Source organism: Simochromis diagramma, unplaced genomic scaffold, assembly GCF_900408965.1.
Source record: "Simochromis diagramma unplaced genomic scaffold, fSimDia1.1 OVJJ01000389.1, whole genome shotgun sequence".
In the NCBI taxonomy this organism is placed as follows: domain Eukaryota; kingdom Metazoa; phylum Chordata; class Actinopteri; order Cichliformes; family Cichlidae; genus Simochromis; species Simochromis diagramma.
This window is the reverse complement of record NW_024387227.1, coordinates 2,239,271-2,372,773: the sequence shown is the minus strand read 5'-3', so window position 1 is coordinate 2,372,773 and position 133,503 is coordinate 2,239,271. Positions and strand designations below refer to the sequence as shown.

Genomic DNA, 133,503 nt, shown 5'->3' with positions numbered 1-133,503 from the left:
CAGAGTGATGTGCAGTGTTAGTTTTCCGCCACAAATAGCGTTTTGCATTTTGGCCAAAAAGTTACATTTTGGTCTCATCTGACCAGAGCACCTTCTTCCACATGTTTGCTGTGTCCCCCACATGGCTTGTGGCAAACTGCAAACGGGACTTCTTATGGTTCTCTGTTAACAATGGCTTTCTTCTTGCCACTCTTCCATAAAGGCCAACTTTGTGCAGTGCACGACTAATAGTTGTCCTATGGACAGATTCCCCCACCTGAGCTGTAGATCTCTGCAGCTCGTCCAGAGTCACCATGGGCCTCTTGGCTGCATTTCTGATCAGCGCTCTCCTTGTTCGGCCTGTGAGTTTAGGTGGACGGCCTTGTCCTGGTAGGTTTACAGTTGTGCCATACTCATTCCATTTCTGAATGATCGCTTGAACAGTGCTCCATGGGATGTTCAAGGCTTGGGAAATCTTTTTGTAGCCTAAGCCTGCTTTAAATTTCTCAATAACTTTATCCCTGACCTGTCTGGTGTGTTCTTTGGACTTTATGGTGTTGTTGCTCCCAATATTCTCTTAGACAACCTCTGAGGCCATCACAGAGCAGCTGTATTTGTACTGACATTAGATTACACACAGGTGCACTCTGTTTAGTCATTAGCACTCATCAGGCAATGTCTATGTGCAACTGACTGCACTCAGACCAAAGGGGGCTGAATAATTACGCACACCCCACTTTGCAGTTATTTATTTGTAAAAAATGTTTGGAATCATGTATGATTTTCGTTCCACTTCTCACGTGTACACCACTTTGTATTGGTCTTTCACGTGGAATTGCAATAAAATTGATTCATGTTTGTGGCTGTAATGTGACAAAATGTGGGAAAGTTCAAGGGGGCTGAATACTTTTGCAAGCCACTGTATTAGAACAGTGTGATTCCATACATAGGTTGAGAGTGAAATCTCTAGTCCATCAGTTCATTAAGATATGACAAAGAGGGTTCTGAAATGATAAGAAGCAAAAATCCTATATTAATCAAGAACAGGAAAACATTTTGCTTTTAAAACTAAAGCAGCTGTTCCAACAGCTCACAGTGTGAAAGAACAGCTAATGCAACACAACATCCCCCCTTTTTTGGGAAACAAGTTGCTGGCATCAGGTTTTGGGTGTTTTAATTATGTGTGTGTGTTTCAGAATAAAAAAATTAAACATATATATAAAAATAACAGTTACTGGTGACTGAAGCTGATGCTTATAGCATTTTATTAAAAGAAGAAGTGAAGTAAAACAGTGGAAAACAACTTTTTTGTATAATGTTGCAATAATTCATTTTTTCCATCATCACTTAAATTATAATAACTATTCATTATCATAAACATTCAGGTCTTTAACCATCCTCTGTGATTTGTTTCCATAGTTATTTAAGCACAGAACTAATTAACCTGCTTGCTTTGTAACCATAAAGCACCCTATCGTGGCTTCTAAAACAATCCAGCAGTAAAAGCATAGTGGTGGGACATAAAGGGGGTCAATTCTTGCTCAGAAGTGGGTGTTAAGCAGGATCTCAATGATTTACATTCTTTGATAAAATCTGTGATCCCTTCATCTCCCAAAACCAAAAGGTTTGCATTTATCACTTCACAGATGTGATGAATGTGATATAGCTCACACGGAATAGCCTTATAACAAATGTACCTTAGTTGCATATATAAATACATACTGCACTGTTAACGTGCTGCTATATAATATCTCAAAGGGAATGTTTACTCTGGCAACCATAGGGGGTTTGTTATGGAGGGTGCCAATTAAATTTAATAAACTGCATCTACTTATATAAGGTAATCATTCAAAGTGATGCTCACTATTTGAGATTTAAAAATATTTTCTGTGTATACCGTCTATACAAATATAAATTATTGCTGTTATTTGTTTTCACAGACCTCCTGTCAGCGAGTGTGATGCCTTTTCACTGACAGTATGTTGCATGTTTTCATGATGAGAAAGTAAGTCAACACCACCTAGCCTGATCTAGTTGTAACACCGACCTCTCTCCCATTACAGCTGTTGAGCAAATAACTGAATGTTCCAGATGTATGCAAACATACAAAACACTTTCCTTTCAGCCATGTGTGCTATGTAACAAGGGGATGAGTCATACCTTATTTTGCTTTGCTACAGATTTTTTTTCTCTGAGTGAGATTAAAAATCGTTATCAGAAACATTTGAGCAAATGCTTTACTTAAAAATATTGTTACTGACATTAGCAAGATTCTTTCCATTATGCATTATGAGTCCAATTCACTACCTTGTGTTGTTTTGTAAAAAAAAGATATATACCTCCTATACAGGTGTACTATCATCATTAAAATCGTTAAGTAAAGACTCCATCTGGCATACACAACAGTATCACAAAACACTTGTATCTGTTATACATAGAAGACCATTTAACAACTTTTGTCTTCATTTTAATTTCAGAGACTATATACAGGTTCCTTTGCAGTAGCTATGAATAAGTAAAATGAGACATGGTAGTGGTAATGTAATATAAAAGTGTAGGTATCTCAGTTCAACCACATTCACTGTTCACCAAATTTCCTTAGTAACATCCCACAGACAACATAAAAATGGAGTCTGAAATAATTCCTACATTCCCTTGTTGTTATTTGCACAAACAGCTCAGTATGGTATTACAAAGTCCTACCTGCTAACAGCTGAGGGAGGCCTCCGTCTCACCTACATGTTCCAGTGGACAACAAAGAGCAGAAAAAGCCCCTCTTCGTCCCCGCTGGAGTAGTCAGTGAGTTAACTGCAGCAGCAGTTGGTGAGGGGGAAAATACACCTGGGTGAGGAGGCAGGGACGGGGTACTGTATCAGCTTACCTGTCTGCTAAGGATAATGGTTCCTTCTAGAATCATCTTGAATTATTTACATATAGAAGAGTCGTGTGTGTGTGTGTGTGTGTGTGTGTGTGTGTGTGTGTGTGTGTGTGTGTGTGTGTGTGTGTGTGTGTGTGTGTTGGTAATTAAATCCAAAACTGTTCTGAGGACAAATGTTTGTTTAAAAGTCACTTTATTCATCATACATTGTTGATAATGTAATCATAGTATGGACAAATATGTGACACATTAAAGGAAAAAAGTTCCATAGAAAGGACAAAGGGGATGATACAGTTGGTTTACTCCAATTTATAGACAAAAAGATCATTGACTGGTATTTAGGCATGTGAAAATTTGGAAAATATAATAATACTATCCTTTTTTTTCTTCTTGCTGTGAGTTAGATAATAATATTTATACCTTTCTCTTATCTATACTTTAAAAAAGAAGTTGGAAAGAACAGCTTACCTTAGCATAAAAAACAGAGACTGGCAGGGGAATTGCTTGGATAGAAGCCAACCTCTATTTGAAATGCTGACTAATCAACATTATATCTTGTTTGTTTATTACATAAATGTATCATTGTGAAGTATAGTGAAAAGACTTCAAGGAATCACTGCATCCAGCCAAGAAATAGCAATCTGTAAAACAATGTGTCATATTTATATTCTGCTTTTTTGTACTGATTAAAAAAGTGGGGTTGTATTTGTTTCTCACAAGTTAAGTTTTTCATTTGTGAGAAATTAGTCTGTGTGCAAAGCTCACACAGACTAACTGTCACGGTCGTGGGTCGGTGACCCAGTGTTTTGAGTTTCTTGTGTCTCTAAATTTTTGTATTTTTATCTTACTTCTCTTTGTTGCCCCAGTTTATTCTTTAGTCTAGTGTCTTAGTTTGGCTTTCTTGTATTCTCTTTAGTTTTATAAGTATTTAGTAGCTGCCCTCTGTGTCTCCTTGTTGTTGTTCTTTGTGTTTCTTAGTTGCTCTGTCTCCCCTAGTCAAGTCTGCGTCTATGTTACATTTCCTGTTTTACTTTGAAGGTCTGTGTCCTACGTGAATGTATTGAGTTTCGCTTCCCTTGGGTCTCGTTATGTCCGATTTCTCCCAGCTCTGTCAGTCCCCTCGTTATTTCCCAGTGTATTTAAGCCCTGTGTTTCTTTGTGTCAGTGTTGTGATCTCCCTCAAACGGTGTGTGTTTTGTTAAATTCTTCCCAGTTTAGGTTTTGTGGAGTTTTGTGTTCAGCAATAAAAGCTGCCATTTTGAGTTCAGTCCTGTTTCCAGTCAGTTTGCGTTTGGGTCCAATTCCTGCCTGCATACAGCCGAATCATGACACTAACTGCTTCCCATGTTTTAACAAAAATAACAATCAGTGGTTTACAATATTGTATGTTAACAGCTGGCGGTGGGGGCTTTATTTGACTTTACTTGTGTAATGATTTAGTACTAACCAAACTCTACCCATACAAAGCATTCTTCTTCTTTTTCGCCTCATGTCCAGAACCTGGCTTCGCTGTACTGATGAAATCCCTGCAGAGACGACCGTATGGTAGTGAAGATAGTGGAAATAATAGTTAAATGTTGTAGGGTTCACTCACCTGGAAAAGCACTGAGCATGTAACAGCACGTCCATGTTTTTAGTGAGACTGTGTTCAAATTTGTCTCCTTCAAAATCACTGAAAATGGAATAAAAACACAGACGGAGGTTGCAGTGGCCCCCATGGACCACAGTTGCTATTTGGCTCAATCTGCCCCCCCCCTTAAATGAACTTTTAAAAAATTTTACGCCTTTAATACTTTCCATGCGTCACGCGAGAAAATTAGTTTAACTTCAACCATTTTTTTATTACACTGCCAGACAAAGGGACAGTGACGTTTTAATCTCCCTGTCGATATTTTTTCAACAGGTCCCTGCTGAGATGTTTTGTCTTTAGTGTTTCATCCATGTACAGGAAAAGCAGCAAAATAAAATTACCTACAGAACATGCCTCATGTTCTCATTGTTGCTGGACTGAATACGTAGTGTATGGGCGAGCTCTGAAGGTAGTTTTTCAATTGCAATTCATGGTGTAAAAGCTCTTATTTTTCTATTTAAATTTTAATGCACTCAGCTTTTACTCTATGTCTTTTATGTCTCGCATTGAATTAGTTAAATTAGTTATACCATATATACCTTAAGGTGGCCTTTGCTAGTGCTCATAAGCTGCCTCACTGGTATTTCTTTCTATTCCAGTTTAATCCTGGCCGCAGTAAAAATTCCCAGTAAAAGAAAATTTGGGAATTTTGAAAGTATTTTAAATTTCACCACATACGTCTGAAAACCTGGCGACTGCTACAGCACGTTCATGTGCACTGATGCAACAATCAGTGCTTTTGTGATGTTTATGAGCGCTGTGTGTACATTTGTGTGTAAGAGAGGGAGTGTGTTGGTGGAGCTGCTTGAAGGAGAGCAGTAGTGATGGAGCCTGAAAGCCCTGCAGCGCAGCTGTTCTCCCAGTGCATCGTCAAATTCGCTGCTGAGCCCACAACACACGCTCAGCCTTAACCCCTGCTCACACACTCTCCTCTATGAATCTTCGTCCCTCTTTGTTGTTTTTCTTCATCCACTTTGTCTGCTTAGCTAAAGCTCTTCACTCAAACCTTTATATTTCTTTAAATTGCTCACTGAATACCATTTGCTTCAGCTGTCTCAATAACCTATAGCACCAATGTGATATGGATATACTTTGACATCTCTTTGATTTCCACTTTTTTTTTTTTAGCATATATAATCTCAGCCCAACCCAGACCTGCACTCACAGGGTGGTCACCAAATCCTGTCCTGAGCATTTGAATGACTGAGTGCTCTGTTGATAATTCAATCACAAATGCCATGCTTTTGTATCATGCACTGTCAATGGGTGGGACCTTTGAGTGACAGGCAGCATTCTGATAGAAGGGCAAGCACCGTGTCATCGTGGTGACTGCAGAATGTTTTAAGGAAATGGAGTGATAAGAGCAGAGTGGAAAAGGCTCAAGCCTGAAGGAACGACTGGTATTAAAGAGAAGCACCAACATTTTTGTGTGCGCAATATATGTACATATATATATATATGAATGTGAGAATAATTTGTGTGCAAGTGTACTCATGTTCATATGTCAGCATGCCTGAGTACATATGCACATTATGTTGGGCTGTATACGTGTGTACATCTGTATCTTCTGTCTATGCCATTAAGCATTCAAAGCCAACGATGATGAATCTCTTTTTTTGCTTTGTGCTCGTGCAACCACACACATGTTGTGTGTTATTTAAAGGCATTGTTTCAAATGTGGTGGCTTTGCTCCTCTTTTTCTGCCAGAGAGATTAAAAATAGAAACATTTATGATCTCTGAATGTACTTTCCCTCCAGGAAGAGTGCAACTGTGGGTGTCAGACATTGGCTGAACATCACCACGTGGTGTTGTCTTCCCATGCCACCATTGGCTGGCACCTGTGGGGCCCTGTGAAGCAAAGCTTTTCTGACAGGACCCAGGAGCCCAGAGGAGTTGCTGGAAACTGAGAGAAGGACAACGTCGGTGGAACCAGGATAGCAGTAGGAGGCTCAACTGATGGCATCAGCTTGGCTGTGAATGCACAGGTGCTGAGACCTGAATCCGAAGCTACAGAAGAGCGAAGGAATCCATAGAGATCATCTGATGACTGTAAAGATCAAGTGAAAACTGAAACAGGGACAGTTGAGGGGCTGATCAATTGTAGTAGTTACACTCTCAGCTCACACTTCAGTTTGTTTGGATCCTGTTGGAGTTACTAAATACTTGTTTGGTTTCTCTGTGAAGTGACCAAATAATTCATCTTTGAATAAATATGTTATTCTTCTAATGATTCCCCCACTATAACACCCCTGGCTGTTATAGTATAACAATAGTATAGAGGAACATTTTTTTTGGTTACATTCATACAACATTTATGGGGAGACAGTGTCCTCTGGTGTCTAATGTTTAGAATACTCTTGGCTGTGACGAAAGGACTTTCAAAATGGAGTACTGGAAAATAATGACTGTTCATATAGCATTTGCCACACTATGCCTTGCTGATGCCTACACACACATACACACACATTTTCAACTAAGAAAATTAAATAAAATTGCTCAAGATATTGTGTTAATTATAAACTTAGTTTCTGATATCTGCATATTGCATACTGTACACACGAAAACATTCAGAAATAAAGATGGACAGTCTTTCCATATTTCTATTCTTATTGTAATACTGCATGATCCAATATACAAACGGGTTCAAAGTGAAACTCAGTTAATGAGTAATGAAGTCTGATAGGCAGTTTAATACAAAATCCTGTCGAGTGATTTCAGCTTTTATGAGCTGCTGTCCGGTGGTTCTTTCAGCTGATGCCACAGAGACCGTTAAATGACCACATGATCCCGCCTGCATGCGTCATTTTCCCGTCTCATCCCTGTGGTGCGTTCACGGTTCAGGCGTGACGTTAGCCAGCGCTGCAGAGATGGGGTGAGCGTAATCCGAGTAACTTTAGAAATTACTGTATTGGCAGTTACACTGTTTCTCTTTCGAAGTTACTCAGATGCATTGGGAGCCATCATTTCAAAATCTGAGCTGTTTTTACAGATCAGCATATGACAAACTGTTTCTGTGTAGTATGACCCGCACTTCCTGTGCTAGCTTAGGGTACAGTGATTGCATTTCCAAAGAATTTTTAAGGTAAAGACTGCTCAGTAAGTGTCATTTGATCAAAACAGAAATTGAAAGCTTACATAGGCTGTTCATTTTGCATTTGTTTATTATATCTGCATGTGTAATGTGTTGCTGAAGTTTTCTGCTTGATACATATTCTAAAACATTTTACAAAAGCAAATTTATGATAATGATAAATGATAATACTGGGAGAGACATAACAGAGAGACGTGGTTCTCAATTCTGAAATGACATTTATGAGAGAACTTTAGATAGAAAGATGGTGAAACTGTAGCTACCAGGAGAGATGCTTTTTAATCTTATTTCTGTGCAAAGCGAGCAAACATTTAAACAGTCTGTATCAGGGTCCATTTGACATTTGAAATGAAAGTTAATTTAGAAAACGCTTCAAATTAATTAGAATTTATTATAAGTGCTGACATATGTTTTGATATGGATGCTAAGTAAAATGATTTTCTTCTAGAAGGAGTCATCCTTTTTAATTTAAGCTTACCGTGTTGTTTAGTAATATCTAATAATAATAGTTATATTAAGTTCCAGTCTTAATAGCAAATGTAACATGGGCTTATATGTTGTAAAATGTAGTTGGTCTACCCCCTGCACCCTGCCCCCTACACCTGAACTTCAGGTTCCCCCACCAAAATGTCGTAGACAAAAGAGTGCACCGAGTATTGATTTGTCTCCAAGACGCTATTGGTTCATATATCAGATACAGCACGTACCCATGTAGAAATAGACCAGTGTGATATCAAAGATTTTCCTCTAGATGGCAGGACAACCCTCCCCATAATTACAGGTCTGTCAGATGCTGTTCGCAAAGACTGTAGATCAGGGGCGATTTTAGCCCATTTTTGGGGGTATGAATCAAAGAATCAAAGCACCCCCAAAGATTTCTTACTTTTTTTTTGGACAATATTTGCTGTTTGTGTGACACACTACTAAAAATATAAAAAAAAAAGCATTCAGTACTTGGTTGAGACGTAACATTTTAACAACAAAAGTATAGATACCCCCCCCTCCCAAAATGGTTTGTTCCAGCTCGCCTCTCCCCTACTCTGGCTCCAGCGCCCTTTGGTGGCTGAGATGCAGCGGAGCCTGGCTTAAAACAGGACATATTAGCTGCATTTAACCTTCAGTTACTCTTTATATAGTTAGGTAGGAGTCAGACCATGTTTCTTTTTAGCTGAAAAACATTACACCCAGGTAACCTGCAGTGTTGGAAACGTGTTTTCCGAAGATGTTTGCTACCCTACAATCCGTCCTGCTCTGTAGTAAAATCAGCTACATTTGACCGTCATGTTGCTCCCATCGAAATTTATACAGCCTATTTAAAATCTAAAACTTAAAATTGTCTGTAGCCTACTGTTGTTGATACTGTCCTGTTTGAAATGGAATGAGAGAAGTTGGTTATTTTGTCATATGTGCATGTGCCCATATTAAACCCAGGAACAACATTCAGGTAAAACTGTAAGAGCAAATGATCCGTCAATAAAGGATAATGTTGGATCAGTGTTTCAATATTTATATCTTTTATTAATTGTACATGTGGTTTGGTTATTTGCCTTTTGGTTGAAAGTACACTAAGAGAGGACTTTTTTTTATTAGTGATCTTAATAATATATTTTTTTCATATTGATGTAATTTTTTCATCTAATTGAATACAATCTATATGTGTATGATTGTCAGTCCAAAGAGGGAGAGAGGAAAGAGGGGAACGTGATGAGAAAGTACAAGGTCAGGAAGAACCAGGTAAGAAAACAGACAGGGAACAGTGACAGGCACAACAGAAACTGTTAAACTGCTTGAGAGAGTTGATCACCAAAAAGTGATAGACAGATTTGCCAACCTCACGGTGAGGCGACACAGGTTAAAATAAAATAAAAAATCTGCAGAGCCATAGTAGTATCTGTAGTAAAGGTCTTTTCATACATAGTATACATTGTACCACAGGCAAAGTTGCCTCCATTTTGATAATTGTTTTTATCAATATTTTGTACATTTCAAGAACTCTATCTGTATTGTATTATACATACACATTAAAAGTGAATCTCAGGGACAGGGAGGAACAGGGGTTTAAATGCACCAAGGAGACAGTCAGAGGGAACTTGGGACAACTGGAGACATTTCAGGATGCAGGGACTGACAGAGACGGGGAAGAAGTCTCATCGTGACGAGTAAAGTTTATCTTGCCTGTAGTACAGTTGTGGGAAACTTCCAAGTAAGTGTTGCATCCTGTGGACAGGAGAACAAGGACTTGGTGGTGGAATGAGGAAGTACAGGAAAGTGTTCAAAGAAAGAGGCATAAGACCTGTTGAACAAGTTTAACAAAGAGGACTTTTTGACCAAGTTTAGCACAGTTTTGGGGAGTGAGAGGAATGGAGAACAAGTATACTGATTTTCAAGAACGAGGGTGATGTGCAAAACGTTAGTAACTACAGGAGGATAGAGCTGATTAGGCATACCATAAGTTGTGGGAAAGAGCTGTTGAAGCTAAGTTAAGAAAAGAGGTGACAATCAGCAAGCAGCAGAGTGGCTTTAAGAGCATTACATAGGTGATGTTTGCTTTGAGTGTTGATGGAGAAGTACAGAGAAGGTCTTTGTGGATCTAGAGAAAGCATTTGATAGAAGACCAAGAGAGGAACTGTGGTACTACCACCCTATCCCTAGCCTCCTCTTTTGTCACACCAACTCTATAACCCTTCTTCACCACATCCATGAATCTTCTCTTTGTTCTTCCTCTTTTCCCAAAATTAGCTTTCTGAACAACACGATAAGTCAGGTTGTTATAATAATACAAATGATTGGTTTAATTCTTCAAGAGTTTTGATCTTGTTTTTGTTTTTTAGCACCACATGCAGCCTTTATACAGTGCACAAAGTATCAAAACCTCCAGCAAATCCTTCAGCAGGATCTTCCTCTTCAAGAAGAAAAAGGGCTTTGTAGTTTTCACAATGGGTCACCACACCATGTAGCTCCACGAGAGTTTTTACACTGGATTCCCTTCTCACAACTCCAAATGAATTTGTGCCTCCTCCCAGGAACAAACTGTAAGAGAAATGTGTAAATCTCTACACTGTGGAGCTACAGGGATCTTCCTCTTTTACCACAGTAAAATAAAAACGATGAAGTGGATGAGCTGGTAGATCTGTAAACAGAGGTGAGGAACCTTGACCTGAAGGTAGCTGAGAGTCCTCCATTGTATTATCAGAGTCTGGCAGAGGTGGAGAGGAATAACGGTAAGGTTAAATCATTGCTTTTGGGTGGATAGAGTTTGAGAATGAAGCTGTAGGGCTGGAGGGAGGTGTCAGAATTTGCAGATGAAAATTTAGCTGGCTCCCCGCAGATCCTCCAGTGGTCTATCAGAGTCTTCCTGCAGATGATACAGTTAATCCCCATCATTCTTTTCAGCATCGTTAATATCTGGATGGCTAGCTGGAAAGTGAAAAGGTGTAAGCTTCTGTCTTGATGTAACCACCTTCAAAGATGTTTCCTTATTAATGCTTTAGCAGGTGCTGAAGATGTATGATGATTCTGTAGGAAAAAATGTTTTGTCACCATTACTGTCTAATTTCAATTGTGACATCTTTAGAAGAGTGAAGTGATATTTCCACCAACTTCCTCCACCTTCCTGACTCAAGCATCCACCAGCATGATTAACATAGTCTTGAACAGCTTGCAGTCTGATGAAACACTCCAGAGCAAAGTACTCTGAGGCAGTCTCCTCGACAGACTCACATCTTTGGCTTGGATGGAAGCCATCGGCCTGGGGAAGTGTTTTTGAATATAAAATAAGAAACATTTTTAGCACTATCAATGTAATGTATACTTTATTAATCCGCGTAGGGAAATTACTTCTCTGCATTTAACCAATTCACTCAGTGAAGCAGTGGGCAGCCACCAATCCAGTGCCCGGGGAGCAGTGTGTAGGGACAGTACCTTGCTCAGGGGTACCTCAGGATAGCCGTACAGTGGATTCTTCTGATCACTCTACCTACTGAGCTATCCCTGCCATCTTCCTTCCAAAGAGCTCTAAGTTGCTAGTGAAGGTGCACAATCTCAGATGTTAACAGACACAGGTATGTCCTCTTTTTCTTTATCCACAAATCGCTTAACCACTCCAAATGAGGTAAGTTTTAACACTACCCAATCACAAAAGACCTCTTCCCAGAGTCTCACCCACCAGGTACAGACAGAATCCCCCTTGGACATGTTTCCCCATCTTCCACTCATTGGACAAGACTCTGAGCACCACTCATCTAGAAGAGACTCTGTTGGTAGCAACTAGATATGGCAGAGAAATATCACAGCCGTCCTGAGGTAAAGTTTCTCAGTACATCATCAGTCGTGTCACAAACCAAGGACGAGGAAGGCATCATTTTGATTTTTAGGCGCTCCTCTTCCTTGTTAATGTATTTATTCACACTCTAAGACAAGAGTTTTTTGTTTTGTTTTTCTTAACCTTATCACACTCATAGACTGCATGCACTCACCCATAACTAAATAGGCAGAACATGTGGTTAAACACAGTTCTATGATTTGTAGGAGGGATAGAATTGAACTGATGATGTAACACAGACACATTTTTTTAAAATTACCCTCTGGGACCTTTCACAACCTTTTGTGACCTTAGCTGTCAAAACATAGTCTGGTAAAAGGTATATACAGTGGGGCAAAAAAGTATTTAGTCAGCCACCGATTGTGCAAGTTCCCCCACTTAAAATGATGACAGAGGTCAGGAATTTGCACCAGAGGTACACTTCAACTGTGAGAGACAGAATGTGAAAAAAAAAATTCATGAATTCACATGGTAGGATTTGTAAAGAATTTATTCGTAAATTAGGGTGGAAAATAAGTATTTGGTCACCTCAAACAAGGAAAATCTCTGGCTCTCACAGACCTGTAACGTCTTCTGTAAAAAGCTTTTCTGTCCCCCACTCGTTACCTGTATGAATGGCACCTGTTTGAACTCATCATCTGTATAAAAGACACCTGTCCACAGCCTCAAACAGTCAGACTCCAAACTCCGCCATGGCCAAGACCAAAGAGCTTTCGAAGGACACCAGGAAAAGTATTGTAGACCTGCACCAGACTGGGAAGAGTGAATCTACAATAGGCAAGCAGCTTGGTGTGAAAAAAATCAACTGTGGGAGCAATCATCAGAAAATGGAAGACATACAAGACCACTGATAATCTCCCTCGATCTGGGGCTCCACGCAAGATCTCATTCCGTTTGGTCAAAATGATCATGAGAACGGTGAGCAAAGATCCCAGAACCACACGGGGGGACCTGGTGAATGACCTGCAGAGAGCTGGGACCAAAGTAACAAAGGTCACCATCAGTAACACACTACAACGGCAGCGAATCAAATCCCGCAGTGCCAGACGTGTTCCGCTGCTGAAGCCAGTGCATGTCCAGGCCCGTCTGAAGTTTGCCAGAGAGCACATGGATGATACAGCAGAGGATTGGGAGAATGTCATGTGGTCAGATGAAACCAAAGTAGAACTTTTTGGTATAAACTCAACTCGTCGTGTTTGGAGGAAGAAGAATACTGAGTTGCATCCCAAGAACACCATACCTACTGTGAAGCATGGGGGTGGAAACATCATGCTATGGGGCTGTTTTTCTGCCAAGGGGACAGGACGACTGATCCGTGTTAAGGACAGAATGAATGGGGCCATGTATCGTGAGATTTTGAGCCGAAACCTCCTTCCATCAGTGAGAACTTTGAAGATGAAACGAGGCTGGGTCTTCCAACATGACAATGATCCAAAACACACCGCCCGGGCAACAAAGGAGTGGCTCCGTAAGAAGCATTTGAAAGTCCTGGAGTGGCCTAGCCAGTCTCCAGACCTCAACCCCATAGAAAATCTGTGGCGGGAGTTGAAAGTCCGTGTTGCTCGGCAACAGCCCCAAAACATCACTGCTCTCGAGAAGATCTGCATGGAGGAATGTGCCAAAATACCAGCTACTGTGTGTGCAAACCTGGTAAAGACCTATAGTAAACGTTTGACCTCTGTTATTGCCAACAAAGGTTATGTTACAAAGTATTGAGTTGTATTTTTGTTATTGACCAAATACTTATTTTCCACCCTGATTTACGAATAAATTCTTTACAAATCCTACCATGTGGATTCATGGATTTTTTTTTTCACATTCTGTCTCTCACAGTTGAAGTGTACCTCTGGTGCAAATTACTGACCTCTATCATCATGTTAGGTGGGGGAACTTGCACAATCGGTGGCTGACTAAATACTTTTTTGCCCCACTGTAGTTTTGGTGTATGCCGTTATATTTTAGCAGTAACGCCCAGTGCACGTCACCGGGTTCCTCCTCCTTTGTGTCTGTCAGCGTGTGTGTGTATGTGTATGTGTGTGTGTCCCTGTGCATCCATGTGTGTACATGCCTGGTAGGTTAAATCCAGTTTCTCCTCGTTTCTATCTCTCTTTCTGCCTGCCTCTATAACTCACACACTTACACTAGCTTTGCTCTTTGGCAACACACACACACACACACGCACACACACATATTAAAACCACACAAATTCAACAGAGGATTGTAGTTGGTCCATTTTTCTGGTGCTTTAAAACTCAATATATCGCCTTCATGGAGGATTACCACAAACCTGACCAGCAGACAGTGCAAGCACTGAGGAACATCGCCAACCGCCTCCGAATCAACTCGATCAAGGCAACAACTGGAGCGGGCAGCGGGTAAGTTGCATTTACTGATTCTTGCACACGAGCTTTGCTGTAAGACTGTAAATGCACTGCACATATAAACATAAGAAATGTGTGCATAACATAATGCAAAACCTAGTTTTCCTTTGCATCGTGCACTCATCAACAGAAATAGTCACACCCAATGAACTATGCATGAACAGATTAGGATGTAAGGAACAATGTGTTCTGCTTTTGTTCTTCTCCTTTGACAAATTTAGATTTGGCTGAAATAATTTTAGCATTTTATTTCAGAAAATGTAAACATCTATATTGTGTTATTTCCGTGTAATTATACTTTATTTATAGCATATTAGAGATACACAATTGTTTAAAAAAAATTCCAAATCTTTTAAATTGATGTGCAAGCAGAAATGAATGAAAAACATGAACAGATCAGGGTGACATCAACAGAATTTAGGTTATTTGATTTTTTTTACATTTACTTTGGTTACAAGATAATAATTGTCTATAATCATCTATTTTACTAGATATACCCCTATGAACAATTCAACAGAGCAGACTACCCTGTATAGTATAATGGTGGGTGAACTGTACGTAGCAATAGACTCGAGTACTGTGTGGCCGCTGCAATCATGCGATCCTCTTCAATGGAAATTTCAATGAAAAGCTGCCTGTAATCTTTAATATATTTTCTCCTTAGAGCTCTTATTGATTATGAATGTCTAATTTTGAATAGCAAGCAAATTATTTTATCGGAGCCTAAATCCACATTGCACAATTCTGCAGTGTTAAGCCTACAGTGATATGAAAAGAAAAACACTGAGCACCGAGAAATATTACTTGACTTAAAATATTCCAAGACTTATTAGAATTAATGACTTATTGATCTTGCTTGGAAAGATGGAAAGGATAGCAACGAGATGAACACGGCAAAATACTTGCCTTCAGACTCCATGGAGCTGGAATTTGTGATTTCTTTGTGACAGAAGTTGGCGGTTTAATAAAATGCATTAATGCCAATTATTTATAGATGCAACATATTTTAATGCTACAATTAATTTTGGGCAGCATATACTAACAGTTTACGGGTCTCTGTGTGATTGTCTTTGCAAAAGCAATTTGAAGTGGTGTTTTTGACTTTTTTGTGTTGCACTCTTTTGAATAGAATCTTCATTTGGCATCTCAAGCTGAAATTTTAGCTAATTAAGTGTGCTTTGTGATAGCTTTACCTACAGTGATACTGCAGCCTTTTGGGACAGTACCATAAATGTATAGCTATAGTGGATTTTATGCAAATACAGTAGGCTACTAATAATAAACATATTAAAGTTTAACCTGTATTTTCTGTGTTTTTGAGTTTGCTGTTTATTTGGATTCATTTTAACAGCACCCTCTCATACACTGTACAGATATCCCACGTCATGCTGCAGTGTGGCAGAAATCATGTCTGTGCTTTTCTTCCACACTATGAAGTACCGCCCTGAAGACCCAAGAAACTTCAACAACGACCGCTTTATCCTGTCTAAGGTGAGAGTCAGTAAGCTCCGCTGGTCTGAATATGAGAGCTTCTGTTCCTTTTGTAATTGTAATGCCTTGCTTCTTTTCATGTCTATCTCAGGGTCATGCTGCTCCTGCGTTGTACTCCATATGGGTTGAAACAGGTTTTCTCAAGGAGAGCGAATTGCTCAGTTTATGCCAGGTTGACTCTACCCTGGAGGGGCACCCAACCCCCGTAAGCCGCCACATACTGTACCTATAACACACCTCAGGACTCAAAGAGCACAAACTCTACTCAGAGTTTATTGATTTATTTGATTTGTGTACATTTCAGAAACAACAATTTGTGGATGTCGCCACTGGATCGCTGGGGCAGGGTCTTGGTGTGGCCTGTGGAATGGCTTACACTGGGAAATATTTTGACAAATCCAGGTAATTCCTTGTCCACACGCAATACACAAAACACCTATGGGAAAAAAAGGTGTTTTTGCAGCTTTACATGAAAATATCAACTCAGTTGTTTAAATTATCGACACAGCGTTGCATCGTATTTTTTTTGTAGTGCTTTGAATTAGGATTTTCTTTCATTCTGTGGGTGTATACTGCAGTTACATGATCTGCTCTAACAATTCTTCTGCTCTAATAATCACAGGCGCAGCAGTCACGCCTGAGATATTTTTACCACCCAAGCAGATTTCATTTTGGAGTAAAATCCAGATATTATGCCGTAGACTGTTTATTTGTTTTAAGTTGCCACAAAAATGGAATGCTGTCATATTTTAATATTCCTTCGTATAAGCAGCTACTTTGATGACATTTGATTTATCTGCTAATATTTCAGACCGTGTGTGATTAATAGGTGAATAACAGTACAAAAAATGGTCTTAGTTAAACACTATTTGGCTCTCATGGCAAAGTAAGTTACAAAGGTAGGTGTGAAATTAAGTAGTCACATCTCAGCCCTCAGGAAGCTTAAACACATCACAGCTGATTACCCATCCAGGTGTCAGATAATGGCGATAAAACAAGCCTGACTGGAAAGGCGTTTTCCTCAGATATGACCTTTTTTTTTCTCACATCCACAACACATCACCCTCATCTACACAAACATAAAACACAAATACAGTATGCACAGCATAATCATGTAATCTTGGCTTGTTCTCCAGTTACCGTGTCTTCTGTCTGCTGGGGGATGGTGAGATGTCAGAGGGGGCTGTCTGGGAGGCCATGTCATTTGCCTCCTACTACCAGCTTGACAACCTGGTGGCCATTATGGACATCAACCGTCTTGGCCAGAGTGACCCTGCACCCTTGCAGCATCACGTAGAAAAATATCAGAAGCGTTGTGAAGCCTTTGGGTAAAATTGCATATGAGAAATCCATACTGATTTAGAGGCTGGTTAGCATCCGTTTATGGTATAAGCTCTGAAGGAAGACTGTATTTTCCTGTATTTTCTGTATTTCACATATTTACGTATTTCTTATTTCCTATATTTCACATAAATATGTGTGAGACATACCGAAAGCCTTTTAATGTGTGTGTGTGTGTGTGTGTGTGTGTGTGTGTGTGTGTGTGTGTGTGTGTGTCCATAGCTGGCATGCTATCATTGTCGACGGACACAGCGTAGAGGAGCTTTGCAAGGCTCTGAGCCAGCCATGCCACCAACCCACTGCCATCATAGCCAAAACCATTAAGGGCAAAGGCATTCCAGGTAAATATTGGCTTTCATCTTCGCACCCTTTGCCCTCATTTTAAAATAGATGATATTCAAAAGTACACTGCAGTTTTGCAGTCTGAATGGCACCTAATGTATGTGTGCATATGAATTAAATGAACATAAGAGCATTTTTTTGTGTTTTCAGCTGCAGAGGATAAGCTGGGTTGGCACGCCAAAACTCTGCCCAAAGACATGGCTGACATGGTCATGAAGGATCTGCAGAGCCGTATCATGAGTAGCAGCAAGCACCTGTACCCACCTGCTCCTATTGAGGACTCCCCACCTGTCAGCCTAAGAAACATCAGGATGCCAAGCGCACCCAGCTACAAGGCTGGAGAAAAGGTCTGTAAAGTGGACATGAATACAAATACTTTATTCTCCAGGTAGCAATGAATGAATGAATGAATCCCAAACAACCGTGTCTACAAAAAAGTTGGAATGTTGTATGAAATGTAAATAAGTTTAGATCAGACATTTGCAAATCATACAAACTCTGTGGTTAACTGAAAATATTACAAAGAAATGCACAGAAACTGTGAAGTTTGAGCCAAGTATGGGGTGGCTGTAGCTCAGGAAGTAGAGCAGGCCATCTACTAATCGGAAGATTGGTGGTTTGATCCCTGCCTGCTCCAGTCTGCATGCCAAATATCCTTGGGCAAGATACTAACCGATGCATCCATCAGAGTAGGAATGTTAGATGGAAAGCACTTAAGCATAGAAAAAGGTGCTTGTATGATAGGTGTGACTAAAGCATGTCTTATAAAGTGCTTTGAGGGCTCTGGGAGAGTAGTAAAGCACTATATAAGAATCAGTCCATTTAACATTTAATTATGGAAACTAATTCAGTGCAGGGACAACAAAAGGGGAGGTTAGACATGATCACCACTCTGTGGGAATCTACATAAGCAAAAGGATATGTTAGAGCATAAATTTAAGTATAAATAAAAGAATAAATATGTGTAAGATGTGTATGATCAAGACAAGAATTCAAAAGCAATCATACTTGAACTTGTGCATCTATGAAGTAGCAATTAAAACCAATTGGTATATAAATATATCATGTTTGATTGTAGCAAATGTTTTGAATTTGCATTTACTCAAAGCAAACACAATAGATTTTTCACAAAAGCGAAAGCCTGATTCATTAAAAATGAAAGCATAGACAATGTTAACCAAACCAACTTTTGTTCATATAAGAACAGTAAAATGTGGTTTGTGTTCATCATTGAGAGTCCTGGTTTTAAACCGTGTTGCCTAAAGTCCATATTATTCACACCCCCTTCAAAAACGTATGGTTTCAACTGCCGCCCAATATACAAAGCACAGGTTTCCTGCAGCCCCTTCTGCAGGTGGTCGGCCCACAGGAGGGTGGACCCATGTGGCTGATCCAGGCCCCATGGACTAAGGCCTGGGAACCAGGTGCTCGGTAAGCCTGGCTTTTGGGGAACAGGGCTCATCTGTGTCTAGATTTTTCTACACAGAGGTGCTCTTGATCTGGTCCATTACCCAGAACTAAACTGCCTTGGAAGACCCAACCAGGGCTAAATGCCTCGAAAACATAGCTCCTGGGATCACTTAGGCATGCAAAACACTCCACAGAAGTAAAGAGCCAATTTGGGATATATATTAAAATAAAGGGAAAAAAAACAAATAAAACAAATTGTCACAAATTAACTATCACAATTTGCACAGTTAATACATTAACATGAATTCAGTTATTAAAAATTGTTGATCGGAATATTTTTAACTGAATTCAGCACAACAGTACAGTTCAGTACAACTAAAGAGGAGGTTAGGCCTGATCACCACAGGCGTTTAAAGGATTTGTAAATCATTGTGTTCTGTTTTTCCTTTTGCAGCATCCAACCTTTGCAGGTTGCAAAAAGATTGATGAATTTGGCCTCCTTTTCTCTGCAGATTGCCACGCGGAAGGCATACGGAATGGCACTGGCCAAGCTGGGACGCTACAATGAACGTGTCGTGGCCCTTGATGGAGATACCAATAACCTCACCTACTCAGAGATCTTTAAGAATGAGCATCCCAACCGTTTTGTTGAGTGCTACATAGCTCAGCAAAACATGGTATGATCTTTGGTCTTACGCCTTTTTCTTGATAAAAAATATTTCTTCAAAAACATTCTGTCACTTTTAGTTTAATGCTATCATTTCATTTTAAATGTAACAGAGTTGCTTTTTAATAGCGATTCTTCTCAGTAAACTGCTCTTCGTTTGCTGTCTGCACAACCTAGCTTGCCAGAGCTGCTGAGCTGAGCTTATGTTATTAAATTATAGATGGCTTGTCTGTACCTGCCCTGTAATATAAGGATAGTCACATAAAAAACTCAAGTTCCTCCTTTTACATCAATGTGGCAGCTGCTGACACCAGTGGTTAGAAAACCCCTTTATTTTGCTTCGGTCAACATTTTATCAGATCCTAATTTGAAGAGAGACAATCAAATTCTAATTTCTTGTCTTTTCATGTCCCCAGCAGCCTGAAGCAGCCTGCTTCAATGTAGGTCAGGCATTTCCATGATGATAAGCAGTCATGACAAGTGTATTCAGAAGTAAAATATTAATCACTACAGAGGGTGGGACCATCTGGCTGAATGCATGAGAAAAGTCAAAAGTTCAAGGGTACAATAAACTGTCGCTTATCGAGATGAAATTAAAAAAATATGCAAGACTCACCTACACTGAAAAAAAGGAAATTGGTTGGTTGTTGCATTTATAAAAGTCTAACTTGTAATTTGAGTAAAATAATTTCATGTTTCTATGGTGAATGTAATTAAAACATGTAGGATCTGTTTGAAATTCAACAACTTCATTTGTTCTTGTTGAGATGATATGTCAAGGACAAACAGAAAATTCTGTTTCAAGCCTTGTAATCATAGCTTTCCTACTTTTGTTAAGCCTGGAAGGACAGCTTTGTGGTGTGGTGGTTAGCACTGTTACTTCTTTTAACTCAGTTGTTTAATTGTCTGCCAAAGCAAAACAATTGTGTGCAACCAATGTCCACAATTGAATTAAGTAAATCCAACATGTTCTGTTTTTCAGTGTACAAAAACTTAATTAGTTACAAACAAAAACAAATGGAGTTTTGTTGAATTCATTTATGTAACGTCAGATGTTACTTTTGAGAAAGAAGAGAAGATGTGGGACTGTGGAAAGGTTTGGAGACAGGACAAAGGAAATTATTTGTAAGAGGAGGTATGCCACTGATCCTGTCCATATGGTAAAATAAGCTTCAGAGATTTTTGCAAAACTTTCTGCTTACTGTGGTCTTTAGTTCAAAGAGGCTTTCAAATATGGTTTGCACTACAGATATTTTACCCTCTGGGTGATCTTTTTGTGGTGACGTTCTTGCAGCCTGTGTCTCTTTAGTTTGGCACATGAAGGTTTCCTCGCTCGCAAAGGTACTAAGAAATAATGATTTCATTTCCCAGGTCAGCGTTGCGATGGGATGTGCTGCCCGAGAGAGGAATGTGGTATTTGCCAGCACTCTTGCTTCCTTTTTCACTCGCGCCTATGACCAGCTTCGTATGGCAGCGATCTCAGAAAGCAACATCAATCTGTGCGGCTCTCACTGCGGTCTGTCCACCGGTCAGTAGACTGCTGCCAATGAGCAATTCACATAAAAACCCTTCTCATACATGTCACCAAACTCACACCTTCATAAATTCACCCTCATCCCCTCTTACACTGAATCCAACCACTTCAGAGCACCCAGTTCCTCAGAATATATCCACAGCCTCCTTAATAAATGCACAAGTGTATACAAAGAAGTCTGTGTCAGTTTGTGAGTTGTTTCAATCCTTTCTATTTTTCCCCTCTAATGCTGTGTTTTCCTTGCCATTTACCCTCCTTGACCTTACAGCTATTACTCAAACTTCCCCCTTTTCTCCTTTCGTGTCTGCCCTGGAAGCTGTCAACAGGGAACCAAGTGTCCCTCAGTTAGTGCAGGTACACTGCATGCAGCCGAACTTTATGCTTGTGCACCTGCATGCTTCAGCTCACCTAACAAGTGGATAACTTTTGAAGATTTCCTCAGTGTTGAATGCATAAAATCAACTATAAATGTGTATGTTGCAGGAGAGGAGGGCCCTGCCCTGATGGGTCTGGAGGACGTAGCTATGTTCAGGGCCCTTCCCACAGCAACCATTTTCTATCCCTGTGATGGTGTGTCTACAGAGAAGGCTGTGGAACTGGCTGCAACCACAAAGGTACTTAAACAAAAATGGCAGCGTTACAGCTCCCCTACATGATCATCTATTGCAGTAATGATCTTTTCATTTTCCTTTTCATTTAGGGTGTTTGCTACATCCGAACCAGCCGCCAAGACTGTGCTATCATCTACAACAGCAATGAGGACTTCCATGTTGGACAGGCAAAGGTGAGACGCTATTTGTGCTTCTCTTAAGACAGTGAGAGATAAACACATGAGGCAGAAATGGCAGATTATTGTTCCAAAATAATCACTCGAAACACTACAGCTTATAGAGGGTACATTTCCTTCTCTTTGACAGGTGGTGTACCAAAGCAAGGACGACCAGGTCACTGTGGTGGCAGCTGGAGTGACTTTGCACGAGGCCCTTGCTGCAGCTGAACATCTAAAGAAAGGTCCGCAAGATATGTGCCGACACATCCAGAACAATTACAAGAAAAAACATTGTAATCCGCTGCTAGCTGGTCAGATTTATATCTCTATTTTTTATTTAGAATGTATCTGTTAGACCAGTGGTTCCCAAACTATTTTTGCTAGGCCCCTCTTTGTTTTACAAGAAAAATGTTCTCGCCCCCCCCTCCCTTCTCACGCACACGCACAAACACATCCTCCAACCACACACACCCATATTTTGCTCCATTGCGGTTTCTTTCACACCTCAAACATTTAGTAAACAATTAAGCAAATACAAGTCACCTGCAATAAATGACAGGTAGTAATAAAATAAACTACTAACTCTTTTAGGCTACGTCCGCACCTACACGGGTATTTTTGAAAACGCAGCTGTTTCGTCCACACGTAAACGGCGTTTCGAATCACCGAAAACGGAGATTTTTTAAAACTCCTTTTTTGCGTTTACGTGTGGACGAGGAATACAGAGTTCGTCACGCAACGTCAAAGGTATGTGCCTTTTTTCACGTCATGCTGTGCGCCACGATATTGTTTACATGAGATGAATTGCAGAATGGGAGATAGAGACAAAATACTGTTACTGTTAATCTGACTATCTTCAGGTTTTACACGCTTACATATACACAGGCAGTTACTGTCCCTCCATTTAGAAAGGCAGAGGCGTCACAGTGTAATTATTTACATGTAGTTGTTTTTTTCCTGTGTAATAATATTCAACATTGCTATCAATACATTTTTCAAAAAATGCCTCTCTGTGCAAAATGGGTTCATGGGTTTAGACCATTGCTGTTCCTTAGAATAGGTTTTGAATGGTTCTGTGTTCAGTTTGTCATGTAAATGTTATCCTGATCTTAGTTTTTGTGTTTCTTGCACAAACTATGCTTTCTTTATCAGGTTGGCAGAACTGCTATATTCTCCTACATTCAATCGCTGTGGTTCGGTTAACCGTATGATGTATCTTTATGCATTGTATTTTTCTACTAAAATTCATCTTCCAGAGAGGATCTCTGTCCGAGTGATTGACCCCTTCACACTCAAACCTTTGGATGTCAAAACGATCATCGACCACACACGTGCTACCAGGGGAAGGATCCTCACTGTCGAGGACCACTACTACGAAGGTAGGTTTATATAGAAGTTGCTTGGATTTTGCATATTGCATGCCTATCGCCAACCAAGCAGCAACAAGCTCAGTAGCATAATGCGGCTGCGCCTCGTCATTGGCGCATATCCTTGGGAGTGTTGTGGTGGCATGTTTCCATTGGTTCACTGATGTAGACGGGTTGTGCTGGCAATTGCTTATTGGCTGAGGGCTGAGACCGCCTGTCGCGTGCCTTCATTGCAGGCAAGGTATTGGTACTGTGGTGCATTTTGTAAGTGCGACAGCCATGGAGGCAGAGTGCTGTCAGATTTCCTTAGCTAAGCGGGTGCCCATGGGGCTGACTGTGACCTAGATAGCACAGACAGCTCTGGCCTGTGCCTACTAAGAGAAAGGGGATGGGTGATGGCATGGATGAGGCTGGACAAAGGAAATCTAACAACTGTAATTTGTCTGATGTTGTGCATCTCATTCATTGTACATCTGGAACAGTTGTGGTGCAACGTTCAAGGGGATCATTTTTACACTTAGCTGTAATGATTTTTTTGTTATCCCTTTATGTAATGTGTGCACAGAGGCTCAGTGTTTTTTGATACTGTAATGGGAGCCAAATATGCTTGAACTTCCCGCTCCATGTTTTTATTCTTGGACACAATTGGGCAGTACTTCAAAATTACAAATACAGTACTTGCTACATTATTACATCTATAAGAAATAATGTAAAACAATATCATTCAAGGGCATAATTTTTCTATATAGCTACCTTTATTTTTTACCACCACCTTCATTTTTTTTATTTACTTCTGAATTCAGGACTTTACACACACAGCCTGAGATGACCATGTTAGAAATGTCCCATCCTTAAGGCATCACATTAACCAGACAGTTAAAAATGCATTTAAGTGGATTTGTCTTTCACATTTGTCTTTTATATATTCCTTTGCTGTTTTTCCACAGGTGGTCTTGGCGAAGCAGTGTCTTCAGCAATGGTCAATGAGTCTGGCTTCAGTCTGCACCGTCTCGCTGTGTCCCACATTCCTCGCAGTGGAAAACCCCACGAGTTGCTGAAGATCTACGGTATCGACCGTGATGCTATTTCTCAGGCCATTCGCAAGATGGTCAGCAGCTCTACCAATGCCAAGTAACTTTCTCCCTGCAACCACCTACCTATCCAATTACACCCCTGAAGATAAGGCTAAGTAGTCAAGTATGTTTTCGATTCACATGGCACCCAACTCTTTGATTTTGTTCACAGTGAATACCCCTAAGTGTGTAGGCTACTAAAGTAATGTGATTTTGTGCTGTACACATTAAAGTAGAGTTCCACGTTTGCCTTCCTTTTTGTGTATTTATCACCAAAAACTGAGACACACAAATTCATGCAACATGCATATCCTCACTGATAATACCAGCGTTGTTATAGACCCATTTCAATGACAGAGATGTGGACATAACTGACATTTTCATTGGTGGATGCTCACTATTAAAAAAAAAAAAAAATCCGGTATTACATGTCTGCTGTGTGATGCTCTAATGTGTTCTTAATGCTCTTGGATTCATTCAACTGACAGTGGTTTTATATTGTTTTGCTATAGCTTGTAATACTGAGTGGGGCATAGTTTTCAAGTCGGTGTTTATCATAGAGTGTGTGTGTCAGACAGAAACTTAGTGAGTTGTTGTTGTGAAAGACGATAGGAAACAAAGTGAAAGAAATGTGTACACGTCATAAAGAGCAGTCATGCAGAGCCAGAATTTAAACATTCATTTTTGTAGTTCTTAAATTTATTTCTATTCACCATTGTCTTTTGTTATTGAAATTTCAGTTACCGTAAACCAACACACCTCAGTGTTCATTTGTGCTCTAGCACTGCTTTTGGACCTCAACAGCAGTGTAATCTTTACACAACGTGGAGCAAAGAAGAGCCACCCAGTGCTGATAGGGGGTATAGTGGGCTGTGATGTTGAATAGCTAGTTACGTCCAGCGTGTCAGCCTAAGAACACTTTCTTTGTTACTTGAAATTTTGTATGTACCATACTTTCATGTAATAAAGCCCTCTGCATTTGACTTTGACCATTTACAATAGTTTCTATTCGCCTTTGTGTTGACGTGTGTTATTTAAGCACTGCTCATAAACAGCAATCTGCAACTATAATGGGAAAGTATCTATGAAATTTATGAACAGCCATCAGCTTCAGCATGCATTGGTACGAGACAGGCCCATCTTATGAAAGTCAGATGAACTTCAGTGTATTGGTATAACATACATTCACAAGATTGCAGAGACATTTATAGTGGAAAAAAAGAGGAAACTACAGTGTTTGTTTCTACAGTGACATAAAACGTCGCCATCTCGTCATCTTAAATACCACTTAAATAGCTTCCTGTAAATCCCCCCACTGTAATTTTAAAATCACTACCACCAGGTTCTCGTTCTCTCTCTCAGCTTCCTGTTCAAAACAAACAAATGCATTTTTTTGGGTCATACAAATCCCAACTTTCAAAAATATTTTAAAACATTGAATGAATTCTGAAGAAGTGCTCCTAAAACTTGTACTAGCATGCCCCCTACAGGAGCGAATAAAGAAAAAGAAATAATGACATCCACCACCACACAATTCATATCAGTCATAATCGATTAAAAAAATGAGTTTAAAGTTTAGTTAAATGAAGATCAGTGCCATAATATAAGAAAACCCGTGTTTGCTTGTAGATCGAGCATTTTGACTGAACATATTTCCTCTCCATATTTCCTACTGGCCTTCTACACTCTTCACCCTAAACTTTGATAAGCACTGCTCTTTATACAGTCTGTGTTCTACAGGAATGTGCAAAAATAGTTTGTAAAGAGGACAAACCTCAGAGAGCTGTATTTCCGTTTTGCTCCTCTAAGAGCAAACGTTATGATTCCACATCCATACGATAGTGTGTAAACTGAAATACACAATATTTAACCACAGTTAAAACAGTATATCCCCTGAGTATCTGAATATTCCATGTATTCTATAAAGTCTTATATTTAAAGTATTGTGGTCTTACCATGATGTGAGTGGAGGTGCAACAAAGCAACAAATAGTGCAACAGCAAATCCCCAGTAGGTATCTAAGGAGAGTTTGATGGTAATGTTTAGCTTTTATACAAAACCTAAATATGGATGTAAAATTAGGATTCTGCCTTTGATATAGCAGCAGGAAGTACCTCCTTTGTTGTAGGGCGCACCTTTACATCTTTTAGTATGGGCAGGCAGGTCTGAGCAGGGTAGAAAAGTCAACACAGACATTGTGACAAGCAAAACCTGCAGTGCATTATGTAAAATTACATTTTTCTTTTTGGAAAAAAAAATTTCGCTTAAAATTTTTTTGTGAATTTTATAAAAAAAAATTCTACTTACCAGTAAAAATGCCCAGAATCTCAAACGCTATGGTGCAAAATATACCAAGACATACTGGAACTGCGAGTGCTGAAAGTGAAAGCAAAAATAATAAATGGGTCGTTAATCAGTCTTGGCTCAGCCAGGGGTTAATTACTTTGAACAGCGGCTTAAAAAGTGTAACTTACTTCGAAATGGCCTATAGAAAGCCATTCCACATCCCAGTCCAAAGCAGATTGAATAGAAATGGTAATATTTATCTGAAATGTTCAGAATAATAGGTTTCAAATGAATATTCTACATAAAGGAACATTTCTGCCAAATCTGCTGATAATAAATAAACATAATAGATATACATACAGTGTTGATAAAAGTCAAAAATTAAATTCCTTTTGTACTCCTGAAAAAGAAATGATCAGTAGCTTGATGGATAAAAAATACAACATACTGCTGCTTGATAGGAAATAAGAAAAAAAAGCATGTGAGAGAAAGTGAAAGCAGCAATAGACACACTGTGTAGACACATTGTTATATTTATAACACAATGTGTCTACACAGAGCAAGAGCTACAATCGTAGATAGAAAACCTCAGCGAAAGGCAGAAACGCAGGTGTACACACCATTTCAGCTCAGCTGCTCCTGAAGTCCCCAGGCAGGTGTAGCTGAACAAAACAAACAGCATTCAGTAGACAACTTCCTCAAACTGCTGCCAAGGACTGTCACTACCAAAAATTACCACTGAACAGAAGTCCCGCTGACACAGTTTTTCTTTCACATTCACGTGTGTCAAAGGTTAAAAACAATAAGACAGTGCTCTGTCACCTTGTGAAGTACTAGATTTGAATCATGTCCTCAGTTGTTTGGCATTCAAACTTTTACACAAAAAAGCCGACACTCTTTGCACTCTTTGATCACATGACCACAACCTGGTGTCAGTCAACGTAGTTCATGAACAGATTTATGACAGATACCTTTTGACCATTTAACAAGACTTCTAAAAGTACTTAATTGCCAGCTACTTTTATAATAAACTTTTTCCATTCTCTAATAAAGAAGAACATAAACAAAATATTAAATATTTTTTGTGATTTTTTAAAATATATTTATATTCATTAGCCCCCTTTTTTAGTTACAGATAGTTGCATATTTGTCAGCTGCACATCCATGACCCAAATCTCCCATTGTATCACATCCCAAGGGTGCTCTATTGGATTGATATCTGATGACTGTGGAGGTCATTTGAGTACAGTGAACATGTACAAGAAACCAGTTTGAGATCATTTGAACACGGTTATCCAGCTGGAAACAGTCAATAGAAGATAGCCACAGTGTAAACAGATGGACATGGCTAACAGCAGAATTCAGGTAGACTGTGGCATTTAAATGATGCTCAGTTAGTACTAAGAACCCCAAATTGTTCCAAAGAAAATATCTCTCACACCATTGCGCCATCAGCATTAGCATGAGCAGCTGATACAAGGCAAGATGGATCCATGCTTTCATCTTATACCAAATTCTGTCCCTACCATCAGAATGTTTCAGCAGAAATTAATACTTATCAGATCATGCAATGTTTTTTTTTTTCCAATCGTCTATTGTCCAATTTCCTGTTCTTAGCTGCCACTTGTGTGGAACCTGCTGTGGTCTTCTGATACTGTAGCTAATGTTCTTCAACGTTGCACGAGTTGTGCATTTAGAGATGCTGTTCTGCACATCTTAGTTGTGGTGAATTGCCATTTGAGTTACTGTTGCCTTCCTATGAGCATGAAGCAGACATTAACCATGCTCACAGGATATTTTCTCTGTAAATCCTAAAGATGGTTGTCTGCAATAATCTCAGTCGAGCAGCAGTAAAATACTCAAACCAGCCTGCCTGACACCATCAATCATAAAACTTAAATGAAAGTCACCTAACTCACCTTTCTTCCACATTCTGATGCTCAGTTTGAACTTCAGCAGACAATATTGGCCATGTCTACATGCCTGGATGCATTAAGTTGCTGCCATGTGATTGGCTGATTTGATATTTGCGTTTACGAGCAGTTGAACAGGTGTACCTAATAAATAAAGTGACTGAAGATCATATTTCTATAATTAACTAATCTACTGTTCATTCGACAAGCGAGTATAACAAAAATACCCATAAACTCTAATAAAGATCCTAATAAATATGCAATGTAATTATAGTTGCAGTTTCACAGTTGATTCTCTAGATGGCGTTTCAGTAAACTGTAGGGTCATGTCTCGGCAAACGCAATGCATTCTGGTACTTGAAGTCAACGCGGCTTCAGAAGCAAGGAGTCCTTGAGGTAGCGCGCCTCACTTAAAACTACATTTCCCTTCGTAGTCACGCTAATTTGAATGCCGTGTAGGGGGAGCGTTTTTTTCTAATCGATGAGCTCAACTGAAGTTTCCTCTGTCAGCTTCAAGAAGAGGCAGAAAAATATCGAGAATGAGCAAACTGTTGTCCAGTTTGAGCTCCGTCGAGGTCCGCAGTGAGTGAAAGGCCGGGAAACTAAACACAGTTTAAGCCCAACAATGCGCCCCAAACAAAGAAGGCAGTGATTTGCGGTCTTGGTGGTTTGCTCCGCTGCTCCCGCTAGTTAGGGCTGGGTCCCGTTACGGTTGGGAGTCGGCGGCTCGCCAAGATGTCTATGGAGGAGCAGGAATATCCTGAGGCGGTACTGGTGACAGAAGCCGGGCCGCAGTGGCTCCAAGTCGAAGTGGAGCGTCTGACCCGGGAGCTTCGCGAAACGACCCAGGAGAAGATCCAGGCGGCTGAGTATGGGCTGGCGGTGCTGGAGGAGAAGCAGCAGCTCAAGCAGCGATTTGATGAGTTGGAGACGGACTACGAGACGGTCCGACAGGAACTGGATCAGCTGAAGGAGGTAACCCGAGGTCACCGCCACGCAGCCAGATATAAGTCCTGGCATCAGTCAGTATGTGAAGGCGAGGAGAGCAACTTAGTGCATGTTATAATAGCAGCACGGTGGGAATTTAGAGTGACATCGGGGATCAAACTAGAAGCAGTCGGTAGTGGGGTTTGCTTCCCCTGAGCCCCAGCCATGTCTATTTATATCCCTCCTGCCTCCTCAAATATTATATGAAGTTTGAAATATGCATAACCACCTCCAAGCAGAAATATTGCAGTGTTACCTAATGTTGCCTCGCCTTAAAGGATGAAAACTGTCATTAGTTTTGATTACTTGCCTTTACTTGCTCCAAAGGCTGAGGCCTTGAAATCAGACTGTAGCTGCAGTGGCTTGTGTCACATTTAAGCCTGTTTGGCCAATTTGCTGTTAACCTGTTTAAAAATAAGTTTTTCCAGTGGTGAAATCATAAAAAAATAAGTTAACAGCCCTGAATATCTGTGTTTCTTTTCATCTCCTAATAGCTTGTCTGTTGAGACATTTTTAACCCACAGTGTCAGCCAACCCCAAGGCCCTTCAGTCTCACAGTAGAGGAATAACCTCTACAGCTAAATATGACAGGTGAAGGCATCTATCAATCTAGTAAACATTAAGCTGAACAAAGATAACTTGGCAACACTTTTTCACAGCAACTCATAAGATGCACCGCCAGCCACTGAGATCCTAACATGTGGGAAAATCTGTCTGTATTTCATTAGAGAATAAAGAAGTGTGTGTGTTGGGGGTGGTCGGGAACTTCCCTTCAGTTCAGTCTTAAGACTGTTGTCACATCCAGTCTATCAGTCAGTAGAGGAAGTGCATCCTAAAGCATTTCCACATTGCTGTCTGTCAGCTGTACGTCTAAATGTCCAATTTCTATTATTAGTGTCCTTCAGTGTTTGTGTTCACATGAAATGGCAATAGGTCATTGTGTGTAGGCTGGGCTTAAATGGGTCGCAGTCTTATTAATACCTTTATACTGGAAATCTAGTCTAATATCATGAAATGTAAATTAAAAAGGAGGATGTGAGATTTTTGCCACTACCAGTAATTTTCTGGTTTATAGATTATAGTTGCATCACGAAGTGACTAATTGTTGTGGTCATTTACTTAGTATCTCATGATTGTGACAGTTTCTCCTTACTACAGTACATCGCTGAGAGTGATGTAAGGTAAAGGAATCATCCATCCTCGTCCTCTATCAGCCTCCTATTGATTCACATCATCATGACTGACCATGACTATGATCCTAGTTACACAGATCTGTTTGTCTGACTGAGAATTGGCCAGAAAAAGACATCTAGCTCTACAGTGAGGTCCATTTGCTCTCACATCCCCACTTAGTAACTGTTGACTTTAGCTGTTTAGTTCGTAACTGTGCAGATATGGCATCAAATTATTCATCAATTTACTGCTATTCTGAAAATTAGTTCACCTGCTTAGTAAAACCATTCGACTGACATTTTGCAAAAAGATTTCAAAGACTGTTCCTAGTAGCTGGTTAAACATTGAAAGTAAAACACATGCTGCAGCTTTGGGAATATTGCTAGCCATTTATCCAATCTGTTTTAAAGTAGATAAATATTTATTTTATAATATCAAAGCAATATCTATACAGATTTGTGTTTGATGATTATTTGAACAGTGTTTTTTTTAATTGCAGAAAAACACTGACCTGTCAAAATGTCAATAAAATTCAAATTTCTGACACATTTTGAAATTTACATTTGAGTTCTTCTGTAATCCTCAAGTGACTGAACTGTTTTACCAAGTGGGAGTCATGTATGAAGCCAGAGTATTTTATTTTATACTGGATACTTTTTTTAAGATTCTATATTTTAAAATAATATTCTATCATTTATTTATGACAGATATGCTGCAGTGCTCTATTTTTATTAGTCATGGTTTCATGTATTACTGGGCTTCAAGCATTTACAAATACACTTGAAGGCAGTTAGTTTTTTTGTTTATGGCCTATGTGCTTTAATTATTGTCACATCCACTTTTTTTTAGTCTATCTTTGTGATTATTATGCAGATTGTACTGTTCTGTTACAGTATAATTGTTGTCTCTGCTAGTTTCAGTATCATGTTTGATGTTTTTGTGCTAATGAATGTCTACATCCATAAAGGCGCTGACATCATCGTCATTAAATAGAGAAATAAATTCATGTTAGGAAACATTTTATCATTAAAAAAATCAGTTTGGCCAAAATTGTTGTATGAATAAGTTTCAAATGTAATCTGTGTTTGCAGCAAAACTCTTCATAAAAACCAAAGAAATAAACGCAGTGAATGTAGCATGTAAAAATGCATCGCCAATTTAACTACAATTTTATTTAGAGTGATGACTAAGAACCGATACTCGAGTATATTTCCTTATCTGTGGTTTCATTTCCTCTCTTGAGATGGAGAATTTTACTTAGGTCATTGTTATTAGAAAGAGCTGTCCAGTACCCCATACACACACATTTGTGATATTTTCTGAAATGGTAGATCTTTATTTAACTGAAGTCTCTAACTAGTTATGTTGGCCATGCTCGTGGTTGTGTGCATGTGTCTTAAAGCAGGTTTGTAACAAATCCTTAATCAAACATGTTTGTTCTATTGTTTTTTCTGTCTGTCTTTAGGCCTTTGGACATGCTTACTCAACCCACAGAAAGGTGGCAGCAGATGGGGAGAGCAGGGAAGAGTCTTTGATACTGGAGTCTGCCAGTAAGGAGGCTCTCTACCAGCAGAAGGTCCTGGAGTTACAGAATGAGCTCCGACAGTCCAAAGCTTCCCTCGCCAGTGCACAAGCTGAAAATGACCGCCTGTCATCCATTGCCCTGGAAATGAGAGAGGTAGGTATTGAGAGTGCTGCAATATGAATTTCTTCTCACGATTTACACTCAAATGCTCACTTTAACTCCTGTTGAGCATTTTCTTATCATAGTATATGGTCGGCCAAAGTTTGAATCGGCGTCTTTTATGTGTCATCATCGGAGATCTGCTATTTGCAGCACGATTGGGAAAATCAAGGAAAGCTTGTAATGCTAACTGAAGTTGACTTGTAGACTACGAAAAGTTGCCAGTGTTGGTTGTGAGAGAGCTGCTTCTTGTCATGCGGGAGGGCCAGTTTGCACTGAGCCCAGCAGGAAAGATGATGTAATGGTCCGCAGTGAGTGACACAAAGGATGTCCTCCACCGCGGCTCTCTGTAGAATGAATTGGTAAGTGGACCATGTCCTCCTTCCGTCATTGCACATGGCTGCCAAAGACTTGTGGCATGTGAAGCACTCTTGCCCTTATTGTAACTCATTTGCTGAACTATTGCAAGCGTGTAGTTTGTGGTTTACACTGCATTTGCTAATGGTGAACATAGGTTTAAATGAAAGGTCATCCAGTTATTCTCCCGTTGTCCCCGTTCTTGTGTGCAGAATTCAGAGCTGGCAGAGCTGCAGCGCAGTCAGCTGCGAGACGACATCAGAGAGTACAAGGTTCGGGAGGCTCGACTGCTGCAGGACTACAGCGAGTTGGAGGAGGAGAACATCTCACTTCAGAAACAAGTGTCTGTGTTGAAACAGAACCAGGTGAGACTGGCCATAAAACTCAAGTTTTGTAGTGGGTGGAAATCATTCAGAAATAGCTGTGTTGTTCATGTTTTTATGAGTCAGACTAACCATATTATCATTTTGGTTCTAATATCACTACACAGTCATTATGTCATTTCCTTACAATTTAAAAATATGAGCACGCACCAAATTTTACATTCAAAAAAATGGGTCTGTGTATAATATTTTGGCCAACCACGATGCACTCATGCCTGTTTCACAAATTATAACAAATGCTGCTTACTGGTGTAAAAGTATTAGCTGTGTTATTTATATTTTTGGCTGTCTCTACAGGTGGAATTTGAAGGTCTAAAGCATGAGATCCGCCGCCTGGAGGAAGACAGCCAGTGTCTGCACAGCCAGCTGGAGGAAGCAATGCGTCTGAGAGAAATTGCCGAGCGGCAGCTGACGGAAGCTTTAGAGACCATCAAGACAGAGCGTGAGCAGAAGGCCTCGCTGCGCAAAGAGCTTTCCCACTATATGACCATCGGCGGCTCTGTGTACAGTAGCTCTTTCAATATTTCCATCGATAACCCCAAACTCCACGAGGATCCTTCGGCCATCAATGAACCGGACAATGATGATCTAATAAGAGGCTTTGAGAACGGCTTGGTTAAATTGAGTGAAAGTGATGAAGACAATAGAACTGCAGTGAACAAGCGAGGAGAGGGCTTCAAACCAGTCCCTAGCTTGGTGGACGACCTGCTGAGTGAGCTCAACATATCAGAGATACAGAAACTGAAACAACAGCTGGTGCAGGTATGAGATCCATCAGATGCACTTGGATCAAGAGCCATCATTATCTGACTGCAGCATACCTGATGCCATGATTTCTCATTCAGTAAAAAGCTCAAGTTCTACTGTAGATGTCATAGAAAGGCTGCCATGCTATTTTCACTAGATGATTATCGTGGCCAAAAGAATTTAAGATCTTATCACAGGAGTTTTGAGAAAACAGGAAATGCTGTCAGTCTAATGCATCCCTAACTTTATCTGTCGCTGTGTATTCTGTGGATCTAGAGCGTAAAAAGGGCAACTGGGCTAAACCAGCATGGACAAATGTCACCCATGTGTGCAGTAACTCAGTTCAGTAGCTGAACTAAATCTGTAATGTAGTGATACTAAATTACTAGTAATCATCAGGATTGGCAGGTCACACTGAGATAGGTAATGTTGGGTACACCTTTAACTGAGTCACTCAAAAGTTCCTGAAAGGTTGTTAAGAAACTTTAATTGCACTCTGTCACCTGGCCAAAAAGGCCGTTCCTGTTTTGTTCTGTCTCTCTTTTTTTCTATAAAGTTGCCTAGCTGACTAATGAACTCTTTATCTGTATTTCTGTAGGTTGAGAGGGAAAAAGTTGCCCTGATCAACTCTCTGCAGGAGAGCCAGAAGCAGCTGGAACAGGCCTATGGGACTGTGTCCGAGCAAAAGGAAACGGTCAACAGGTTGACTGAAAATCTAAGTGCAATGAGGAAACTTCAGGCCAGTAAGGAGCGGCAGTCTGCCCTCGACAGTGAGAAAGACAGGGACAGCCATGACGACGGAGACTACTATGAACTGGACATTAACGGGCCTGAGATTCTGCAGTGTAAATACACCGTTGCAGTGTCTGAAGCTGGAGAACTGAGGCAAGAGCTGAAAACACTAAGGGTGCAATACGAGGAGTGTCGAACCCAATATGAAGATGAGCGAGCGCGGCTGGAGAGCGACGTCCAGGACTTGAGGTCAAAGCTGTCGTCCTTGGAGAAAATTAGCCAAGCAGATAAAGCAGCGATGTCACGTCTGGAGAGGGAGCTCCGTCTGGCCAGCGAAGCTGCAGGAGAGTCGCTTGGCAGCCTTAATGTGGCGCAGGATGAGCTCGTAGCCTTCAGTGAAGAGCTGGCCAATCTCTACAACCACGTGTGCATGTGCAACAATGAAACCCCTAACCGCGTCATGCTCGACTATTACAAGGAAGGCAAGGCCATCGTAAGAAAGGGGCAAGAAGCAAAGGATCACCAGTCAGTACTTCTCACTAACGGGTTAATCGGTGAGACTGAATCTGGAAAGTCCGACTCCGGCAGCGCAGCAGTTACTGCAGCTCCAGCACACGAGCACCGGCCGGAACCCATGAACATCTATAACCTTGTTGCTATTATCAGGGACCAGATCCGCCACCTGCAGCAAGCGGTGGACCGCACCACAGAGCTGTCACGTCAGAGACTTGCCAACCTGGAGCTGAGCGCAGTGGCTGACAAAGACAAAGAAGCGTGCATGGAGGAGATTCTCAAACTGAAATCCCTGCTTAGTACCAAAAGGGAGCAGATTGCCACTCTCAGAGCTGTTCTCAAGGCCAACAAACAGGTGGGAGGATGGTTTGTGTATGTGTCAGGGGAACGATGTTTATTAATGCACACATAGAATAGAATAGAATAGAATAACGATGCAAAAACCATAGGATTTAAAAACTGCAGAACTTTACATTAATCTTTTTATGTTGTTCCCTTCAGACAGCTGAGGTTGCTCTGGCCAACCTCAAGAGTAAGTATGACAGTGAGAAGACCATGGTGACCGAGACTATGATGAAGCTCCGTAATGAGCTCAAGGCTTTGAAAGAGGACGCAGCTACGTTCTCATCTCTCCGGGCCATGTTTGCTACAAGGTACGACACATACTTTCAATGTAAATCAGCCATTATGTACATAAATTGGGCAAATATAATTTAAAAATAAATAAATAAATAAATAAATCAGGTGGCTCAGACCAAACGAATCCTTCTCGGTTACAGGAGACATTAAAAAGAACATTGATATAGATTTTTAATATTTCTGCTTTTTCACTCGAGAAAAAATATTTTGCATTTCTGTGTATTTCTCTGAGAAAGATGCAAAGCATTGTGGGAGCAGTCTGATGTAATACTTGTGCAGTCAGTTAGCGTGGTAATCATCCTCCCATCTGGAAAATGCAGTCTGGGGAATCATGACAGCCGCAGTAGTTTGAGGCAAATTGCTCCACCTGCTGGCAGTAAAGTTTACCCTTCTCTTCTCTTCTCTTCTCTTCTCTTCTCTTACATCTTTTTTCCTCTCAGGTGTGATGAGTATGTTACACAGCTGGATGACATGCAGAGGCAGCTGGCTGCTGCTGAGGATGAAAAGAAGACGCTGAACTCTTTGTTACGTATGGCCATTCAGCAAAAACTCGCATTAACTCAGCGCCTAGAGGATTTGGAGTTTGACCACGAACAAGCACGCCGCAACAGCGCCACAACAGTGGGAGGCAAGGCCAAAACGAAGGGCAAGGGAGCCTCTTCCAGCCGCAGTGTAAGTCACGAGCTGTAATGCAGAACGACCTCTAAGGCACAAAATTTCAACGAAGGCCAGCTCTTCTAGATGTTTTCAAAATGTAAAAAAAATAATAATTTGGGTCAGAATAACTCTTTCTTTTACTGGTAGGTCTCGATATTCAGCATTGAGTTATTTGTTTGTTTTGATGAAGTATAGGCAGGTGTAATGTGGAAAGAGGAAGAACTTGTCCCCTGTAGTAGCCTAAAAGTCTATTGGTGATTCATGTCTGAACCCTGCATGCAAAGCACACCCAACACCTTTGTTGTGCATCTCACTTAATGCAGGAGAAACTGAAATTAATTTCATTTTTTTCTCTTTTGTCTTTGCAGTAAACTCATGAAGCCAAGTGTCCTTAACGAGCTCCGTCAGGTTATGCACGTCGGTGGCCAGTTGTCTGCTCTCCTGGTTTCTCCACTCTCAATCACGCTCCATATCATGTCACTACTAAGACGAGAATATATCAAACAGTATTAGCCAAGAGCCTTGTTTTAGAGTGCCAGAACAGCTATTTAAAATGGCATCAAATTCAGTGAAAACTGCAGAAAATAACACACCAGCTACCCGGTGCAGTCCATCAGTCTTCCAAAATATGAACCACTATGATTACTCAACCGGTGGAATAGTCACAATGGGTGTTTGGTTGGTTACTTAACGCCTGACTGACTTAGCACTTTTCTGTTTCACGTATTTGCTCCAAGCTTATTCCACTTTCTAAAATGATGCTAACTGTTTCAAGTATTGTGTAATGTTTGTACTCTGTGTGCATGCTTGTCTTCCAACATACCTTTAACCTTATTTATTTCATAGCAACAAAGTCACAGATTGCTTTTAAAGCCACAAGTAAGTCTCTGATTTTGATGTCTGTTGGCCTTAGATTTAGTATTTGACACATACTGACAGCCAGAATTCTTGACAACCGTGTCTTCTGTCGTGCTGTATTGTCATAACTCTATGATCCTGGAAATATGAAGCTTCAAATACGGGATCTTAACTACATTGTGTATCACTATGTTCCTAACAGATAAAGCAGAGCGGTTACAAATTAAAAGCATGCTCGTTATGTCTGGAAAAAGAATAAAAATGCAAATCTTATTTAAGGATTTATAAGTTAAGGTCAGATGTATAGTATTCATAAACTCTATTCATGATAAAGAATTTTTAAAGTTACTGTTTTAATACAATTTTTTGTAAAGCTTTTCAAATAAGTCTGCAGTGCCATTGTGTGTTTTTTCTTTATACAAGTGCCACATTCAGACATGACAACAAAAGAGAACCCTAAGTGTTTGTGCTATATAATAATATTTTACATCTTGTTGCTCACATTATTGGTCCTAATTGATTGCAGTTTTTACTATAACTGTAATTGTATTTATTTGTCTCAGTTCATTCAGACTACAGGATTTGAAATCCTTTTTATTTCATAAGGGAGTGTGCATTTAGCTGGCAGGTTGAGGCTTAAAAAAAGTACTGAAATGAGAAAAAAAAAAAAAACACAAGCAAAAATCCTAATTGTAAGATCCTGTCACTGCTTCCTGTTACAGTATGTCTGGTGAAGAAATAAATCTAACTTTTACAATTCTGATGGTTTTTTATTTTTATCTTTTTAACTCATGTCTTTATATTTTTCAAGGAAACATCTGCAAACATACATGTAAATATAAGTATATAAGGCAAAATGAGCTCTCATGCAATTGAGGCTTCAGTGAACAGCAGAAGAATAAACTGAAGGGCCAGGTGTAGCTCTCAGGTCCTGTGTCAGGTCTCTGCTGGAATTTTTCCCAAATTCCTAAGGACATGACTTCAAGATACTGTTCATCTGCTGTAAATAGTTTTTCCTCACTTTGTCCAGCTTCCTCAGATTTATTAAGCTAATACCTCTGTGGGAATCACATGTTGGTGCAAAATGGTATTTTGTGGTTGTCAAACTATGTTATCTTCTGCATTTTTCTTATATTTACCAAAAGAAATGGAAAAGAAACGTGTTTTTCCAGCTAGTAGCAAAGTGCCTACAAATACTATTTAAAATTGGTTATTTGGCATGTTAGTGTAAACACAATGCTGCTCCCTCCCTTGAGTTCGGATACCCATTTTATGCTTGAATGACTCATTGGTCAGTGATGGACTATATCACATCTAACATTAGCAACATTATTCACGCTATTAACATTAAGTGAAACTAGGTGGTTTTACATAGAGCTCTCATTTTGCACTTATGTGTATAGACATAAAAAATATACATCAATTATGATACAAATAGATCCAAATAAAGTTGTTACAGTTCTAATTAGTTACAGCAAAAGCTACATTGTATAAAGTCTTTGCGCTGAAAAAGGTTATTTTTCCTTAATGAGAGACGTTGACGTAAGCCCATCCCTGCCGGCGGCATGACGTCAGCGGGCGTGTCCAACAGAGGGCACAGGGGGACTCTGCAATGGGAGGTTTGTGTATTTCTTTACCTAAAATAACAAATAACGCTTATTCTACATTATCTAGCCCTCAGTTTTGCTATAATATGACCCGATTAGCTTGGAGTGACCAATATTACGACAGCAGTGGCAAGCTGAAGTTTGCGCTTTGCCAAAGATAATGTAACGTCTCATTCCAAGTCATGTTCGGGACTTTGAAGTTTCTTAACTTCGCCACGCCTCATACTCCACTCTTGCTAAAGTTTCGAGAGAGAAAAAATAACTGGCTTTAAAGTTTCTTTTCTATGAGTAAACCACTGCCTACTTACGTACCCTTCCAAAGAAAAATGCTAGCCTGTTGACAAACAACTGCCCATATACCGAATGGGTTTAACGCCTCCGTTTACACCGACAGACAGTTTTTGTGAGCAGCTCACAGAGGACAGCACCTTCCTCAAACATGACCCGAGACTGGACACAGAAGTCGTGGATAAACTCATCCTGCAGCTCAACAGAATCTACCCGCAGATCCTCACTGACAAGGAGGCAACCAAAGTGAGTCATCCTCAGCAGCCATTTACTGTCTCTGTGGCATACTGACAGTGGTGCAACGGAATAACATTCAAGTAAAACAATGTTAAAAAAATCGAAGTTGTACTGCTCTAGAAATACACTGCGGTGTTTATTAGTGTAGTTGCAAGTGCATAATAAAACCAGTCAAACAGCAACAGAATGGCCATGAGCTCACAAGCTGTATAAACTATGCTGTTATTACTAGTTTGATCACTTGCATGCAGCATTTGGTTTCGCTATAGCTGTTTATGGTAGCTGCTATGGTTTATGCAGTGGTTGCTAGGGGTGTAACAATCTAGAAACCCAGACCAAAACCACTATTCAAACATCTGCATACCTGTATCACAGTTTCATCTTTTCTTACTGTGATATATACGTGGAGGTGTTAATGTCTGGTTAAAGCTGCTGTGTTCAAAGATCATTAAAGTGTGCGCTGATTGGAAATACATCACAATAACGGATGTTTTTTGTTCATGCTCAGTTATAAGAAAGTTGTCAGGTCTGTGGTTTAAAAAGAAGAAGAAGAAGACAGAAAGTGGTTTTGGAGAGTTGTTATAATTGTAGTGATTGCAGATTTTCAGAACCTCATTCTGAAAATGGAACCATAGTCAACAGGATAGCAGGAGTAAAGAAAGAAAAGTGTGAAGCTGCATAAAATTAAAATGCTCTAGCATTGTCAGGTGCCTTTAAAACTGTATTTCAGCAGGCACGCTTACATAAACTAGTTTAAATTCCAGTAATAAATGTATTTATTTATGTCCTATCGCTTCAAGTGAAAATATTCCTATACAGACACCTGGAAAGCATTCACGGTTCTGAAAATCTTGAGGTTAAAACACCATAGTGAATGATTTCAGTGTAAGATTAACAAATAATATCTGTTGTTAACTGTTGTCCAGTTCCGAAACTTGGATGTACCCACAAGTGTTCGACTGGGTGAGCTCTTGACACACCTACAAGGGAAAGGAGAGGAAGCATGCAGGGAATTTTACAGGGCTCTTCACTTGCATGTTGAGGAGGTCTACTACAGTTTGCCTACAAGGCTTCACCTCAGAGGTTCGTCTCTGAAATGGCTTATACTCATATCATACCACTTTCATACATATCAGTTTTTTTGGAGGTTATGGGGAGTAATTGTGGTTATATATGTAGGCATATTTTACATTTTATTCCATCCTGCTTCCAGATTCCTTGGATCCGCTCAAACTTCCACGGGTCATCAAACAGAGACATGCTTTGAATGACAGAGGTAAGATTTGGAGGGAGAGTAAAGAATTAGTGCCAGCATGTGTGCCATGTAATATACAGTGTAATTTATTTATGTATATAACTAAGAAACAAAACTATAAAACATAAACAGTGATGCTGCTTTTAAGCTATGAGGGCTTTCCAAATGTTTAAAAAATAACTTTCAAAACTGTGACAAAACTATTCAAGGCAAAACTTGTATCTAATTATTTAGCACTGACATGATACCTAATTTTTTATGTGCTTCCTGTTTTGCAGGTCCCCTCTTCTTTATGGGCTGTTTCACTTTTGTAGTGGGAATGGCTTTCTTCTATTACTACAGTGGTAAACTTTTTTTCTCCCAAATTTTTCACGTGACTTCATTTTATATTGTCAGGATTATATAAATGCTCATTTTAATGGTGTGAAAACAATTTTCACTTTTCCAGAGGTAATTTTTATTTCTTTCTTATTGTGTAGAAGCTAAAGTGACTGGAGGAAGCCGGGCACTTGGGATGGCTGCTCTTGGACTGAAAAGAAAAGCTCAAGAAGTTCTTATATGGTACACTGAGGAAAGCCTCATAAAGTAAAGGGAGTCTTCTTCAGTTGTTCTGCTCTTGCTGCTTTTACCAAAGCACAACACACTATATATTTTCAAGGGTTTTAAGGTAATTATGTACACAGTGTAAATGATATATAGGCTTATTTTGCTTGTTTGCATTTGGTACTTCGCAATTGAAAGTATCCCATTTAAATGGTTTTGAGGGATTAATACAGTTGAGGTTGAAACTGGTGTAGGGAAATGAAATGGAGGATTTGTGCTGTGGAATGCTTCCACAAAACTAGTTTAAAACTTTTTTTCCCTAACATCCAACTTACTTTATTACTTTTTTCAAACTGAGAAATTTGAAAACTAAATAATGGGGTGGTTCTTGACTTTAATCTATGATTTGTTAAGAACAAATGTTTTTTTTTTTTTTTTAAGAACTAGTTTTAAGCTCTTCAGTTAGGTCAAGAACAGCCCCTGGCTGCCATCTTGTGGTTAAAAGAGGAGCTACATCACTAAATTTACGTCTGTTTCATAAGAACTTCCCCAAATTCCGCCTCTCACAATACAAAAAAGGATATTAAACGTGTGAACAATCCAGTGCCACATGGGGCAAGCCAAATCCATAAAAGTAATGCTTTAAATGACTTTATAGCGAATGTTACAATCACGTGACTGCATCTACCAATGCGGGGACGGCTTCCTACCGCAGTGCAGTGTGGGTAGAGTTGCAACCAATTGAAAACATAAATATCGAATGTAACTGAAAACAAAGAAGACATAAATAGTGAACCACTCGTTTGAAGAAAACCACGAATATTCGACCTATTTCAATTAGACTAAAGTTTGGAAGTGACACCGTGAGTGAAACCAAGCTGTGTCCTCGCGGGTATATATGACGACGTCCTGCTTTTGGGAGGTTGTGTTGTATGAAAGGAGAGAAGGTTAGCACTCCCCTTGACAAGGATGGAATTGGCCCTAGTGGCCTGCAACACACATACGGTTAAGGCATTGCCACCTACTTCGTGGCATCTCTAACCATGTTTTTTTTTAAATTGTTTTTAACCGTTCCTTGACCTTCCCCGTTACTGTTTAGCTGACTCTGTGTCACTTACCGCGCCCTGTTTTTCCACCGAGCAGCTGAAGAACGGAAATCTATCATACTCTTTGCTTCCGCTGTTTCGGGCAGGACGGTAATGTTTCATTGTCCTCGTTTGGCTTACCACTGAATGCACTGAAAACCCGGCGTCAAACTTCTCACTGAAGTAGTTACATTTAGTTTGCTACAGTTATAAATCCATATTGTATCATATAGTATGGATATTTTTGTCTTGTTGTTCATACTGTGCCTCTCCTGCCTATTTTAAATACTGTCTAGCAATAAATTAACTTGCACCAAATGTTGAAACAAATACAACTTCATAGTATTTTCTGTAAAAACGCACACAAGATATACTAGTAATGGTGCTTAAACCTTCTTCATGGTTTGAAGGTTAATTCTCAGGATGTCAGATGCTAATATTGTGGCAAATTGTAGTTTAAATTATTTTTGTGTTTGTGCCTTGTAATCAACAACCTCTAAACATAAAAATTTGACTTGTGGTGAAAATTAGTTAACATAAAGCCAGTTTGTCATGATTTGTGTCCTGTGCCTTACATGTGGGGATGCTATCATTTTGTAAAACTGACTTTTGTCTTCGCACAATAAACCAGTAACAACAAAAAAACACTCAACTTGATGGTTATGTAGTTTTATTTTGTATAACAAATTGTTTAAAAATAGGCAGTGTGTAACACGAGATTATTAAAGGATAAAGACAATGATCCTTAAAAATGCATTTAAAAAAGTCTAAAAGTAACCATATAATTCACAATAAACAAACAGAAAAACAATCTAATTCGTAAGGCAAGGAAAAAAGTTTAACCTGTTAACATCCACCAGGTCACCAGTAATCCATCATGATAACTCATGGGTTTGGTTTTATTTCAACCACCGTTGATGAGGTGTAATACATTTCTTTTTGGTTCATTTGGGGTTTCCCATTCAGGTGAAAATTCTATAAAAATGGTAAATGGCCTGTATTTGTATAGCGCTTTAAGGCCTTAAGGACCCCAAAGCGCTTTACACATCCAGTCACCCGCCCACACTGGTGATGGCAAGCTACATTGTAGCTACAGCCACCCTGGGGCACACTGACAGAGGCGAGGCTGCCAGACACTGGCGCCACCGGGCCCTCTGACCACCACCTGGCAACGGGTGAAGTGTCTTGCCCAAGGACACAACGACCGAGACTGTCCAAGCCGGGGCTCGAACCAGCAACCTTCTGATTGCAAGGTGACCTCCCAACTTTTGAGCCACGACCAAGAAACGTGGTGGACATTAACCAAACCAAAAACTCTTAACCATAGGTGGGTCAACAATGAGCTGGTGTATGCTAGGAGGTTGAAATTTTCTTTAGACAGATTTTGCATAGCTCTTTAAAAAATAAAGCAGTTAAGGCCCACTGTAAACATTATTAGAATGGTAAAGCTGTTACACATATAATACCTCTTACAGCAGCAAGACAGAAAGAATCATGATGCACTCACCATTGTTAATTTTCTTTGGATTCTGTGGTAGTAACTGATTTTTGTTTTTTGTTTTTTTCCCAAAAACATAAAGGCATACTAACCTGTTTAAGAACTTCAAAATAAAAGCAGGTGGTCTTCTTTAGCTGTTGTTTGGGAAACCTTCACAGTGATTGTGACTATTGCTCCTGATGTTTGTTTTCTGCATACAGACAATTACTTATTTGCATCAGTAACCTGAGCATTATAAGATCTGAGGTAACAGACTAGTTAATATCCACATGAAATAAGAACTGATCAACACATGTACATGACTGGCCATGGTCTGAGGAACTCCTTTTACTCAGAAACCCACACACACAGGAGACAATATACTGTAACTTGATTCTCTGAGTTCACTGGTTCTCCTGAGACCTGATAGGTTGAATTACAGAAAAGCAAATACACCTGCATGCCAGCCAGTTTGGTGAATAAATATCTTGTCTCTCCCTGTCTGGATGTCCTGTCTTTACTAAATTGATCAGTAGGGATTGAAAACTATTTAAAACACAATCAACCGCTCGAGCTGGGCTGCTGGACACCGAAGGCCGTAATGAAGACGTTGATAACCACTATGATAAAGACGAAAGCTGTGGTCACATTCTCCAAGATGTCCAATCTGTAGTGATTTCTTTCATCATTTAGATTCCACTTAACTAAACAGAAGAAGAAAAACATAATCGTGAGTATGGAGGAATGGAAACATTAGTCATCATTACTGTTTGTGCACAGTCACTAGGAACTACCTCATTTCCCCACATGGGGGCAATACAGTTTTCTGTCACATCAATACTGAAAGATAAGACATGAATTAGCCGACAGCTGCTGCCCTCAGGTGTATAATTAGTTCTTTCCTTCAGTGAGACACTACATAACAAGGGAATGTTTATGGGTCTGTTTATAATCAAGTGATACATGCTATCTAAATGCACCAAATCTTCACGTCAACCTTGGCTGAATGAAACCACCCGTGCTCTCAGACACGACGTGCAGAGAGAAAATGGAAAAAGCATCCTGCATGACCGCTTAACAAAATATCAGAAAACTGATAAAGCTGCAAAATCTGCTTTCCTATCCAGTGTAATTTCTACCAATAGTCACAAGCCCAGATTTCTTTTTAATATTTTTAATTCTGTGGTTAACCCCTGTGCCACTGTTCCTAGTGTAGCTTCCTTTGCACTGTGAAAACTTTTTAAAACACTTCACTGAAAAAATCTCTGCTTTAAGGTCCCTGCATTCACAGGCAGTGTTCGACCTAGATCCACCCTCTAAATGCTCAGCTGTTTTTCAGCAGTTCGAGCCTGTGAATTTTTCTGCGTTAACCTCCTAGGACCTGGCGTCCACATATGGGGACATCACATTTTGGGTTATTTAGACCAAAATACTCAATTTTGCTCTACAAGGGCCTGATATCCACTTACGAGGACATTATACTGCTACTGTTCTATCGAAATTCTTCTTTAAACGAATATCCTCATATGTGGCTCTCATTTTTCTTAGAAACAAAAATCATGTAAAAAAAAATCGGGTAATTCTTTGTTTTTACATTACTGTACTGAGTACTGAGACTGCGCTTTTAAGAGTTTTTAATGATCTTCTTTTAACTGTCGACTCAGGTTGTTCTGTGGTTTTAGTCCTTTTAGATTTGACTGCCGCCTTTGACACAGTTGATGATAAAATTCTTTTATCAAGACTTGAACACGTTGTTGTTCTTTTTCTGTTACTATTGGGCAATACTCCTCTTCCTCTGCATTGTGTTGTGGTGTGCCACAGGGGTCTGTTTTGGGTCCAACTCTGTTCTTCCTATACATGCTGCCTTTGGGGTCTATTTTTTGGAAATACAACATCCCCTTTCATTGTTATGCTGATGACATCCAAATTTACTTTCCCTTGAATCTGGATGTCTCTGTCCCCCTGCAGGCTTTGCTAAACTGTCTACATGATGTTAAAGACTGGTTAACTCAGAATTTTCTCACACTAAATGAAAATAAGACTGAAGTTATGGTTTTTGGAAGTCATGTCCCTTTTGATAAGCTAACTGACTAAGCTAACTACCCTTGGTCCTCTTGCTTCTCATCTTTCTCACACTGTAAGGAATCTCGGAGTGTTTTCAGGTAGCTCTTTTAAATTAGAGAAGCAAGTGTCCGCAACAGACTACTGCAATTCTCTCTATTTGGGTCTTCAACACTCATCTCTCCATCGCTTGCAGTTAGTCCAAAATGCTGCTGCCCGTCTTTTAACAGGTGTTAAAATGAATGAACACATCACTCCAGTCTTAGCAAATTTACGCTGGCTTCCTGTCAAATATCGTATTAATTTTAAAATTCTTTTACTTACTTTTAAAGTTGAGAATTTTGCTGAGAATTTTGGTTAAAAGGCTTAACAATCTTCCTTCACGTTATAGTACATGCTTTAAACTTAGACTTCACATAGCTGACAATGAATATATATATATACATATATATATATATAAAATCTATGTCAGATCAGACAGCGATAGGGATGGGTATCGAAAACCGGTTCTTCTTGAGAACCGGTTCCCACTGTTTCAATTCCTTGGAATTGTTTGCCATTTTTGCAAACGATTCCCTTATCGATTCCAGTCGCCCCGAATGACGTCACCACGTTGCGGAGCGTCATTTACCTGGCAGGAAACACGGCGCTTAAGCGGCTCAAACGCTCAAAAGTTTGGTTATACTTTACGAGAACGGATAACAACAGGGCAACTTGCAATACTTGCAAAGTAGATATTTCATTTAAGGGAGGAAACACTACGAATATGCAAAAGCATTTGCTCACAAAACACGCGATGACCTTAAATGAATGTCGTGTTTTTAATTCCGCTCCGGACTCGTGAATCTCAACCCAGCAGCAGCGGTAACGTTTGCACGTCCTCTCCCATTAATGCGGCAGGTAAATAATCAACTAACAGTGCATATTATGTTAGCGCGATCTGCCTTATTACAAAACCTGCCATTACTGTGCATTTAGGTGACCATGATGAGAGAGACAGACAGAGTCTGGCTCAGATGCTGGCAGTTCTCGCTGCAGTCTACCGGTAGCGTCTCCTTTCAGGCCAGGATAGACGAATGTCACCGAGCAGAGACTAAGTTTATGGTAAAAGGCTTGCACCCATTTGCCACAGCAGATGCCCTCGATTTTCGGTAAGTGAATGTGTTTAATTGTAGGCAGGGACATTACTGGATATTCTTGTGTAATTGCTGCAGAATAATTTATGTTATACTTTGTTATTGCTACAGAAGAATATTTATTTTATTATTTTACATTTACAATTTTTTTCCTGGGGACCCTGTTACACCCCATTGAAGAGCCGCAGGCTGTGGATCTCTTAAGATCTCACTGTTGGGTTTGTAAGGCCATGTTACTCCTAAATTTCTATCTTGTTCAAAGAGAAGATATAAAACAAATTTCTAAGTTAATCGACCTTAGTGTTCTCCTTTTTTAAAAAGAATCGATAAGAGAATCGATATAGAATCGACTCGTTAAACAGAATCGAAACTGGAATCGGAATCGTGAAAATCTTATCAATACCCATCCCTAGACAGCGACTAGAAAAAAACAACTTTTAAATTGCATTTATGAACACATTTATGAATAATACCTATTTATCACTTTATAAATTAAAGTAGTAAAGATAATAACATTATGGTTTACACTGAATTAAAAAAAATTCTATAGGCTCATATTTTGATTTTTTTTAAAGGTTTCAAGCCAAAAATACCAAGAAAACTGTAACAAAGTTAAGCAAATGGAAATCTGGCAGCAACCTCCAGACTTACCTATGAAAATGAGCAGAACTCCGACTAGGATTTGCAGAGTGAGAGAGATGCTAATGAGAATAATGAGGGGCACGTAAAAGGTGAAGCTTGGTCCTTGCTGCATCACTGCCTTCAGCTGGGAGGCATTAGCCATGAGCAGAGCTACATCCAACATGCTTTCTGCTGCACTCTTCTTATTGGCATAGTGGTTCATATTTAGGGATCTCTGTAGCCGCCTCTCATAGCCCCACCGCGGGGTCTGAACACAAACACAAACCCCAACATAAGTATAACAAAGACAGTGAATATTACACACAATCACATTTAACAGCTCTACTCTCGATAAAGCTCAAAACATTAATACATTCAGGTAAGTTACCGGTTTAGTAATTATTAAATTAAATCACAATAAACACACTTGAATGTAGTACTTGTTTTGCACAATTTAACTAAAAAGCACAGCAATCTTGTTCTGTTGCATAAACTGGGGTATTTACAAGGTTACTTTAATATACAGAAGAGGGAGAAGTCCTCTGCTGCTGCCATCATAATGGAATTTATTTCAAAATGTAACTGGCTGACTTTACAGTTTTGGTTTCCCTAGAACAACATGTCATGATTAAGAATGACTTTCTTTTGTATTCTGCTTTCGTCGCCTCCGAACTATAAATGACAAAAATAATGCAGCAGAAACAGGATATTTTTTGACTAAGCTTCACGTAAGACAAACAGCCCAGAGTTTGTTTATCGCCTGCTTTAGTCAACACATGACTTCTCAAATCTCACTGAATGTCTTTAGCAATATGGTGCATTGTCCATGTCTGGGTGTTGTTTCAAAAAGGCAACATGTCACATGCTGAACCTGAGAATTGATGTGGACGATATTAATGAAAGTGAAAGTATTTTTTTAAACTGAACAGGAACTCTCATCAAGTAGAAGGAGAAGGAGTTGGATTTGGGCCAAATGTCATAAATAACACACATCCTCTTATTTCTTTTTTTTTTCTTGACCAGGTCACAAAAACACCAAAATGACCTCTATCCAAACACAGGGGAGAGTGAGTGAAGACGCTTATTAATATCTCATGAATAAGTATTTGTTAGAGCATACATTTGACATCATACAGGGTGAAATCACCACACCTATCCCACTATCAGGGTTACATGTTTGATTACTGCGAGATACACAAGATTATTTATTCAATACTAAACAGAAAGCACTAAAAGAGAAAGAAAAAAGTAGTAGTTATCTTCAGTTTCTATTCCAAGTTAACTGGAACTAACGAAAGAAATAAAATAAAAACTTTTCGTCACAGGAAACTATGGTCACTGGTGAAACCCCAGTTTCTCCTAATGAGATTCTCATACAAATTGCTCAAAGTTTCAGCTGGGTGGAGGTTTAATTGCCCAACAACACCAACCTTGTGCACCGGTTGGCAACATTATAGGCTGAGGTCTGACTCTGACTGCAGCCATGAAAGCCTGCCAGGCCACAGAGGGAGAAAAAGATACTTATGAGGTAGAACTGAGAGTCACCAGCTTTCACTCACTATATACTTAAACTCCTAACTGGTGCTCTCTCTCTCTCTGAGCTACTTTTTCTTTGTTTAGTCTTTGCTATTTTTAGCTGAAGTTTTCTAGATAGTTCACCACATGTTATAATCATCTTCCTTCAAGGGATACAAGTAGGCTGGCAACTAATTACAGTCCTATTTCCAAAACGGTTAGAACACCTATCGTAAATATAAAACTGCAAAGAATTTTTGGGGATTCCATCCATTAAATATCATTAATGGATGAAACCACGGTTACAGCCGACCGTGGTTCAGGGGGTCGGGAAGCTCATCTTGTAACCGGAAGGTTACCGGTTTGATCCCTTGCTCTGTCTGTCTTGGTCGTTGTGTCCTTGGGCAAGACACTTCATCTACTGGTGTTGGCCAGATGGTGTGATTTGGCAGCCTCACTTCTGTCAGTCTGCCCCAAGACAACTATGGCTACAACTGTAGCTTACCTCCACCAGTGTGTGAATGAATAGTGGAATTGTAAAGCGCTTTGAGGGTCTCGAAAAGCGCTATATAAATGCAATCCATTATTGTTATTAATATCATCAAAGCATCTGCATATTTTAGTCTCTGTTTGACACTTGCAGTACTATCTGACAAACAGTTGAATGGCCCTGATCTTCAGATGAAACTGCACTAGCAGCTTTCTTGCTAATTTCAAACACATTCCAGCAGCGTGGGTTTATAGTAAAGGAATTATGTCCTGACCCCACATTACTAAAAAAAACAAAAAGAGTCAAACAACAAACTGTTGGGTAAAAAGGGCAATGGGAACATACTTTGCTTTCTAGTGCAACAACTGATTTCCTCGATTCAAACATTGTCAGAGAGTAAGGCCAAACCCATTTACAATTTTTAAGATCAATACTGATATATAGTGATGTAAAAATCCAATATATGCTCGCTGGCTGGTGAGTGATGACTTCTGATTAACGACTCATTAGCCAATGAGCAACCTTTTTAACTCATTCTGACCCAACTCGAGGGACTGACCTCACAAACTCAGCAGGGAAGTGTTTACAGAGGTCAAGAGAGAGAGAGCTGTTTCTATAGGACAGGAAGTGTTTTTACAACCACAGCTTTAACCATCTTCAGATAGAATTTTTTGAGGTACTTCTGAATTGGCTTTTGGTTTTCTATCAACATCTACCAACAACTGTGCTGCAACAAGAGCTATTACAACACAGTGGTAAACAGAATGAGCAAAAAAAAATTCCTCTGTTTCAATTTTTTGGACTCAGGGCTGCATTATTTATGTGATCACATCATCTATCAGCAGTATCATTTTATTTTACATATCAAAAGAAAGCCTATTACTAGTAAAGATTAGAAATCATAACACTAACATTAATGGGGCAATCTGGATGATCAGCTTGTAAAACTGCGTTTAGTCTTTGACTGTTGCTCATGTGTGATGTGGTTTTCATTGTGTAGCTAACCAAAGGCCACCATAACCCAAACTACTATGGGAATGAGTGACCTTTGGCTGCCATTCCTGTTTTATATAATGTCTGTGGTTAATATTAAATCAAGCTGTATGTACTACGCAGTCTAAGGAGCACAGGAACTCTGAGGTGAGAACTTGGTGTATGTCTCTCACTCTGACTTGATCATTATTACTTTTAATTATTACTGACATATCAGGAATGCAACTAATGCGACTCAAATTATGACTAATCAAATTCATAACTAATAGCTATTTAATAGTGGTGGTAACAAACTGATTATAAGATTCACTTAATCAAGTAACCTAATAATTTTGGTACAACTCAAATGAGCCTGCCAATCATTAATGACTGGGTTTCTCTGCCTTGGGTTTGGATTACCCATTGCATACTTCAGAGTCTTTCCTGTGGACTACTATGGCAGAATAAGCAGTGTACCCCACAACACTTTATTGTAGCTTTCCACTGCACTCATCTGCTAAGGTCAGCATGCAGTGTATTCCCATGCAAGTGACACCTTGGACGTTTTGATAAAACACAAAATGTCATTGTTACTTTAATGTCATAGATAACTCTAAACATCTCATATAAATAAAGCTCCTACTGATCTCAGACTACGGACACAAAGGCACGTTAAAGGTGTACTATTTGAACAAACCACTTAGTTACATGTATCACTGATTTTGGGTGAGCTGGTCCACCTGATCCACCTGATCCTCCACAGAACAATGCTTAAACTCCGTCCTCATGTATCATCTGAAGTAAACTGAGCCTTTGGACAACAGCAGATGAACTCTCTCTCTCACACCACAAAACCAAGTGGAAAATGTCAGAAAATGTTCAAATTAGCCTTGGAATTAGAGGCAAATTAAAGCAAACCCCAGCTAACTGGCTACAGTTAGCTCACTACATTTCTAATACTTTGAATGACACAAGTTCAGTCGCTCTGGTCTACATCAAGCGACATTATGAGGAGGAGTGAACAGATGAGAGAAATGGAAAAAAAAAAAACCCGTGTAAGCCGGGAATATCCCACACTGCCACAAACTGGGAATTATTTCTGTGGGAATGTGCGCTTGGCTGAGCCTGAGCAGGATGTTAGTGGGGGCTTAATATTGCTAAACAAGAATTTGTTGGCAGTCCTCACCTCTGCCTCGCCGTTTTTGTCCGCATCGCCGGTCAGTTCGAAGTTTTCAGTAGCCATTATTGTCAATGTTTGTCGAAGAGGATGTTCCTGTAGCTCCGCCGTGGGTCTCTGGGAAGCCGCGGCTGTAGTCGGTCCTTACAGGCTTGTACAATGAATATGTGAGGAAGAAGGACGAATAGCTTCAGACTACCGCCCCTAAAACATGAGGGCGGCTGTCCTCAGAAAAGCGGGGGACTGATAGCAGAACTGCGAGGAGGGCTGGGTATCACTATACTATATATATGGGGTTAGTACGACACACTTATAGTAACAAACACACATAAATGGAATTTTATTTGGATAATTGTCACACTTATTCGCTGACAGACGGTTGAAGAATGACTTTACTGCCATCTAGTGTGGTAACACTGTATTGCCCTTAAAACAAAAACCAGAATTGGAATAAATGAACTGACTCTTTTTTGCACTCACATTGTATTTATATCCAAGGCTGTCCACTGAGAGGAGCTCACTCTCTTTTGAACCAAAACAAAAGTAAAAAAGTGTAAATGATGTGCAAACTGCCAATAAAATGTAAGGATAAATAACGTAATCTGGTACAATAATTTGAGGTGTTGGAGAGCGATCGTATACTTGGGCTCTCAGTCTGTGGGACACAGAACCTGTGAGAGACCAGTCGTATATGTGGAGCACAACAAGTTGAATTCATATGATTATATAAGGAAGAGAGACAAAGAATTTATTAAAAAATTAGCGTTTGACATGCGAACTATTTTTATTTTTTGGTTTTTGAATGTGCTACACTGTCTTAGATATAACTTTACCTGTAGTGGACCAAAGTAAAAAATAAAAAAAAAAAAAAAAAAAAATTATATATATATATATATATATATATATATATATATATATATAAATAAAATTTTTTATTTTTTTTTACTTTGTAAAACTCCAGGAATAAACACTTCCTAAACCACCCACTACATGATGTCATAGAATCATATATTTGTCACCAGTGGATGATGATTACGTTTTACAAGATTGCTTTCTACTACAAGTCAAGTATCAAATTAAGTACGAAAAAGCAAGTCAGATCTTTCAGCTGAAATGTCGAACATACTTTAGGTGATGTGTGAGTGCTACATAAGGCACAGTGAGGATGACAGGACTGTTTAATAATTGTTTTTATGGGCCTTTAGAGCGCCTGTTACCACCCACCAACTGATTCCCATTGCTCCCTGCGTTACCCTGGTGATCTTTGTCTCACAAAGTCGACACTATATAAAAAAAGAAAATGTTAAACTCAACTTTCCTGTTGACAGGTGTGGAGAATGTAAAAATACTTTCACAGTATAGTCTTAGAAAGAAAGAAAGAAAGAAAGAAAGAAAGAAAGAAAGAAACCCTGATACTATACTGTGTGCTAGATTTTTGGGAGTTGGGCTCTAAACGACGGGAATGGCAGTTTCCACATTTTATGGCCAAAAGGGAGGGTAAGTGATAATATTGCAAATATTTTGATTCTGTTGCTTAAAATCAAATTGTTTTCTTCAGTTTGAGACTCCTAGCTTTAGGATTTAAGAGATGTATGTCAATTTTACCTCTTTACTTTTTTTTCCTTTTTTTTTTTTTACCTCTTTACTTTTATTCAGTGTCCTTTGTAGGGACCTCGGATTTTGTGTTCAAATTTTAGGAAGCAGAGGGCAGACTGAGGCAGAAACGATTTTCCTCACAATCGTGGACAAGGAGTCAGACCTAGAGCTGTCAGGAGATGAGAAGCACAAGCATCAGCTTAAAGTTTGACAGTCTTAGTATTTATAGTATTTATTCTAAAAGTGCATTACACCGTACCTTTCCTGTCTTTATCAATTCAATTTAGATGATACAGAAATTGGGTGAAAAAAGGACAATGCTGCCCACATACACCAAGACAGTTGGTCCTCTGATTACATCACACAGAAAATAGTAAACCAGATTTTAGAGTAGAAAAAATGTCACAAGCCAAACGGAGGTGCTTCATCTCCGAATATGGCCTTAAAACTGCAAACATTCATCAGCATATCTGTGTTCACAGCATGACTCGGATAACATTAGATCCATATTTAGTGGTTCCTAGTTATTGCCAAACCAATAAATCAGGACAGATTCTTCAAGATTAGTCCATCACAGAAACAAATGAGGGGGAAAAGATAGCAGTTGAGAAACCAAACCTCAGAGCTCCACGTCTTCAGAGCCCTGCCTTACACAATACTTGGTATCCATAATTGATATTGGGGTCATCATTTTGCCCCAGATCAGGTGTCTCAAAAACTGGTTATGTCCTCCTCTGAGCTTCCACTTGTTTTATTTTGGTCAATTATTTCTTTGTTGTAACAATGCTTCTTGGAAATAAATCTCATAGTGTTGGAAAGCCTGTTTATTTCCCCTTAAATGGTGCCACACTTGTAAGGAAAATGCATTTGTGGATTGAGCAGCGAGTTGAGTGTGTGGGCTGGGCCCTTATAAACTTGTCAAATCTTCCCTGCCAATGCCAAACAGCTTATCCAATACTGACTTCTGTTTTGAGCTTCTGGTAAGTAAGTAAGTAAAATTTTATTTATATAGCACATTTCTAGATAAAAAGATCACAAAGTGCTTCACAAAGTATAAAACAAAAAGTCAGTACCCCAGGTGCTGACAACATTTTTTCCACTAATTTTGCTGATACCAAATGCCCTGATTAAAATTATAAATATATTATATTATTTTTAAAATAAAGATAATAACATATTTCGTACATCTTTCAGATCACCATAAAAAGTGTTTAAATACTTTAAAGATATGTGATGTAGACTGTTATCAGATCTTCGTAGTTTATTAATATAATGAAAATAATATTTATGTCACAGAGATAATATGAAAATATGTTAAATATGTATTAATATATGCTACCTTTCTGACTTAATTCCAACTTAATTTTTATAATTTGTTTGTTTTTGTTTTACGATATGGATACAAAGACCCCGTTTAACCCTGTTTAATAAATCCTGTAAGCACAAATAAAATGTCTAAGGGGACTAAAACCTATGATAGCTCTTCGAGAAATACACCAGATGTTCTCATGTGTCGGTCTCTCTGCACGTCATCCATCCGGATGAGTCTGCTGTTAAGACAGGGTCCGGTGCGTGTTATCCGGTAACCCACAGCGTGCCTCTTGGTTGGTAGGCTTTCAGTCATCTTCCCATTGGAGGCTTAGCGCGTCACGATGAGGGCGGACAGCGGTGTGGACCACACAGCCTGTGTCCGGGGAGGGTAAAGGTGCCGCCTAAAAGCGTGCCGAGTTATTGGATACGTGTTGTTGCTAGGGGCGTGGGTTGTGCCGTGAAATGTTCTAGTTTCCCCAAACCTGAAAGAGATGAAATTGAAGAAGAAAACAGTATTATCATCTGGAACGACAGATGCGCTGAGAGCTGTGTGCTCCGACGACGTGGGGCAAGCTGTGCCGCAGTGAGCATAATCTGATAAGCGCTTGTGTCCATCCTGCACTCGGCTTCAGGACGACGCAGGAGAGGAAAAAGTATATGCGGAGTGTGAGGATAGATGGAATTATGCTGAGGTCACACTTCTCGGAGCTGATTCACACTTTCACCCGGAACACCTGCTGTATATTTGCATCCACCGGAGTCCGTCTCGATGACTGACGCGCACTTGCTTGTCCCGCGATGTGTCTTTGGAGGAGCCGGTGCGTGCCACGGTCTAAATATCCCCGCCTGTCCACTGTAGGCCTATAGAACAGCTATTTGTCTGCGGAACAAATCACAGTTTTATAGTAGGCGCAGATTTTCTTATGCAATGTGGTCGAAACGGATTTCGTGAGCTCATAGGTTAAACTGACAGCGACATCAGGCTTAGGTCGCCTTGCTCTGTGCTGTACTGCAGCAAGGTGGACCACCGGGGCGTGAGGTGGCAAGGAGCAATGCACGCATCCTCCCCGCTGGACATTTTTTGGGGGATGTTTTGTGTCCCGAACAAACAAAAAACCCAAGGCCATACACCCTGAACTGGCGAACTGCGTCACCGTGTTGGAGTGTTGCAGGTAAGCAGCGAACTCTTCCACCGCTACGAGAGAGCGGCTCATCATCCTCCAGAAACAATGTCGCCGGTGAGTGTTTAACAGCGTAACCGGGATGGATTCGGTGGATTCAAGCAAAGATCCGCCACTGGGATCCACGTTTTCCTCAGCACCTAATCTGGACTCGGACATTAATGCAAATGCTTGCAGGCCTGTGTATGAGAATGGTACAGACCACAATGTCAACATACAAAACACAGCCCTGCGTGGAGCAAGTGACCCCAGCTCATACCCCTCCACAGACTACCAGGTGCCGGTCCGCCACAGGTTTATTCGGCGGAGCCAGTGGTTGTCAGACTCCGAAGAGCCGCCGGTGGACACACCGGAGTTCGTCAACAGCAGCCCGGCACTCAACATCGACCTGCGAACCATCGTTGACAGGAGTCGGGCGCGGGTTCTGCACGCGACCCGCCTCCAGGAGACCTCGAGCACGGAGAGCCAGGTGGGCCTGAAAGACATGGCCACAGAGAGCGTGAACGCGGACGAGGAGAAGGGAGGCAGGAGCGAAAGCGAGCCCAAGGCAGAGGTCGTGCCCTCCGATGTCACAGGTAAAGCAGGAAGTGACGAAAACGAAGAGGAGCCCGGAATGAAGGCTGTGGCCACCTCGCCTGGAGGGCGCTTCCTCAAGTTTGACATCGAGCTGGGGAGAGGGTCTTTCAAAACTGTCTATAAAGGTCTCGACACCGACACCTGGGTCGAAGTGGCCTGGTGTGAGCTTCAGGTGGGTTCGCTAATCACTGAGGTCCAACATCAATCAGCCAACACAAATTAGCTGACTATAAGAGCTCTACAGCATCATTGATTGTTTTTCATTCGCTCATTTGAAGGTTAAAAATAAAAAGCAAGACAATAATAAAGATCTTTATATTACACATAAATACCCATATACATGCCAGTCATGTACCAAACTCTCAGGCAGGGTCAGTGGATGCTGTGTTACATTGTTGCCTTTGGTTCTTTCCCTCATTAGCTCAGCCAGGTCACAGCCATGGTTCTGTATATAGCTGGGATTGATTAAACAAGCTGAAGTTACAAGCATTTACAATACATATGACAGGATTTATGTGTGAACACACGCACGCATATATATGTATTACAAGAAACTTCACTTTTTCACTTCACAAGCTTTTATTTTTATAATTCTTAGCCTAGATGTTGCTATTTCCAAACCAAGTTGAAGTAACAGCACATTTCCGATTCAGTAGATTACAAAGATGTCATTTAAAGGAAATCTGCATCCTCCTTGTCCCCTGCGCACATTATTGACTCTTAAGTGAATTGAATTTCATCTGTACCTACTCAGCCATGTCAGCAGATGAACTGAAATGGCACTTTAATTAGTCAGATTTGCTTATAGGCTATATTTTAGCAAGGGGTGATGCAGTGTTTCATATGAGTGACAGCTTGCTGTATCACTAATCTGTGTATGTGGTAATCTAATGATTAGTTTAGATGCTGCCCATGTGATATACAGATTAGTCTGCAGACAGACCCGTAGACAGTGGCTGCCCTTTAAGGGCTCAAATTGTGCTAAGCTTTTTCAGTCTGCAGATTTATGAGCAGGCATAAGAATAGAATTTTAAAAATTAAGTATTAAGACATTCTGCATCAAAACACAAGCAGAAGCGTCTTTGTTTTTCCCAGCAGATCTTTTTCATTAAACTTAAATAGCTACTACTTCTTGGTGTATGCTTAGTCACTGAATTGGCTTTCACGTTACGCGCGGACTTAGACGTTGGGGCCAGTGCACAAAATGATGAGTCACCATCTCATCGTAATCTTAGAAACCTTTCGTGTGCTTTAAATGATCATAATTACAATTATTTCATATAAGATGAAAAACATTTCACCTCATACTCTTGCAGAAAGTGTAGGAAGGGATCTCAGCAAGTCTGGCCCAACAAATCACTGAATTTCTCCCTAATGAAAAAATCACAGCCTAGCTCTGTAAGGTTCATAGAACTAAGTGGTAGTTACATTGTGCTTCTATTTGCATTCAGTAGATGAAAATGAAGTTCTGATGTAGCCCATTCAGCTTGTCTTCATCTCATTTGAAGAGTGAGAACGGCGATTGTCCAAGGCTGTACCACAATGCGTCACTACTGTTTAAGATTAACTTTATTACTTTATTGCATTTGGTTTTCTGATCCTCATCAGTACACCTATCCATATCTTCAGTGCTCATTCTTGTCTGTTAGAAGAGAATCCAACCACTGGGCATATTTTTAAGCACTTAAACACATAATTAACTGGATTTCACAGCAGAGTGTGCTTTTTGAATGTGTGTCACGTTTGATGAGCTCTACAGTAAGTGTATTTGTGCATTATGCGTGTGTGTTTGCATCTGCGTGGTGTCTGAGCAGGTTCTTAGGGGAGATCTAGTGATGATTCAACCATTCTGTCCCTCGAGATGAGGCCTTGCCCTTCGGAGTGTCTCTGTCTGTGTAGCTCACTCACAAAAAAAGCTGCTGTAACTCAAATGCCCTGTGTGGTTTGTACACTGTGTGCGTACGGAGGTAGAAGTAAGAATGAGACAGCAGAAAACATAGATGCTCATAGAAATCAGAAATGAATTAGAAATGAATTGTATTTGGTGTTGAGCAAACCAGGCCGCCAGTTTTGCTACTTACTTGCCTGCAAAAATGCGATCAAACGTTTGCTGACTGAGTTGTTTACCCGAAATTAGCAAATCGCCTAACACAATTTAGTAAAATGCCAAAGCACTTTACCACACTGAGAAGTGTGTCTCACAGTTGTACATTTTGTCTGATGGCTTAGTAATAAATATCAAACAGCGATTTATACCCTTGTGCTGTTACCACACAGATGTGTCTGGAGAGTGAGTCTTGCTGATGCAGTCTTCTGCACCATGAGAGTAGAAACGGGAAAGGCTGGGTTCATCTAAGGACAGCTTATAGTATACGAAGTATTTGATACACAGTAAACCAAGAGTTCTGTATGTTTATATTATTTCCAGATTTGTGTCCACAACATTCTATTTTATTTCTAATATTATTTATTATTTAGTTTTTCATTGTGCACAATTATGTCTCAATAAAGACAATCCTGGTGCCACACCCTGCTGAGATCTTATCCCTCAAAGCGTCTTCTAATAATTTGTATGAAAATTGCTTTTAAAAAAGAACAATGAAGATATGGGGATGAGGCAAACTGTAATATATTTGCACACCATAAGAATCAGACTAAGAAAGAAAGTCGGATCTGTATCCTTCACAGTGTTGCATGTAATATAAGACACCTCAGACTGAGCACTGTATAGATCACTATGAGCTTTGCAGGAAATCTGATTCTCAGGTATTTGTTGATAATCAATAGCATGAAATGTACATCAGGTTATTGTGGACCCCCTGGCCTTTGAAACATCAAATGCACCCGAATGGTTTCTGCTGAAACGTGTCTATGGAGACGGCTCTAAAGAAACCCTGGAGGTCATGCATTTTTTGGCGTTGTCATAGTCTTTGAGTTGGATGTGCTGTGCTGACAAGAGAGAAACTGAAATGCGGAGGGTGTTTGCTGTCAGCTGTTTTACTATTTATACAACAGTTCAGGGAAGAAAGGGGACAAAATATTGATCCATTATACACAAACCCACTCAGGCTTGTATAAGTAAAGACATAAAATTCAAAATTTGTGCAATTTAATTCCTAAATCAAGGATTTTCATTATGCTTTGTGGCTTTGTGATTGAAAGGAAAATAAAAACCCCAAATAAATAAATAAATAAATAAATAAAAAAAATAAAAAGAAACCCTAGCTCGCTGTTATAAAGTCTTAATGGAATTTTTTTTTGTTCCATTATTTACCAGAGGCATGTTTGACATTTATGATTAAAAATGTGATTAAAGCTCACGTTTATCTGCCATGACAGATGTGTCTGTCTCTGTATCACAGCAACAGATTAAACAAGACTTCTACTCATCTGTCTTTTGAAAATGTGATTTCACGAATGCTGTAGTGCTTTGTGTTTTCTACACAGTGGTAATAAAGAGAGTAATTGGTTCAGACCCCCATGTATACCCGCTCAAAATGCCAAAGCTGCTTTCACTATAAACATGAGCCACAGGCAGCAGAGTCCCATCATAAAGCAATGGGAATATTCAAAGGAATCATATTTGTTCCATTACCATCTCTAACTGAGAAGAATGCATATCTGTCCTAAATGAGAAACAGGTGCAGCGACTTATTGAAACATTTGCAAACAGAAGTGGAAATACATTATAGAAGGCAAACACAGAGGCTGTACAAAACTAATGAGCTTGAAAGTCAGTGTTTGGTATGTTCACCTTTATTCTGCAGCACTGTCTGAACTATATTAGGCAAGTGTTCTTGTATTTTCTTTAAGCAGTTCAGGTATAGTTCTCCAGGCTTCTTGAAGGACATTCAAGGCTCTTCTTTGGATGTTTCTGCCTTTTGTTCTGTTCTCTGTCAACACGATCCCACATTGCTTCAATATATGCATTTCTATATATGTGTTTGCTTTCAAAGAAATAGTTGTCATGTTGAAACTAAAGCTGTTTCTAATCAGATGCATTCCAGGTGATATTGCATGGTGGAGAAAATCTGATGGTACAGAAATTCCATCAGTTTTGACAGGATCTCCAACCCCACTGGCTGAAACGCAGCCCCAAACCATAACAGAGCCTCCACTGTGTTTCACAGATGGCTCTCCTTCTTCATCATCATTCATCAGTTCTTGTGTAATTTGGCATACCTCAGCCTTTTCTCCTGGCCTCTCCTCTCCATTTCCTGGCCTTCCACTAAGGCCATTTTTGCTCAGGAATCTGTGAACAGTACATGAATCAAATGAAGATGCATCTCTCAGGGCCTGTGTCAGGTCTTTGCTGCCTTTTTTCCCATTTCTTAAAGACAGGACTTTCAGACATTGTTCATCTGTTGCAGATAGGTTTTGAGACCTGCAACTTCTTTTATTCTCCACTTGTCAGTGAAGTAAAGTAAAGAAAACACTGCACAACATGCTGAGATACGCAAAGTTTTCACCATATAGAAAAGATACTATTTTTTTGTCTGTCAAACTGTGTTACCTTTGGCAATCATTTTTAGTTATTTATTTTGTAGATTTGACTAAAGAAATGGGTCCAAAATAGGTATTTCTGTCCCAGGCTGCTAGTAAAGTGCCTAAAGACATGAGTTAAAATTGTTTTTTTGCTAAGTTGTCTTCTATGTGTAGACCCATTACCAGTTAGTCCCCTGAGTTGCCTTTTTATGATTAAATGCTTCATAGGTCAGTGTTACATGGCTTAACAAACAAACAAGCAAACATTCCTATGAAAAAAGGACTGGGCTGAAAATCCCTCAGAAAACGTGCAGAACTATTATTTGAGACCACTTTGAAAAGATAGAAGTCTGGCTTGTTGGAAGCAAAATATAAAGAAATGAGGTGGGTAGAGAGAGTCAGAGAGACTAATACTGTTTCTTTATACTCTATAGAAGTAGATGCATAAATAATAGTAAAAAAAACCCCAAAACATTTTCTTTCTTCATTTTTCCAGGAACGGAAACTGTCCAAAGCAGAGAGACAGAGATTCAAAGAAGAAGCAGAAATGCTAAAGGCTCTCCAGCATCCCAACATTGTGCGATTTTATGACTTCTGGGAATCACCCGTCAAAGGGAAAAAGTGTATTGTTCTGGTGACAGAGCTGATGACCTCAGGAACACTAAAAACGTGAGCGGCAAAAGAAAAATATTTCCTGTCATAACCTTTGTTTGTCTTTTTTGCTATATTTTAATTTGCTCTCCAAAGCTGTTGAATGGCATAATTTTAGTCATTCTAATCTACGGCTGAAATCCAACCACAAGCTGAAAGATATATTTATGTGAATAAGGGGGTGGATTTTCTTCGTAAAGTGTAATTAGCAAAATAAATGAATACCAAATAGAGGGTAGGACACAATAGAAAAAGATTTTCAGGCAGTCACAATTAGGAAATTGGTTTGAGAAAAGAACAATCAGTAGAGAAGGCTATAATAATTAGCAAGAGAAGAACAGCTAACTGGATATATTTTATAAATGCAGAGGTTACTTGGGGATAGATCTCTAAATGTGATTTCAGCAACTATCATTCAGCATGTTTGAAAAGCCAGTTTTTACTTGTTGTCAACTGGAAATTCTCTATCACCACAATAATATATACATTCTTTATCTTCCAACAGGTATCTGAAGCGCTTTAAGGTCATGAAGCCTAAAGTTCTTAGAAGCTGGTGCAGACAAATTCTCAAAGGCCTCCACTTCCTCCACACTAGAACTCCTCCGATCATCCACAGAGACCTTAAGTGTGACAACATCTTCATCACTGGTCCTACGGGCTCTGTCAAAATCGGAGACCTGGGCCTGGCGACTCTAAAGAGAGCCTCTTTTGCTAAAAGTGTTATTGGTTAGTTACCATGCAGTTGGAAAAAAGGCTGTTTTAATGATTTGGGAATTTTCACAGTGCAGAAAGAAACTGTAAACGCAGTGCAGACACTGTTAGACACCGTTAGGGGTCGAGATTATTTTACCTGATGCATCAAAGTCAAACATTCGCTCTAGTTTTTCTTTTAATTCTTGGCTCTGTTTTTATCTTTGGCAAAATATTTCACTGCACTCACCAATCCCACACTAAAATGTGTCAGCGGGTTATTTGTTGCTGCAGGTAGTGTTCAGTACCAAAAATGACACTGACAATCACGGTGGGAGTAAACGAAAACAGTAAATCTGTGTACTGCATAATCAAAATAAGGGAACTTGTTCCTTCTAAGTGTGGGATTTTGTGCCTGTTATGTTTTTTATGTAACAAAACAAAAAATTCTGTGAAGTGTAGAATTACATTAAAAGCTCAACATCTATGTGTCACTGGATCCGACCAGTTGTGACACAATGAGTGTTTTGAATCATTGGCCATTTTTAAAAAACATTAACCCTACTTGGTGTAGAGTTACCGAGACTGTTTGGGCTTATTATTAGCTTTTTGACCACCTTAAAGTTGCTATATTTTACTGTCATGTTTAGAAAATTCTTCACGATTTATCAGGCCTGATCAGTTTCTGCTGTTGATGCCACTGGAGTTCAATTAAACCATCAGTAAGTTTGCAATTTATCATCTTCTCTTGCATTAATTTTCCAGGCACTCCAGAGTTCATGGCTCCAGAGATGTATGAGGAGCACTATGACGAGGCCGTGGATGTCTACGCCTTTGGGATGTGTATGCTGGAGATGGCAACATCTGAATATCCCTACTCTGAATGTCAAAATGCTGCTCAGATCTACCGCAAAGTGACCAGCGTGAGTTCACGTTCAAATCCTGCCACTGCTATAATAACTTTCAATCTATGATTACAACAAAGCCAAGCTATATCTCAATTTTTTGGTTCTTATTTAGAATGAAGGGTTCATTATAAGCCTGCCACAATATCCGATTTGTTCTGCACATTTGCAGTGATCAAAAGACATGTAGGTTTGCTTATTTTGTTGGAGTTTTTTTGCCTGCACAGATGCACTGTTGTATTCTTGTGGTGTTCCAGGTCAAACTTGGAAGAAAAAAATAAAGCATCTAGCTGGTTCTGCAGCGCTTGGAACGCAGGACCCTGAGAGCATGGGCAAACCTCGGACTAATTTACTTAAATTACTGTTATAATAGACAACAGTATCTACCTAATGTAGCTAATGCTGACACTTTTAATTTGGCAGATGAGAACTGTCCTATTTCTTTTGAAAACCTTTATTCCCAGGGCTCATATGTCTGAAAGACAATGTGTTTAACAGACTCTGTATTTAATGATTTTATACAATGCAGACAGAAGTTTCTTCTGTTATTTCTCCAAGTACTTCTGTTTAAAACCTGTCATTTGGTAAGCTAAGACATGGATTAAATTTTTTTTAGGGGGTGAAACCTGCCAGCTACAGCAAAGTCCGCGACCCAGAAATTAAGGAAATAATCGGGGAGTGCATCTGTCACAGATGGGAAGAAAGGTAATTGGACCAGAACCTCTATCTCTGGCTTATGACGCATTGTTGTGTGGGTAGAGATTGACTCTTATATTAGCACTGCGTTGTTTTGTTTCTCCTCCTGCAAAGAGATGTCAATACCACTATTTGACTCTGACATAGTTTGTGCTCCTCTGTGTTTTACTGTGCCAGTGACATGTAGTGCAGGTCTGTAGTGTTTGTGTATTTCTTGCAGGTACTCCATCAAGGACCTCCTGAATCACGCCTTCTTTGCAGAGGACACGGGTGTGAGGGTGGAGCTCAATGAAGAAGATGATGGGAAAAAAGCATCCATCGCTCTAAAGCTGTGGGTCGAAGATCCTAAAAAACTGAAGGGAAAATACAAAGACACTGGTGCCATTGAGTTTACCTTTGATTTGGTGCATGAGGTCCCAGAAGTTGTTGCCCAAGAAATGGTAAGGAAATTTTTTTTTTTTTCAAAAAGCACTGTTTCTCAGTGCTTTGCCAGTTCATGTTTCTTATTGGTGTCTATTAAAATGTTGCCTCGCAACAAAGACCTGGGTTTGAATCCATCATCGGGCCGGAGCCTTTCTGTCTAGAGTTTGTATGTTCTCCCTGTGTCTGGGTACTCTGGCTTCTTCCTACAGCCAGTCAGTGAGATTAGGTTTATAGATTGATAGAGGGGAAATGAATTTAAACTCTAACCATAACAAAAGTAGTTTTGTTTGTTTTGTTTTTTTTGTGGTTTGCTATTTCAATTCAGTTTCTGTTATTTCCTGTCATGAGGTAGTTGGGCTATCAGCATAATGATATACAAAGTGTCTAATAATGTTATGGAAGTCATTACATTGGAACACATCTTCTGATGTAGGTCTGATGTAAGGAGTGCGTTACTGGTTTGCAGTACTGCGAAGTGCTTCAGATACCACAGGACTATGTCTACATAGACACTAGAGCAGGGGTGTCAAACACAAGGCACGGGGGAAAGAATCAGCTCGGCAAAGACAGTCGGGCCCACTAGAGAGCTTTGGGAAAAGGAGGGCATACATTTTCGATTTTCAATTGTATTTTAATCAATTTTAGAGTTTTTCCTGTTGGTAAAGAGCTCCATCTGGGCATTTATATTACATAACAGTAATTATTAATTGTTTAGTTAAAAGTCTTTACATGCCCTTGGTGTAAAAAGTGAGTTTGACGCTCCTGAACTAGGGCAACTGATCACTTGACCTTCCGCTCTTCATGCAAACTTCTGTTAATGCAGGATGGGTAGTTCTGAGCTGCAGTGAGTATCTTGCCTGTGCCTCCATAGGTGGATTCAGGTTTCTTTCTGGATTGTGATGTGAAGATCGTTGGGAAGTCCATCAGAGATCGTGTAGCTCTAATCAAATGGAGGAGGGAGCGGACTGTCTCACCAAATGGAAACAGCGAGACACCCGTGAAGAAAACTCAGCAGAACCTCCTGCAGGTTCCCAGTACAGGGATGCCACAGGGAGCTGCATTAGCTACTACAGATTATGAAGACCAAGAGTCAGAGCAGCAGACTCTGATCTGCACCGTCCCCGCTGCCACATCTACCACATGTAAGAAACTGGAATTAGAATATTATGTGAATGTGTGCATTAACACAAAACCTGAAGTTAAAACCAGTGTTGATTTTAAGAGTCAATTTTGACCAGTTTTAGTTTTATTAAGAATTTAAACATCTAAGCTCTTTTAGTTTTAGTTGATTCAATATCACAAGAGCATCACAAACTAAATCTGAAGTGATTCAGTTCACTAAAATATAAAGTGTAAAAGTTTGTCATGTTTTTACCAGTGAGAGTTGCTCCACATGGTTTACAAAGCATTTTATTTTCCATGACATCAAATACGAAATGCTGCTGCTTTTCCTGCTAAGAGATATTTTGTTGTGTTATCGTGAAAAAGCATAGCTGAGCCTGCCCTCCCTGCGTGTTTTTCAGATTAAATGTGTGTATCTAACCTTACTGCACAAGGAGATTACTTCTGATTGGATCCTACCTATCTATCTATCTATCTATCTATCTATCTATCTATCTACCTACCGTATCTATCTATCTAATTACCTCCCTCCCTCTGTTTGGATCTCGTATTTCCAGAACGTCTTCATCTCGCTCATATGAAATATGCTGACAAAAGTATCAACACATGTCATGATAGTTTTTCTCCTCGCGCATTTGTTATCATCTTGGTCAACAAAATCAAACACTGGTTAAAACACACGACACAGACTGTTGCTAAAATAGTTTCAGTGAACCTAAGCGAGAATCAGACATATGGCTGCTGCAGTGTCTGAGTGATGCCAAATTACGTGACATCATTTAGCATTTGAATTTTATTAAGATTCTACTCCACTGTCTCCCACACCCCATCTCTCTTTTTGAGTGTCTGTCCTTCCTCCATATGGACAAAAAGCATCACGGTGAATCATAATCTTTTACATGCTCTCTTATTACAGCTGACAGTGGAGTGAGCTCCACCATGCAATTAGATGAGCTAAACAATCAGCAGAATGGCCCCTACCCAACGCTTCAAGAACCTGTTACCACAACTCAGATTATCTACAGTCCTCCTGCACAGACTGACCCTCAGCTGCACCAGGGGCCTTACCAGCAGTCCACTGCACAGTCCGTGCAGTTACACCAAGGAGCGTACCAGCAAACCGCAGGCCAGCTGCACCCTGGGACCTTTCAACAACCTGCATCACAACTGCACCAGGGGCCTTATCAGTGTCAAACAGTGAGTAAAAGCATTTCATGTTATTTTCATTTTCTCTTTCTGATATCCTTAATGATATTTTTCTGAAATAACGAAAATGTTATTTTCTTTTTCGGAATGATACGTCATCAGCGTCACTACAGTGATCCCTTTGTTTGCCATGAGAACCTGCTCATCACTGAAAGTACTATGTGTCTTAGGCGTGGCAGCGCCTCAATGGTTGAGATGGTACAGTGTAGGATGCAATCGCTAACTAAGACAACTCCACTCCCCTGCTTGCGTCCGTTACAGGAAGTGTCTCCGGCAAATAGCACAGAGAGTCGAGTGCACGATACAAACTGCCTGTATGCTAACTCTGCCCAGAAGCCGTCATTGTTATCGCCTTTCTTGCTCCCCCATCAACACTCTCATCATGACTCAGCAAGTCATTTCGATTCACCTCACCTTCCCCTTAATTTACAACCTCCTGCAGAGCTGCCTCCATGTGTCCCACGCAGCCCAGGGCCTCACCATCACTGCAAAGCTTGCATGTCTCTCCTCTGCAAGGACAGGACAAAAGGAGGTGGATCACTGGGACACACACACAAACGCACTGACACCACATCCACCCAGTTTGCTCCAGTCTCCAAGCCAAGCGCGCCCACATCTCTTCATCAGCCAAGGTCTCCTCCCTCTCTGCCCACTACCACATCATCAAATTGTCAGCCCGTCGTGGCAGCTTCTCCTTCACATCTTTCTCCACCTTCACAAAATGTGTTCCCACGGAGTTTGTATGAAGGTGGAGATCTCACGCTCCTCAACTACTGTCTCCATCACATTGTCAGTCGCAGGACCAGCTCCCCCACCCTCTCTGATAGAGGTGTTAATCATCCACTACACAACCATGGGGATGCTGGGGTTTGTTGTTCTTCAGTACGTGAGCATAAAGACAAGAGCCAGAGCCTGGATGCTCCGTTCTACTGTTCTCCAAATGTGGTTAGGAACCTGCAGTTATCATCACATCACAGCAAAGACAGAGCCAATTCTCTGGTGGGTTAGAGAAGAAGACTTTGCATAGCCTGAAATGCCATAGCAGCAGCCTGCTGTATCTTTCCTGATCCTGCAAGTTGCCTCTCTCCCCTGGCCAGTATGTTAGCAGCCTGTTTTTGCTCCTGCTTACTCGCTCAAAGTGCTTCTCTTAACATGTTGGATGGGCAATGATAGATAAATGCTGCCGCTTCCCATTTCCATTTTAACTGCCCTTGATGAACAATTCCAGCTGCTAAAAAACACCCCTCTCCATTTTCTTGCAAGTGACCACAAATGCTTTGACAAGCTAAACTGTGAGCCACATTTGTTGTATTAAATACAAACACATATTATACAGTTCTACTATCCCTAAAGAAGGTCTCCCATTATGTGTTTCTGACAGACAGTTCCTGCTCCAGCTACGCCAGCCACTGCTGCTAACCAGAGCAGACAGTGCTTTCCAGCTGCAGGCCCAACTCTACAGACACAGAACACTGCCCAGCCCAACCAGGAGCAGGTACTGCATACATCTGACTCTAAAATACCCTGGCAACATCTGTAGTGAGACCCAAAAATCTGAATTATGAAGCGACGGTTTGAAAGTCGCTCATTGGAGCCCACCCAGCTGCCTGTCCTAGCGTGCTTGACTCGCAGGCTCTTGTCATTTGACATGCAATATAAAAAATACAATTTCAACTTTTAAATCATAAACTGAAACATGCAATATAATGGAAGTTAATCTGCCATTTGATTTAGTGGTGCTGGCCATTTTAAGTCAAGTAGGTCTAGTGCTGTGTGTGAGGTGGGTGAAAAGTGTATCTGATTTTCCCTTTAATAGCCAATGTGCACTGTACTGTATATCTGTGTATATGTGTGTGATGTGAATAGCTGTTCATGTGGTTTGTGTCTCCTTCACATTTATCTCTCCTCACTGTAGTACCATCTCCAACCAGCTGCTATCCTGCCAAAGGTAGAGCAGCATGCAGAATAACTGAATCACAAGTCTGCCCGCCCTGCAGCTCACTTGTAACAAAGTGAAGCTGTTAAACTGTTTAATTATTAGTTTGAATTCTCAGTTTCAGATTCATACTGTAAAAAAAACTAAATAAGTAAAAAAAGAAAAGAAGAAAGACAAAACCCCAAACATGTCATTTCCTTCCTTAGCTGTTATCTGCAGAGCAGCCTGCTTCCCATCTGAGTCATCCTGACACCGCTACCAGTTTTCCACAGTTAGTCTCCAGTGCTCCTTCCCCACTTCTACCCCTGCAGATCAGCATGCAGGTGTGTTGTGTTAGCATAGAGAAGACAACAACAAATCTTCCTATAAAATGTTATAATAGGTGGCAGGGTAGAGTAATAAATAAGGGGCCTGTGTGAATGTTATTTCTATTGGTTATCTTTGTTCATTTTATATCATTTTCCCTTTTTCTTTCCCAGTTTTCCTCACCATATGCAGTTATTCAAACAGGGGGCCACAAGCCTTCCCCCGTCTCCCCAGCTCCTCTGCCATCTGTCTACAGCAGCAGTGAATCCACTATGTCTAGCACCTATTACTCACGTTCACCCCACCGTCCCTCTCTGCCTCTGATTCCTCATTCTGCCATGCCATCTATGTCTACTCTTGGCACTCCTCTGTCCACACCTCAGCATGTAGCCAGTGTGGCATTCCCCCTCCCATTTTTTGCCATGGCCGTGTCCTCAGCAGTGCCACAGCAGCAGGGCAGCCCCTCCACATCTCAACCAAACCTAAGTTTCCATTCCACTCATCCCTTACCTCTCTCTCAGGTACAACCCACCCCATACCCTGCCCCCAATCCTGAGCACGGTCTGGCTGAGCAGCCTGTCCAGGTGAATATTTCACTCAGTTCTCACTGTAATGGTTGGTTGGATCATAGGAAATCTGTAATGCTAAGGTGGAATGGGTGTGATGCTTGCTGGGCATGGGTTTAGCGACTCAAAGACACAGAGTAGTTGAACTAACTGATGAACAATTCTTTAAATGTGCTTGTTTTCTTTCAGATACAGTCACTCACTCCGCGTGGCACTCTGGGAGACTTTCAGCATTTGGGTGCGGTTCACTCAGTTTTGCCTACTGTTCAGACTTCTCTCTGGGGAAGGGGAACAGATTCAGAAACTAGTGGAGCTGGCCTTGACTTAGCAGGAGCTTCTACAATTTCAGCCCCAGTCCCAGCCCCAGCGTCAATCCCAATCCCAGCTAATGTTGATACTCAACCTCCAGCACAAATTCTGGCTGTGGTGGGAGCACAAAACCAACTTCAAGTCCCAGTATCAGCTCAGGCCGCAGCTATGCCTCAAACCACAACCCTTCTTAAATCCCCCACTTCAATCCCAATACAAGTTCCAACAGCAATTCAAGCTGCAGTCTCAGCCCCAGCTCAACCACTAGTATCAGCATCAGGTCCCATTTTGGAGCAAACAGAAGTCTCCTCTGTGAGCATACTTTCATCCAAACCCGAAATGTCAGTCCCAGGCTTGGTTTCAGGCCCAAACACCCTGCCAGCACCAGTTCAGTCTGCAGCTCCTGTTCCCGCTCCAGCTTCTGTCACAACTTCAGTCCCAGCTCCAGTTCTGCAGCCTCCTGGCACCCAGACAACAGTCTCAATACCCGAGTGTTCCAGCCTGCCTGCAACTCAGCAAACTGCAGACATGGCATCTGCATCCAGCACCCCTCATCAAGAGCCCTGTGCAGAGGTAGTGATGAATCCAATGTCTGTGAATATTTGAGAGCAATACCAGTTTATACACTTATGTAAATTCTATAAGATTTACCTGTGCTTGATTAAAATTGTCTCTGCAAATGACAAATAAAGTCATGTGAAAAAGAAAGTTCTTCACAGAACTCTTTGGAGATCCATGAAAAAGTAAGTACACCAGCCAGGTGCTTCTAAAGAAAACTTGATTAACTGATCATCAGCACTTGTGATCCCCTCTGTAAAAGCAGAGGTTTAGGCAGTTAGGTGTGGGGGTAACTCAACGCCACAGTCTTACCAGTTTTTAACATCTCTGAAAATTCAGCCCAAGATCAGACCGTACAATGCTCCAAGAAACTGTGAAGAAGAAAAAAAAAACGCTTCTCAGACTCCAGAGGCCTTATTAACCATGTCAGGTGTTAAAGTTCATGAAAGAACATGGCTCCACAGCTTAGGTTCGCTTAGATTACAATACGCCAGCACATCAGTGCAATTCATAGCAGCTGTGTCAAGCATGGTGGAGGAGGGTGATTATTTGTGCTTGTTTTGCAGCTACAAAACCAGAGCATTCATTGAGTTGACCACGGACTCCACTGTATATTAAAGTAATCTAGAGTCACATTTGAAGCCATATGCCTGACAGCTCAAGACTGGCTGAAATTGATCCCAAATGCAGCAGCAATTCTACAACAGAATGGCTGAAAGAGACAAGAAGTCTGTGGTCCAAAGTGCAGACCTCAACCTGACTGAAATGCTGTGGCAGGACCTGAAGAGAGCCGTGCATAAATGAATGCCAGCAAACCTCAGCAAGGGATACAGAAACCAATTACTTCACATTATTACTACTTCCACAAATGATGGCTCATTGAATATACTGTAGCTCTGTAAAAACTTTCTTTTTCACATGACTGTATTAAAGTATCCGCTGGTCAGAAAGAACATTCAAACTGCAGGATTCATTTCAAATTATATTAACATAAATGTTATACATCAGTCCCATCATGACACCAGCTTCTGAATCTTAGTTTAACATGCTGAGAAGTAACAACACACATTAACCATATTACATTATACATTAACCACAGTAAGGCTTAGTCCCCCAGTGATCCATTATAGGTCCTTCATCGAGGTCACTCACACTCCCATTTTTCTATTTTCAGGAGGTGCTTCAGGAAAAACCAATATCTTTACCCAGTTATGAATTTGACAGGTCTGTTATTTTTAAAAAAAAAATCTATTTTATGTCTTTTCAGATTCTGTAGTTTTTACAATTTTGTGTGAGGAAAATGTGCCTTAGTTGGCACACACTTACTTGGCCGTGAATTGCTAAACTGTCTTAAAATGTTCTTTTTCGTTTTAGTCTCAAGTCTGATATACCATCTGGTAAGGAAACAAGTGATGGCTATGAAAGCTTTGCTAGTGTGGGAAAGGGAGATGGGAAACCGAGGAAACATCACCGCAAGTCTGCCCGCACCCGTTCCAGGCAGGAAAAGACCAGCAAACCAAAGCTGAGCATGCTCAATGTGAGTCTTGGTGACATTCGTGGTGTCAGAATGTACAGTTTCTTGAAATCTTTTATTTTTCTGATTGTAAAGTGTAAGCACTGCTCCCACAGGTTTGCAACACTGGTGATAAAATGGTCGAATGCCAGCTGGAGACTCACAACCACAAAATGGTGACATTTAAATTTGATCTGGATGGAGACGCTCCCGAGGAAATCGCTACTTACATGGTTAATCCAGACTTGTACAATCTAGACTTTGTGTTTAATAATTTCTTAATATTTACATTATTGTTTAACATCTTAACAACTGCATATCTACAGGTAGAGAATGGCTTCATCTTGATGTTAGAGAAGGAAATCTTTATTGACCAGCTGAAGGATATTGTGGATAAAGCTGAAGACATGCTGAATGAAGACATGGAGGGTGAAAGGGACACAGCTTTGAGTTGCAGTCCTTTACAAGTCCAGCCATTTGAAGCATTAGTAGGAGAGGTAAGAAACAAATACACTCATTGCTTGAAATTAGCAATTAGCAGACTGACTTAGCTTTCATCTGTACATTTCTTTGTAGAGTCAGCAGCCTGGAGGATCTCAACCAGTCTATCAGCAAAATGGTATAACACTTTTCTTAGAAAAACATTTACCCATATGCATGTCTGGTAAATCCTTTTTCCTCATCACTATAACTTTAAAAAAAAAAAAATTCATCCCAGTTCTTCATACAGGAAAGAGATGGTTCATAATCTGCCCTGTAGAGGAGATACCTACATCCAGTCAGGAGACCCCCTCTGACGGGACAACTACGCAGTCACCTGGGAGCTCAGCCGCTATGCACCCTGCTGACAGCACCACTGCAAAGCCCTCCAGAGGTGAATGCAAATTTTCCAATAATATCCAGCAGCTTCAAGGAGCAAGAACACCACCTTGTGGCAGTACAATGACAGGCATCCTGCAGCTCACATGGGCAAAAACTGATTTCACAATAAATAAAGTAGACCTTTTATAAAAAATAAATAAATAAATCATAATTCTGTGTAATTTTGATTCTACCTTTTTAAAAACCTTTTGCAGAAGAGGGTTCATCTTCCACAATGTCTGGGGGAAGTGGAGGTTTCTCTTACGACGTGTACGGATTCTGCAGTCCTCCAATAATGTCCAACACAGACCCCCTCTTCCTGGCCACCCTGTCACCTCCTGTGTCTGCACCTCCAACTCTCCAGTCAGTGCCATCAGTGGAGCCAGCAGGCAGTTCAATGCAACACAGCATGCAAGCCCAGACAGCCAGAACACAAACATCATCCCCGCATGCTGCTTTCCCTGTGGAAGATTCGCAGGGATCTCCTCTCGGCTCCATCTCACCAATCCATGCATCTCAGAAGTTGCCTGATATGACATGCCCGGTTTCTATTGCTGACGACGTGCCCTGCTGCCCTCTGGTCATGCCCCTCTCTCTCGATGTGAGCACTTCACAGGTTGGATCTCCGCTTACTCTTCCGCTCCAGGAGCCAGGATCAGTCAAAGAGGCACCGGCTGTCTCCTACGCCCCTGCTGCACGGAGCGAGCGACCACAGCAACCTGTGGTGCTGCATCAGCCTTTTGCCACTGTTGGAGGGACCAAAGTGTCCTCACTACCACAGAGTCCAGCACCATCCCAGCATGGTGCAGGCCCCAGTGAGTCCGATGGTGAAGGAAGACTGGCTCGTAGCGGCTTTGTGGACAGCACCATTAAAACCCTGGATGAGAAACTACGGAATTTGCTCTACCAGGAGTATGCTCCCATGTATCCATCAGGCAGCGCTGCAGAGACACCAGGGTCTGGCACAGAGTATATCCAGTCTCCTCCTGGTCCAGACAGCGCCACAGGAGGCTCAGGAAACAGCACCCCAGGGCCAATAGGGGAGGGACGCTACAGAGGAGGTGAACAGCTGGTAAGTATGTTTTGTACTGTGTTGTACTGTATCCAAATAATATTAATTTAACTGTTTAATATATTTTAGTGTTCTAATGGAGTTCAAGAAAAGGAGCACAGCTAAACTGATCTAAGAGAGAATGACAAATATTATTTAGCTGTTCCTCATCAAGTATTTTAAAGGACAACGAGTAATAGTTTGTATCCTCTGCCCTCTATAAGCCTCAAATTCCAGAGAGAATGGACAGTTTGAGCGCACTGAGTGATTCAGCTGTGTGTGGTACGTCAAACATCGCAACATAATCAGCATCATTATCTCCTAAGTAAAATGAGATGTGAGTTAATTCCTGCAGTGCTACAGTTTTAGTATTGTGGATATTTTCCTTCCAGCGTCCCTGTCAAGAAGACATGTTCCTCACTCTGCTTCATGCTCTGGAGCAAGAGGTCGATTTAAGGTATGTTCTAGAGCATGTTCACACATTTAAAGTGAAGGTAGAGCTGTGTATTCAGCACCATTTTCTTCTTTCACACCATTCATGATGTCATACGAATTCTTCTTCTGTGCTTTTGGCAGATCACTCCTGTTGCCCCTGAAGTGGCCAACAGACGAGATGTGAAGCAAAGGAGCTGGAGCAGCGCTGCCTCACCGGCGCACCCTGTGGGATACATTAGGGACCATGGTCAGTTTGATGCCATGGCTACCTCCACCACAATTGGCCGTTTCTCTGTGGTGAGCACTGAAGATGACATTACACAGAGGACACGTTGTAGCCGTTACTCTGCACCGCCTGATTTCTATCTGGACACGCCTCCTTCTAATGCCAAGCGGGGCTCTTTACCTCGTGCAATGACATCCGTCCCTGTGGATGTCACGGTCCACGCTCGCTTCCTCTCCTCAGATTCAGGGGCAGGAGAGCAGCCCTGCAAAGCTGACTCCTGCCACCCCGTTGCAACACTCCCGCTCTGAGCGCAGAGGAAGTGACCTCATGAAAAGGGCAGTGGCCTTTCTGCGTCGTTCTGGTCGCAGCAGCAGCGTGCAGAGCTCTGACTCACCGAGCAGGCATGGTGGGGTGCACGGCTCTGCCTATGGCAGCAGCGATAATGACTCCGAGATGGAGGATTCAGACATAAAGAGAGAACTACAGAGACTCAGGGAGAAGTAAGCATCACTTGTGGTTTGCTTTCTGTCATGCAGCATGTTTGTATATGAAGATATTTTGTCATTTAGCTTGTAAGTCATTATTATTTTTCTCTCCTGGGTTTCCTCAGACATCTGAAGGAAATCTCTGAGCTGCAGGCCCATCAGCGAGGGGAAGTGGAGCTCCTGTATCGAAGACTTGGTAAAGTTCCTCCTCCTGGCCTGGGAGTTGCTGCACCACATGCCAGCCGTAGAAAGAGGTCCAGCAAGCACAGGCTGAAGCCAGGCAAACTTCTCAGCCCTCTGGTTCAACAGTTTAGAAATGTCACAACCAAAACTGGTGACTCTAGCAGATCCAGTGAGTGGCTTTGCAGAAATCCAAGTACTAAAAGTTAAGAATATGTACTGAAAGACTATTTATCGATGTTATCCTCTTGCATTTGTGTGTCTTTAGGTGCTGCTGCAGGTACGGGTGACAACACAGTTAGTTTAAATGGGTCTCCAGCTAAAGGGTCTTTCCCCACTCACAGCAGGGCCCGGTCATGCACCAGCCACCTTCCCAGCTCAACCTCGGAGCCTGTGCAGACTCAGCAGCCCTGCTCCCTTAAAGGCTCTTTATCTTCTGATAATATTTATGCTGGACTACACGGAGATGGAACTGGCACACAAGTGCCACCGGGGCAAGGTACCACACACCCTGATTCAACAGTATTAATAAAAGAGTATTAATAAAACCATTATTTGTGTTGTTGCTTTGTTTAATAATGTTGGCAATGGAGTGTTTATTCTTCTTACCCTGTTGTCTTTTCCCCTTGATTATGCTCCTCTACAGGCTGGTCTAATTACCCTCAACCATCTGAGAGAGTGACCTATAAATCGAGTAGCAAGCCACGAGCTAGATTTCTCAGTGGGCCTGTGTCTTTATCTATCTGTTTGTATCTCTTCTCTTCCCGCATAGCTTCATATTTTCTGGTTTCCATATTTTCAGTAAAACTCCTTTTAGTTCACAGGGTTTTTTATGTGCTATTTTTTCCCTGCCTCATTGTTATTAGTTGGTATTTTATTGTATTATTTCATTTCAGAGATGATTTTATTTTATTCAGCAGTTTACACAAATTCCCTGAAAGAGAAGCTGAGAATTTTACCCAATAGCTATCAGTCATGTTTAAAAACTGTTTTTATTTATTTATTATTCAACGTATTTTTATAAGTATTGAGTTTTACCTCACGTTTCACGTGTCTCACTAATTCTTCTGCTCTCTTTCTGTGTGCAATAAGCACTTATCAACTTTGTATTCCTAGGAAATAGACTCTTGCATGTCTCATGCATCCCAAACTACAATAGATTTTCTCGTCATGCTTCTTTCTAACCCTGTATTACCTGTTTGTTATCTGTCACTTTGATATCCTGCACTTTGTAATGCCTTAAACATGGGTCATCTGCATGATTTGCTAACTATACGGATTGTCTCATTTAAGGGGAATGATTGCCTTGTTTATCCATTTGTTAGTGTGACTTTATTCCCTTGTTTTGCAGTGCTCTGTAGCTTTGTTTTGCACCGCTCCCCGTTATTGACCATTATAACCTGCTGATGAAAGCAGCGATTTGCATTAATCTTTTTTTGTTCTGTAGGGGCGACACTGAAGCGACTTTGTCTTGGTAAAGAGCGTGGTAGCAGTATGTAAAATTACAATCTCATTAAGAATTTGTTTTTCTATAAGTCAAGTTGTTTGTTTCATGTTGTAATCAGGGTATTAAACCAGGTGTTTATATGTGTGTGTGTGTCTTTTTTAGGGTCTGGAGCTTCAGCAGGGGCTTCCAATCAGTCACAGCAGCTGCCTGGGGGTGTCACACCTCCTCCACATCAGCCGGTGATAGGATTGGCCCAAGCTCAAGCCAATAACAGCAACAACAAAACAGGCACATACAGTAGCACATCTACGAGTGCCCATGATAGCAACCTGCCTGAAGACTTACAACGACTAATGGATGACTGGGCCCAGGAGGTTCTGATTGTCACCCACCGGCCTCGCACTAACTCTTTGAGTATAACTCGACCCCAGCTTTGGGATCAGGATCCACTTCAAACAAGTGAACAGCTTGCTAGGGCTTCAGATGTGAGTGCTATGGTTATTATCTATTCTATAAAAGAGATATTGCAAATATACAGTGTTTAGATCATGAGGCCTGAAGTGTATAAAACTACTCTAATGGCTATAACTTCAAAATGCCTTAATGTTGTAGGGACTCATTAATTAGAAGAGTTCATTACAGAATACAGTAATACGCTTTCATTTTATCATGACTTGCACTCTGACTTGATTATTGTATTTCATTTCCTAATGCATGCTGGGGCATTCGTTAAGGTTACTAGAGGTTATTGCCATGCTAGTATTGCGGTACTGTATCCTGCATGTCTACATGTTAGTGTAGCTATTATTGTTTTAATATGCAAAAGTGCTATGTTTACTATTTGCTTTTAACTATGTAACCCTTTTAGTTATCGCCATGGACAGCTTCAGGACCAGAGGCCTGTAGTCTGCCACTGTCCTGGCCTGATGCCCCTGGGTCAACAATGATCGCCACCCCGCCGGCGGGGGCACATCCCTCTTATCAGCATCACTCTCCTGCTCCATTCAGGGCCTTGCCCTCACCTCTCTCTATTAGCCAGTGGCCTGGGTTTTTCTTTCCCCTTCCTCCAGGAGTCTTTGCCTTTCCTGCTGTGGCCTCAGCTCAGGATACCCACAGCTCCATTCCAGCACCATCATATCAGCCAACTGACCCCAAGGCGAGGACTCTTTAATCTCTGTAGCATTGTGTCTTCCAACTCCGTTACCAAAAATATATCTCATTGTAGTTCTAGTCAATCTGTACATAATAGTGTAAATATATATAACCAGCACGTATGTAATCATATGTACATACTCATCCTTAGTCTTTTTGTTATTTGTGTCATTTTGCATCAACATACCTCATGTCCGTATTACAATGCATAATCCTTGAGTGCAGTCCACTTGTAATTAGCTGAATCGTGCATTAAAGTGCAGATTTCTTTTTCTGTATGTGCATTGAATGTACATACTGTATTTCTCATTCATATTGTGTTTTCAGTTAAACAGCTGATGTTTGTGTTGCTCATCTCACTCATATATATATATAAGCTGCCGAGTGTATATATGAATTATCGTCAGTCTGTAAATAGCTCCTGTGTTTGTACAGTTACCATTAGATAATCTGTAGGTTGGTGCTGCAGTTACGTGTCTTAATGCAACACCTTATTTACCACCATCATGCCATCACTGTGAAGACTTGACATCCTGGTCACTAAGGCCAGTCGCTTTACTCTCTCTCAGTCCAAGGATAGGTTTCATTCTTCATCGATGAAATGCTTCCAGCACAAGCGCTTGAAACATCCTTAAGAGATTTGAATGAACTTGAACTTTATCTTCAGGTGGAAAAAAAAACACCTGTGAGAGTGCCTTGAAATGCAGTTTCTGTTTTTTGAAGAAAAGCATTTAGATTCAAAGCATACTCTAGATATTCTATATAGGCTTTCACCTTCACAGGTAAATTATGTGATTTGAATAATGAATGTGGATTAAAACATGTTTAATTTAGCAACAAAACACAGCTAAACACTACAATCCGGTGTTGCGGTACATTAAATATCAGAGATTGTAAGAAGATTAATGAATATCCAAAGCTGAGTTAGGTTAGCATATACTTGTGTAAGTTTCCTTGTTCACTGAAGTCATGTTCTTGTGGGATTGCTTTAGCACCTGCACAGCAGCCTACATGACCACACGGATGTTCTCTGAATCCCCACTGAGTGGTGTTCTGTGTTTAGAGTGGATGTTGTTCAGAGAAAGTAATTGAAATCATACATAAGGAGGGCTGAAGGACTCAACACACGAGTCAAAATCATAATCATCCCATACCTCTACTAATGCAATCTGTAGCTTTACATATTGTTGCCTTGTGGTTTTTAAGAGATTACTGCGTGGATGGTTGTCGTTTGATAAATGCTGTTGATGTGATAATATTAGGGGGGCACATGACGAATGTGAATTACCGAAAAGCCACAACTGTTTGATGTTTGCGTAATAGGCATAGGTTTTCAAAATTGTATTTATTAGATGCTGGCCTTTTAGCTCATGCTTATATGTATTAAGGCTAAAATGATTCAAGGATTTCCAAAAAATATAGTGCTTTCACTATTTTAGTCAAAAACAATACTTTAATACATCTCTTGCATAAATCATTTACTCCCTTACAAGAGTTCTGGGGTTGCATAAGTCATTTTGTGTATTTTTGAGTGCAAATGGCACAGTCATCTTAAGAAAACACTTGCTTTTATAAATGTGGTCCCTTGTTTCCCCGTGTAAAACTACACAGTCAGTATGGTAAGCCAAGCAGTTCTGTAAAGGCACGATAAACACTTTTGGGGAACCAAAACAGAAATCTTCTATTTGCAGAATTAGAGGACGCTAAATTTCCCATAATGCAACACACTAGCATCTTTACATCATCAGGGTTGTTATCTTTCAACCTGTAAAAAAATATTTTCAAATTCACAAAACACATTACGCAGACTGAGTATAACACATCATAAACTGAACCTTAAATGTAAAATCATTGGCATGACCCTTTAAAATTGTTTCACTTTTGCACATTAGAGTAATTGAAAATGGATTATTTGTCTATAAGGTAGATCTTTAATAATGACCTAGATATTTTTTTTAATCTCCTATGCAGTAGTTTTCTTTGTGCTTTCCACTGTAACTTCTGTCTTTAAATCTAATGCTTGCAATGACAGCTAGATGTATGATTGCTTTTGCCTGCTATATCACCTGTTTTCCCAGCAGTTTCCTGACCTTGTCAGATTGATACCTTCTCAAAAAAAAGCTGTACATACTTGAAGACATAAATAAATTCATTTTTGCTTGACACCACACAATATTAGTCACATACTGCTTTCATTAGTAGTCACAAGCCAAATTGTCTCTGGGTCTTTACTCTTCTCCACTCTAATTCGCCAAAACAGTATTGCTTATTACAAATGAAAAGACAGTTTTGCAAATGCAGTTCTGGGAAAGTTATCACTCTATATTTCACCAAACAGAGGCTAAAATCTATGTTAAAATCCACATTTCACCACTGGTATTTGTATTTCACTAATAATAGGAGATTTCTGAGGTGTTTACTTAAAGTTTTTGTGTATTAGTATCTTTCTGTCAGGCATAATACACTTGACACTGCAGTTTGAAGATCATCTTGATCTTGATTGTGGCTCAAAGAGTTGGCAGTTCGTCTTGTAACCGGAAGGTTGCCGGTTTGAGCCCCGGCTCGGACAGTCTCAGTCGTTGTGTCCTTGGGCAAGACACTTCACCTACCGCCTCTGTCAGTCTGCCCCAAGGCAGCTGTGGCTACAACTGTAGCTTGCCTCCACCAGTGTGTGAATGAATAATGGAATTGTAAAGCGCTTTGAGGGCCCCAAAAAGCGCTATATAAATGCAATCCATTATTGTTATTGTTATTATTGTCCAAGGAAATCTAAAAAGTAGAACTCCAGAATTACACAAATTGTCAAGGTGTCTTGGAAGCATTTCTAAATAACTGGAGATTCCAAGATTGTTAGTTTAAACAGTTGTGTATATACACAAGTCAATCTGGATGTGTCACCACATTGCCAAGGTCTTAAAGAAGGCCAGCAGCCACCCTCAGATGTGAGGAAATTAGTGATGTTCAGGAACAACACTGGATCTACCAATGTTCAAGTACGCTATCAACTGGAAACTGGTTTCATCATCGACCAAGACATGTTGACCAAGAAAGAAACCCCTGCTCCAAATTCCACAGATTTAATACTGATTGAAACCTGCAGCTGCCCACATGGGCAAGCAAACTGGCTTCTAGAAAAAATGTTTTGGACAGATGGAGAAAAGATTGTGCTACTTGGCCACAATGACAAGAGGTATGTTTGGAGGAGTAAAGATGAGGCTAAGAAACCTGAAAACTCTGTACCCGCAGTCAAGCATGGTGGTGGTAGTGTCGTGGTCTGGAGCTGTTTTGTTGCTAGTGGTACTGCAACACTGCACAAGGTGGATGAAATAATGAAGCAGGAGCAGGAGGACTCCACATATGTTGACTTGGAGGTGATTTGGACACAACTGGGTGTTCCAACAGAATGCTAATCTGAAGCACACGCCAATTACAGTTTTGGATAAAGAAAGCAAACATCTGCAATGGCCAAAGCTTCAGCCTTAATCCTATGTGGACAACACTTAAAAGCTGGCTCTATGCAAAGAAACTAATTTAAATGAACTCAGTTATGCCAATTATGCCAAGAAGAGTGGTTAAATATCCAGCCAAATTATGCCAGAAGCTTGTTAATTGCTACCAAAAGCATTTGGCTTGGGTTCAATTTGCGAAACGACTTTAAACCAAATATTAATGATGGTGTATGTATAGATTTGACACTGTGTGGATTAGATAAAATTTAAAATAAATTTAAAAAATAATCCAATTCATGGTTTTTAAAGTCGTTAAAGATGAATGCTGTATTCAACCTTGGAAAAAGAACTTTTCAAATAAATCATTAAAAGCCCCAAATGACCATGATATTCATGCCAGTGATGAATGCTTTATCTAATGCTTGCAATGAAACCTTCAAGGCTGTTTTTCCCAGCACCTTTCAGATGGTTTCAGAATGGCACAGTCTCAACTACATACTTTAAGTCATAAATATATATTTTGCCCTAAACAAAACATTATTAGTTACAGTCACTAGTAATGGAAAGACAAATTATTGCCAAGACATGAAACAGAATTTCCTGTCACTAATGAAAAGACAGCCGTGGGACCAAAGTCCTGATAAAGTGCACAGGTTTGACCCTCAATGTAAACATGAACTCCCACAGAAACTGCTGGACTTCTGGTAAATTACTGATTTACTTATGCGAGTGGGTGTTTTTGTCACAGACAGTTGTTGAAACTGGAGATAGGGAAAACAGAGTTTGAACTTTAAAAAAATAGGTACACAATAACGCTGTCCTTGTTTGAGTTCAAAAGAGTGTTTTGGCTGTTTTGCTGGTATTTTGGTTAGAGGCGTCATGGGGAGAACCGTGGTGCAAATCACCTTCATCATATTCCTGCTGGCTTTGGCTTCCACGCTGCCAAACAAGGTAAGTTCAGTACACATAAAGGGCAGCAACAGTATTTCAATGTAACAAAATCCTTAAAAAGTGCTATTTATACTTCACAGATAACAAGAGATTTATGAGGTACATTGATTTTTATCTCTCTTGGCATCTTTCAGTCAGGTGAAATACACTGAACTTTGAAGGGTGAAGGTCCTTTTGACTTCTTCCTCCAGGGTTACTTCATGTTGGTCCTATTACATGATAATAATTTAACATAAGGACTGGAATAAGCTTAAGCCTTTAAGTAACAGATAGAAGATAATGTAATGACACCTGAAGTGAAGAAATCCTGAATGTGTGCATGTTTACTGTATCCTTTGTCTAGAGTCAGAGTATAAAGTAGTCTATTAGCTCATTTTAATGTTTAAAGATTAACATTTAATTAACGTTTATACATTTAATAACAGTGATGGTTAGTGGTAGATTAAGTGATTTATCATCATCCACAAAAACAAAACAAAACAAAACAAAACAAAAATCAACACATAGCACAGTGTAAAACTCTGTTTCCATGTATTTACTGCATCCTGGTGAACTGTTGGCATTTATCAGGTTGCAATAAATATTTGATAATTTATTGCACCCAGCAGCTGCAGTGTGTCAGCTGGTGATTCTATTAATTCATTTATTTCCATGTGTTGATGTTTTTCAGCACATAACCAGTCACATTTATGGTGTGGATGTGTATCTATTTCCCTCATGGCGATGATATCATCCAAAAACAAATTATTTTTCTGCTAAATTTGACCTTTGGTCAGCTGCTAAGCTCAGTTAACCATTATGTTTTCTGTGAAATGTGCCTCCTGTGTTTGCTCAGGATGACTGGGACATCTACAGCTTTCACATCAACTCCACAGTGACCAGTCGTTATGCCACCACTGTCATCACAAGCCGTGTGGCCAATCGTATGAACGAGTCAAAGGAAATTGAATTCCATGTTCGGATTCCCAAGAATGCCTTCATCAGTAAATTTCGAATGTGTGTGAAGTTAAAAGGATCTGTAACGATCCAGAGACATTTGCAAATAATGAATTCTACAGTGAAGAACAAAGTACAGGATACTCAGTAGTGTGTGCATTTACACAAGATCTTTTCTTGGTCCTCTTCAGGTTTATTGATGGCCAGATTTATGATGGTGTTGTAAAAGCTAAGGAGCAAGCTCAGCAGCAGTACACTGAAGCTGTGTCCCGTGGTGAAAGTGCTGGACTTGTCAGGTATTAACTAAATGATGAAATTATACATATTGTACAAATACACTGAGTGTTCCTTTGGATAAAGAAGAAGAAAAAGAAAATATTTCTGTCATTCAAAATTAGTTTGGTCTGTTCTTGTGTTTTCTCTTCTTTCTTCATTTCTCTAAAATAATGTTAATTGTGAATAGGAAAATATATTTTGAGTTAATCTTATTCCCTTTTCAAGTTCAAACTACAGCCATAATTACAATTTAGTAAAATAATTATTGTTTCTGCTATAGTTCTGTAGGGAGGACACTGGAGGAATTTAAGACCTCTGTAACTGTGGCTGCTCACAAAAAGGTCACTTTTGAACTCACATATGAGGAACTAATGAAACGCACACATGGCAAGTACGAGCTGCAAATTCATGCTCGACCCATGCAGCCTGTCAGAGACTTCAAGGTGACTGTCTTTTTGGTATCTATTAGTGGAAAATGCTGAGATAACAGCACACATGATGAGATCTTTTATTTTTATTATATTGTATTTATTACCAGGTGGATGTGTACATTCACGAAGAAGCCGGCATCAGTTTCATCGATGTGAAAGGAGGCCTGAGCACCAACGCCCTCGCTAATGCCATCACCAAAACACATGCAGATAAACAGGTACTGAAATCTTTTTTGTTGTAGAACAGTAAAAAAACACGAGCTTTCTAACAAGAGACAGTGTGAGGTACTAACAGATCATTATTAATTTGCAGTAAGACGCAGCTTATTCTCAGTGTAAAATGTATGATTATAAAATGATCAAAATGCACAAATAACCATTACGGTAATGATGATATTTCTTCCAAAATTATAGCTCATTTCTCGTCATTGTACACAACACAAATGCTAGCAAAGTTCTGATGTCTGGCGTAATGTAGATGGCAGCACATCGTGCTTCCAAATCGTAAAAATCCTACAGCAGTTTATTAACTAGAGATCACTTGGAAGAACTGAACATGATTTACAGAATTTACATGAGATACAGAATTGGATTAATAATTATTTGGCGATTAGATTCTGATGAACCATCATAGTAGAATGAGGTCCCAGCAATGATAGGCATAAGGGCAGGATCCCCATGGATTCTAGATGCCAGTGAAGGTGAAGGTGAAGATGGAGACATGGATGCGCCTCTGAATGATCAGTCGGAGGTGGACATGGTGATGAGACAGGCTGGATGAATGAATGGCAGAAGAGAACTGAGATTTTAAAACACACCAAACAAAGTCTGATTGGCTCATAAAAGGTTTGGAAGAAAATGATTGGACTAGAAAAATGCTGTCAGCACCAGTGTTTGGGTCATTACTCAAGAAAAATCAACTATCACACAATACTTAACAAAAAAAGTAACGTAGAACATTACTTTCTTACTTGCAGGAGAAGGTAATTTGTTACATTACTTGTTAAATTACGTTATCATCACTCCATAAAATGACCTGAAACAGTTACATAATTACCAGAAAACAACAGAAACCTGAGGCTACAGTCCCACACACAAACACAGATCCCTATCATATTGCGGATGAAGACAGTCTTGCTTTTAGTGTTTACAGATGAACACAAAGCAGAGAAAAAACAGCCCAAAGAGACTAGAAAAGAGGCTGGTTTCTAAATCTTCTTAATATGTTTTTTTCTGTACATGGCTAAGTTTTAACCCACATTTGTCTTTGCAGCAGTGAAGTGTTTTTGGTTTTCTGAAGTATTCACGATGCAGTGGTTCAAATACATATTGTCATGGTCCGGAGTCTGTGACTCCGTGTTTATGTTAAGTTTATTATTATTCTGTGGTTTTGGTTATCTTGGGTTTTTGTACTCTTCTGTTTCACATTTCATGTTCCTATGTCGGTGTCCTCCAGTCTGTGTTTAGTTGGTGTGTGTTGTGTTCAGTCGGTGTGTTTCCTGTTTTACTTTGAAGGTCTCTGTCTGATGTCAGTGTGTTCTGTTTACGTTTCCCCTGCCTCGTCAGCAGTTATGTCTCCCAAGTGTGTTTCCCTCCTGTTTCCCATCCCCTGATTACTGGTGTGTGTAAGTGTGTGTTCCCTCGTCCTCGTTGCTGGTTCGTCTGCTTCTCTCCGTCCGTCTTCCTGTGTATTTTCCTGTGCCTCCCTGCATATCTCTTTCCGGTTAGTTTCAGTTAGTTTTTCCAGTTTAGGTTTTCTTAGTTTCATGTTTCACCCTCGCCATCTCTGTTGTATCCACTGTTGGTAAATAAAGTCACTTGCACCACTGCTGCCGCATCTTGGGTCCTTATAATTCACAAATTCACAATTCAAAAACATAATTTCAGTAGTTGACTAATCATTTAATTCTGTTTGCATTTACATTTTCAGCAGACCATGTATACAGAAAATAAAATCACTGACATCTCTCTCTTTCAAGTTCCTAAACTCTGTGATTCACTCTGTTTCCAGGCGTGGGTGTATTTCTATCCAACAGTCGACCAACAGAAAATGTGTGACAGCTGTGGAGATCAGGGTATGAATGGAGATCTGGTTATAGTTTACGACGTTAACAGGGATAATGGACTGGGACACATCAAGGTAAACCCTGGTCTTTTAGCAACACAAACCGTATGACTTGGGCTAAAAAGCTTCTTGAATAATCCTATAACCAATCAAGTTGTGTTTTTTTGGGTTTTTTTAATAACGCCGCCTTAGAAATCTGACGGGTACTTTGTTCATCATTTTGCACCATCTGATCTTCCACGGATACCAAAAAATGTCGTCTTTGTTATTGATCAAAGTGGCTCAATGGGGGGCAGAAAAATTGAGCAGGTAAAGTATTTGAAGTGTCTGTTTCTAATATTTTTTTACATTTTTAATGAAAAGAAAAACAATATGTAGCCATGAATTATGTTTTCTTACCCAGACTAGGACCGCATTAATCCACATTCTGAATGATCTGGCAGAAGATGATCACTTTGGTCTGATCACTTTTGATGACAGAATTTCTTACTGGAAGCGAGAACTCGTTCAGGCCAACAAGAAAAACCTGGAAAGTGCCAAAAACTTTGCACACAATATTCAAGACAGAGGATGTGAGAAGTTGCAGTAAATACACATTTTGGAATATCAACAGTTGGGAGGAGAATAGCAGTACTGAAAATGTATTTGTTGTTGTTGCATTTCAGCCACAGACATAAATGAAGCAGTGCTGCAAGGAGCACGTATGCTGAATGCACATAACAGAGAAGGTTCAGCATCTATCCTTATACTTCTCACAGATGGAGACCCAACCTCAGGTTATAATAAAACACATCTGTAAACAAATGTACACAAATATTTCATGAAACTGAGATCTTTATGAGCTTATTGTGGTTAAAAGTCCTGATTTATTATGAATTATGAGACTACATTGTTTCTGAGCTGAACTGGGTATGTCTCGTCTTTTTTCAGGGGTGACAAATCTGGAGAAAATCCAGTCAAATGTAAGACAGGCTATTGCAGGCAAATTCCCACTGTACTGTCTCGGTTTCGGTTTTGATGTTAATTTCAATTTCCTTGAGAAAATGTCGCTGCAAAATAACGGTGTGGCACGGCGGATATATGAAGACTCTGATGCTGATTTACAGCTGAAGGTATTTAAATTATGCATGCTCTTCTTTTATGTGATTTGAAACCCCTGAGAATTGAAAGAAAAAAGAGCATGATTTGTATCACTTCCACACTGTATGTCAACAGGGTTTCTATGAAGAGGTGGCCACACCTCTACTGACAGATGTGACAATGATCTATGTGGGTGGGACCAATCTAACCCAGACTAACTTCAGTCAGTATTATAATGGTTCTGAGATTGTGGTAGCCGGTGAGATCACAGATAATAACATTGAAACCTTCACCCCTCAAGTTGTGGCTATTTCAGTAAGAATCAATCCAAAGGACTCATCAGCAGAACTCTTCTCAAAACCTTTTTTGTGATAGACTGACGTTACAATTAATTTATTACAGAGTAATAGAAGAATAATGTTCTCTAACCCAAATGAAACCGTGGAATCCACTGGAACAGTGTCTGATGACCGTATCCAGAGGGTTTGGGCGTACCTCACAGTTAAACAGCTTCTGGACAAAGAGTGAGTTTGACTTACAGCATCTTTCCTTGTATGACTCTGAAATGTGTTATCAGCTGTTATGTCTTTAAAATTTCTACCTCTACATCATCCATCCATCCATCCATCTTCATCCGCTTATCCGAGGTCGGGTCGCGGGGGTAGCAGCCTAAGCAAAGAGGTCCAGACCTCCCTCTCCCCAGCCACCTCCTCCAGCTTGTCCGGGGGAATACCAAGGCGTTCCCAGGCCAGCCGAGAGATATAATCTCTCCAGCGTGTCCTGGGTCTGCCCCGGGGCCTCCTCCCGGTGGGACATGCCTGGAACACCTCGCCCAGGAGGCGCCCAGGGGGCATCCTTGCCAGATGCCCGAACCACCTCAGCTGGCTCCTTTCGATGTGGAGCAGCAGCTGCTCTACTCTGAGCCCCTCCCGGATGGCCGAACTTCTCACCCTATCTCTAAGGGAGAGGCCAGCCACCCTTCGGAGGAAGCTCATTTCCGCCGCTTGTATCCGCGATCTCGTTCTTTCGGTCACTACCCACAGCTCGTGGCCATAGGTGAGGGTAGGGACGTAGATCGACCGGTAAATTGAGAGCTTCGCTTTTACACTCAGCTCCCTCTTCACCACGACTGACCGGTGCAGCGTCCGCATTACTGCAGCCGCAGCCCCAATCCGTCTGTCGATCTCCGGCTCCCTTCTCCCATCACTCGCGAACAAGACCCCGAGATACTTGAACTCCTCCACTTGGGGCAGGAACTCATCCCCGACCCGGAGTGGGCACTCCACCCTTTTCCGGCTGAGAACCATGGCCTCAGATTTGGAGGTGCTGATCCTCATTCCCGCTGCGTCACACTCGGCTGCGAACCGCTCCAGTGCGAGCTGGAGGCCCTCACCCGATGAAGCCAACAGAACCACATCATCCGCAAAAATCAGAGATGAGATTCTGAGGCCACCAAAGCGAAAGCCCTCCGCCACTTGGCTGCGCCTAGAAATCCTGTCCATAAAAATTATGAACAGAACCGGAGACAAAGGGCAGCCCTGGCGGAGCCCATCACCCACCGGGAACGAGTCCGACTTATTGCCGGCAATGCGAACCAAGCTCTTGCAACGGTTGTATAGGGATTGAATGGCCCGTAGCAATGGGCCAGACACCCCATACTCCCGCAACACCTCCCACAGGACACCCCGAGGGACACGGTCGAATGCCTTCTCCAGGTCCACAAAACACATGTAGACTGGTTGGGCAAACTCCCATGCACCCTCAAGTATCCTGGAGAGGATAAAGAGCTGGTCCAGTGTTCCGCGACCAGGACGAAAACCGCATTGTTCCTCCTGTATCCGAGGTTCGACTAGCGGACGAACTCTCCTCTCCAGCACCCTGGCATAGACTTTCCCAGGGAGGCTGAGGAGTGTGATCTCCCTGTAGTTGGAACACACCCTCCGGTCCCCCTTCTTAAAGATGGGGACCACCACCCCGGTCTGCCAGTCCACAGGCACTGCCCCTGATCTCCACGCAACATTGCAGAGACGTGTCAACCAAGACAGCCCTACAACGTCCAGCGCCTTCAGGAACTCGGGGCGGACCTCATCAACACCAGGGGCTCTGCCACCAAGGAGTTGTTTAACTGCCTCAGTGACCTCGCCCCCGGAAATTGGCGGGTCATACCCCTCATCCCCAGACTCTGCTTCCTCCTCGGAAGACGTGTCAGTGGGATTAAGGAGGTCCTCGAAGTATTCCTTCCACCGCCCGACAATTTTCTCAGTCGACGTCAACAGCGCTCCGCCAGCACTATACACAGCGCAGGTAGAGCACCGCTTTCCCCTCCTGAGACGCCTGACGGTTTGCCAGAATCTCTTCGAGGCAGTCCGAAAGTCTTTTTCCATGGCCTCTCCGAACTCCTCCCACACCCGAGTTTTTGCTTCAGCCACTGCCCGAGCCGCATTCCGCTTGGCCTGTCGATACCTGTCGGCTGCCTCCGGAGTCCCACAGGCTAACCAAGCCCGATAGGCTCTACATCAGTGTCTTCAAAACACTATAAAATAAAAAATATATATAAAACTGTATTTATTTTATACTTTTCTTTGTTTATTTTTCTGATATTTTAAGCATATATAATCATTGAATGCTGTTTAGGATCACATTATATATACATTATAAGAAAAGTCTGGATATATTGAATGGATGTCTGAATATATAGAATTAAATGTAAACATACAGACTGAAACTTGAATGTTTAGAATGAAATTTGAATATACAAGGTGTCAGAAAGACAGGTGAACTGCAGTAAGACAATATGTTTTAAGTTTGTTAGATCAGGGCAGCAGGTTGAAATTAAAAATTCCAAGTAGAAGTCTGTTAAAGGGACATCAGATAATATGCCTGCAGTAATAAACTGTGTTCTCTTCAGTGTTGAATAGTTTGACATCAACATCTCCATTTCTTACCTTTCTATTAAATAGTCATGTACATCTCCCACATAAAATTATATTAGTACAATTAGGTTTGTTCATCATCACTCATCTCCTTAAATTTCAAAAACAACGTTTTTCACATCTTTTTAAAGGCAGAGTTTTTACACTTAATCATAAAAGTATGTTTCTCAGAAGCTAAGGATTTGGACAATATAGACAGCAAAGCTGTCTATGGTCTGGTAATGGATCTCTATGATTTGGCAAGACTGTATTTTGCCTGTAACAAACAATAGATTGTGTGTTTTTATGAACTTTGCTGAATTGACTTTCAGTGAAGAAAATCTCTTAGATACATATTTTAGGACATGGATTCAGCTTAACACCTGTAATGTGTGAAGTTACATACAAAACCATTTTACACTTTGTCACACAGGCTTCAATTATCTGGACCTGAGAAAGAGAAAGTGAAGAAGGAAGCTATGGAGCTGTCACTGAAGTACAGTTTTGTGACCCCTCTCACATCTATGGTGGTCACAAAGCCTCCAGGAGAAAACACAGATGTGCTTCATAAACCAAAGGAAGGTGAAACATCACGGAGATGGCAGTCGCCAGGAGGTCAACCCAATTTAGCACACCTTACTCCTGCTAGTGGGGGTTCTAGTGGGTGGGTTCATTCTGGTGAGCAAATCAAACCAATACAACAACATTCATCAGTTCAGCTGAGGAGACGATTGCTTACAGTACAGAGATGTTCTGTGAATGAAAGAAAGGGAGTATGAAATAGACTGAGTCAAATAGATGTGAGTCAGACAGAAGCAGGATGTAAGATGCAAGCTGAGGCAGCTTAAATTGGGTGGTACAAGTGGCTAGTGGCTAGGTTAGTGTACAGGAACACCTGCCGCATAGGATTAGAAATCCCCATGGGAGACACCACTAAAGGTGTGTGTGTGTGTGTGTGTGTGTGTGTGTGTGTGTGTGTGTGAGCTATTTAAAGATTTAGTTAAGAACTTTAGTGTCAGGGCATGGATGTTAGTAAAAGCATTAATTAAACTCAATTATAAATGAATTAGTTATCCTTATTTATTATTATGTCCCCTGCATTGCCTCTAGCAATATTAACTTTATGTAATGTGTGTAAATGTTTTTTACAGCTGTTGATTTACTTTATGGGATTCGCTCCTACGATTACCTGCTCTATGAAGATGCAGGTACTGTATTGCATACATGGAATACTTTTTTTGTTCTAAGACAGTCAAAGATTTTTTATTGTCATGCAATGTCAACCAGAGATCTGAAATTTTCTGGTATGTAACTAGTGCTGTTTAAATTATTTGCAGATTATTTAAAGGCTACCCATGTCCCAATTGAAGTAACTGACGGTACTGTATTGCATTGATGGAATACTTTTTTTTTTCTAAGAAAATCAAAGACTTTAAAGAGGGGACTTTGGAAAAAAAAATCCTCAAAAAAAAAAAAAGAAAAGGGGAAAAACAATTTTTGGATAAAATGGTCTTTAGTGCTATGCATGATAAAGTCTCTTACACTTTTATTGGAAAACTTGTATTTATAGGTGAAAATTTAAAAAAATCTATATCACCATGACACTTTCTTAACTTAAGGCAAGTTTTCTAACATTCTATGACTGCATAGGAAACTTTTTTTTTTTTTAATATAAAAATTGATTCATTTTCAGAATTGTGAAATAGACAAAGTATGTAAAATTAAAGAAGTGTTTTATGTTTACTTTTCCAAAACTCTGAAAAAAAAATTCAAAAATGCCCAATGCATTAAAAGAGTTGAGTAAGTGTTGATTGCACAGGTCTTTATTTTCAGATTCCAGTCTAACTTTTTGTCTCTATACCTCTAGCTCCTCTTCTCCACAGGTTTTTGCTCAACTCAACTGGGAATCAGACTGTTCCACTTTGCTTTGACTTCAGTGGAGCTATAATCCTTAAACTATTTCACCACCCCAGCAGAGGTCAGTAGTAGTCTTTCTCGTGAGTATTTTCACATTTCTCCCCTAGTGGTTAAACAGCAGCATTTCTCTTTTGTTCTAGACCTGTCTGTTAATGGTGAGCTAGATTCAATTGCAACCGGAGGTTTCAGCAAAATTTTTATACACCTCAAAACTCACCAGCATGTTGAGGTTGATGCTGACTCACAGAGAGTCACTGTACGAGATGGACAGACAGTGACATATCAAGCTGCTGGACAGGATCCCTCAACAGTTGGCAGGTGATTTTGCAATATAATGGTCAAAACGTATGTTCTCACAGTATTGTTTACAGATGTGTGCCCTTATTCAGTTCTTTTCCCAGGATTTACATGAGGCAATCAGTATATACATCTCTGATGTCAGTTATATATATGACAAAACATTTGCTGGGAAATGAAACCTTAAAAGGGCAGTTTGGGCCGTTTATTATTTTGATTCTACACTTTTTTGTACGGAGTATTTTGTGAGATTTGGCCAAATCTCACTAATTTAAACATGTCTGCCATAAAATTAAAATAAAAGGTTAATTTCTATCACAACTACAAACACATCAGTAGCAGTGTATAAGCTTCGTAGCACAATATTTACTTTATATTTTTTAAAAGGCTCAAATTATGTCATTTGCTTTAACCATCCAACACACAAGCTCTCAAGCTGAGATACCCAGAGAAACCAAGAACATGGTGGTGAGAGGTCTCACTCTTTAGTAACAGGAAAGAAAAATAATCCAACAAAATAATTTCTGGATGCAACAGCAACTCTTCAATATTGGAATATTGTAAGGCAAATATACCAGGACAAAAAAGGTTTTGGATGGGAAAAGCTAGGAACACCTTGCAGAAAGGCCAAAAAATTAATTCTGTTCATCCAATTCAATTCAATTTATACAGCAATAATAGATTCTTTTCATCATCAGCGTTTTCAGTGGCAGAAATTTGTCACTCATCCAAGTGACCTTTCCAGTCTCAGTTGACTGCAAGTTTCCCAAACCTTATAAACAGTACATTTGCACAATGACTGAAACTAGCACTGAATGAACAATGGGCTGTGAGGTCAGTTTCTTGGCCATTGATATGCAAATTGTCCTGACCATTGATCAACAACCACTGATCGAAGCATCATCTTAAAATGGCCTGCGGAGACAAATGGGATAAGCTTCTTTAGCCATACAACATATGATATCCTTCCATCACCTGTACCATCCTGTCCCCACTGTTCAGTTCCAGCCAGTCTCAAGCACGTATTAGCTGTGTCCCAATTCAGGAATCGCATCTTTCGAAGGATTCGGCCTCCGCTGTCTACGTAAGCCGGGTCCTTCGAAGGCTGAGAAGGCCAGAAGTCTGAGGCTGTTAAATGGGATTGTCTAGCCTTAGTCGCACTGCTCAGGTTGCCCAGCAACCATGCTTGTAGCCGCTAGAAATGTTTTATAGAGGATGGTTTGACAGAATGAAGGCATAAAAAATCATCTTTTTCTTGTTTCATGAGGTTTTTTTTATTTGTTAAGTATCTGAGGCTGAGACCACAGGACTTTAAAAACATGATTGTTGGGCTTCATTTCTATACTGAACAATAATTTTAAGATTAGGTAATAAATAACAATTAGTAACAATTAGTAATAACAACTAATGTTGTTCATGAGACTTGTGCCATCTCATTTTGGTCATGTAAATATAATATGGTCAATATTAAATTTATTGTATTAAATTAAAAACATACAGCACTGAACTTGAACTGTGTTTCAAATACTAAGCTTTAATAAAGATTCAAGTTGCATTTATTTATTCCTATCACTTTATATCTTCATCTCAAACACAGTACATCTTTTATAGTGTAAATATAGATGTATTGTATATAAGAGAGATAAATATTGTTTTGTAAATATGTTGGCATTATTAAATTTGTCTGAATGCTTACATATATGGGTAAAAAGAAAATCTATGAGCTGGGATAACTGTCTGTTTGTGATAAAATGAAAAATGAAAATGTAGACCAATATATTAAATATTCCCTAATATAAACATGTTTTACTGCCTTCATAGTTTTTAACTTGAAGGCCTTGAATACTTTTTCTGACTCTAAAAACAGTTGAATGATAAACTCATTTTAACATTACCTAATAAGACTGATAATTAGGACAGACAATTGGTTATCTTAAACATTTCTAGCAGTCCTTCACAAAGAGAGAACACTCTCTCTCAGCTGGTGCTGGCTCTTCCTCCTCCTCTTTGGGGTCCTTAGGGACTAAGTAAAGAGCTATACAAATACAGGCCATTTACCATTTACCTCTTCCTCAGACTCTGCTTAGTTTGTCCTGGTGGGTCATCAGGGGTGTAAAACCTCACAGATGATCTGCAGCAGCGGGTTCCTTAGTCTGTCCTCACTCTGGCGACTTGCAGTTCTCAAACATGGAAATCAAATGTGCAATAAGCTGTAGGATTCAAACACACTTGTAACTTATGCTTATTCTTTTATTTAACAATCAGAGAGAAAGAAGAAGAGAGAGAAGGGAAAAGTGCAGGACAGACAGAAAGGTGAAAGTCTCAGGTGGCAAACACTACTAAAAAACAGCAACAGAGAATGAGTATTTTCTGTTTGTTATATAAGGAGTACTAAATAAGATAGGATACCTTTATTAGTCCCACAAGGGGAAATTTCATGTTAAGGCTGCCGGCCCAGTCGGTACATTGGCCACATGTTTGGCTCCTATGATTAAAGCACCTTTTTTTTAGCTTAACAAGTGAACCGTTGGCACTAACATCACTAATGTCACGTGACGTTGCCACCATGTGGCCAACAGTAATGTTTTAATGTTCTTTGTTATTAAAACATTTGCATCGCCACATAAATAAGTGATATAAAATTCAATACTTAATTTTAAAAATGTACTCTTCGGCTGCCCCCCTTCAGCCGTTGGCCATTTTTTTTCAAAAAAAAACAAACAAAAACTATCCACCGCTGTGCTATGAATCCTGGGATATGCTGGGCCTGACCACTTGACCCATCCTTCAAATCGGGGGAATAGGAGGACACATTTGTGGGCCGCATTTGGAGCAGCCCTCGAATTGGGACAGCCTTCGTCACCTGGCTGGGACATAATCGGCCTTCAAATGCGGCCTCCGAAGGATGCAGCCCTTGTATTGGGACACAGCTACTGATTGCTTGTAATACCAGTCTGACACATAGAAGATACAACTTGACACACCACCAGGTATTGAGATGCCTGGCAGCTGCACTAGAGCACATGCACATGCAGATTTCCCAGAGGTTTGGAGGACAGGCCTGTAGGACAATCATCAAAACACTGTCAGGGATGCATGCATGTATGCGGATCTATACAGAAACACCCAAGTGAAGATACATAAGTGACAATTATCAATCTTCGATCGAGTAGCAGGAAATCCAAAGGTGCGTGCTGATATTTTGGGATTGTAATATTTATAAAGTTTTCATTAATTTCATGAATTTTTTTTTTACAACCAATGCTTGAATCAAAGGCCCTGCACATGGTGAACCACAAAAAGTGGCTTGACTTATTTTCAATGACACTAGCTTTTGTCAAGCTTAGAAAAGTTTCTATTACCGTATCATTGCCTTGTTGTACCTTCCAGGTAGAAGCAAGTTTGTTGGATTACATGGAGTTGTGACATTGTGAAATGTCTATTACAGCCCTCAGTCGGACAGTAGTCAGCCAAGACTAGTGAAATGATCTGTGAAGGTTTTTAAAATCTTCAAAGAGCTTTATAATATTCATATAAAGTCCATATTTTTCCAGTGTGACAGTGATTGTGCGCGACACTGAAATTCACATTGCATCTGATGACATTCTCCTGGTCATCTCACAACATGAGAAAAATGGCCAAAGACTCCTTTGGCCTGTTTTAAGACAGCAACCCTCAACCAACGACATCGAAGGACTTTTAGGTGAGTGAAACGACATGCATGCACATACTTTGTTCATTGCTTAAGAAATAAATGAATTTGTCAGTGTCATGTTAAGAATATTAACAAAGTTTGCACTGAGCATAAGTGGTTTCTGTAAAAATATCTTGATGCTGGGTCTGTTTTAGTATCTGATTCTAAATGTCAGGTCCTATTTTATTGTTTTACTCCCTTTTTCCAGCTGTAAAGCCTGCAGTGTATGAGGTGGTGCAGCAAGTTCCTGTCACAAAACTAAAGATTAAAAACCAAGAGATAGATGTTACAAGGTACGTTTTTTGTAATGTTTTCAATTTCTTCATTCAAAACAGAAAGCCGTTTAAGATTCCACCAAGACATGAGCTTGTTTTGCTTTTGTAGTGACAGCGCTACTGATTACAGCATCGACCCTCCTGTCACAAAGAACTGCTGGCTTATGTCTGCTGACTCTGCCCTGCAGAGGCCACTGGCAGATTTTTCCGTGGCACAACTTTAAGTGTGAACTGTGCTGAATTACTAGAAAATATTTGGTTTAAAAGTAGAGAAAACATTTTCTTACTGTGGAAAATGTCCTTCCACCTGTTCAAATGAACAAATAAAGTATCCCAGATTGCAAAATGGCTCATGTCTACATAATTTTATTAAAGAAAGAAAGAAAATAAAGAAATAAGGATTTGGAGATTGTGGTGCCAAAATAATACATCTAACCATGTGAATTCTAATGAAACGATTACACAGAAAAAATCCACTGTGTTACTTCAGTGAAGCTTCTAATCTGACCCACATCTAATAAATGACAATAGATAGAGTAAGAGGTTAGAGATTAAGAGATTACTATTAAGAGATTAATAGGCATTTATTCTACACTTTGTTGTTAAACAGAAAGTTAAAACTAATTAGATTATTTTAGTTAAATGAAATATGCTTTGCTGGGTGATTTGTCTGAAAGAGAGTTATACTGTAGAAAAGGGTTGTGCAAACTCAGGGGCTACACTGACTTTTAAAATGTGACAGATGGGTTGGGCCAGCACCAGATGCATACATATCAAGTATAAACATAAATAAGGCTGTGTTCTTGTTGTTGTGTACATGTGGCTGGCAGCTGAAAAGCTGCAGCCGAGGTTCGTAAAAACTGCAACTGGAAATAAAAGTGTGCTGGAAAGTATGACAATGTGGTCGGGTTCGCCATTCATTGTTTACAAAGGAATTTCAGTGTTAATACTTACATTTCCTTTTAGTGGTAACAGTGTGGTTGATCAACCTTTTTTGCCAGTGCATCAAAGTCTGGTGTTAGTTTTGTTGTGGCAATTCTCAGAACAGATCGGAGGTGTTCATCACTCAAATGGGACCTGTGGGGTTCTTTTGTTGGTGTTCATCACACTAAAAGACTGTTCACAAACACACACACGTAGCGCCAAAAACATCAGCATCCTCCGTGTCAGCTTCTGGATTTTTGTAGATTTTGTTGGTCTTAATAAAGTATAAAACTCATCCAGTTTAAGAAAGTTGAACTTCTCCTAAGGCAATGTCACATTGGAGATCAATCAGTTCCAATTGCAACTCTGCCTAATGCATCACCTGGTGGAATGTCAGTCAAATGAATGTAGTCATAATTATGATATTATTTGATTTGGGCAATTCTGTAGCAATCTTTGGCAGACCAGACTAAAAAGACCAAAAGGCCAGATGTGTCCTGCAGGCCGTAGTTTGCCCACCTCTGCTGTAGAACGTTTGCATATCAATCACAAATTCAAATCATTTTAAATCTTGGTTAAATATCATTAACAGAGAAATCGTCTTACAACACTTATTAGCTGCTGGCCTCATATCGTTTGCCTCATACTGCAAATACAAAATATTAAAGCATACTTGATTCAAGGATGTCCAACAAGTATGACTGTTTTAGTCAAAACAGTACTTATATTTCTTGAGAAAACACCCTTAAATAAACTGATCAGTGCAGTTTGTGAACTTAAGCAAACAGTTGCATTTATATACTGTTTGTGTGTCCTCATTTCCCAATATACCACCTTTACATTTAACAAGATTTTTTTGTCAGTTCACCAAAACTCTTTAGAACTTGTCCTTTATACACTTTAGGGATTTTTAAAAGGATTTCAGGGTCAAACACATAAAGACATGTATTTCAAACTTCAGTTTATGATATATTTCTAAAATGTGAAAGAAATACAGATGCCTACATTTCATATAATGCAACGCATGATCATCTTTGAGATTATCAGTGTTACTTTTTTCAAACGTTAAAAGCCATTTCTATAGCCACAGGATACATTACACAACAGATTTGACAGACTTTACCTGAATAAAAACAGTAAAATGACCTATCAATATTGTCAAACACTGCTGTAAATCAGTGTTTTATTTACAGTGTATCGGTAAATAGTTAAAACAATGAGGTTTAAAATTGCAGAAAAATATTGTTGTTTGTTAGGTTTTATTAATTTTGTGCTAAAAGTACATGTAATGCATTTTTACTCGAATAAAATGATACATCAGTCAAAGTCAATATAATGTTGTAAAACTATTAACTGGGCTTATAATTACAACTATCTCTTTGAAAGTTTTGACTATATCACCTGTAATATGGGTTTTTACTTTTTGATGTAAATTCACATTAAAGCTGGGAGTTCTTCATCAAAGGACCTGATCCACAAACTCCAACATGATGGAAAGCGAACTCCATCCAATGCTGTTTTTTGGTTTTTTTACACAGCAAAAAAGCTTCAGTAAGCCTCCAGAAGTTGTATTAAAATATTCAGATGAACTGTTAACTTAGTCTGATACCAGACTGCTGAAGGGAATAGGGGTGAGTCTAAAGGAGGACACTGGGTGTACCAGATCATATTAATTCAGATATTGTGTTAATTAATGTCCTAAGACCCGAACTCTTTCGTGGCATGCATTTTAATTTCTCTTTGCTATTTGGGCTTTATCGTGTTCGACAGAATACTTGTCACGGCCCGGCAGACCAGCCTGAGGAATATTCAGCAGCAAATGGGCTTTGTTGTTGTTTTGCTTTCTCTCTTGTTCTCTCTCCTTCGTTCTCTCTCTCCCACTGTCACCTGGGCAGAACTCATTATGGGTTTCTGCCTTTGGCCTACACACCTGTAGGATGGTGAACACCGGCGTGTCATTAACCTGCCACTACTTAAAGGGAAGAAGCGAGGCTACTCATTGCTGAATCATTGTTTGCCTTGTGTCAGTGAAACCCCGGCTTTGAGACTGCTTGCATCACTCTCTTGGATTGTGCATTTGTTCTAATTTGCCTTCTCGTTGTGTTTAGGCACCCTGGACCTGTTCCTATTCCTTGTGGATACTTGAGTGTGAATGAGAGCAGAGTGGCTCGCAAAACGTTGTGTGTGACAGAACAGAAGTGAGAGTGTTTTCCCCATTCCTGTCCCTTGGATCCCCTGGAGACCCAACTCTTGCACTATTGTACATAGCACCTTATTCATTGTTGTACATATCATCTGGCATTTGTAAATGAATTCCTCTATCTTTCTTTAAGCAACGGAGTCCCGCGCTTGAGTCCCCTAGTTTACCGTAACAAAGATATATATATATATATATATATGGCATCGGTGGGCAAGAGACGAAAACAGGGCGTTGTTGGAATGCTACTACGCAAGTAACCCCAGCGGAAGGGGCTACATGAATAGGATGATGGACCTATGGATTCTCCGATACCCAACATCCACAATGACGGCGAAACAACTAGTAGCTCAGTGTTCCAACATTCGAAAGAAGGGACTGCTCTCACAGCTAGAGATTGACGAGGTACAACACAAATGCTACGGCAAGGAGGAGTCAGGACGCCAGGTCAGGGGGGAGATATCATCACCCCCACCCGAGATTGGGTACATAGCCCCAAGTGCGATAGGAGAAGGATCGTTGAGTGCGAGAGGAACTGACCTGAAAAATAGGATCATGGCCAAGCTTGAAACCTGGATCCCCCGTAGCCGGTTACCAAGATTACGTGAAGTACCCTCAGAAGGGCTGCTAGATGATGTTAATGCAGCACTACGGACAATACCTACAACCACGATTACCAACACTAACAAGCTGATCTACAATACGGCAGCAGTGATCAGTGAGATGCTTGGCTACAAGTTGAACAGCCACAAGGGGCAGTACCCTCCATGGAGAAGGAGGCTAGAGGGCAAGATCAAAGTAGCACGGAGGGAGGTTAGCCAACTAACGGAGTTGCAGAAAGGTGCGACAAAGAAGGTGCATAAGAAATACAGCAAGCTGTCCATACCTGAGGCCTTGGAAACTGCCAAGCAAAGACTCACAGCCTTGGCCAGCCGCTTGAGGAGGTACACCAGAGAGATACCGACTACGGAACGGAGCAGTTGTCAGCCACCTCCTGTACATGGATGACATCAAGCTGTATGCCAAGAGTGAACGAGACATCGATTCACTGATCCACACTACCAGGCTATACAGCAATGACATTGGAATGTCGTTCGGACTGGAGAAGTGTAGTCGGATGGTAACAAAGAGAGGGAAGGTAGTCAGAACTGAGGGGATTGAACTACCAGAAGGCAACATTGCAGACATAGAGGACAGTTACAAGTACCTGGGGATCCCGCAGGCAAATGGGAACCATGAAGAGGCCGCTAGAAAGGCTGCAACCACCAAGTACCTGCAGAGGGTCAGGCAAGTCCTGAGGAGTCAGCTGAATGGTAAGAACAAGATCCGGGCCATCAACACCTACGCCCTGCCCGTGATCAGGTACCCTGCTGGGGTAATAGGCTGGCCAAAGGAGGAGATAGAAGCCACTGACATAAAGACAAGAAAGCTCCTTACCATGCATGGAGGGTTTCACCCCCAAGTCCAGCACCCTGAGGCTGAGCACCCAAGAAAGAGGAGGGAGACGAGGAACCATCATGGAAGGACAGGCCCCTGCACGGTATGTACCACCGGCAGATAGAGGGGGTGGCTGATATCCAGAAATCCTATCAGTGGCTGGACAAAGCTGGACTGAAAGACAGCACAGAGGCACTAATCATGGCAGCACAAGAACAAGCTCTGAGTACAAGATCCATAGAGGCTGGGGTCTATCACACCAGGCAAGACCCCAGGTGCAGGCTGTGTAAAGATGCCCCAGAGACAATCCAGCACATAACAGCAGGGTGCAAGATGCTAGCAGGCAAGGCATACATGGAACGCCACAACCAAGTGGCCGGCATAGTGTACAGGAACATCTGTGCCGAGTATAACCTGGAAGTCCCGAGGTCAAAATGGGAGATGCCCCCAAGGGTGGTGGAGAATGACCGAGCTAAGATCCTCTGGGACTTCCAGATACAGACGGACAAAATGGTGGTGGCTAACCAACCGGACATAGTGGTGGTAGACAAACAGAAGAAGATGGCGGTAGTGATAGATGTAGCGGTTCCGAATGACAGCAATATGAGGAAGAAGGAACACGAGAAGCTGGAGAAATACCAAGGGCTCAGAGAAGAGCTCGAGAGGATGTGGAGGGTGAAGGTAACGGTGGTCCCCGTGGTAATCGGAGCACTAGGTGCGGTGACTCCCAAGCTAGGCGAGTGGCTCCAGCAGATCCCGGGAATAACATCGGAGATCTCTGTCCAGAAGAGCGCAGTCCTGGGAACAGCTAAGATACTGCGCAGGACCCTCAAGCTCCCAGGCCTCTGGTAGAGGACCCGAGCTTGAAGGATAAACCGCCCGCAGGGGCGTGCTGGGTGGTTTTTTTTTTATGTATGTATATATATATATATATATATATATATATATATATATATATATATACTTATTTGATATTATTTGATTTGGTTTGAGATTGGACTGTAATTATTTTATTTAAGAAAATGTTTTCTTTATGAAAAAAAACAACAACAAAAAAAACAGTGCACATCACAAGGACTTTGTGGCAACAAAGTCCTTGTGATGTGCACTGGTTTGACCCTCAGTGTCAACAATAAAGTTTACCGAAACTGCTGGATTTCTGGTAAATAACTGCTTTGGGGGAGTATCTTGCGTGGGTGGGAGGTGAAAGAAGAGGGAGAGAAAGTTTGCCCGTTAAAAAAAATTATGTACACAATAATCTTGTCCTTGTTTGACTTCAAAAGACAGTTTCATCTGTGTTTGTGCTCTGCTAGGAGGCATCATGGGGAGAACTGTGGTGCAGTTCACTCTCATTGGGCTGCAGCTGGCTTTGGCTTCCACACTGCCAAACAGGGTCAAAATACATAAATGGCCATAGCACCACTTTAAGGATCCATAATTAAAAATTAAATACAAAGAGTTAAATAAATAGTTTAAAAGCCAAAAACAAAAGAAAACAAAACAAACTTTTTATGTACCTCTGCAATTCATATTTCACAAATAATGAGATATCTGAGGTGTGTGATTGAATATTTTGCGTCTCAGCATCTTTCTGACAGTTCAACACCAAACTCTGTGGGGCATATTGTTCTTTTAAAGATATAAGTTTGTTTACACATCCAAGGAGGCTCCCGAGATGTCATCCCGGTTGATATGGTGCACATCAGCTGGCATAGAGCTGCCTCTAGAGAAAAGAGGTTAAAGATATTTAACCAGCTTAAAAAACTACAGGCAGATGCCATTTTATTACAAGAGACTCATAGACCTGTCACAGCTACAAATTAACTTAAAACACCTACATTTCCTAATGTGTTCTCAGCCTGCTAGAACTCTAGACATAGTAGATAGTACTCAATACAGTTATAGATCCAGAGGGTAAATTTCTAATCATTAAATTATCAATACTTAACAAAAAAAAATATGTATTGTAAGTATATATGGCCATAATGTTGATGACCCCTCATTCTTCCACACTTTTTTTTACTGCACTCTCTGAACACCTAGATTGCTCACTTGTTCATGGGGGCGACCTCAACTTTGGACTTATTTCCTAGTCAGCAGCTCACTGTTGAATAACATTTCAGACACTGAGATGCATCCTACAGCTGTCAACTATCATGCTCCTGTATCTTTAATACTAATACATAAGAAGAACATTCCGCCAAGTAAAAACTGGAGATTTAATGCATCATTGCTCAAAGACGAAGAATTTATTAAATTTTTTTTTAAAAAGGGGTAGACTTTACATTTAGACTATAATGACCTGCTTTGAACATCGGCATCTGTTCTCTGGTAAGCAGGGAAAGCTGTGATGATAGATAAAAAAAAATATTTCTCATTCCATAAGAAGAAAGGAGAACACAAAAATATTCTGTAATTTGAAAAAAACACAAAATCCTTAGAAGAAGCCTACGTGTCCGGCTAGGAACAGGAAATACCTAGCAAAATACATAAAACAAAACTAGAATTAAATGAAATTATTCATTAAAAAAAAAACACAATTCTCAGTAAAAAATTTTGAACATGGTAATGACTTCTACCTAACCAGTTAAAAATAAAGAAAGAACTCTATGTGATGTTAAATACTTATCTGGGCACACAGTATATTAGCCTGACAGAATAGAAAATATTTTTAGGGATTTGTATAAAACGTTCTATTCACCTTTATATTCATAAACACATCTAAAAATGAAACTGATCCACTTCTTGACAATGTAACCCTTCCAAAGTTACCAGACAGTCAAGCAATTGCACTGGATTCACCGCTAACATCTAGTGATTTCAGGAAGTGCTGAAAAGTATGCCCAATTATAAGGCTCCAGGTTCAGATGGATTTCCAGCAGAATTCTGTAAAGAATTCAGGACAATTCTGGCACCAGTATTCTACAGAATGTTGCAGAAAATGACAAACTACCACCAAATATGAATTTTGCTGACATTAGTCTCCTGCTAAAACCAGGCAAAGACCCTATATTTCATTATTAATATGTAGATTTCAAAATAATCCGCAAAGTTCTCTCAAAGAGAAGACAAAAATAATACATCCTGAGCTAACTGGTTTCATGAAAGGGAGGTACTCATAAACAAAAATACGTAGATTACGTAATTTAATAGACTATTAATGTAAAAGCACTGAAACCACAATATTGTCTCTAGATGTAGAAAAAGCGTTTGACAGAGTTAACTGGAAATTTTGCCACTTTCCACAAATCTGGTTTTGGAAATTCTTTCATAAACTGGTAAAAAAAATATTATTATAATTGCTGCTGCTGCTACGATTGCTTCTGTGGTTTCCCTACTGTGTAGTAGTGATGGGATTTCAGGCTCTTTTTAGAGATTCGGCTCACTAAAAAGAGCCGGCTCTTTCGGCTCTGAACCGGCTCTTCAGGTTGTTTTGTTGCTTTAATTATTTATTATTAACAATAATATAAAATTATGCACAAAAGGAATTACTAACGTTAAAAAAAGTGATTTTATTTATATATGTTTATATATAAATATATGCGGTGGCCCCTAGAGACAAAACACGTACAAACTCCAAAACACATTTCTAGCATGAACTGAACTTCCAAAGCAGAGCTACTAGATCACTTAAATTACACAATTGAAAGCATGTGTGTATTGTTTGTGTATTTATACACAGGCACTCATATATATTCAAATAATTTAAAAAAAAGTTCATTTACCTGTTACTACCACACACCAAATCAGGTCGTTGGTGCTTGCTGGCTTGTGTAGCCACAAGATAACAAAACCTCAACACTGCACCCAGCATCCTGGAGCACTTCTGTTGTCTTTTGTACGTGTTTTGAGTTTTTATGTGCTTCTGAGTTTTTACGTGCTTCGGAGTTTGTACGTGTTTTGGAGTTTGTACGTGTTTTGGAGTTTGTATGCTTCAGAGTTCGTACGTGATTTGAAGTTTGTATGTGCTTTGTCTCTAGGGGCCACCGTAAACAGTGAATTTTTTTGAATATTGGCCATATTATATTTACATTACCAAAGTGATATGACTTTAGTCTCATGAACAACATTAGCTAATTGTTATTTACTAACTAATCTTAAATGACTGTTCAGTACAGAAATGAAGCTCAAAAATCATGTTTTACAGTCCTGTGGTCTCAGCCTCAGATACTTATCAAATCACACAAAGCTCTTGTAGAAACAAACAAACAAATGAACAAAATATGTTCTCCCTCATTTCTGTCAAACAAAGTTGTATGACACGTTTCCAGCGGGTAGTATTATGGTTGCTAGGCAACCTGGGAAGCGCAACGGAGACTAGACCGTCCCATACAGCCCATGTGTTTGCAACAAACCTGCCGTTTATTTTGCAAATCGAGCTCAACACTGCCCCTAGCGTCCTGGAGCACTTCCGTTGTGTTTTGTAATTTGCATGTGTTTTGGGGTTTGCATGTGTTTTGGATTTTGCAAGTGTTTTGGATTTTGCAAGTGTTTTGGGGTTTGCATGTGTTTTGGATTTTGCAAGTGTTTTGGATTTTGCAAGTGTTTTGGAGTTTGCATGTGTTTTGGAGTTTGCAAGTGTTTTGGAGTTTGCATGTGTTTTGGAGTTTGTACGTGCTTTGTCTCTAGGGGCCACTGTACATAAGACAGTTCCAGCTGTGGTGTTTGCACTCTTGTGGGAGGCATCATGGAGAGAACTGTGGTGCAAATCGCTCTCTTTGGGCTGCTGCTGGCTTTGGCCTCTACACTGCCAAACAAGGTAAGGTTATAATACATAAAAGGGATACAGCATCACTTCAAGAGAACAGAATCTTTCTGTCTTCATCTTACCAATGCCACTGATGTTTCAGTTTAACAGATCTCTCAAAAATATCTGAGATGACTCTCATTTTGTCTCTGTGTTTCTTAACATCTTTTTGTTAACTGAACACTGAGCTCTTGAAGATTCCCTTGATTCTCTGTCGTCTGTGTTATTTAATGCTTTTCATATGCGTCACATGTGAGTGCATGTGTGTGGTCTTGTATTAGAAATGTTGTGAAGAGTTTACATATTAATACTAGCAGTCACACTTCAAATTAGAAATGAAACTAACATACAGATTGGGGTTATAATTGTTTTGTTTAGTGTTAGATTAAGGCAAAATTGGATCTGTTCCATTAAGTTAATTATACTCGTCCATTTTTTATAAAAAACATGTAACGCTGTAATATTAGTTGGACTTTGAAAAAATTCTGTTTACACGGTCAGAGTCTAGGAGATCAACCCCCCTTCTGATGTGAAAAACTGTCATGCCCTGAGTGCGAGGAGTGTGAGAAAAAAGGCAGACATACAGAGACTAACAAGATGAATGGAACAAAAGGAAAACAATGGGGTCCAAAAACAGTTTTCATCTTTGCCCAGCCACGGGCCAAGACAGGGGGTCATGGCAATTCCAGGGAGTTGCCTAGGCCAGGGGGGAACTAAACGTGAGCTGTTTTAGGCTATTGCAAAAATACAAAACTAAAGCATAAAGTGAAAAAGGAAGCTGAAAATAAATAAATAAATGCATATATATATATATATATATATATATATATATATATATATAAGATAAGATAAGATAAGATAGAACTTTATTAATCCCTCGGGTGGGTTCCTCTGGGAAATTCGACTTCCAAAAAAAGCACAGCAACGACCGAAGTTACAGTTACAGAATTGTTATATATATATATACACACACACACACATATATATAAATACAGAGACAAATATAAATAAAATATACAAAGGGGATAAATAGAATAAATAGGAATAAAAAATAAAAATACAAGTGAATTGCACATTTCAAGTATTGAGTCTAGTGCACTGTTGACTATTTACAAAAAGTATTGCACAAGGTATTGTACAGTGAAGTGAAGAGGCACTACAGCTTAGTTGTTCCCCCCTCCTTTGTCCTCCTGTTTCCCCTCCCTCTCCCCTCCAGAGAGGAGTTAAACAGTCTGATGGCGTGTGGGACAAAGGAGTTTTTAAGTCTGTTAGTTCTTGTCTTGGGGAGAAGCAACCTGTCACTGAACAGACTCTTCTGGTTGTTAATGGCCGTGTGCAGAGGATGCCTGGCATTGTCCATAATGTCCATCAGTTTCTTTAATGTCCTTTTCTCTGCCACTGTCACCAGAGTGTCCAGCTTCATGCCGACCACAGAGCTAGCCTTCCTGATCAGTTTCTCCAGCCTGGATGAGTCCCTCTTTGCTTTCTTATATATATATGTATATATATATATATATATATATATATATATATATATATATATATATATATATATATATATATATATATATATACACATACATACATACATACAGTGGGATGCAAAAGTTTGGGCAACCTTGTTAATAGTCATTATTTTCCTGTATAAATCATTGGTTGTTACAATAAAAAATGTCAGTTAAGTATATCATATAGGAGACACAAACAAAAAGAATGTAAAAAGTGAATGTAAACATTAAACATACCAGGGATTAAACAGATAATTCAAAAAAGAAAACCTCAAAGTCCAAAAAACTCAAAACACCTGGCAATGAACCAGTGAAATCAGCCAATGACATGCAGAGATGTTTGAAGGAGCGGGTGCTCAAACACTGGTCAGTCAATGAGAATTGTTAAGCCTGTCAGGTTTTTTTTTGTTTGTTTGTTTTTTTTGCTCAGGATGACTGGGACATCTACAGCTTTCACATCAACTCCACAGTGACCAGTCGTTATGCCACCACTGTCATCACAAGTCGTGTGGCCAATCGTATGAACGAGTCAAAGGAAATTGAATTTCATGTTCAGATTCCCAAGAATGCCTTCATCAGTAAATTTCGAATGTGTGTGAATTTAAAATAATGTGTAACCATCCAGAGACTTTTGCAAATAAAGAATTCTACAATAAAAAACAAATAACAGGATACTCAGTAGTGTGTGCATTTACACAAGGGCTTTTCTTGGTCCTCTTCAGGTTTATTGATGGCCAGATTTATGATGGTGTTGTGAAAGCTAAGGAGCAAGCTCAGCAGCAGTACACTGAAGCTGTGTCCCGTGGTGAAAGTGCTGGACTTGTCAGGTATTAACTAAATGATAGGTATTGTACAAATACACTGAGTGTTCTTTTGGATAAAGAAAAAGAAAATATTTCTGTCATTCAAAACTAGTTTGGTCTGTTCTTGTGTTTTCTCTTCTTTCTTCATTTCTCTAAAGTGATGTTAATGCGAATGCAAATAGGAAAACATGATTTGAGTTAATCTTATTCCCTTTTCAAGTTCAAACTACAGCCATAATTACAAATAAGTGAAATGGTTATTGTTTCTGCTTTAGTTCTGTAGGAAGGACTCTGGAGGAATTTAAGACCTCTGTAAATGTGGCTGCTCACAAAAAGGTCACTTTTGAACTCACATATGAGGAACTGATGAAACGCACACATGGCAAGTACGAGCTGCAAATTCATGCTCGACCCATGCAGCCTGTCAGAGACTTCAAGGTGACTGTCTTTTTGGTATCTGTTCATTAATTATTTTGGAAAACAATGCTGAAAAAACAGCACACATGATGAGATCTTTTGATTTGTTTTATTTTACTTAATACCAGGTGGATGTGTACATTCACGAGGAAGCCGGCATCAGTTTCATCAATGTGAAAGGAGGCCTGAGCACCAAAGACCTCGCTAATGCCATCACTAAAACACATGCAGATAAACAGGTACAGAATTTTTTTAGTTCTCAAACAGTAAAAAACTTGAGTTTTCTTACAACAGACAGTTTGAAATAATTTTGGTCACGCAGCATAGAACTGAACATATGATTGCTTAAAATTCTCATACACCTGTGGAGGTGCACACTGATGATTAGTTTGATTATGTTCACTTTGGACAAAACTGCCTTGCTTTTGTGTGTGGAGCCAAACATTGTCAGGATACATAAGGCTACTTTCCTTAAACCTGAAAAAGTTGTCCCAGGAACCATTTGAATCCAGAGAGTGGAAAGATCAGTTCTTACAAACTGCTTCAGGCAGTTTATAATTGCCCAAGATGTGTTGGTACCCCACAGTCCAGTGTTTACCACCTATTATACACAGAGTTAATTGGCGGAGTGGTATTGACTCATATTCAATTGGCCAGTGTGTTTTCATCTGGACCATGGTCCACCTGTTAATGACATCTGGTTTAATGTTTTGATCCTTGAATACATTCTCATTCCATTTTCTTCTAGAGGTTGGGCTTCTCCAACACTCTTTGTATGTAAAGTCATGTTGCGTTAATTTGAGACAAATTAGTAATTCTGACAATGTTTCATTTAAAAATTTGACCAAACAAAATATCAGACCAAAACGGAAAACAGAAAATAAAATCACTGACATTTCTCTCTTCCAAGTTTCTAAACACTGTGATTCACTCTGTTTCCAGGCGTGGGTGTATTTCTATCCAACAGTCGACCAACAGAAAATGTGTGACAGCTGTGGAGATCAGGGTGTGAATGGAGATTTGGTTATTGTTTATGACGTTAACAGGGATAATGGACTGGGACACATCAAGGTAAACCCTGGTCTTTTAGCAACAAAAACTGTATGACTTTGACCCAAAAGCCTCTTGAATAATCCTATAACCAATCAAGTTGTTTTTTGTTTTTTTTTAAACAACTCCACCTTAGAAATCTGACGGATACTTTGTTCATCATTTTGCTCCATCTGATCTTCCTCGGATACCAAAAAATGTCGTCTTTGTTATTGATCAAAGTGGCTCAATGGGGGGCAGAAAAATTGAGCAGGTAAAGTATTTGAAGGGTCAGTTTCTGATATTATTTTATTTATACTTTTTTTCTTTTTTTTAAAATTTTAACTAACAAATATGTGTGTAAATAATGTTTTCTTAACCAGACTAGGACCGCATTAATCCACATTCTGAATGATCTGGCAGAAGATGATCACTTTGGTCTGATCACTTTTAATGACAGAATTTCTTACTGGAAGCGAGAACTCGTTCAGGCCAACAGCAAAAACCTGGAAAGTGCCAAAAACTTTGCACGCAATATTCAACACAGAGGATGTGAGATTTTGTAGTGAATACATATTTTGAAATATAAACATTTGGCCAATGAATGGTGTACTGAGACTTTGTTGTTGTTGCATTTCAGCCACAGACATAAATGAAGCAGTGCTGCAAGGAGCACGTATGCTGAATGCACATAACAGAGAAGGTTCAGCATCTATCCTTATACTTCTCACAGATGGAGACCCAACCTCAGGTTATAATAAAACACATCTGTAAACAAATGTACACAAATATTTCATGAAATTGAGGTGTTTGTGACCTTATTGTGAATAACTGTCCTGATTTATTATGAATTATGAGACTACATTGTTTCTGAGCTGAACTGGGTATGTCTCATCTCTTTTCAGGGGTGACAAATCTGGAGAAAATCCAGTCAAATGTAAGACAGGCTATTGCAGGCAAATTCCCACTGTACTGTCTCGGTTTCGGTTTTGATGTTAATTTCAATTTCCTTGAGAAAATGTCGCTGCAAAATAACGGTGTGGCACGGCGGATATATGAAGACTCTGATGCTGATTTACAGCTGAAGGTATTTAAATTATAGATACTCTTCTTTTATGTGAGTTGAAACCTCCGAGAATAGAAAGAAGAAAAAAAAGCATGATTTGTATCACTTCCACACTGTATGTCAACAGGGTTTCTATGAAGAGGTGGCCACACCTCTACTGACAGATGTGGCAATGATCTATGTTGGTGGGACCAATCTAACCCAGACTAACTTCAGTCAGTATTATAATGGTTCTGAGATTGTGGTGGCCGGACAGATCACAGATAATAACATTGAAACCTTCACCCCTCAAGTTATGGCCATTTCGGTAAGGATAAATTCACAGGAGTCATCAGGAGTACTCTTCTTAATCCATTTTCTAGGTCAACTGACATTACATTGCATTTAAATTGTTACAGAGTAATAGAAGAATAACATTCTCTAATCCAAATGAAAATGTGGAATCGACTGGATCAGTGTCTGATGACCATATCCAGAGGGTTTGGGCATACCTCACAGTTAAACAGCTTCTAGACAAAGAGTGAGTATAATACTGTATATGTCATCTTTCCTCATGTGATCATTTCAAAACTTCAACTTTCGAAAATATGGCAGCATAAATTTAATTTATTAATTGTTGAAGGCACAGCAAATTGAACATATTTTAAAAAAAGTGAAGAATTTCACTGAGCTTGAAATAACATCTTTAAATGTTAAAAAAATATACATATATACATATCACCTGCGGGCAGTCTATCCTTCAAGCTCGGGTCCTCTACCAGAGGGAGCTTGAGGGTCCTGCGAAGTATCTTAGCTGCTCCTAGGACTACACTCTTCTGGACAGAGACATCCGATGTTGTTCCTGGGATCTGATGGAGCCACTCGCCTTGCTTGGGAGTCACCGCACCTAGTGCTCTGATTACCACTGGGAATACTGTTACCTTCACCCTCCACATCTTCTTGAGCTCCTCTCTGAGACCTTGGTATTTTTCAAGCATCTCATGTTTATTCGTCCTGATGTTGCTGTCAATCGGAACTGCTACATCTATCACTACTGCCATCTTCTTCTGTTTGAAGAACCACTACTATGTCTACCACCACTATGTCCGTTTGGTTAGCCACCACCATTTTGTCCGTCTGTATCTGGAAGTCCCACAGGATCTTAGCTCGGTCATTCTCCAACACACTTGGGGGGCGTCTCCCATTTTGACCTCGGGACCTCTAGGCCATATTCTGCACAGATATTTCTGTATACTATGCCGGCCACTTGGTTATGGAGTTCCATGTATGCCCTGCCTGCTAGTATCTTGCACCCTGCTGTTATGTGCTAGATTGTCTCAGGGGCATCTTTACACAGCCTGTACCTGGGGTCTTTCCTGGTGTGATAGACCCCAGCCTCTATGGATCCTGTGGTCAGAGCTTGTTCCTGTGCTGCCATGATTAGTGCCTCTGTGCTGTCTTTCAGTCCAGCTTTGTCCAGCCACTGATAGGATTTCTGGTTGTCAGCCACCTCCTCTATCTGCCAGTGGTACATACTGTGCAGGATCCTATCCTTCCATGATGGTTCGTGCTCTTCTTCCTCTTTCTTGGGTTTCTGCTGCCTGATGTATTCACTGAGCATGCGGTCAGTTGGGGCCATCTTCCTGATGTAGCAATGGCGCTGTCACTTGGTGTTCACTCTCTCTGCGGTAGAGTATCACTTCCTGTTCCTGTTCCAACACACCGTGGTGTGTTTGAGTAGCTTATCTGGATAGCAATTTAATTAAAACTTTTAGATAACCTAATTTATAACCTCCCTAATTTATTGCCAAAGTATTCACTCACTGTGTCTTTGCTGTTTCGCTAGCTTAGCTTAGCTTATAGCTGACTCGCTAGCAGCATGGCCTCTTCACCTGTCCCTCCTGCACTTTCCTGCTCATTGTGTCAGATGTTTAGTTACTCCTCACCCTCCTTTATCAGTAATGATACCTGTAATAAATGTAGCCTATTTGCAGCTCTGGAGGCTAGGATTACTGAATTGGAGACTTGGCTTCGCACTCTTGATACACCCATAGGTAGCCAGGCCCCTGTAGCCGGTGCAGCTGAAGGTAGCGCAGGCCCCGCTAGCTGTCCCCCGGCAGGCCCCGAGCAACAGGGGAATGGGACGGCTAGGTGACGGTGAGGAGGAAACAAAAGCCCCAGGTACATCACCAACCTGTTCATGTGTCTAACCGTTTTTCCGCACTCCGCGACACACGCGCCGGGGATCAAACTGTGGTAATTGGCGATTCTGTTCTGAGACATGTGAAGCTGACACTAGCAATCATAGTCAGTTGTCTTCCAGGGGCCAAAGCAGGCGACACTGAGGGAAATTTAAAACTGCTGGCTAAGGGTAAATGTAAATTCAGTAAAATTATAATTTATGTCGGCAGTTGTGACACCCGGTTACATCAATTGAAGGTCACTAAAATCATTGAATCCGTGTATAACTTTGCCAAAACAATGTCTCTGTAGTTTTCTCTGGTCCCCTTCCCAATCAGACCTAGGAGTGACATATTTAGCCACATGTTCTCCTTAAATTGCTGTCTGTCGGAGTGGTGTCGAAAAAAACGATGTAGGCTTCATAGATAGTGGCATCCATCCCACTTTGGATGGAGCAGCTCTCATTTCTAGAAATTTGACCAAATTTATTAAATCCCCCAAAATGTGACTATCCAGAGGCAGAGTTGCAGTCTTACACTTCTCTCTGCAGCTTCTCTCCTCCTGTTATTCCCCCAAAACCCCCATCTCCGTAGAGGAGATCATTTCCTGATTACGTTTAAATTTACAATAATTGTTTACACAGCAGTGCGGAGTAGACTTCATCACAGTAGATGCCTTTCTGAAAGTGCTATAACTAAGTTTAATAATATAATCCATCCGGTGTTATCATCTCCAATGCCCTGTACCAACACAGAGCAGAGCAGCTATCTGAACACTACTCCAACAGATGTAGATTATCTTGTTAATAATTTTGCCTCCTCACTATGTATGACACTGGGTACTGTAGCTCCTGTGAAAAATAGAGCCTCAAATGAGAAGTATTTGACGCCGTGGTATAATTCTCAAACACGTAGCCTAAAGTAGATAACTCGTAAGCTGGAGACGAAATGGCGTTTCACAAATTTAGAAGATCATTATTTGGATAAATTGTTTGTTGCTGGAGAAATTGTTTGTTGCTTTATAAGAAAGCCCTCCGCAAAGCCAGAACATCTTACTATTCATCACTGATTGAAGAAAATAAGAACAACCCTAGGTTTCTCTTCAGCACTGTAGCCAGGCTGACAAAAAGTCAGAGCACTGTTGAGCCAACCATTCCTTTAGCGATAACTAGTAATGACTTCATGAACTTCATTACAAATAAAATTTTAACCATTAGAAAAAAAAATTAACCATAATCATCTCACAGATGTAACATTATCTATAGCTACTTTGAATACCACTGATATTCATTTAGACTCTTTTTCTCCAATTGATCTTTCTGAGTTACCAGTAATTACTTCCTCCAAACCTTCAACGTGTCTTTTGGACCCCATTCCTACAAGACTCCTCAAAGAAGTCCTGCCATTAACTAATGCTTCAATCTTAAATATGATCAACCTATCTCTAATAATCGGCTATGTACCACAGGCCTTCAAGCTGGCAGTAGTTAAACCATTACTTAAAAAGCCATCTCTGGACCCAGCTGTCTTAGCTAATTATAGGCCAATCTCTAACATTCCCTTCATATCAAACATTCTTGAAAGAGTAGTTGTCAGCTTACAGATCATTTGAAGAAGAATGGCTTATTTGAAGAGTTTCAGTCAGGTTTCAGAGCTCATCACAGCACAGAAACAGCTTTAGTGAAGATTACAAATGATCTTCTTATGGCCTCTGACAGTAGACTCATCTCTGTGCTTGTCCTGCTAGACCTCAGTGCAGCGTTCGATACTGTCAACCATAACATCCTATTAGAGCGATTACAGGTACTGCGCTGCAGTGGTTTGTGTCATATCTATCTAATAGACTCCAATTTGTTAATGTAAATGGAGAGTCTTCTTCACATGTTGAGGTTAATTATGGTGTTCCACAGGGTTCAGTGCTAGGACCAAATCTGTTCACATTATACAGGCAGTATCATTAGAAGGCATAGCATACATTTTCACTGCTATGCAGATGACACCCAACTCTATCTATCCATGAAGCCAGATAACACACACCAATTAGTTAAACTGCAGGAATGTCTTAAAGACATAACAACCTGGATGACCTCTAACTGTCATGGCTACTGAACGGACTCACGCGCAGACAGTTCTTTCTCAGAGAACAAAAGGAGATTTATTTACAACAGGGATCACCTCAGTGCTATATATATGTACAGTGAGTTGGGAGGGGGGTCCAGGGCTCCAGGGAGAGAAGGAGGGGGAAAATCCACACACACACTTCCTCTTCCACACAGTCACCGCCACAGCTCCTCCGCACACACGCACTCCTCTTCAGCCGCACTCGCTCCAAAACTCCACACACGCTGCCACACCCGGGCAGGTCCCGTGATTTGGTCCAGAAGAGGGATATCTACACACAGAAGTTAACATTAGTGCCACAGCAAAATACACACAGGGGATTCTTTTGAAAATGCCGAGAGCGCGAACTCAGGAGGTTCAACATTCCAGCGGTGAGCTGCTCTGTGCCACTGCCTTAAATAGCAGCTGGGGAAATCAGCCAGATCAGCAGCAGGTGGACACAATCACACAGGTGTGTGGGCCGAGAGCGAGAGCCCGTAACGAGCTCCACCCAGGCAGAGAGGAGGAGAGACAAAGAAAACAAAAACGAACAACAACAACAAAACCTGTAGCCAGCGTGGGCCAACCAGTGAGACACGGGGACCGTGACACTAACTTTCTGCTTCTTAATTCAGATAAAACTGAGGTTATTGTATTCTGCCCCGAAAATCTTAGAAATATGGTATCTAACCAGATTCTCACCCTGGATGGCATTACTTTGGCCTCCAGTAACACTGTGAGGAAAGTCACTTGATGTTACTTGATGGTGACTTGTGCTATGGGCTTGAAGTTGGCCTCTAGTGTTGTACACCACATCCCCATTGAGTTCCTGATGATTTATAGCTCTTAGGGTCCTGTTGATCTTGTATAGTTCTAGTCATTCCAGGATCCAGCTGTGGGGCATCGAGTCACAGGCCTTCTTGTAATCTTGTAATCATGTCGGGGCCTGGTGCTGTCCAACTCTTCATACTGGAGACCCTTTCTTGGATATCTGCCACTGTGATTGTTACTGGTCCCAGTTCAGGGAGGTTGTTGTGGTTGCTCTTAGATCCACTAGCCAACTAGACAGTGAGCATTGCTGTTATAGGTTGCATCCTTCTCCCATATTGCAGTATTTCAGTATTGCACAGTCTCCAGTGTTACAGCCCTAGCAGGGCCTCCTCCTGAAGGTGCCTGTGTGGGCGTGTCCTTCAATCGCTTCTGCCTGAGGTGCCACCTTTTCTCCTTTACACAGCTGACTCACATCAGTAATTAAAGGGATTTAAGCCCAGGTACAGGTGAGCTCTGGGCCAGAGTGCCATGTGAATGATTACAGCTAGTGAGCTGTGTTTTCCCCAGCTAGTGAGCTGTGTTTTCCCCAGCTAGTGAGCTGTGTTTTCCCCAGCTAGTGAGCTGTGTTTTCCCCAGCTAGTGAGCTGTGTTTTCCCCAGCTAGTGAGCTGTGTTTTCCCCAGCTAGTGAGCTGTGTTTTCCCCAGCTAGTGAGCTGTGTTTTCCCCAGCTAGTGAGCTGTGTTTTCCCCAGCTAGTGAGCTGTGTTTTTCCCAGCTAGTGAGCTAGTGAGCTGCTCTCTCTTTTTGACTTATGTTTTTACTTTATTGACCAATGCTTGAGTTTTGTTTGTTTCCTTAAATGGTGATAGCGGCTTGTCAGTCTCTTTTAGTTGAGCTATTTTAATAAAACTCTTTAATTTAACCCTTTTGCCTCCTTGACTCCTTTTTCTGACCCGGACACACCGCCTAGACCACTCAGGGGAACATAACAAGTGGGGGCTCTTCTGGGATATTTGAAAAGGGAGCTTCAAGTTGGATTTGGTTTTTGATTATCTTGCTTTGTCACCTTTTTGAGTACCACAACTTATTTTTGTGCCAGTTTGACACAATTAGCAACCACACAGGCTTGTGACAGAAGAAACACAGTTTAGGCCTAGATCTTAAAACCATAACTGCATTTGCCTTGTTAGCTGGCCCACTCTTACTTAACACCGTAACACCAGCCTTGGTATTGCTGTTCTCATATTGTTGCACTGCCACTGAGAGTACCCTTTGGCTGGTTCTGTCGAGAACAGCTGGTTTATTCTCCTGCCTTCTGTCTCTGGTGTATGTCTTCAAGCAGATGGCCAAGGCTGTTAGTCTTTGCTTGGCAGTCTCCAAGGCCTCAGGTATGGACAGCTTGCTGTACTTCTTAGGCACCTTCTTCATTGCACCTTATGGCAGATCCGATAGTTGGCTAACCTCCGTCCATGCTACCTTGATCTTGACTTCTAATCTCCTTCACTATGGAGGGTACCTCTCCTTGTGGCTGTTCAACTTATAGCCAAGCATCTCACTGATCACTGCTGCCGTAGTGTAAGTCAGGTGGTTAGTCTTGGTAATGGTTGCGGTAGGTATTGTCCATAGCACTGCACTTGCATCATCTAGTAGATGTTCTAAGGGTACTTCACGTAGTGTTGGTAACAGACTATGGAGGATTCAGGTTTCCAGCTTTGCCATGATCCTATCTTTCTGGTCAGTTGCCCTCACACTGAACGATACCGTCTTGTTCCAGTAGAACACTTTTCACCAGGGTGCCCTAATTCCTGAACACCTGACATTGACCTTGTTAATCCAGGCAATGTCCAAACCAGTATGGCTTTATATTTATCTCTCTCATTCATATCTGTGGTAGACTTGGTTAGCATGGTGGTCTAGCCTAAGATCGATACTGGATACAAACAAACCCTCAGCCAACTGAGTGTTAATTTTGTAAACAACAACAACAACCACATGTTAATGATCTATAATGAAAGCCAAAGCAGCACCAATGAGTTCAAAACAATCCCTGAACCCATTGGTGCCACAACTGTTCTGATATCAGTTCTCCAGTTTATCTTGCAGCAGATAGGTAAAATAGATCAAATAATATACTATGTTTTTAATGAGCATTATCTTTCAGGATTCTGAAAGATGTGTCCCATACAGCAGTGACAGCAGTAAAGACTAGCTGGGGATATTTTCAAATTCAATTGATCAATTAAAAAACAAATGATTTAATCATATTCCACTTGTAAGTCAACCATCATATTTATTTAATATATTGTGACACAGACTTCAGTTATCTGGACTGGAGAAAGAGAAAGTAAAGAAGGAGGCTTTGGAGCTGTCACTGAAGTACAGTTTTGTGACTCCTCTCACATCTATGGTGGTCACAAAGCCTCCAGGAGAGAACACAGATGTGCTTCATAAACCAAAGGAAGGTGAAACACCACAGAGATGGCAGCCCCGTGTAGATAAGTCCTTTTCAAGACAATATTTGGCTCCTAGTAGTCGCCGTTCATCTGGTGAGTATCACAAACACAAAAAGACTGAAATAAATGAAATGTTTCATAATCTCTACTTTTAGCCCCCAGACTAATGTCATTGTCAAGTTAAGGGGAAAAAAAACATATGCATCAAACTGCCATGCCCTGACTATCATCTTGTCTTTATTTTTATTTAGCACATACCTTAAACATTTAAAGCTGTAAGCTAATGATAGTTATATAAGAGCAGATGCATGCTGGTGCAATAAGCTGTACGTTTTATGTCCAATGGATGTATGATCTGATTAGTCGACTAATCGGAAAAAATAATTGGTGACTAGTCGATTATCAAAATAATCGTTTGTGGCAGCCCTAGTCCTCTCCAGGTTCCTCCCACAGTCCAAGGACATGCAGTTGGCAGGGTTGGATTAACTGATTATTTTAAACTTAAACTGTCCATAGGTGTGAATGTCAGTGTGAATGGTTGTCTGCCTCTGTTTCCCTTTCATAAAACAGCCACCCTTCCACTGGGGCCATTTCTGATCAGGCTTAGAACCTTAGAACCTCTAAGGATACTTCTAAATTGAAGACCTTTCAGAATGTTTTTTTTTTTTTTTTTTTTCAGTTTATTAATGGGATAATGTACCTGTAATACTATCGGAGACTATGGTAAATTTTTACAACTACCTGCAAAAGGCTAATGGGGTAGGTTCTCAGTCATCCAGGTCATGGTAGTTTAAGGAGCTTGGAATCTAAGTTAATGGACTTCTTTAAGTTTCTTGAAGATGTTTCACCTCTCATCTGAGAAACATCTTGAGTTCTAGAACCAAATGAGAATTTTCACCAAGCATGACATCCCAGTCCACTTCAGACCCAGCCACACCTCTACATCACAGAATCCAAACAGCCATACTATAAACACATGACATAGAAGAGCCATCTTGACGGGACAAGACTTGGCTGTACAACTGGATCTAAAGGTCAAAGGTCACTCTGTCAAGGATGGCAATGTTCACATTTTGGAAACAGAAGACAGATAATCTGAAAGAGGAGTAAAAGAAGCTATTTATGTCTACTGTGAATGACCATCTTTGAACAGAGGGGGTTGCTTACAACACCAACTGTCTGCCACCTACAAACCAGCTTTGAGATCCCTTCCCAGCTCACCCCCCACTTACATCTAGCATCAGGTGAAGCAAGGTCCCACAGTGGTTTAACCCAAAAACCTCTTGTGATAATGACCCATGCCTTTTTCACACTTTGGCTCATGTGATGAGTCACATGATTAATAGTCCTCTTAAGGGACCTCCACTAGGGTATAAATGCAACCAGGAGATGCCGGACTAGAGCAGCGCAGATACTGAAGGACCCGTCCCATCCTGGCAACAAACTGTTCCAACTTCTGCAATCCGGTAGAAGTCCGATTGTCTATTCTTATTTAAGTCACGTAATGTACAGAATTCACCTGAAAAAGGATTCTCTGGTCGAGGTACAGTGCTTAACAAATGTAATAGACCATCACCTGATGCAAGGTTCATGTAATTGCTACCATAAAATTAACAGTATTGGTAACTACCAAAACAAATCTGTTTATTGGAATAATTAATCCACCAGTATATACAAGCTATTTAATCAAAATCATATTGTTAATGCTAAAATATAATGTTACGTCCCCCCCGAAGGGGTCTAGGCATGCGAGTGAGGGGACCAGTAACAAATGAGTCCAGAACAGAATGAAAGGAAAACAGACCAGTGTTTTTAATAAATAAAATAGTCTTTATTATAGATCATCATAACATAAGGAGCCGGCAACGCCGTATTACCAATAACATGCCGAAAAAAGGGAAAAAAGGTTGCAACAACAAAGAACACAACAACCAAACAAAAACTCCACACCACGAGGAGGCACTTCCAGGGGCCCGCAAGCTCACCCTGTCACTAACAGCAGCTGGCTTTACTGCTGCCAAGGCCCACAAGCCCACACTACTCACATAAAGCAGCTATACTGCTTCCACAACTCCACACTTCAGGCAGGCCACCTACACACCAAGCAGAGACACCCCACGCCCTGCTCACAGCTCATCCCCAGTTTAAATAGCCTCAGGGGATGATTGCTGACTGGAGTCAGGTGGCAAACGAGGCTAATCAGCAGCAGCTGTGTCCTGGGGAGAGAGGAGAGTGAGAGAGACAGAGAGGGGTAGGAGTGGCAAGAGGGGTGGAGGCGGGGAGAGTGGGCAAACACCCCACCCACACACTCCCACAGCCTCACAGAACGTAACATTCCCCCCCCCCTTACATTGAAGCCCAACAACAACAACAACAACAACAACAACCTATTGCGAGCTGCGTGAGAGTGCATCAGCCACTATATTGTCAGTACCTTTCTTGTGTATGATCATCAGATTGTAATCCTGGGCCAGGAGTGCCCAGCGCATCAGTCGCTGGTTGCGATTGTACACCCGGTTCAGAAAAACAAGGGGGTTGTGGTCTGTGAACACGGTTACCGGGGAAGCGCTGGAGCCCACATACACTTCAAAGTGCTGCAGAGCTAGAAGCAGAGCTAAGGCTTCCTTCCCTATGGTAGAGTAGTTCAGTTGATGGGGTTTGAACTTTGCAGAGAAATAACTAAAATATATATAATCTTTAATATTATCCCTGAATTTTCAAATGTACTCTTACAAAAACATGCAAAAGTATATAATAAAAACAGATATTTCCTTCTTATATGTTACTGTTTATTTTTAGTCAGGCAACAGCACACCCCCAGAGGAGAGAGAGGAGAGAGTGGACATCCTGGAGCAGGTGAAGTGCTTAACAAATTTATTAGATCACCCAATGCAAGGTTTATGTAACTGCTGCTTTAGATTAACAGTATTGGTAACTACCAATTTTTTATTTTTTTTATTTTTTTTTTTTTTTTGGGGGGGGGGGTGGAATAATTAATCCACCAGTATATACAAGCTATTTAATCAAAATCATATTGTTAATGCTAAAATATAATCATTAATATTATCCCTGAATTTTCAAATGTACTCTTTTACAAAAAATAGTATTTCATAAAAGCAGATATTTCCTTCTTATATGTTACTGTTTATTTTTAGTCTTGCACCAGCATACCCCCAGAGGAGAGAGTGGACATCCTAGAGCAGGTAATAATAATAATAATAATAATGGATTGGATTTATATAGCGCTTTTCAAGGCACCCAAAGCGCTTTACAATACCACTATTCATTCACTCTCACATTCATACACTGGTGGAGGCAAGCTATAGTTGTAGCCACAGCTGCCCTGGGGCAGACTGACAGAAGCGAGGCTGCCACATCGCGCCATCGGCCCCTCTGGCCAAGACCAGTAGGGTAAAGTGTCTTGCCCAGGGACACAACGACAAGGACAGAGAGCCCTGGGATCGAACCGGCGACCTTGTGGTTACAGATGCGATTCCCAACCCCCTGAGCCACGGTCGCACCACCAGGTGAAGTGCTTAACAAATTTATTAGATCACCCAATGCAAGGTTTATGTAACTGCTGCTTTAGATTAACAGTATTGGTAACTACCAATTTTTTATTTTTTTATTTTTTTAATTTTTTGGGGGGGGTGGGGGGTGGAATAATTAATCCAACAGTATATACAAGCTATTTAATCAAAATCATATTGTTAATGCTAAAATATATTCATTAATATTATCCCTGAATTTTCAAATGTACTCTTTTACAAAAAATAGTATTTCATAAAAGCAGATATTTCCTTCTTATATGTTACTGTTTATTTTTAGTCTTGCACCAGCATACCCCCAGAGGAGAGAGAGGATACCTTGTACCAGGTAAAGTGCTTAACAAATTTATTAGTCCGTCACCCAATGCAAGGTTTATGTAACTGCTGCTTTAGATTAACAGTATTGGTAATTACCCAAAAAACCTGTGTGCACAGTTTTAATGCGTAATTTTACTAGGTTTCCTAACATCTTTTCTTCTAGTGAAGCATTCAAAGCTTTTATATGAATTTATATGTACTATCAGGTTTTGCATTTGTGGGGTAATAGAATAGAATACAATGCTTTTTATTGTCACTGTACACATGCACAATGAGATACAGGGCATCTCCTTCTCAGTGCAGACATGTAGGAAAAGAAATGGGGGGGCACCGTTTTGCAGCACTACGGGCGACCGTGGCTCAGGGGGTTGGGAATCGCATCTGTAACCGGAAGGTCGCCGGTTCGATTCCTGGGCTCTCTGTCCTGGTCGTTGTGTCCTTGGGCAAGACACTTTACCCTACTTGCCTACTGGTCTTGGCCAGAGGGGCCGATGGCACGATATGGCAGCCTCGCTTCTGTCAGTCTGCCCCAGGGCAGCTGTGGCTACAACTGTAGCTGCCTCCACCAGTGAGTGAATGAATAGTGGTATTGTAAAGCGCTTTGGGTGCCTTGAAAAGCGCTATATAAATCCAATCCATTATTATTATATACATATGAACAGTATTCAAAAAACATCAAATGTATAAATATATAATGGGGAAAAAACAAATAGGGTTATATATTTACTGTGTGGGTTATTGCACGTTAATTAAATATTACACAGTAGTGATGGTAAAGAGTGTAGTCTGGGTGTAGAGGGTAGTCCTTGGATTGGGAGGTGGTATTGTATTGTCAGTGCAGCGTGGTTATGGCTTTTTGGAAGAAACTATTTACGCTGCATCTGTAGTGTTTCCCTGAGTGAAGCAGGTTGAACAGGTCAAAACCAGTGTAGGAGCTGTCTTTGATAATGTTTGTCAACAACATTTCTAACAAGTTGAAGTGCAAAAATGAGCCCTTAAGGACCCACAGTGACACTGGTGTCACCGCCCCTTTACACTTAGAGAAAAACTATTTATAATGGTGTAACTTTGACTTTTAACTAATAAAGTCCCTAAGTGACGTCTACTGCACAAACTAATTCAGTCATGTGACAAGTGAGGCACTCTGGGTGTTCAAGACACCATTTTCAAAGTCTTGGTCCACCTGGTTAGCTAATGAGACCACTGTGCTAATTTTAAAAACTTTCTTTCCTTTTTGCAAAGGTAAGCTTTTACTCATTCAGCAATTCTAAACTTTAGATAAGATGTCATAGGTCCCTTGTAATCTAGTTTGGTAATATTTCTGAAATAATTTGATCTAGAATCAGTTTGTTAAATATCGCTGTGACAAATATGTCACATCGGGCATTAAACTCCAAATTTTCTTAAAAAAACTGATGTGACATATTTGTCACAAAAAGACAAAAACTGATCATTTGCTTAGTCAGTTTAGCTCATTCAGTTATTTTAAGTAAATGTATTCTTTGTTGTTAATTCTCAGTCATATTTAACTAAATTCAAGCATAACTAATTTATTAAATTACCTAAATTTGTGATGGAACTTTACTTTAGCTTTGCCGAGGAGTTTTTCAGTTACCCCCCCATTTTTTTTATCATTTTCACTCTTTTGTAGAATGGATAAAAAGAAAAAATATAGTGTTCAAGATGTGCTGGAGTTTATCACTGCAGAGGACAGTGAGTATGAGGGATGTGAAAGTAGCTCAGATGAAGATTCAGAAGACCCTAATTACATCCCCCACAAAGACGTGGAGAGTGATGAATCAAGTGAATCCAGTGATTCAGACAGTTGTGATTCAAGTGATTTAGAGACAGAGCCACATTCAAGCCATATGGACACTGGGCAGCCCAAGGCAGCTATCAAAGGACAAAAATTCTCCTGGAGAAAGAAGATGTTCGAAACCCCTGAGACCACATTCAAGGGACCCTGTGCCAAACCTCCAGATGAGATCCACACTCCACTGGAGTACTTCATAAACTTCATCACAGATGATATGCTGCTGTTGTTAATGGAACAAACAAATTTATACAGTGTACAAAAATCCAACCATCTGAGAAATGTAAATACCACTGTCAAAGAACTAGAAATACTCATTGGTCTCTATCTGAGGATGGGTCTATGCCAAATGCCTGGAAATCGAGCATACTGGGAAAATGACACCAGGTGTCCTATGGTAGCAGATAACATGTCCCGCAACTGATTTCAAACCCTGTTGGGATCTCTACATTTCACTGACAATACAGATTTATTACACAGAGATGCAGAAGACAAGTGCTGGAAGATCCGTCCATGGCTTGAAATGTTTCGCAAACAATGCCTGGATATCGTCCCAGAGGAGTACAACTCTGTTGATGAGCAAATGGTACCCTTCAAGGGGACACACAGCCCAATAAGGCAGTATGTGAAGGGAAAGCCCCACCCCTGGGGATTGAAAATCTGGGCCCGGTGCTCATCCTCTGGTATGCTCCATGATTTTGTTGTTTATCAAGGTGGTACTGGGAAGAAGACTTTACTTGGGATTGAAGGAGATGTTGTGGTGAAGTTGTGTGAAACTCTGCCAGCTGAGCAAAACTACAAAGTTTTTGCTGATAACTTCTTCTCCTCAGCCCCACTTGTGCTCACACTTCTTCAGCGACAGATCTACTTTGTAGGAACACTTCGTGGAAATCGCTTAGCAGGTTGTCAGCTTGAAGATGAAAAAAGTCTTGCCCAGAGAGGCAGAGGATCTGTTGATGCCAGGGTGAATAAGGAGGAGAGCATGGTTATTGTGAAGTGGTATGACAACAAATCTGTTACCCTCATCTCATCCTATTGTGCAACTGAGCCTCAAGATACAGTCCGTCGCTGGAGCAAATCGGGCAAGGCATTTGTTGAGGTCAAAAGGCCACAGATTGTGAAGGAGTACAACACATTCATGGGGGGTATTGACCTGCTTGATGCCTGCATTGCAAGGTACAAGTACCACATGAAGTCACGGAGGTGGTATCTCTACCTGTTCTGGCAAACCATCATGCTCGGTGTTGTCAACGCATGGTTGATTTACCGTCGTGACTGCAAGCTACTTGGTGTCCAAAAGCCACTGAAACAAAGAAGCTTCCAGGCAGAAGTTGCCACAAGCCTGATCCTTTGGAAATCACACAGGGGGCGCCCATCACAGAACATCTCATCACCACCTCCACCACCCAAGAGAGTTCGTGTTGGAGTTCCAGAGGATATCCGGACTGATGAGGTTGCACATTGGCCTGTAAAATGTGAAAAGCGAGGTCGGTGCAAAAATTGCAAGGTGAATGCAACTACCACCCTCTGTGAAAAATGTGATGCACGTCTTTGTTTCACAGAGGAAAGAAATTGCTTCAAAAGTTACCATTACCAAAGGTAAACTTCTAACAACTGGAATGAAAAAAGCCATTTGAGCAAGTTATTGACTTTATGTAACATTCTTTTCTATTTTGGCACAATGTTTTTATATGCTCATGTTTTTAGTTCATTACACCTCTCTAATGTTAATGTTTTTTCAGTGACATTTTCAATTGTACCTCCAACATTGGGCTGATTTATATGATTTTTTTTTTCCAAGATGCTTGTTGAAGTAAACCAAGAAATGTTACTATCATTATCCATGTTAAGAATTTGAAAATAAAAAGGAAATTCTGTTTTTAAAAGCAAGAAAGTGTTTACAGAATTACTTTCTAAATATGGAACAAATGTACCTTGTATGCCCAATGTGATGCATATGTGACATTTCAGATCTGGGACAGTGGGTGGAGCTATTACAAAAAAAACTTCAGAAATGTGTTATATATGATTCATTTGATATAACTTACAACCCCCGTAATTTTCATGAAAGTAGAAATAGGTCTGGGTTCTTAAGGGTTAGAATTTATGTACAAACTATGTTTACAGACTGACACTGAGTTGTGAGACTCAATATATATGTGTCTTTATTTATTTATTTAAAGCAGTGGTTAGTATCAGGATGTGTTTATAAACTCAATATGCAACATAAAGACTTAAAATATTAGTGTATGTGATTAAATGTATTTACAGTTGTTCTCCCTGATGTCCAACCTGCTGTTGTTCATCTTTCACGTGATACTACTACTCTGGAAGCCACTGATGGTATTGTATTGCCTTGATGTCATTCAGGTTGATAAAAAAAATAATAGTAATTGTTTTGGTTTGGTTTCTTTTGTTTGTTTGCTTTTTTTGTATTGCAAGTTCCAAACAACCCATGATGTACTCAGATATGCAGCAAATTACATACTTTTTTTCTGGAAGGAAACTCCAAACATGGGCTGTTTTTCAAATCTCTTCATTAACCATAAAACAAAAAGAAAAGCAAACAAAATTGTAAGAATAATATGTTATATAAATCAGGCTCTGCATAGTATGTATGAACAAATGTGTATTTTTTGGATTCCTGGCTCAGGGGTTATAAAGCACATTTTGGGTAAAAAACCTGGGGTGAATATTTAATTTCACTAAAAATGTTCTAACACTGTGTACCTCTGTATCTCTAGTTCCTGTACTCCACAGGTTTTTGCTAAAAGCTGAGAATCAGACTGTTCCACTATGCTTTGATGTCAGTGGACCTGTCTGCCTTAAACTTCTTCACTATCCCAGCAGGGGTCAGTAGTGTTAGCTTTTTCATCCTAATATTTCTTTTCAGTGTAATAAAAACTGTTACTCTTCTTTCTCATTGTTACTTTCATATGAAAACTCCAGTTTGTGGTATAAGATGAGCATTTCTCTTTTCTTCTAGAACTGTCTGTAAATGGTGAGCTTGATTCAGTTACAAATGGAGGCTTCAGCAGAATTTTCATACACGTCAAAGACAGCCAACATGTTGAGATCGACACCAACTGGGTCACTGTACGAGATGGACAGACAGTGACATATTACACTGGACAGGATCGCATTACAGCTGGAAGGTGATGTTGTATTATCATGGTCGAGACTCGTGCTCTCAGCAATAAGCACAGATGTGTGACCTTATTCACCTGTGTTACCAAGATCTACATGAGAAGACTGTCTCTCTCAGCACCTATATATGTTAGCTGACATCTCTGAGGCTGAAACCCCTAAAAAGTTTTTTTTATTTTGTGTTGATTATTGAGCAGATGAGATGTGATTTCAGTAAGGACAGATCATTTGAAAGCACTGGTAATTCATTGAAGTAAAGAGTATGAATTATAAGCTATTTGGTGATTAGACATAGTGTAACAGATCAGAGTCAATGTTAGGAGGGTACATGCGAATGGTGGATGAGGTAAAGCAATTGGAAGAGGTGGGTCACATGAAGGAGTCCGAAAAGCAAAATGATAAGAGGCTGTGAGATTTAAAACACACAGAACAGAGATTAGCTGGCTCAGAAAAGGAAAGCGAAAGCAGGAACATGATTGTTTCTCACATGAGTGGATTTGAGTAAAGCCCAAATGCACAAGAATACAGGCAGACGAGTGCATACAGATTTTTACTTTTTATGCTGAGGTAGGCTGCAGTCCATAGATTTACATTTACTTATAGACTTATGTTTACTTATTAGAAACCAAGCCAGCACTGTGTCAGATTGAGGACCTGTCCAGGGTGTACCCCAACTTTCAAGGATAGGCTCCAGCTCCTATCACAGTTCCTAGGAAGAAAGTGGAAGAAAATGCATGGATGGGTGGAAATAATTATTTGTTCAAGCCATGGACTGAAGAATGAAAATGGCAGGGGCAGACATTAAGTAGAGTTTGTCATGAATTGACTGTCATAAATTCATTTTTACAAAAGATGCTAACATTAAAGGCTCTGTACTTTATGCACTACACTGCTGTTTGATCAGAGCAGGCTAAATTCATCCAAGTAGCATGATCTGTGCAGGTGCCTTGAACCGCTACATTTTTAAAAAAAAGTTGAGTAACTCCATGTTTTTCCAGTGTGACAGTGATTGTGCGCAACAACGAAATAGACGTTGCCACTGGAGACATGCGAATGGTCATCATAGTTCATGAGAAGAATGGCCAAAAATTATTTTGGCCAGTTTTAAGACAGCGTCCCTCGGACAACAATGCTGAAGGACTTTTAGGTGAGTGAAAAGCTGTGTGTGTTTGTGATCTATAGGTCGCGAACGAAACGGCTCTTAGAGCCGCCTCTTTGAAGTGAACAACGCAAGTTTCTTTTTTTTTTTTTTCTTTCACTGTCTCGCATTTTTTTTTCCCGCTTCACTCTGCACGCGAGCCCTGTGCTTGCGCTGGGGAGAGGGGGGAGAGACGGTAGTTACACTGCAGTAGCACAGGAACAGAGTGGGAGGGAAAGAGAGCCAGGGACAACAACGTCACATTAGAAAGGTAGAGTAATCATCCACAACTATTTTCAGTTGCGGATGATAAAGGATTCAGAAAGTTTATTCATGCAGACCTATATGACAAAGAATGTGCATCTTCTTTTTGTTTTCATATTTTTTTCATGTGTATATTTAATTGTGTTGTGATTTGCAGTGTTTTGTGTTGTTTCACTTTAAATTTGTTTAAAAGGAAAAAGCTGAAAATTTAAATAGTTAAAAGTTGAAATGTAAATAGTTGTTTTTTGTATTATATGATTTATTTATTACATTTTGTGTGGAGTGAATAAATAAAAGTATACTTACAGTGGCCCCTAGAGACGAAACACGTACAAACTCCAAAACACGTAAAAACTCCAAAACACGTACAAACACAACAGAAGTGCTCCAGGATGCTAGGCGCAGTGTTGAGCTTTTGTTACCTAGTGGCTACACAAGCCAGGAAGTACCAACGACCGGATTTGGTGTGTGGTAGTAACAGGTAAATGAACCTTTTTATTTAAATTATTTGAATATATATGAGTGCTTGTGTATAAATACACAAACAATACACATATGCTTTCAATTGTGTAATTTAAGTGATCTAGGGTAGCTCTGTTTTGGAAGTTCAGTTAATGCTAGAAATGTGTTTTGGAGTTTGTACGTGCTTTGGCCAACGTATATATTTATATATAAACATTAGGGGTGCAACGATATTCGTATCGATATTGAACCGTTCGATACAGTGCTTTCGGTTCGGTACGCATATGTATCGAACAATACAAAATTTGTAATTTATTTTATCAACTTTCCTTCTGAGATGCTGTCTGTGTTGAGCGCTCAGTGAATCTGCGTTCGACTACTCCGCCTAGGCTGCACTGTCGAGCGCAGATCCACTGAGCGCTCAACACAGACAGCATCGTCAGAAGGAAGAGCGCAGGGCAAGCTAGCGAGACAGAAGTTAAGCTCTCCTGGCAACATGGCAAATTGAACCTCCCCCACCCTCATTCAGATCTGGCGTTTGGAATTATTTTGGTTTTCATGTGACGCATGACCCTGAAGGTAAGCGTGTCATGGACTAAAGTAAAACAGTATGTTGGATGTGCCACGCAATGCTCAATTACATGGGTGGGAGCTAGTGTGTTAGCGCAGTTAGCTCGTTAACGTGTTGGCCGTCTAGCCCCATGCACGGGGCGATCAGGGGTAGCTCGTTAACGGAGATTTGCCGTGTTGTGGCGTTAAGGTCATTTCAACGAGATTAACCTGAAAGCACTAGTGGGAACACAACGAATATGACTGCACATTTACTCCGACATCATCCTAGTGCAAAGACAAGTGGAAGCAGACAAAAACAACAAGCAAGCATGCTACAAACTTTAGCCAAGTCGTTTAGACAGCCGTTAGCACATGATTCAACTTATGGGGACCTGATATGTTTAATATGCTGCTGAGAATATAGCCCAGAAGAAGCGTATAGTATAGCTTTTATTTTGGAAAGAGCCATTTCTCTGTAATAAACTCTCTTTTCCAAAGATGAGTGATTCCTCAATCAGATACAGGGCTCGCAATATCGCTAGCCCGACGTCCCGGGGCTAGCGATTTTTCCAGTCGGGCTACCAAAATCTATCTCTGCCCTGCCCGTCGGCCTATCGTAGGAAGGAAAAATATGTGTCAATGCTTTTGCATTCTTTCGGAAATGTAGCTGGGTAATTATGTCATTGGCATCGGTGAGCCACTGTCAATATGTGACATATTGAAATCGCGTTTGAATTTGCGCTTGTTTTTTTGCTTTCACTTTGCAATCGCGCAAACTGTGTATAGAGAGCGACAGCACTGATCTGTGAGTGATGATAATTTGTGCACAAATTCCTCTGACATCGTCTTATCAATCGTTAGCTTACTATGCAAACATGACAAGTGAAATCTCCTGCAGCAAGCTTAAACATGTGAGAGGTTGATCGCGCAGAGAATCGCTGAGCGTTATGCGAGTCCGTGTGTAAAAGCAGCAGGATATATATTTTAGTTCTGCTGAGCCAAATAAGACAGGTCAGGGTGAAGAAGTGACAGCCAAAGAAAAGCTTACCACAAAACGGAAAAGTTATGACAAATCAGACTATAAGGCAAAAAGAAAGTGCAGCTTTATGGTTTCATGGACAAAAGAATTTCTGTGGCTGCGATATGATGAGCTATATAACCAGGGCTGCACATAAGTGGTCCGCAGGTGCGCATTCGCTGTCAAAATAAAAAACACGCACAAGGGTTAGGGTTAGGGTTAAATTTAAAAACTGTACTTTTGAGTTAAAATATATATTTATAATTTTAATAAATGACAAATTAAAAAGGCATGAACATTTTTTTTTGTATCGAAAAAATATCGAACCGTGACACCAAAGTATCGAACCGAACCGTGAATTTTGTGTATCGTTGCACCCCTAATAAACATATATAAACAAAACCCCGTTTTGTTTTTTTTTTGTTTTGTTTTTTTTACATTATTAATTCCTTTTGTGCATAGTTTTATATTGCTGTTAATAATTAATTAAAGCAACAAAACAACCTGAAGAGCCGAAAGAGCCGGCTCTTTTTAGTGAGCCAAACCGAAAGAGCCGGTTCTCTAAAAAGAGCTGGAAATCCCATCACTAGTGTGTGTGTGTGCACGCGTGTGTGTCCTTGCTGCATTGGTTTTCAATGTTGCTTCACTCTCTCTTCAGCTGTAGAGGCCGCAGTTTATGAGGAGGTACAGCAAGCTCCTGTCAGAAAACTAAAGATTAAAAACCAGGAGGCAGACGTTACTGGGTATATTTTCTTTTCTTTTTTGTATTTATGTTTTTGTTTTGCTTTAGAATTCAGCCATTACTACAAAGATATATGATCTCTTTATTCTTTCTTTTGTAGGGAGATGGTTGTTGACTACAGCTTTGCTTCTCCTGTCTCAATGAACTGTTGGCTCATGTCTGCTGACTCTGCCCTGCAGAGACCACTGTTCCAGTTTGTCATTACACAGCTTTAACTGGCAAATATGTTGATTTATTTGAAAAATCTTTAATTTAAAAGGAAAACAAGGCAAAAACATATATTGTGGAAACTTTCTTTCCATCTGTTTCCAACATGTAGAAATATAACTGTGAATGTGGATCTAGTGTCAGACAGCATTACCAATTAAAAATAACATACATAAATCAGGATTTATGATTACCACCATCTGCCATTAACATAGCGTCCAAAATGACACAAATGCAGTTGAGATGACAATAATAGGCATACTTCTACACCTTTATTTTTTAAATACGTTGAAAAATTTAAATTTTTGTAAATTTAAACTACAGTAATCATATTGTTATAGCTAAATGTTAATCATCTTTGCTGGCTGATCTGGAAGAGAGTTGGATTGTAGAAGGTTTGCTTATAAATAATAATTTCAAATATTTCTGAATCCTGGTTAAGTACCAGAACATTGAGAGAGGAAACTTTTTAAAACATTTCTTCTGTTTTGTCTTTTGCCTCAAACTGCAAATGACATGTAATGAGGCTGACTTGATTCAAGGATCTCTGACAAATATAATGCTGTTATTTTTCTTGCATAATTTCATGACTTCCTCAGAACAGTTTATGGAATGGATATCAAGCGAATGAATAAAGAATCCAAACTATTCCCTAACCTTGTTTGCGAGCTCTTCTGTACAACAGCTGTAAGCCCCTCCTGCTGGGGAGGTTGATGTACAAGAAATTCAAAACATGCCTCCCATGAACCACTGGGAGGAAGTAGGTCAAATGCAATGGTTATGCTGCTGTGCAAAAGTCTTGAGGCACCCTTGTTTCTTTGAAGTTTTCATTTGGACATTGGCTCCCTTTTCGCTCATTTACGTCCAGTATTACTTGAGTATTTGCAAGGAAATGCTATATATATATATATATATATATCATTTCTTTGCATTATGTTTTTCTATAGCCACTTAACACTGACCTATTCCTGCATAAGGAGGCACCTAGCTCAAACAATGAAACAGTTTAGAACCCATTCGTAAATTGTAATACCTTTCTTACTAGTAGCATGTGGCACAAACACATAACTTCAGCCAATTTCTTTAGTTGAATCTATAAAAGGTGCCAATGATAACAATGTGACAGGTGGGAAAAAGTATTTTTCCACCAACAAGCTGATTATCAAAGAGCTATTAGCTGAAAATGCATATGAGTACAGTGTGTCCTTAAAAGCACTGGGGGAAACACAACAAATAGTGGACAAAGATGAAATGGCAGGCCTAAAACGACTATCTACAGCAGATGAACACTATCGGAAAGTCATGTCCTGAAGAGCTGCATCTGGCCCTGTTCACTAAAGCCTCATCAGAAACGGTCTCAGTGGAAGGGTGGCTGTCAAGAAGCCATTTGTGCGACATGGAAAGAGAAAGAAAAGGTTCAATCATGCCAAATTACATAAGAAGTGGACTGAAAATCAGTGAGAAAATGATATGGTATGAAGCGATGAGTCCAAATGTTGGTTCAAAATCTCAATATGAAAAAAAGAGGTCAGAAAAGCAGAACACGGACCTGGGAATAATGTCACAATCAAGTAAACGGCATTCTGGTTAGCCTTGTCAGAGAAGTCGGGATTCCACTTAGTGATGGTAAATTTGATTCTTTTTTACTGAATCAAGTTTTAATGAGTCACTCACCAAAGTGAATCGGGTTTTTTGAGTCATTAGATTCACTGAGTCAGTTGACCAGAGAGTGCAAGAAATGTACATTTTCACTCAAACTTAATTTGTTTCTCTTTTCATGTATATCCTACTGCTAAGATGAGTGATTCTAAAAGAAAAGAACTATTTTATAGAGCAAAAAAGGGCAAAAACATTTCTAAAATTAAGCAATTTCATATCAAAATTGCTTAATAAACATTTATTTTGTTTATTTTTATTTTATTAGTATTTTCCTTAAATGTGTCAAATATATATTTTCTCATCTAAATGTCCACTGAGCTGTGAGCCAGGGGGCGGTAATGCGCCTTAACATTGGTTGCCAACTGTAACCCCCCTCAGTCTCTATGTCCGGTGCTGTATGAGTAAAACTCTCTGGATCCGAGATGGGTAGAGCTCAGGCGTGGTTTATTCCCCTTTTTGCAGGTCTCTGCAATAACATGGGACATGAATAACCATGGGTTTCCAGTAACAGGATTCCGCCAAACACAGCAAAAGCTTCATTGCTACAAACGGATAAGCTAATGATCGTATAGTGGAACTCTCAGTTTTCTTAAAATAAATGAAAAAATAAATATTGATTGAAAAATAAAATGGCCACAAAACTTATGACGGAAAATAAAATAAAAATATTACTGCATTGTGGTTTAGGTAAAAAAAAGAGAAATTAATTCACTTAAATGCACATTCATGTGAAAATAAATAAACTTCCAGACCAAAGCCAAAATTTCCTTTCATGTACAATAGTAAATGGAACAATGCTGCCATCTACTGGGCAAAACTTAATAAGCAGTATTTCTTAAACAGAATTAGCCTGCAGCTCAACCAAATACATGTTTCAAAATACACATACCTGCAATAACATGGGACATGAATAACCATGGGTTTCCAGCAACAGGATTCCGCCCAAACTATCAAGAGAAGTTTCAAATTATTAGACACAACAGTCTCCTCTAGCTGTTAGCTGCTAGCTCAGCGTGTCCACTTTTCCTACCGTCTAACCCATTAATTGCAAAACAAGATCATAAAACTGAAATCTACTCAGATGCTACTGTATGGGCAGTTCTTGCTGTTAATGCACTGTCATGTTAACCTCAATGAGGATTTTCAAATATGTTTGTGGCAGAGAAAAGGACATTAAAGAAACTGATGGACATTATGAACAATGCTG

General features: G+C 40.2%; 7 protein-coding genes, 1 long non-coding RNA gene and 1 other non-coding gene across 9 annotated transcripts; 7 read left to right on the top strand and 2 right to left on the bottom strand.

Moving 5' to 3' along the window:
- Positions 1-13,851: 13,851 nt before the first annotated feature.
- Positions 13,852-25,264, top strand: LOC120746687 (transketolase-like). Its single transcript, XM_040052117.1, has 14 exons — positions 13,852-14,275; positions 15,655-15,772; positions 15,864-15,977; positions 16,077-16,174; positions 16,909-17,100; positions 17,336-17,454; positions 17,606-17,802; positions 19,378-19,542; positions 20,904-21,060; positions 21,550-21,680; positions 21,767-21,850; positions 21,984-22,077; positions 23,092-23,214; positions 24,150-25,264. The coding sequence occupies exons 1-14, from the start codon at positions 14,169-14,171 to the stop codon at positions 24,335-24,337; spliced, it is 1,887 nt and encodes a 628-aa protein (XP_039908051.1). The 5' UTR covers positions 13,852-14,168; the 3' UTR covers positions 24,338-25,264.
- A 3,690-nt stretch (positions 25,265-28,954) lies between these two features.
- On the top strand, positions 28,955-37,891 carry LOC120746686 (protein bicaudal D homolog 2-like). The gene is made up of 8 exons (XM_040052116.1): positions 28,955-29,449; positions 32,100-32,312; positions 32,888-33,040; positions 33,356-33,820; positions 34,404-35,405; positions 35,552-35,703; positions 36,130-36,361; positions 36,715-37,891. The coding sequence occupies exons 1-8, from the start codon at positions 29,210-29,212 to the stop codon at positions 36,715-36,717; spliced, it is 2,460 nt and encodes an 819-aa protein (XP_039908050.1). The 5' UTR covers positions 28,955-29,209; the 3' UTR covers positions 36,718-37,891.
- An 841-nt stretch (positions 37,892-38,732) lies between these two features.
- On the top strand, positions 38,733-42,871 carry card19 (caspase recruitment domain family, member 19). The gene is made up of 6 exons (XM_040052119.1): positions 38,733-38,823; positions 39,206-39,345; positions 40,263-40,419; positions 40,550-40,612; positions 40,870-40,935; positions 41,071-42,871. The coding sequence occupies exons 1-6, from the start codon at positions 38,817-38,819 to the stop codon at positions 41,178-41,180; spliced, it is 543 nt and encodes a 180-aa protein (XP_039908053.1). The 5' UTR covers positions 38,733-38,816; the 3' UTR covers positions 41,181-42,871.
- On the top strand, positions 42,060-42,187 carry LOC120746805. The gene has a single exon (XR_005698939.1). It is a non-coding gene; the product is annotated as a U6atac minor spliceosomal RNA (small nuclear RNA).
- Positions 42,872-43,785: 914 nt separating the features above from the next.
- Positions 43,786-51,972, bottom strand: ninj1 (ninjurin 1). The gene is made up of 3 exons (XM_040052120.1): positions 51,678-51,972; positions 47,545-47,782; positions 43,786-44,400 (listed from the first exon to the last, which is right to left on the bottom strand). The coding sequence occupies exons 1-3, from the start codon at positions 51,732-51,734 to the stop codon at positions 44,258-44,260; spliced, it is 438 nt and encodes a 145-aa protein (XP_039908054.1). The 5' UTR covers positions 51,735-51,972; the 3' UTR covers positions 43,786-44,257.
- Positions 51,973-54,831: 2,859 nt separating this feature from the next.
- On the top strand, positions 54,832-79,705 carry wnk2 (WNK lysine deficient protein kinase 2). Its single transcript, XM_040052107.1, is given in 30 exon segments — positions 54,832-56,504; positions 61,314-61,486; positions 61,974-62,194; positions 62,924-63,081; positions 63,680-63,768; positions 63,980-64,199; positions 65,054-65,324; positions 66,221-66,501; positions 67,892-68,005; positions 68,426-68,458; positions 68,653-68,769; positions 68,926-69,336; positions 69,508-70,200; positions 71,360-71,409; positions 71,560-71,722; positions 71,815-71,931; positions 72,025-72,195; positions 72,275-72,317; positions 72,417-72,572; positions 72,775-73,631; positions 73,835-73,892; positions 74,003-74,067; positions 74,187-74,572; positions 74,574-74,771; positions 74,882-75,108; positions 75,205-75,435; positions 75,583-75,681; positions 76,384-76,428; positions 76,546-76,868; positions 77,252-79,705. Coding segments are annotated over 30 exon segments (6,939 nt in total). The 5' UTR covers positions 54,832-55,838; the 3' UTR covers positions 77,555-79,705.
- A 2,088-nt stretch (positions 79,706-81,793) lies between these two features.
- Positions 81,794-96,167, top strand: LOC120746685 (inter-alpha-trypsin inhibitor heavy chain H3-like). Its single transcript, XM_040052115.1, has 20 exons — positions 81,794-81,935; positions 82,771-82,931; positions 83,063-83,167; positions 83,428-83,590; positions 83,686-83,796; positions 85,590-85,718; positions 85,836-85,952; positions 86,047-86,215; positions 86,309-86,419; positions 86,574-86,755; positions 86,859-87,038; positions 87,126-87,247; positions 90,069-90,313; positions 90,787-90,843; positions 90,973-91,014; positions 91,503-91,613; positions 91,693-91,870; positions 95,404-95,552; positions 95,752-95,836; positions 95,928-96,167. Exons 1-20 carry the CDS (start codon positions 81,864-81,866, stop codon positions 96,040-96,042), a joined length of 2,604 nt encoding a protein of 867 aa, XP_039908049.1. The 5' UTR covers positions 81,794-81,863; the 3' UTR covers positions 96,043-96,167.
- Positions 96,168-105,008: 8,841 nt separating this feature from the next.
- LOC120746691 (inter-alpha-trypsin inhibitor heavy chain H3-like) lies at positions 105,009-131,293 on the top strand. The gene is made up of 22 exons (XM_040052122.1): positions 105,009-105,135; positions 107,062-107,222; positions 107,354-107,458; positions 107,710-107,872; positions 107,980-108,090; positions 108,794-108,922; positions 109,038-109,154; positions 109,264-109,432; positions 109,521-109,631; positions 109,786-109,967; positions 110,074-110,253; positions 110,345-110,466; positions 117,289-117,521; positions 120,228-120,284; positions 120,584-120,631; positions 121,257-121,304; positions 125,379-125,450; positions 125,852-125,959; positions 126,094-126,262; positions 127,253-127,401; positions 130,347-130,431; positions 130,531-131,293. Exons 1-22 carry the CDS (start codon positions 105,064-105,066, stop codon positions 130,643-130,645), a joined length of 2,706 nt encoding a protein of 901 aa, XP_039908056.1. The 5' UTR covers positions 105,009-105,063; the 3' UTR covers positions 130,646-131,293.
- Positions 114,244-114,899, bottom strand: LOC120746694. Its single transcript, XR_005698914.1, has 2 exons — positions 114,575-114,899; positions 114,244-114,497 (listed from the first exon to the last, which is right to left on the bottom strand). It is a non-coding gene; the product is annotated as an uncharacterized LOC120746694 (long non-coding RNA).
- Positions 131,294-133,503: the final 2,210 nt, after the last annotated feature.

Coding starts and splice junctions, on each gene's coding strand:
- LOC120746687 (XM_040052117.1), top strand. CDS start 14,169: ATGGAGGATTACCACAAACCTGACCAGCAGACAGTGCAAGCACTGAGG. Junction 15,773..15,863: donor ACCGCTTTATCCTGTCTAAG/GTGAGAGTCAGT, acceptor TGTCTATCTCAG/GGTCATGCTGCTCCTGCGTT. Junction 23,215..24,149: donor CGAGGACCACTACTACGAAG/GTAGGTTTATAT, acceptor GTTTTTCCACAG/GTGGTCTTGGCGAAGCAGTG.
- LOC120746686 (XM_040052116.1), top strand. CDS start 29,210: ATGTCTATGGAGGAGCAGGAATATCCTGAGGCGGTACTGGTGACAGAA. Junction 33,041..33,355: donor CTGTGTTGAAACAGAACCAG/GTGAGACTGGCC, acceptor CTGTCTCTACAG/GTGGAATTTGAAGGTCTAAA. Junction 33,821..34,403: donor TGAAACAACAGCTGGTGCAG/GTATGAGATCCA, acceptor GTATTTCTGTAG/GTTGAGAGGGAAAAAGTTGC.
- card19 (XM_040052119.1), top strand. Junction 40,613..40,869: donor ACATGCTTTGAATGACAGAG/GTAAGATTTGGA, acceptor CCTGTTTTGCAG/GTCCCCTCTTCTTTATGGGC. Junction 40,936..41,070: donor TTTCTTCTATTACTACAGTG/GTAAACTTTTTT, acceptor CTTATTGTGTAG/AAGCTAAAGTGACTGGAGGA.
- ninj1 (XM_040052120.1), bottom strand. CDS start 51,734: ATGGCTACTGAAAACTTCGAACTGACCGGCGATGCGGACAAAAACGGC. Junction 47,783..51,677: donor ACAAAAACGGCGAGGCAGAG/GTGAGGACTGCC, acceptor GTTTGTGTTCAG/ACCCCGCGGTGGGGCTATGA. Junction 44,401..47,544: donor AGTTCTGCTCATTTTCATAG/GTAAGTCTGGAG, acceptor TCTTCTGTTTAG/TTAAGTGGAATCTAAATGAT.
- LOC120746685 (XM_040052115.1), top strand. CDS start 81,864: ATGGGGAGAACCGTGGTGCAAATCACCTTCATCATATTCCTGCTGGCT. Junction 86,216..86,308: donor CAATATTCAAGACAGAGGAT/GTGAGAAGTTGC, acceptor GTTGCATTTCAG/CCACAGACATAAATGAAGCA. Junction 86,420..86,573: donor AGATGGAGACCCAACCTCAG/GTTATAATAAAA, acceptor GTCTTTTTTCAG/GGGTGACAAATCTGGAGAAA.
- LOC120746691 (XM_040052122.1), top strand. CDS start 105,064: ATGGAGAGAACTGTGGTGCAAATCGCTCTCTTTGGGCTGCTGCTGGCT. Junction 107,459..107,709: donor GAAAGTGCTGGACTTGTCAG/GTATTAACTAAA, acceptor TTTCTGCTTTAG/TTCTGTAGGAAGGACTCTGG. Junction 130,432..130,530: donor CAGGAGGCAGACGTTACTGG/GTATATTTTCTT, acceptor TTTCTTTTGTAG/GGAGATGGTTGTTGACTACA.